Source organism: Equus asinus, chromosome 16 (assembly GCF_041296235.1).
Source record: "Equus asinus isolate D_3611 breed Donkey chromosome 16, EquAss-T2T_v2, whole genome shotgun sequence".
Lineage (NCBI taxonomy): Eukaryota > Metazoa > Chordata > Mammalia > Perissodactyla > Equidae > Equus > Equus asinus.
In genome coordinates, this window is record NC_091805.1 from 15,667,461 (window position 1) to 15,811,639 (window position 144,179).

Here is a 144,179-nt window from a genome sequence, read left to right on the forward strand (position 1 = left end):
TCCATGCTGTAATCTTTGGAAGGAAGTCACTAGGCACAGTCCACAACTGATAATTGGGGACTTAAGGTCACCTCCTTGAGTGGTGATATTTACGTGAATTATTTGGAATTCTACTACCTGGGAGATTTGTCTACTCTCCATTTATTTATTTAATCATTTATTTATATTAGTATAGACTCATGGGTATTTATTTTATACTTTGGGCTATAATCTAACACTTTAATTATTTATTTAATAAACTTTACTTTTTAGGAAAGTTTCAGGTTCACAGCAAAATTGAGTGGAAGATGCAGAGAGTTCCCACACACTCTCTGCCCCTACACACACACAGCCTCTCTATCAACATCACACACCAGAGGGGTACATGTGTTACAGTCAATGAATCTACACTGACACACACTTACTACTTGAAGTCCATGTCTTACATTAGGGTTCACTTGTGGTGTTATGCATTCTATAAGTTTTGACAAATGTGTCACAAGATGTATACACCATTATGGTATCGTATGAAATAGTTTCACCACTCTAAAAGTCCTCTGTGCTCTGCCTCTTCATGCCCTCCTCCCTCTAACCCCTGGCAACCATGGATCTTCTTACTACCTCCATAGTTTTGCCTTTTCCAAAACGTCATGTAGTTGGAATCAAACAGTACCTAGTCTTAGATTGACTTCTTTTGCTTAGTAATATGCATTTAAATTTCTTCTATGTATTTTCATGGCTTGATAGCTCATTTCTCTTTAGTGCTAAATAATATTTCATTGTCTGTATGTACCACAATTTATCCATTCACCTACTGAAGGACATCTTGGTTGCTTCCAAGTTTTGGTAATTATGAATAAAACTACTATAAATATCTGTGTGCAACTTTTTGTGTGGACTTGAGTTTTCAGCTCCTTTGGGTAAATACCAAGGAGTGTGATTCTTGGGTCATATGGTAAGAGTATGTTTAGTCATGGAGGAAACTGCCAAACTGTCTTCCAAAGTGGCTGTCCTATTTTACATTCTCACTAGCAATGAATGAGAGTTCCTGTTGCTGCGTGGCAACACCAGCATATGGTGTTGTTGATGCTCTGGATTTTGGCCATTCTAATAGTGGTATCCTATTGTTGTTTTAATTTGCATTTTCCTAATGACATATGACGGTAAGCTTCCTTGCATATGCTTATTTACTGTACGTATATCTTTTTGATGAGGTGTCTGTTCAGGTCTTTTGCCCATTTTTTAATCAGGCTGTTCATATTCTATTGTTGAGTTTTAAGAGTTCTTTGTATACTTTGAATAACAGTCCTTTTTCAGATGGGTCTTTCGCAAATATTTCCTCTCAGTCTGTGGCTTGTCTTTTCATTCTCTTGACAGAGTCTTTCACAGAGCAGAAGTTTTAAATTTTAATGAAGTCCAGCTTATCAAGTATTTTTGTCATGGATCATACTTTTGGTGTTGTATCTAAAAAGTCATTGCCACACCCAAGGTCATCTAGATTTTCTCCTGTGTTATCTTCTAGTTTTATAGTTTAGTGTTTTACATTTAGTTCTATCCTCCATTTTAAACTAATTTTTGTGAAGGATGTAAGGTCTGCGTGTAGATTCCTTTTTATTTTTGTATGTGGATGTACAGTTGTTACAGTGCCATTTTTTTAAGAGACTGACTTTTCTCCAATGTATTGCCCTTACTCTTTTGGCAAAGATGAGTTTTGTTACAGCTTTGGTCATTGGGAGCTCTTTCCATTGGCCTAGGGTGTCTCCTTTGATATATTCTCATCTTTTTTTTAAAAAAACATTTTTGAGCACTTCCTTGCTCTCTGGCACTACAAGATAGTCCAGGATCATCTTGTATATTTCCTGCCGTGGTCCTAGAACAGTCATTTCTTCAAGGAGCCCTGGTTCCTTTTATTGGAGAGTGCTATTTGAAATCAAGATCTGAGCGTTAGATGTGCTTATTGTTATCGGGCTATCATTACTTTAGGTTCTTTTAGATGGTAGAGCAATGAAATAGATGTGTGTCTACTCACCCATGTATACAGACATGTGCACATGAACACACACACACAACACACACACACATTTCTTTATGTAATCATCTGTATCTATATTAAACTAATCAGTTCATACTGAGGTCTTCAGCTCTAATGCATTACCGCATATATCATTCTAGCCTCCTCTCACTGTAACCTCTCACTCCAAAAATGAGAAACTTGGTTATCACCATCCACCTTACCTTTACTTACTGGTTCAATTGCAGTACATATGTATAATGATTTCAGAATTGTTAACTCATACCCCCACAAGAAACATCTTTATCAATTAGAATACAGGGCTCACGTAGATTTCTTCTCTTTCCTTTAGTCTTACAGACTCTAGCGGTTTCCAAAGGTACTTCACTCAGCACCCTTCCCCCACTCCCCTCCTTTCAGTGAGGTTGTATCCTACATCTGTAATAGAGTTACACTGTCTTGTAACATTCTGCATTATGTTCTGGAATCTCTCACCTTTCTAAATGATTTTTGAAATTTATATACACTCAGGTTTACTCTTTGTGCTGTAAATTTCTATAGTTTTTGACAGATGCATGGCATCATGCATCCACCATTACAGTATCATACAGAATAGTTTCACCTCACTAAAAAAACCCCTTGTAATTCCCCTATCCACAGATTTACCTCTCCACTTCTCCTTGACAACCATTGATCTCTTTACTTTGTTTAAAGATTTGGCTTTTTCAGAATGTCATGTCCATGGAATTATAAAGTATGTAGTCTTTCATACTGGCTTATTTCACTTAGCAATATGCATTTAAGGTTCATTCGTGTCTTTGCAGGGCTTCTTTTAATCACAAATAGCATTCCATTGTATGGATATCGCACAGTTTGTTTATCCATTCACTTATTGAGGGATATCTTGGTTGTTTACATTTATTCGCGATTATGAATAAAACTTCTATAATATTCATGTGCAGGTTTGTGTAGACATTAATTTTCAAATCAACTAGGTAAATATTTAAGAGCACAATTACTGGATCTTATAGTAAGACTATGTTTAGCTTATAAAAAACTGCCAAACTGCCTTCCAGAGTGCTGGTGTTGCATTCCTACCAGCCACGAATGAGAATTCCTATTGCTCTGCATTGTTGCCAGTGATGGATATTGACAGTTCTTTGGGTGTTGGCCATTCTAATCAGCATGTAGTGCTATCTCATTGTTGTTTTAATTTGCATTCCCCTAAAGCCAAATGATGTTGAGTATCTTTTCATATGCTTACTTGCCATACGTGTATCTTCTTTGGTGAAGGGTCCAGATCTTTGGCCCATTTTTCAATTGTGTTGTTGCATTTTTATTGTTGAGTTTTAGAATTCTTTGTATATTTTGGATACAAATACTTTATCAGATGTGTGACTTGCAAATATTTTCTCCCATTGCATGACTTGTCTTTTCATTCTCTTAACGAGGTCTTTGCAGAGCAGAAGTCTTTAATTTAAAAAAAAGTTCAATTTATCAATTTTGTCTTTCATGGATTGTGCTTGTCATATCTAAAAACTCACTGCCAAATTCAAGGTTATATGGATTTTTTTCCTATGTTTTCTTTCAAAAGTGGTATAGTTTAGCATTTTATATTTAAGTCTATGATCTATTTTCAGTTAATTTCCCCAGCCCGCCTTTTTTTTTTTGCTGAGGAAGATTCGCCTGGAGCTAACATCTGTTGCCAATCTTCTTTTTGCTTGAGGGAGATGCTCCCTGGTCTAACCCCTGTTGCCAATCTTCTTCCATTTTGTATGTGGGTCACTGCCACAGCATGGCCAACAATGAGCGGTATAGGCCCATGCCCAGGAACCAAACCCGGGCTGCTGAAGTGGAGAATATCGAACTGAACTAGTAGGCTTTGGGGCCAGCCCCAGTGTGTAAGGTGTAAAGTTGTTTATAAGTTCATTTTATTTTATCTGCATACCCCATTGTCCCAGCACCATTTGTTGAAGCTACTGTTCTTTCTTCATTGAATGGCTTTTTTGTTTTTGTCAAAAATCAGTTGACTATATTTGTGTGGGTCTATTTTTGGAGTTTAGCTAACTATGTAGGTAGAGGACATAATCCCCACAAGACCACCCTTGTTTCAGACACCAGCCCTAAGTTCAAGGGGTCCCTCGGACTACCCTGACTTCAAATCAGCTGGTTGCTATGATTGCTAGTTTTATGTGTCAACTTGGCTAGGCTCTGGTATTCAGATGTTTACTCAAACGCTAGGATGGATGTTGCTCTGAGAGTATTTTGCAGATGTGGTTAACATCTACAATCACTTTACTTTAAGGAAAAGAAATTACCCTCAATAATGTGGATGAGCATAATCCATTCAATTGAAGGCCTTAAGTGTAAACACTGAGGTTTCCTGGAGAAGATAAAAGTCAGCCTCAAGACTACCCATCAACTCCTGCCTGTTTCCAAACTGCTGGCCTGCCCCACAAACTTTGACCTCTTTAGCTACTGTAAGATTGCATGAGCCAATTTCTGTAAAAAATCATATATATAGAATACATGTATAACATATATATATATATATATATATATATATATATATAAAATCCATTTCTCTTGAGAATCATGAATGATACAGCTACCAATTCAGGAGTCCCTGTGACCACTCACAGGTTCACTAATTCCCTAGAACAGCTAACTTTGGAATACAACATATTTAGGATTAAAGTTTTATTGTAGTGAAAGGATACAAATTAAAATCAGTCAAGAGAAGAGATGCATATTTGGACCCAGGAGGGGTCCAAATATGGAACTTCTTGTTGTCCTCTCCCCACGGAGTTCTGGGCAGCATTACCTCCTCCTGGTCACGATGTGAGGCAATACACACAGAGTACTGCCAGCAAGGGAAGCTCACCAGGGCCTTTGGTTTCCAGAGTTTTTATTGGGGCTTAATTATATATTTCCCATACAGGTGACCGTTAGTCTCCAACTCTTCCCAGAGACTAAGTTAATACCTTTAGTCTCTGATTCTTCTGGCGGTCAGACCTGATATGGTATGGCCCAAATCTCCCAACATACATCACAGTGATAGACTGTGTGGTGGCCAAAGCCCCGAGGCCAACAAGGACATGCCTGTCAGGCAGGACATTTCAGGGACCTGGAGATCACCTTCCAGAAGTTGAAGGCAAAGCTCAGACCTCTCTTTGGGTAAGGTTAATTCTTCACTACACATCACAAAATAAAAGAAAAAAATATGAATTTTAAATATTGTGAAACAGAATTTAAATACACATGGTAGTGACAATATTTACCAGTGCTGAAAAAATACACACCTTCAGATTTTTAAAGAACTTAAAATTTCTTCTTTTCTATCAGAAAGTGGATTGTTAAGTTATAATACATTTAAGTATTTTGTAACACAAACTTTTTAATACGAAAAATGTTCAAAATGGACAATTGTTGTACTCAGGCATCTTAGTTGTTGAAGTCTTTCTGTAGCATTACGTGTTAGTCTTTATAGGATGTTGTTTATCTCTAACATTGTAGGAAAGAGAAGAACTTCACACATGGTCTTTCCCTCAAGGATGTATTCTTCCAACAAGGGGGGCAATTCTTTAAAGTTAGCTCTCATTCCTTGCTCATAAAATGGTATTATTTTTTGTGTGTCTGTTTTTCAGTGATTGCGTTACTATATAAAGGTCTCTTCACTGGTTTCGATTAGCTTCCAATAATTTTGGAATGTCACTTCTTGAAAACAAATTTAACTAAAATCAAAATAGCTGTCTTTCTTCATTTTGAGCCTATTAGTGCCTGTAATGCTAGACAGAGACAGAGTGCTGGAGGAAGCAGGCTATAGCCAAGGCCACATGAGGATGTGTGTAGTATTCACAGGCTGTGTTGCTTGGGTGGTTTCAGAGAAAAACACTTTTTGAACATAGAATTTTTCACTCTTCCCTTATTATCTCAAGCTGCCCCTGCTGGGTCCATAGGGTGATTATGTTTGATTCAGTAGTCTGTAATACTCTCATCTCACTTGGAAGTATTGCATACAATCATCCATTAAAAGGGTAGACTAGAAGATATCATTGAATGCTGTTTTAAGATGCGGTAGATGCCTTTTCAATTTTGTGTAGCTTCAGGGGCGGCATCCCTGCAAACTGCTTTCATTTAAAGCTACACATATGGAGTAGAACTCTGCGCTCTCAATCACCCAATCATTTGTTAGGTTCCGTGGGTAGGGTATTCCCTGCTTTGCCTCTTAATAAAGCTACTGAGTCTTCTTTGGTTGTTGTTTTTACAAAAGAATATCAACTACATTCCTGGATTGATTGAATGCAAAAAGGATATTATTTCACATCTAACAGGTATTTGGCTTAGAGTTTACTTTCAAAATAGAATGCTCCTGAATATTTCTGAAGAACTTCACTAATATAGTCAATAATTACGGATCAGTGACAGTGGGAGGATGTGAAAACTCTGTATTGTCTCACAGCCGTACTTCCAATCTATGTTCCGTGAGATTGCTCAGATCCTAGTTGGTGTACTCAAGGCGGGCAAAAGTATTCTGAGTTTAAAAAGGTAGGGCAAAACTAAAACTAACATCAACATTTTGGTTTGTGTGTTTTTTAAAATAGCAGTAATTCTCAAATCATTTTCTGTATTAAAAGAATCGACATCCTGACTCAGAGTCGGTGGTGGGGTTGAGCAGGGTATGGGTAAATTATGCAGGGTTTCTCAAAAATTTGTACTTATGGAATGCCTTTATTATTTTATTTTTTGAAATAGATCTCTATTATCATTAATCAGAATACTGGTGTTCAGAATACTAGGACATAGTATGGGAAACACTGATAACGACATGGATTTTTAAATCTACCTCTGGATTAAGATATAATAGCAAAAAATAGTTACCTGGGTCATATAACTTGCAGACTTTATGGCTTTTATTGCTTTTACTGAATTGTTCTTTGGTGTGATTTCATTGGCTTATACTCAAGGACACTTTGGGAAACAGTCCTATGAAATTCATTGCTTTGTCTAATGTAAGGATATTATTGTGATATATAGATATTAGGAAGAGCATAAAACTTATGGCCGACCGTATTTTCCCAAAATGACCTCAATAATACTTCCTGTTTCCACATGTTCTTATGCAATGTGACCTTGTCATTCCTCCATTAAAAGGGGGATCTATTTCTCCGACCCCTTAAATCTGGGTGGGCTTTGTGACTGACGGCTTTGGCAGAAGGAAAGTGTATGACTCCAGAGGGGAGGTAGTAAGAAGCTTTTCAGCCTCGCCCGGGGCCTCTTGGAATGCTTGCTTTTGAGATGCTCCCTCAAGGACCCCAGAATCCATGCTGTGAAACCCAAATGACATGAAGAGATCATGAAAAGGTGCTTCTCCGGCAGCCCCTGTTGAGATTGCAGCGGACAGCTTTGTCATTTGGCTGCAGCCCCAGTACACAGCTGACTGCAGCTTCATGAGAAACCCTGAGTAAGAGATATCCTACTGAGCCCAATCAACCAACAGAAATGTGAGAAACAATAAGAACTGAGGTTTTAAGGCATTACGTTTTGGAGTGGTGTGGTTACACAGCAACATAACAGGACAGGATTTGAATGACTGAAGTACTCATGTTTTGCTACATTTTTACCTCCATTTAATGGCTGTACTCTTGTATTTCCTTTGACTCAACTCTTGTATGTACTTTGCATTTGTACTATCTAGTTTATCTTCCATCCATCTTTGTAAAGTGCCTTAAATTCATTTTGTAAGAAGTCTGGGTATACATAATTCTTTGTGTTTAAAATTCACATCATGGCCAAGTCAAAAACTATGTATTAATCCACTTACCTTTTCTGAGTTTTATAAAGAAAATAGAGGGATACTAAGAAACAACATTATACTCCTGGTCTCAAGAAAATAGAGATTTGGTGAGCAAGAGAGAGTTTCCTATTCTACTTGTCCCAAAAAGTAGAAAAAAATGGCTATGTAGAATTATTCAGCTTATGCAAGCTATGCGTGCAAATCTATTTGGGGAAAAAAAAATCACACAATGACAAATGTGTCTTATAATTTAGCAGATAGAAGAATAAAGAACTACGTTTCAGACCTCTGAGGCATTCTTTATCAGAATGATGAGGTATGCAGATGAGGGTGACAGATATAACAAAACGTCTGAATTCCTAAATTAGTAACAAATAGAATTCCTAGTTCATTTATCTCAAAAATTTGCAATATCTAGTTTACTAAATATGGAAACTAGAAATTACCTTTACATAATAACAAATATATCTTATTGTTCCGTAAACAATGCTGAACATGTAAATAGCACAAATAATAGGTAAAACCAAATGCATTTTACATGTGAGTAACAGACATTTATTAAAGAATATTTCTTTCTTCCTACTGAAGATTCCTGTATTTTTTTTCTTGTGTTAAAATAGCTCATTTGCTTTTGCCTTTAAAGAAATCAAGGAGCATGGTTTCTATGGTTTTACATTAGGTAAGAGCAAATGAAATGACCACAAAATGTCCTGAATGAAGAATATGAAGTACTCAAATCACGCCATATAAATTTCTCTCTCATTTATAGGAATATATGGAAAGCCGAAAATATCAAATTATCTTTGCTTGAATTTTTAGAAAGCTGCGAATACCAAATTATCTTTGCTTATATGCACTATTTAAAGAAGGGATTACATTTTTCAAGCTCATGTAAATGCTAATAGTATTTATATTAAAATAAAAATATATCAATGCACCTTTGTACAAGAAAGCCATTTAAATTAAATTGTAGGACATTAGCCCTGCAGGGGCACAGATTTTACATGCACAGAGCTGTGTGGGGCCTGGACTGGAACCCCAATCCAAAGAACATGTCAACAGCGTGGAACATTTGAATTCTCTCTGACATCCTACCAGCTCCACAATGGGTGGCAATGAAATTTGAGGTCAGAGGTTTTGAACGGGGTGGGATGGAGGTAGAGGAAGTAAATTGGGACGTTATATAAAACAGAGAAAGTAAACTTTGAATTTGGCTTTCTCATCACTGATTTTTATTTTTACTGTTTCCTCGCCTGTTTCAGAAACAACTTGCCAACAAATCAATAAGTGGAAATTCTGACCCTATATAAGACATTCGTGTCTATTTTTTATTAGTTTGATTTTTCCCAGTGCATTTCACCACCCACCTAGAACAGTCACTGGCACCTAGTAGGTGGACAGTCAACTGTTGGTCACCCAGGTGATAATAATAACAGCTAATACTTTGATGTCACTTGTTATGTGCTAAGCACTGTGCTAATTATCTTCCATATGTCAAGTGATTTATTTCTCACAACGTTATAATTCAGATACTGTTATCTTCATTTCCTATTTGAGAAACTGAGGAACACAGCCATAATTTGCCCATGATCACATATCTTGCTAGATGTAGAAATGGGATTCTAGCCCAGGCCGTCTGACTGCAGAATTTGTGCTTGTATCTCCTACACGGCACTGCCCCTTGAAAGTCAAGTTGTAAGATGTGAGAGGTGGCTGTTTATTTACACATTCCTTTAGGAAAATCTGAGAAATTGATCTGAGTGGGAAGATCAAATCAGGGGGCATTTAGGTGGTTCTGCAGAGGAGTTGGCGGCACTTGAGGAACAAGAAGCAATGTTGTTTTGAATAATTACTTTCTTTACTTGGGTCACATAAGGTCTTGCAGAAAAGCCTCCTGCATTAGATTGAGTGAAAGATGTAGTTGTCATGATTGCCGAGTGGGCTGAAGTGACAGAATAAATGAACTCACTGGAACAGTGCCGCTCTCCAGGAGGCAGGATGCACAGAAACTCCAAGGGAACGTAGGGTAATTTGAACAATGTTTGCAGCGGTGGGAGCTCATGGTTCTTTCTTCACAGCAGGGAACAGAGGCAGGGGGTCCTTTTTAGGGCTCTGTTCTTATTACCTAAAACTTCCACAGCTTAACTGACTGCCAGGATAATTAACCCCGCTGCATACTGGAGGTTCTTTTAGATCCACTTCTGATACGTTAAGGAAAAGAAAGAAATAATCATTTTCAGGTTGAGCAGCCTGGCCCTTGGATGATGATATATGGCAAATTGCAGCCCAATAGGGAATGAAACCACATTTCTTAAGGACAATTTTGAAAGCAACCTATTATTTTTTCCCTTATTTTTGAATGTATAAAATTGTAATATACTTTATAGATTTTATTATTTACAATGCCTCAAAGTGGGGGGTTGGTATTAGAATTATGGTATGTTGGCGCTGGAAGAGATCCAGTGCCTCTCAACCAACCCTCTCATTTTCTGTAAATCATAACTAACATACAAATCTATGATGTGTGAGGTCTGAATGAAATACCAAGTAAAATGGTCTGTACTTTCAGATTGCCTATTGACCTTAAAGCTTGTTCAAGCCTTCCATCTAAGGTAAATAATTCAAATCCTTTCACTTAAATGAAAATGCTCAAGGAGCTTTGCAGATCTCAAATCCCTGGTATAGTTTTCACTGAATGCTTACAAGAAATAATGAGCAATCTCTACATGATTGAAAGGGTTATGATGTTTTGGCTTATCAAGCTGGGTCTATATCTCTCATAGGATAAAAAGTAACTGTTGGCATTTGGTGTTTTCAACAACAAAACCAAGACACATGGTGGGGAGAATGTTATTTCTGAAAGAGATTGAAGTCTTCTAATGGATTACTGCATTTGTCCAGATTGCATACCAGCTGTGCAATTTATGGGCATCCTGAATATGGAATATTATTCAGTCAATAAAAAGAATGAATGAGCTATACACATTAGCTTTCCAAGTGAAAAAAGTAGGTAACAGAGATGTTTTTATAAAGTGATCTCATATTAATGTTTTGAATATGATGATATGAACAGAAAGAAAAATATAGAAGAATATACAGCATGTAGTTAAAATGAATTGCCTGGTTGAGGGTGTGAGTGGGGATGGGCAATAGAAATAAATAGGGAAAGGATAGGGAAGCAAAGAGAAAAGAAGAAAAACGCTTCACTGTAAAACATATGATACACACTTATTTCAAATTGCATATGTACATAGGAAAGATACGTTATAATGCTATGCTAAAAAAGCATGTCATGGGGCTGGCCCTGGGGCATGGTGGTTAAGTTTGACATGCTATGCTTTGGCGACCCAGGTTTGGATCCTGGGTGCAGACTTCTGCCACTCATCAGCCATGCTGGGGCAGCAACCCACATATAAAGTAGGGGAAGATTGGCATACATGTTAGCAGAGGGCTAATCTTCCTTGGGGGGGGGGGGGGGCGGGAAAGGCATGTCATGGCTCCTCCACCTCCAAGAGAACGTAATTGTAAACAGGAATATTGTCCTTATGCTATAGGAGTTTATAGCTATGGAACAGTGGAACACACACTAGACTTAGAGGCCGAAAGTTTGGGTATGAATCCAGTCATTTAACTTCCTGAGAGTCTGAGCAAGCTCCTCAGAGTTCACAAGCAGAAGCAGAAAGAGCAGGGGCTTTCAGTCTGAACACCAACTGTGCAGTTTCCTAGCTGAGTGACACTGAGCACTTTTCACATTGAAAAATGAGGATAGAGTTGCATATGTATCAACTTTCAGGAAGAAATTGTTTTTTTCCCCTTTAAATGCCATCTTTATTTCTCTCATATCTATAATCTAAAACCTAAAAGTTTTAAGTTTGGACATTGCATGATGACTTCACAATGACCCCTATTAAGTGGGATGTCATTTTGTACCCTCTGTAAGTGCTATAGTTGTAGTGATTGGGGGAAATTAATAAGGACCAAATTGATCAGACAGGCTTCATGGTGGGAGGTCTTGAATGGTGGGTAGAATCTGCATGACGGAAGACATTTCAGGTAGAGGAAAAATCTGAACAATGAGTACTCTTTCTGGATCCATACTGAATCCATAATTCACGCTTTCCTCAAAGATTTCCTGTAGAAGAAATTAGAGAATAATAATAATACATAGAAAAGGCTCAAATTTTGTAAGATGAGTACAATTAGGTTGGATATGTAGAAAATTAAGAAATGCAGACTTACTCTTTGATTTTAGGGGGTGGCATTGAATTGAAAAAGACTAAAGAAATGATGTCATCATCAAATTAATATGTCCAATTTGTTCATTATGCCTAGTATGCAGATTGTGGAGCATTTGCTTATAGACCTTCTTATACTTTCTCTAATTGTTGTATTCTGTGTAATATATATTTTTCCTAACCACGGTGTACTCAATCAACCAACAGATATTTTTTATTAGGGGATTAAGGTGCCTCTAGATAATAGCAAGTTTTCATAGTCAAGGAATTTATCTTATACTTCTTTGGTGACCATTCATCTCATCGTTTGAGGCCAAACTTAAAGTACTGAGTTCTCTGATTGAATCTGTTGAGATCTTATAACGCTTCACATGCCCATTTGTTTACGAAGAAGGATTTGTAAATTAACATTTATCGATGAATTTATGATACATTTTAGAGGCTGAGGAGATTGAGTCTAAAATCCCTAAGTCTACCCCACTCACTATCAAATGAGGAAGTAGGAGAAGGATAACAGGCAAATGGAAAAATGAAGCACTTCTTTATTCGCAGTTTGGCAAGCTCCTTACAAATCCCCAATGAAGGTCTTTCCTGGAAAAACTGAACTGACGCCATTGCATGAGCTCAAAGCTACGCTGGTGGCCTAGTTCCTCGGCCTGCTCTCCTTCACCAATTTGAGATGGCTGGACCATGTCTTCCCACGGACTGCATGACAGTTCCAGACAAGCTCGGAGGAGCTTTGCTTGAGAAAGCTGGCTTGCCCAATGGACTTCCAGTACGGGAGACCTAAAGCTAAAGGCAAAAGCCAGACTGTTCAGAAGGTCCAGACCCTCTTATCGTACCCACGTGTGGTCACAAGGCAGTAACATTGATGCAGGAAACAAAAAAGAGAAAAGATACTTTCTTTAAAGGAAGAAAAAAACTGGGTACAATAAATGTCCTGAGCTTGGGCTAAATAATTGCAATACACTGTGAAATGTTAAAATAGGTTAAGTACTAGATGGAGTGGTGGCACAAGGTGGGAGTTATTAACTCCTTGTTTGAGTCAAGGATGGCTTCATAGAGAAAGGTACATTAGGAATAAGTAGCTGTTTATAGGAGCAATCACGGTACCTAGGAGGAAATTCCAGAAATAGGGACTTTGGTAAACCATGGGAAATTTTGGGAAAGATAAACAGCTTAGGTGTGCCCGAAGAAACTTATATAGGACAAAAGTGAAAACCAGGGAGGTAAGCAGCTATGACAAGGTCTGAAATCTCATGCTAAAGAATACAGGCTTTATCCAACGATATCTACAGGAGGGTTGATGACCACAGGACCCTGGAATTAAGGTTTGCCCTAATGATGTGAACAACTGCTTATCTCTAAAGATGTGAGTACATACGTATTTCCATAGTATTAACTCCCTGTGGCTGAAATAACAAATTAGCAAAAAATTGTCAATAAATCTGTAACAAATTATCAAGTAACTTGGTGGCTTAAAACAACATGAAATTCTTCTCTTTCTATTCTGGAGGCTGGAAGTCTGAAATGGATTTCCCTGGGCTAAAATAAAGCGATCAGCGGGACTAATTTCCTTCTAGAGGCTCTACTGGAGAATCAATCTTCTTGCCTTTTTCAGCTCCTAGAGTCTGCCTGTATTCCTTGGCTTGTGGACTGTTTCTGTCTTCAAAGCCAGCAATGGCTGGTTTGAGTATGTCCCATGCTGCATCACTCTGACATACACTGGGCCTCGCTGGATAATCCAGGATAATCTCTCGTTGTAACTAACATAGTCACAGATCTGAAGATTAGGGCGTGGACATTTTGAGAGGGCCATTATTATGCCTACCACACATCATCTTGACTCCGTTAATGAAACAGATTGGTTTTTCAATATTACATTCCTACAACACTGTCTTATAATGACAACGATAATCATAGGTCACAGGCTTACCATATGAGATCAGAAGATATAATGAAAAGTTATTATCACGGATCCTCTAAAACATAAGGCGTATCGGCAGATAGCTCATCCTTCTTGAGAAAGCAACTCAGCACAGCCATAGCAGTATCATTTAGATAACATTTTATTTGTTAGAGCAAGATTTGACAGGCTTCATTTTAACAGCTGAAGAAATTAATTTAAAATCACAACCTTTAGTGTATTAGCATACTTTTACATGGAGGTGCAGAACAATTACATATTTTTGAAATAAAATCACTGCTTCTAAATTTTAATGAGATTTGAGGATAGATAGAAGCCATCCATTTAAGCAGCTACGCTTTAATGGATAGTAGAAAACTGTCAGAGAATAGACTCACTGTGAAAATTTCTACAGTTCTCAGCCATTTCTTTGTTATAAATAACATTTTTAAATGTGTACTTTTCTGAACAGAAAAAATAGCAATTCACTTGATGAATACTTTCATATTTACAATGCCCTTTTAAAAATAGTAAGTTAAAAGGGAATATAGAAAAGTGAATTACAATATTTCTAAAATTAAAAAAAATAAAGAACTCAAATATACTAGTCTAATGAGATACTGTATTTTTCACTACATTGAAAGGTGATAGAATAGCTTTATATACACCATTTTTACATTTACAAGCATGAACAATATTATTTTTTGACACATTTATGTATTACTGATCAAGCATTTGAAGTCACAATCTGTGAAATAAGTATAGCAACAATATATACGTCATTCTAATGTTAACCTAAAAATAGAACAGAAATGTTTGGTTTTTCCTTTTGTGAAGTTTTCTGTTTTTTTAGAATATTAGAAAAGAAAATGCATATAGCAAGCACAAGTCTAAGTAGTTTTAGTGGGAATTTAAGTTCAGAACAAGTGACAAAATGGTAAGACGTGTTTACTCAATTCTTTATCTCTATAATTTTCTCACCTCGTTTACAAAAGAACAAAGTTACTCAAAATACATCTCATGGTTAAAACAGCCATTCCCTTTCTGCTGTTTTATATTCTGTGCCTTCGTTCTCTTATGTTCCACCTTCTGTAAGAGAGCTCATTATCAAGGTGACAGGGGCCTAGTTTCAAAAGCAACATGAGTCACAAAAATATCAAGCCAGTGGTTTCCTTCAGGACATTCACATATTTCTTGTGTTAGAAAGAAAATCTTTCCTTGGGTGCGGTGATATCACTCCTGAGAAACCAATTACTTTCTGAATATCTGCAATACTATTTTTGACATCACGTAACTGAAGTCCCGCGGGAAAGCATACTATGGCTATATGGTACATACTTTTACCTCTTACTATCCACAGGTCCTACACTGTAAACGGAGAAACCGATTTAAAATATTTGATTATCTAGTAATTAACCATTGGATGATTTGAGTCATTTTTATATTTTGGCCATCCACAGCACGGTCTTTTTATTTTTGTGTAGCATATTTATCCATAGTTCTCTCTGTTTACCTTAAACATCCAAAACAACACGGGACATTTTTGAACAATCTATAATATTCTTCTTGGATCTGAAAAAAAGAATAAGAAAGGAAGGCATGTTAAATGTAATTGCAACAACCACATCAAATTATTTTGAAATCACATTAAGTTGTTGTATTTGGTTTTCTAAACTATTATTGTTTTCTGATTATCTGTCAGAATATGCTCAAGTGAACACAAACTACATTTATATTCCTAATAGCAAGTTTTTAAAAGTATATTTCCCTGTGATCAGCTACGTGTTCTGATTATCTCGATGCTAAAATGTACTGCATTTAGGTAATAAAGGCAGGAGTCATAAATCTATGAGAAGAAGAATTTTTATCAATTTGGTAACTGATGCTATGTGAATATACCATAGAGTTGACCAAAATAGCAAATTGCTTACCTTTCTAGATAAAACACACAGGAATAAGAAAATGAACATCCCCTGGAAGGCATTGCTGACGGTGAAGAGGTAAGCTGTTACCACGGATGCATGCACAACATGAAGAACCCCAAAGATCCAGGTGGTGCCTAGAAGGAACAGGAGAGCAAGGGCTCCTCTGGCACACGACCTAGAATACATTTGAAATCTGTCAGTTAAGAAGGCTATATATATTCAACACATCTCCAAATTCCTCAAATTATATGGGAAATGAGTTTTTGGGATAGCCAAGAAATCTTTTGCAAAGACTGATAATGATTTTGAAACTGACAAACTGTGCTCCAGTTCCATGGGACAGCCTTGAGGGTAGGGTCCTACACTGTGGCAGGGATGTGCTTCCCAAGTCAAGGCAGCATATTAAAATACGGACGGCACTTTTCAAGGAATTTTCTTAATCTAAAAATATTTTTCTCTGGTGTACTGCAGTGTGTATGCTTTGATTTCAAATCTAACGTTGTAGTAATTCTTGAAGGTAAGACATATAACTACTGGGAAGTATTTTTCGTAAGAAACCTTGAAAAGTATCCCAGGTGAATTGGGTCAGCACATGAGCATGACATCAAAGAACGCTTCTGCTTTCCTTTTAGGGTTAGTAGAGAAGAAAGCGTAAGATATAAAATTAGATTTTTTTGTTTTGCTTTGCAATAGTTACCTCAAAATAAATTCATGTCAGAAATACCGATTTCTTAAAAATTAAAAAAAATACACACACATACTCACTGTTACATATTTTTAACTTATTGCCTGTGACTTTTGGTAAAACAACATTCAGCTCTGTTCACTGAGGACATTGCTTTGAAAATGAAGCAACTAATGATTATTTTCTCATTCATTCTTGGTCCAATCATTCTTTACTGCAGAAGATGTTTTAGCAATGTACCTCAGAAAATGAGTCATTTTCAACTTTATTAAAACCAGCACAGTACATGAAACTATGAATGGTGAAGAGTAAAAGAAAGTAATCGATCAAGCATTAGCTAAATCCAAACTATAAATCTTGTGCAAGGTATTGAAACTACAGGAGTGTTCCCAGGCAACACAAATGTTAGTTATTTCTAATGTTCCCAATAGTAATTTCAGTTTTTCCTGAACAAACCATTTTCAAGGTCTCAATAAATCAGTTTTAAAGAGAGGAGGTTGAAGGAAAAATTGTGGGAGCATGCAAACTAGAAATCACAAGAAAGAAACACAGATATTAACCTCTGAGAAATGTTTTGCAAAGGAAAATCATGAAGGCCTCCTTTTCCCTTAAAATACAGTCATCATCTTTTCTTTCAAAGGGAACTGTGTTTGAAAAGATTGCTTGGTTCCTATTTAATCTGTGGTGTTTATGGTCTTATTAAGTGCTATTTAACAATAAGTATTTTAAATATGGCAGAAGAAAGTGTGAAAAAATCATTTACAAAATTGTCCTTCCAAAAAGTTATTTGCACTTTAAGTTACTAAAGCTTTCCATTACTACAGAAAGTAGACTTACAGAAGCATTTACCTTATGTTCTCATAACAACTAACTCCTGGTTTCACCCCTGCGGTGTGACGAAAAACTTTGTATATGATAAATCCAAAAGCCAAGAGATTAACCTGAGAAAATAAATGAGTTTCAAAGAAGAGGTAATTTTCATAGTAAATTGGATACATACAAAGGAAATAAACAAATAAAGATTTCAAATAAATAGAAACTCATGAGATTTTGATGTATATTACAAAGTACAAACCCTCTGGGACACTTAGGCACACAAATCTGTGGTTGATCTTTACAATATCACTGAAAATTGTTAGTACAAATGGTAGTTAGTACAATTTGCCAGATTGTCTTGAGCAACCTGTTCAAGAAACTTCTTCAGATGTTATGATCACATCTACAGATTGATGAGTATCATCTGCTGCCAATAAGATGATTAATATACATATTAAGATAAGTTTTGGTTTCAAAAACTTTAAGAACACTTGGGAAATTAAATCTTTGTTCATTAAATTGTATGCTGTTTCTCTGAGCAGAAGTGTTAGTGATAATTCTGTCAACTCTTTAAAAATTTAAACTGGAAAAGAGATATCGAAAGGAAATGTAAAAACTCGACAAAACACCCTCAGTTTCTATTGCTAGAAAATGTCTGAGTGTGTTTCCTTTTGCATGGTTCCTTTAGCTCTCTCTCCTAAAATTTATAGTGAGATTTCCTTTCCTCAGATTTAACCTCATAAACTTTCAAAATATTAATCAATAAAATAAATGTTTATTTGAAGGCATATACATTTTATTGATAAACATTTATCATTATTTTATTTATATTTCCTAATATGGGCTAAATAGAAAACACAGAATTTTCACCCCTTTAAAAGTGACTGCATTATGAAAGTTTCTTCTTCTTTCTTTTCCTTTTCCTATATTTTTGGAAACCTGTAAGTCATATTTGCAGCATCAGAGAACTAATTGAGCGGCATATTTTAAATGTATATTTATTTTAATATGAGCATACTAATAATTTAAAATATTAAATATTATAGACATCATCTACAGATTAATCCTTTGTTGAATATATTTCATTAATGAAAGCAGATTTTTCAAAAGCCATTTATTTAGTAAGAACAATAACAGAGTGCAATATTTTAATTTTCAGCTAATTCTTATACTAGTATTTCAAAAGCTTATAGTTATAAAAAATTCTGTTTTTGCATATCATAAGGAGTTTTATATAGCTTCTCAAAATGAAATTTACTAATTAGTATTATAAAAAACAGCATAAAATAATGGGTCAGATAATTTCATGTTGTTACTTCTCCATGGAGAAGTTCTTGAGAGAAAATCTTAGATAAGAGTCTAGTCCCTTCTTCCTCCTTCCAAATGTCCATTACTTCTAATTATATGATTAATTAATTCTAATTACAGTAATGCTTCCATACAAAGAAAAGACTTCAGCAAGAGGGGAGATGAAGTGTATTTAAATTGATTTAGTTGACAGTTTCACCCTATGGTGTCCTCAAATGACTAACTGAAGTGACAATTTAATAATATTTAATTTTATAAATCATTTTTACTACTTCTGAAAGAGGGATGCTTAGTATTTTCTAGGTTTCTTATAGCTATAGCTTCTTTAAATAAATTTGGAAACAACAGTTGTATTACATTTTATAAATATATGCATATTTTTAAATAATAAAAAGTATTAAAATTTGGTCAGTATAAATAATAGTAATCAAAACATCATTGGTTTGAAAATCTTCAAAGGATTTTTATGAGGTATCTATGTTGAACTTGTTATCTCAACAAAAGAAGAGTTATAAGATAAAATAACTTTAAATGATAAAAAAATTATTCTCAAATCCATAATTTTTACACATTAAGTGATGTACAATACTTATTAAAGTTTTTTTCTTAAACAGATTTGAAAAACAGTTTCTCATACTGCTCTGGTTTCTCAGAGAGCATATACATTTTAAACACGCTCTTCTGTACCATATGCTAAAATAGTGAAGCGTGGAAAAGGAACAGTCCCTACGGGCGATCCAGTTCTGGAAAGTACATTTTTTCTGCACAAGGGGAAGATGTTTACATACTTATAAAAACCAGGTGCTTCTGGACAAGTAGGAGACTAATTCGTATTCCATAAACTCAAATTTTCCCAATTGTAAGAGAAAACAGATTAAAACATTTTTATCAAAAGGCATAATGATTTTATGTAATGAAAACAATCACAAATAATTGATTGTATTATCCACAGTCATTGATGATAATACACATATATGGAGCTTTTTATTTGCCTTTATTCTACACATTTTATGAAGGGTCTGTTCAGTGTCTGGTATAGTGGTAAGGGCTGGGTACGCACTAATGAACAAAATGGACATTGTCCTTTGTTCTCATAAACTTATTAAGAAAATAGATAGTGAATAATCACACAAATACTTATAAATCTGCAAACCGTGATAAACGCTATGAAGTCACAGAGTTAGAGTGTTAGGAGAGACAATATGGGGGTGGATTAGAATGAAGGTTTGGGAGATATCTCTCTTAAGACTTAACATTTAAACCAGAACCTGATGAATTATAATACACTAGCAGATTTTTTTTATCTATGCTTTCACAGAAGAATCACTTGTGTACTGTAAACCTTTTCCTCAAGGAACTGACAGCCTAATGGACGAGACGAGCCATCAACAGGCAAGTGCAACACTGTTCAGTGAGTGCCAGGCAGTGGTTTGCAGAGCAGAGCAGTACAGGTGATGACATTCTAACGTATGATTTCTAAGCCAATCTTGAATGACCAGTAGAGTCAAAGGAGGGCAGCCCAGAGAAAGTAAGTGCCTACTTCGGATCTCAGTCAGTGCACCTGTGTACTCTCATTTCCTAGGTGATCGGACCCAGTGGATCAATATACTATCCTTGGGCCCTATCTGAGTTCTCCACCCGGAAGTCTAATAGGCATCTTGAGTTAAAAATGTCAAAAACCAAGCTGCTGTTCTCCCCGTAAAGAATCTATTTTTGTTGCAATCTTCCCCACCTCAAAAAAAGAAAAAAAGTGGTCTCATCCTTTTAGAAGACCAGCCTTATTCATCAGCAAATCCTTCACCCCTACCTTCAAAACATATTCAGAATATGACCACAGCTTACCATCTTCACAGCTCCTATCCTGGAAGAGGCTGCCATCATGACCCTCCTGGGTGACTGCGAAAGCCCCCTCATTGTCTCCCTGCTCCCGTCCTTGTCTTCCTACAATCTACTCTCATTGCAGCATCAGATTGATCCCTTTAAAATGTGAGTCAGACCATGTCTCTGTTCAGAACCCTCCAATGGCTTCCCATCTCACTCAGAGTTAAACCTGACAATCTCACAGAGGCCTCTACAGTCTGAAATGATAATACTTCTTCCCTCGAGTCCTACTTCTCTAGCCTTTGATCATTTCACTCCACTCACGTTGGATTCTCTGTCCTCCCGGCACAGCAAGCACGTCTCAGGGCATTTGAGCTTGCTGTGCCCTCAGATATTCCCATGGCTCATTCTCTCACTACCTCTGTGTAAATGCTCCTTATCTACATCCTGCCTCCCAGCGTAGTCTCATGAAAAACTGAAACTCAGGTGATAAAACCAGAGCTCAGTTCAATTCTCTGGAAATGTAGAGAAAGATGGTATTCTGTTTTGGACCAGGCAATTTCAGTATCCTTCGTTTGCCTTAGTCACTAGAAAACTCACAGACACTCCTGGATGAAACTTTAGTCAGCTTCCTCTGAACCCGCTTCTCATCTGGGCCTTGACCTTGGGCTTCAGCGTCCATCCTTGCAGTGTCTTGTTTGAGTGAGAGTCCTGCTAAGTCAGCTTAGAGAAGATCTCTCCACTCTTGCTATCTGATGCTTCTCAATATCTAGTCAAATCCTCATCCCCCACCCTTGATATCTGCTCATCCTGGCCTGCCTTTCAGCAAGAATCCTGTTAAAGTAAGTTTAGCAAGAATCCTCCCTACTCTGGATGGCTCCTCTTAGTCACTTTTCCATCCACCAACCCCCTGCTCCCACATACAACCTGTTACTTGGGTATAAATTCCCCAGCTGTCTTCATTATATTCAGAGTTGAGCTGAATCTCTCTCCCCAATTGCAACAGATTTGACACATCACCATAGTCCCGAATAAAGTCTTCCTTACCATTTTAACAAGTGTCAGAATAATTTTTTTCTTTAACAAAACTCAGAGCCTAATCCAATGTCATATTATAAGATTTAGCAAATTCTGGATAAATGGAAAAAACTGCATTTGCTCCTTTTACACTGTCTGCATTCTCTCTTTATTCATAAATATAAATAAAGAATCAGTATCACCTAAAGGCACATCACTTTACTTACTTAGAGGTGGAAATTAAGTTGAAACTCTATGCATTTTAGACAATATGGAAAAGTATCTTCTGGGAGGAAATCTTTTATGAAATAAGTATGAACAGTCTGAGAGGAGACAAAAACCAAAGCTGAAAACAAGATTATATAGAATTAAAAAGTATTTCTGATAATAAGAAATAGTTTGCAATTATTCATGAAGTAATGACTTTGAGGATAGATAGAGAAAATACTTGCATTATAGGTTAAATAGTTGGAAAAATACCATGAAAACTGTGTTTACAGGCAATGACTACATCAATGATAAGTGACTTGAATACTTGAGTAATTATCTGAAACATAAGAAAAATCACTAATATCAACCTTAATTAAGAAAGTGCTGTCTTTAAAATGACTCACACTTTTGCTCATTAGTGTTTACCGATATGCGCTAGTTTTATCAGCTGTGGTCCCCTTATTATTTATCTCTAAATGTGAGTGCCACAAAAGCACAGGGGCTAATTAATGACTTGCAAATGAACAAAGTCATTCAGTATCATTTTTGTCTCAAGTTTTAAAAAACATTTTTAGTTTGTCAACCAGGAGTCCCTAATACTTTTCTAGGAATAAACAAGACAAGGACATTAGATGTAAGCATAAGAACTCTGAAATTCCTTGCTGCACTTTAGAATACAGACGAGAAGGAAAACAGCTGTGGAGAAAAAAATTATTCAAAGTCATGAAAACTTAACCCTTAAGGGACATTAATATTTTAAATTTAAAATCATTCTTCTTGCTTCATTTTAAGGAATATTTATCTACACAGATACGTTTCTTAACTCCGTTGACATATGTAGTGACTTCAAAGTTTGGCACACATGTTCTGATGTTTGACAGAGCGTGTTAAACATTTTTAAGTGCCTTATTTTTTTTTAAACAAGAGATTTAAATAGATGAGCTAGCGAGAGAGTGGGAACTAATTCTGAAAGATTTAGACCTACAGGTACATTCAACCCAAGGGCTTCCTATTCAGACTTCAAAATGAAGCATCCCAATCAGTCATTTTTCCTTTCTTAGTCTTTGTCTCAATAATTGATGAAGCCATCTACATGCTAATGTCAGATCATACCAAAAAGAATGAGAAAATTTCTCTTAACAGCACTTTGAGACCCACGCTTTAATTTTTCATATATATCAAATGGAATCTGGTTCATTTAAGAATGTGTCATGATCACAACTGCTATGTCCTTTCAAATAGTTTTATTACCTTTAAATTAATTGCCCTACGGCAGACTTGCTTCTGCCGCGGACAAAGGGTAGGTTTCTACCCGCCTGCAGAGAGGCCATAAAGAAAAACAGTGACTCATTCTCAATCCCTAGACCACTGCAGAGACGGCTAAGTAGTTTTCAATTTAAGCTTTAAAATGAAAAGATATGATCTATTAATTTAAAGAAATTGTCTACTAGCTAGTTTGGAATCAAGTAGTTGGAATTTTGTCTTTTGCCTGATTTTCTTTTTTTATTATTTCTCAACTGGAATCACCCCTTTAATTGCCTTATAATGCTAATCACATGGAATATTAGAAAAATTGGGATAGGTGGTAAGCAGAATAACATCTTGCCTCCAAAAAAAGTCCACACCCTCATGTCTGGAACTCGTGAATATGGCAAAAGGGATTTCACAGATGGAATTAAGGTTACGGACTTTAAGATACGGAAGTTATCCAGGATTACCCTGTTGGACCCAATGTAAACATGTGAGCCCTTAAAAATAAAAGAGAAAAGCAGAAGAGATTCAGCAGAGAGATGCACCAGAAGAGACGCAGGAGACATGAGATCAGAGAGAATGGAAGACAAAGGGGGCCATGAGTCAGGAAATGTGGGAGGCCTCTGCAAGCTGAGACTGACCCTGTCTGACAGCTAGCAAAGAAATCAACTGCATAAAACTGAATTTGGCCAAAGACCTGGACAAGAACAGAAATAAGTTCTCACCCAGAGCCTCCAGGATGGCCGAAGCCGTGATTTTAGCCCAGTGAGATTCTAAGCAGGGGAACCAGCTGAGCCACTCTGTACTCAGGCTTCCCACCTACAAAACTGTGAGCTAACAGACAAGTGTTGTTTTAAGCCACTAACTTTGGGATAATTTGTTACGACAGCAATGGAAAACTAATAGAGAACACTAAACAATTAGTTTTCTAATGCTAATTATACACAGTCATGCATTGATTAATGACGGGGATATTTTCTGAGAAATGCATTGTTAGGCGATTTCATCATTGCGTGAACATCATAGAGTGTCCTTACACAAGCCTAGCCTACCACACCTGGGCTATATGGTGCTAATATGGGATCGCTGTCGTATATGTGATCCGTCATTGACTGAAATGTTGTGCTGTGGCGTATAACTGTGTATCTGTATCTATGAAATACCTTATAATTACAGTGTTTCCTACTTTTTAAATAAAAATTTAAACTTAGTCACACTAAGTATAGATTTAATGTATCTTTGTGAGGTTTCAGCCTGATAACCATTAAAACCAAGTATTAAACTCAACTTAGATCTATACCTTTGGATTGCCGATTAAAAGTGTAATCAATGTTTCATTTTTTAAAAAAAACACTAATAATATTTTAGTGAGGATCATATTGAACAAATTTAAATACTGTTATTTCATCTTTAATCTTTTAAATTCATATTTTCAGCGTGATTTATAATGCGCATTGTATATTGTATAATGTAATGCACATAAAACAGTAAACTAGTAAGTGTATATAATTTTTCAAGATGTAAACATACATTTATTGAGGTACATCTTTTACTCTTGGGCTCTTTAGTTAAAAAAGTTTAGAGAGCACCGCCTTATATGATTTGACAGTTTCAAAAAAGCAACAGATGCATCTTCAGAATAAATAGAATAAATAGACTCTAGAGCCACACTTCAAGGACTCAAATTCCAGCTCTGACACGTGCTAACTGAGCAATTTATTTAACTCTTCATATTTCGCTTTGCTTGTGTGTAAAATATGGATAACATTAGCACTTACACTTGTGTGTATTAAATTACATAATTAGTGTAAAGTACTTATAATAGTGCTCAACATATAAGTTCTCAACAAACATCAATTATTATCCCTAATGGTTATGACATTGATATAGAAGTATGTTCTTCCAAATTGTCTCAATTTTGAAAGGCCCAGTGATAAATATATATTTATTCAACAACTAGATAAGCATTATTTTGTGATATAGTCTCATTGGATCTATAAATAGCACCTTAAAATATCAGAACTTATATCTGTCAGTTTTTATTTTGGGTAATACAACCTCAACAGAAAATAGGAGGTCTTTTTCCACTTTCAGGACTTTCCCCTAAGCTAATGTCAGCAAAACAAATACTTAAATATATATAATTCGACAATAACTCAAGTATTTATTGTTCATATAAATGATTTCTTATCTTTGTTGAAACTCCCGTTAGGGTAGAACTAAAATTTCCAGATCAAAAACTTGGTTATGTTCAAGAAGGTAAAATTATCAGATACCTTAAATATAAGAAACATATTCTTCATGAATCCAGTATGATATTCTGTAACATTTTATGGGAGAGGATAACTATCTTTCCTTATAACACTCTAGTGTAGCACAGGGGTCAGGAAACTTTTTGGGGAAAAGGGCCAGATAGAAAATAGTTTAGTTTTTGAGGGTCGTATGATCTCTATCACAAATACTCAACTTTGCCATACCATTAAAGCAGCCTTAGACAACATGCAAATGAATGTGACTGCATCCCAATAAAACTTTATTTACAGAAACAGGCTGTGGTCATTGCTGACTCCTGCTCTAGAATCTCATTATGGGTGAGAACTTTTTCCTCTTTTATTCGTGGTGTATTCCCAAGGCCTAGAACAATGTCTGGCATATAAAAGATGCTTAATAAACATTTGTTGAATGAATAGAATGATGAAGGATGGTATACCCAAGTCCCAGGTATCCTTAATGGCCTATTAAAGGAGCACTCAACCATTACATTGATTAAACATTTTTAAAATTATATTTTTTGTTTTGTCTCAAAGTTTGCAGATTTTGACAAAATAATACCTCATTAGAAATCTATTATTTATGGATAGATATACCAATGGAAACTGAGAGATACATTATAAATTACCAAAACATAATGACCCTCTAGGAGTGACTCTGAGTGGAGGAAAAAGATGAAGTTTTACCTCCTTTATTTTATGGATACCTTGGGATATATGCGATGTTTTGCATCTAACAGAAACCACAGACCCTTGGATTTTATGATGTATATGCCTTAATCACAGACTTGGGCACACAGGTAGGCCACAGCAAAAGTCTCAGTCAACAAGTAGGCAGAATACCGCCTCATTAGGAAAATATCTTCCCACATCCCCTGAAGTAATAGCTAAATAATTGCTCTATTTTATTATGGCTAAAATCCCATCCCAATATTTAATCATCTTAGGCATTAAAAAATATTCACACTTCATATTTTTAACATGTTTCCTTTAGGAACATTTTAATAACTGAATATTTTTTCTATGTTTGAGAAAATAATTTACAAGTCTCCAAAACAGAGTTAAAAGGTGGAGAGAACTAGAAATTTATAAACATGAAGGATAAAGTGACCTCCGTGGGTGTAAGTGAATTTCATGGGCTTATTTTTATAGCTGGTTTTAACTGTAGATGGTTATAAGCCATAGGAAGATACCAGAAAAGGAAAAAAAGATGAAGGAGAAAAACTCTAGTTGTGGAGTATTTACAACAATTTTTCAATTAAATGTGACAATGAAACCTGAGTGATGAACTCTGTCTTGTTAAGATATAAGGAAAAATGTTCTTTGTATATATTTGCTGTATAAAATGAGGATAGAGGTTAGTGAGAATGAAAAAACTTTATGCAAACTTACATAAATCATTTGACTATTACTGAGCATCTAAGCTAGATCTTGCACAATTAAATTTGAAGATGATGATCGCCTGACTAGCTCAGTTGATAGAGCATGAGGCTCTTAAATTCAAAGATGTATCTAAAATCATTGCCAATTTAAAAGGTAAAAGTAGAAGAAGAGAGACGATTGTCCCAAATTATTAAACATTTTCTTTTTTTAACTCTTAAAGGATGCTTTTATTCTTTTAATTTTATTTCTTTTTTTACAGTAGCTCTGTAATACGGAGTTGGCATCATCATCCTCCATGTACATACTATAAACCCAGGGCACAGAAAGGACCTATGGTGTGTACTTTTTACCAATCATATCGCTTTTGAAAACCTCTGACATTATTTGGCCAGGACCTCATTTTATTCAGTTAAGTGTAAGAAATGTTAAAATTCCTAGTGAAAGTATGCCATCGATAGATAGATTGATGTAGATAGATACAGCAATCATTCCTAAGGAGAAAGGAAATAAAGTAACAGTGATAGGCTATAAGGAATGCTTCAGGCGTTATCTCTTCTGTGAATTCTTCTCAAAATAATCCCATTTCCATGGTGATGATGACTTCTTGAAATTTCCTTTAGTAGAAAGGAATTAACATTTTTTACTAACTACTATGTTTAGCGCATCATTTATTTATTCATCCAATAGTATCACTTGAGTGATTACTACCTGGTATACCTCAAGGGTAATACAGCGGGAGAAAATCCAGAAGATTTTACTCTCAAAAGAGCTCACAGTCTTCTGGAGGAGACAGGTATGAATCAGTTACAAATCAGTCACTCATACTAACACATGTGTAATTATAAATGGAGGAAAGTATTCAGAAAAAAAAGGGGGCTTCTATGAAGGCATATAACAAAAAGATATATTATAGGCCAGTGAGTCAGAAAGTGATGTTTGCATTGATATCCAAAAGACAAATGAGAGTTAGCCAGATGAAGGGACGGCCAGAGGGAAGTGATAGGGAGTGTTGTAGCGCAGAGGGGCTGAGATGGGAAGGTACAGAGAACCTCTGAGAAACTGTAAAGCAGCTGATTCAAGCACAAAAGCCCATGGGAGAGTCATGTGAGATGAGTCTGAGTTGCAGACAGGGGCCAGAACATGCAGTGCCTTCTGGCTCAAGTGTCCACTTTACCCCTGTTTGCCAGGCCCAGTATTTTTTGCCTGTTGCCCAGTGTTCTATTCCGTTTAGCATTTATCTGAGTTTCTTATTTGTTTACATCTGAGATAAGCTTAGATAGGTTTGCTAAGCTCCCCTTCCAGCTTCTGCCGTGTCTCCTGGGCACTGTGTGAGAGTCACATGTGCAATACCCATTCTTTCCCATGTGCTTAAACATGGAAGACAACCAGCAATATCCTGCCTCTCCTTCCAGACCCCATCCAGAGCAGTGTAAGCATCACCTTCCTCTCAGCGCTCAGGCACAGGCGTTAGGGACAGCTACCTCCTTCACATACCTATCAGAGGGTAGTGGAAAAAGGATTCAAAATGGCTGTCGTTGTCAGGCACGTGGTGCTATATTCCAAATAATTGTTACCTTGTGGGGGAAAATAACCCCTTGAACCCAGATGTTTGAATAGAGCTGTTTTATAGGTCCACCAATATAATGAAACCAATTTGAAGCATTTTTATTACTCATTTTTACTGCTGAAAAGATCATTTTGATGGTAAACTAACATGGCACCCTGATCACAGACTTTGATAAAGGTTTTAGACTTGACCCCAAGAGCAATGTGAAGCCAAGAAAGATGTAAACAGGAGGCGAAGAGATGTTCAGATTTGCTTTTCCAAAATCCTACCTCAAGCTTAGTAATGTGTTGTCTTAGAGTTGTTTGTTTACATATGTCAACCTGATAATCTCTCCATTTATGACCCCTCAGTTCCTAGCACAACCTTATTGAGGCTTTGATGCTTAATAAAGTTTTAACCTATTCTAAAAATATTTGAAGTGTTGTACCTATTTTTTCCCAGATTTTTTCTTTTCACATTAGTTGCATTTTTATTTTGATTTAATACTACCTATACTGATAGAGAAATATTAGTTAAAGAAAATCATATGGATTTTTCAAAGAATCCAAAAGAACACATCTTTTCCTAAAGAAAATAATTTTGCTAATTAAAAGTGTGAAATTAAAGAGAGTTAAAAATGAGTGAAGCACTAAATTCACCTTTCAGCTTTTTTTTGATGAGAGAAAATAAAAAAAGGAATTTGAGCAATTAGATGGCATACACAACATTGGAAATTACTTATTGATGAAAATCAATTAAAAGAACAATAAACATCCAGACTATCTGTATTCCACATATTGATCTATAGTCTAATATAGTCAGGATTTTAGGTAGGATATTTTGGTTAATTGTTGAATATTCTAGGCAAGTATTTAGATAAAGCAATACAAAGTGGGGGAAGAAATATTTATAGTAAACAGGATTCCTCTCATTTTCAGCAAGATGGAAGGTCATTTATTTTGATATCTTCACTAAGTAAAATAAAGAATTGAAAGTTTATAAATTAGTTTTAGAAACTCTGCAGTTGCTAGGTCTCTCACCACTCACCCTGAAACCATTTGTGGAATCTAGGAGATAGGAACAACTTTTTCACGGACCTAACAAAGATCTACTCCCTTCACTCTGGCGCATGGAAAGATGAAAGGATGTGCAGCAGTGAAACAGAACAGAATGTGAATTCAGAAAGCAGGAGCTTGCCTCCCACCACTCAGCAGCTGGGTGATCCTGAGGAAATTGCTTAAGCTCGATAAAGGCCTTTAGTTTCCGCTTATTTAAAATACAGATGAAGTGGTGGCTCTTACCCAAATAAGTGTGAATTAACTTGAATAACCAAAGGCTGTGCCCTAACACTAAACAACTTGGGCTCTCTGTTTGATCAGATACCATCAGGAAGCATGTTTTTTTTTCCATCAGAAGAAATTTTCAATGTTTCTTGAGAAGCCCTAAAACTAGACACAACATTTTCATATGAGGAACAGAAATCAAGACAGAGCCACATAGATAGTCCATTCTCTCAGAATGAGCAGTTCATACTTTGCAGAGAATACTGAAGGGGACAGAGGGATACTTGTAGGGAAGATTAAATATTTTCAGGTGTGTTGAAGAAGAGCTCTGCTAACGTTGATAAAGACTGATTCAGAGAAGGACTCCCTCTCGTCGCAGACCAGCTTGGGCAAGGGCAGTGTGTCACACTCAGAGGATGATCAGAAGTATCAGAATGATCAGAACGTTTCCCGTGTTCGTGGTCAAGTTTGAGAATTTTTATGAATTCTTAGTGAGAGAAGCTTGAAGATTTTATCTGTTACCTACCTAAGAATGTACATAATTTGCTTTAGTGTAGCCAGACCTACACTTCTTTAACAAGTTGTTAATAACAGAACCCTCATAGGCACTTATCAACAGACAAATCTAGATTATATAGTTACTAGATCTAGTGAAAGTCTAGTAAAACATTGTCTCTTACTAAATGCTATTGTTTTTATTTTGATATATTAACAAAGCTTTTGCAAAAATTAAAAGAGATGTTAAAAGAGTTTTGGAAAGATGAAAAGACTATAGAAATGTAAAGAGATAATAATTCTGATGACTGTCCTTCTCTACCAACATCTGTCGCGTTTCCCTTTCACCATATCATTAAGTGACATCTCTCACTGTGAAGCTACATTTATAAAAAGATACCAGTGATGAACTTCACTTTAGCCAGGTATTTCTAATTGGTTTTGAGAGACCCAAGGGATTTGTTTTTCAATATTTTTTGAGATATCTAATTTCTGTAAAGGTATTCAATTTTTAAGAAATTTTCTAGTACAAGTCCCGAGGAGATTATCTGTGAAGGCATTTCCAGTAAGAATATAACTCCCGTGTATAGAAATACATTGAAAACTACAAATGTATTATTTATGTTGTTTTTTTTTAACTACACTTTTTAAAATTCCAGCTACCTATAGTTTCAAGAAGGTCAGAATAATATGAAAAAAGTAGCTAAATGTTACAGGCACTGAAATGCTTATTAATACTTAATACGGAGGAAAGGTTAGAATACGAAAGTGCCTTGAACTACAGAGGTCACTAAAAAATGCATTTAACAAATATGATGCCATTGAATTAAAACATGTAATTAAAATGTTGATTCTGTTATCCACAATATTTAAAATTTACAATGGGTGGTATTTCTAATATAGCTTCAACGGGGTTATCTAAAGGACATTGCCCAAACCATGGTTTTAATTTCCTTTCTTATATTTATACCATCTAAAGAAAGCTGCAAAATGTACTCCTATACAAGATACTTAATATCCAAGTCTCGACCAGTGGTTCCCAATGAAAAGAACTGAGGATATTATTTCCCATGGGACGCTTGGTTGTGTCTGGAGACATTTTGGTTGTCATAACTAGGTGATGGTGGTGCCACTGGCATCTGTCAAGTAGAAGCCAGAGATGCTACTAAGCACCCTATAATACACAGGACAGGCCCCGCAACAAAGATTAGGTCCAAAGTGTGAATGGTGCCACTGCGGCAGAACCTTAGTCTATCATAATCCTTCATTTTGGTTTATAGATTCCAACCTAGCTAGTTAGACACCACGATAGATAATAATATCCAGCGTTGGCAAAAATGTCATAAAAAGAACATTCTATATATTGTTGATGGAAGTATCAGTTGAAGTAAATGTTTTGGAGGCATTTTGCAAATTTAAAAATCTGCCTCTACTCGCGTTTCCAAGAGGCACTTCCTAACGATTTTATATAATAGATTTAGTAACTACACAGGAACAAGGATTCTCTGTGCAGTATTATTTGTAATAAAGAAATGTTGGAAACAAATTAAATGTTCATCAATAAGGAAGTGGTTAAATAAATTAGAGCATACTCATGCAATGATAAAAAACTGGTAGAGTTGTATAATTTAACAGGAAGAGTGAATATATTATATTGCAAATTATAAATAATTCAGGTTATTTGAATTTGTAATCAAATTTTTTGCTTAAATTTATATATATGTATACATATATGCATATGTGTGTGTGTATGCATACAAAGGTCCCAAAGGGTAAACAGTAAATATTAAGAAAAAGGGTAGTTAGTCATTGAGGATTTAAGTGTGAGATGAAATGTTCACTTTTTACTTTACATAGTCTTGTAATATTTGCATTTCTTTCAAGCTTGGGCAATCTGTAAAATTAAAAAAGTAATATGAATACATCACAATAATAAATATGTAGACATGGTGCATCTTGTAAAGGTTATGCGAGGAATTCATTTTTGAGTAGGTTGTAATAGGTATTTCCTGGTGAAAGGGAATTAAGAGACTGTCGACACAGAAAGAACATGTAGAGGAGTCTGCTACAAAAAGCTGAGTGAAATTCTGGGCAAATCTAAGAAGTGGAAAAGACTAGCAATGTAGAAACACTCAGTTACAAGAGCTGTGATTGAAATTCCCATGAAAGCTCTCATTTTTTAAGGAAAGCGCCTTATTTGGACATGGCTTAATTAGTGTTTGCCTCAATCAAGCACATGCTATTCTTCAAAACTGAACATGTCTATGGAAAACTTCAATTTCTACTTAAAAGTTAAATTATTTTCACGAACTCTTCTTTGTATTTGTATACTTGAATCTAATCACTTGCACAGTTTTAGTTGAAAGAATTCAGCATTAAAGATTAAAAATATTGGAGAAAGAAATAAATTATGGAAATTATCTTCAGTTTGCAGCTTGCTTTGCAAAGATTTAGAAGCCTCTTTCTTGTACAGCTCAGTCTTTCAAAAGCATGGCTAGGCCTTTTCATGTATAGTTATAATCTTAACACTCTAAATGTACTGATTCGTAGATGGAATCAGTGGGGTCACTGGTTCATGCTTCAGAATTCTAAGAAATTCTTAATATTAATGAGTCAACACTTGAGGAAGTACTTTCAGTTGATCAATGCAGAAAATATTGCTGCTCAAAAATCTAAGTAGTTGACATTTATCAGAGTAGATTGAAAGCTTGCATCTTCCTTTGAAACCACACACCTAGGGGTAGAAAAAGCCACCAGTGCTGAACTAATTCAGTTCTTACTCGTTTACATATTGTTTTAAAGGCATTTCACATTATAATCCCAAACCAGGGCTCCATTCATAAAAACAAGCAAATATCATTTACTCTACAGAAGAAATGCAAGGATTCCATATAAAAATGAAAGCTACTGCTAGTTGTTCTACAGAAACATCTTCTCTGGGGTACAAGTCTTCCCAGATTTGCTCAGAGAAAGCTGTGAAAGCAATTTTATCCCTCATTTAAGGCCAGGCATAACAAAGTCATCACTAATTCTTTAAATTTGAAGATTCATTTACATTTTGTCTTTATTCTGGAAAATTAATACTATTTATTCTATTAAATTTCTATTGTTTTTCTTTAAAATAGTCCATACTTTATTTTATTTTAGTTATGTAACCATAAAACCAGGAACAGAATTTGCCACCCCAGAATATGCCTGTTTGGCATAAGGGCTATTTTGAGCTGGTGATTATTAAGAAACAGCCAACGCAGGAAGAGCTCTGCAAACCTAGCAGAAGCTTACTTGTGTAAGGGAAACTTACATTTATAACAGAAATCTCCATTTGTAAGGGTGTCTCCCTCTCTGTGCCATGAAGAGGAGGATGACACTCAATCTTTAGAAACTCTTATCACTGAAGAAGGCAATGCCTTAAATCTGTATAACAACTTTACCCTTGTTACTGTACTTTTGCGGTAACCTCCCATAACTGACCCCATCTTAACAACACAATGTTAAAGCTATTTCTCAGGGGCTGCAAACCAGCCAGGAGCATGTACAGAAGAGAAAATTTTGACCTGCCAATTGAAACTCATCCTGCCTGTCCTTGCATACCAGGCAGCCCTTCCCTAATGCCTGCAACTCTATACCCCTGGATGGGTGAGACAGATTGGAGAGCTTGGCATCCTATCTCCTTGCATGTTGACCTTGAACAAAGCCTTTCTTTCCTCAAAAGCTGGTGTGCCACGGTGTCAGCTTCTGTGTGCATTGGGTGGCGAGCCCTTGCTCAGTAACAGTTAAACTTTTTCTAGCAGGGTGTAGTTCTAACAAATTCCATGAAGAAACATGCACACATATTATAATCATATCTTGCTGTAATTAAACAAGCTGTCACATCTTCACCAATATTTAAAAAATTAGGATCTACGCCTAAATAGATATTTATATATGTATGTATATATATACACATACACACATTTATATACACACACAGTATATTGGCCACACATACATTCCCTTGCATACAATTTTTGGCTGTACAAATCATGGTTTTAAAATTAGTTTTTTGATTTAATTTTTAATGCAAAAGGTAAAAATAAGAGAGTCATAAAATTGTCCTCCAATTATTGTGTATTTTTCTTTTTTAATTTTTAAAGCATGGATACTTCTTATAAAAATTTTATCTTGTTTTTACCATAGCCTGTTGTGTAGGGTTGGCATCATTATCTTCATTTTACAAGTTAGAAACACCATGTGATCTTTCTGAAGCTATGAGTAGTCACATAGCTTGAGAAAGTTCACATGGTGTTTCTTCCTGCCTCATTTATTACCATGGTCTTTATTAACAGATCAATTAAAATACACAGATAATTACTGAAGACAAAGTACTTCTATGTTATGAGGTGACCAAAAAGAGGGCCACATAGTTTACTGTCTAGGGTTCATCATTAACAGAATGCAACATGAACGTTGCTCCATAGAGAATCACATTGCAATCTGTGCAATGGTGGCCCTTAAGGTCGTGCAACAGAGTGGCATTACTGAGCAATATATGGTCAGTGAATCAAGAAACTCATGGTTCAATGTCCTGGTGTTTGGATGTGGGGGATTGGTAGAATAACGCATGCAGAAAATTATCATGTGCAACAAAATAGAACATTAAAAGTACCACACAGGGTTAGAATGGAGATTCTATGGGAGCATGTGGAGAAAGAGATTAGTTGCAAAGCTGGAAAGGTTTTCATGAGGCTGTGAATTAATTAACGATAAGATTTCAGGCAGCGGAACCTTGTACAAGGTGGCAGGATTATTGAGTGTAAAGGAAAAAGAAAATATCCAGGCACAGCAGGTATTCTACGGAGGATAAAGGTCTCAGAGGAGCTCTTTTGTGGAGGTGCACAGTGTGAAAAACGCTGAAAATCGGCAAGGTTCAGCTGGATTACTGAGGACCAGTCTATGGTGTTTGGACTACAGGCAAAGGGGACCTCCCACTGCAATTAAGAAGGCAGGCCATGGATTCAAGTTCACGAATGTGACTTTCAGCTCGGTTACTTACTAGCTATCGAGTAAGGTATGTGATCACTCTATGCCTCAATTTCTCTAACTTCAAAATCAAGTAAATGTCACATACACAGAGCTATTTTTGAGTTGTGTTAAAAACAAGACAACAGGCTCAAAATGGAGTTGCTTGTGCTAAACCCCACATCACCAAACTGAGACTTAATTATAGTTTTGGCTCTTCCAGAAATAGAATCTTAAACCAATCATTTAGGAATTGCCTGACCAGCTCTAGTTAGGTAATCTGCCTGAGAGACCCCTGCTATCCTCTAAAGCAAAGTAACCACACAATAACCAACCTATGTTTTGCCTAGTATAACTTCCTTGTTCCTGCTCTCTTCTGCCTATAAGAGTCTTTCATTTTGTACACCTCCTGAGAGCTTCTTTCTGTCTGCTAGGTTGGATGCTGCCCAATTCATGAATTGTTGAATAAAGCCAATAAGATCTTTAAAGTTTACTCCCTTGAATTTTGTTGTTTAACAGTTGTTTGAAGGATTGTATTAAATGCACTAACACATGGAGAACGTTTCGATTAGTGCCAAGAATACACTAGCGCTTAACGTTACTGATCTTATTTTTCTTATTAATACTTCCCATTATCTGAACTGAGTTTGTGGCAGTTTATTATGGATAAATTAAAATGAAATGGGACAGAATGACAGCAGAATGATAGATTAGAAGGCAACTGCAAAAGTGGCAAGGTAGTATGAAAAGGCGGGCATTAGATTAAGACAGAAATAATTTCAAGTTCTAGCCTCAGTATTTATTTGTGGACTTAAAGCTTTGGGCCAATCACTTAACATTTTGAATCAGATCCTATTTTTTGTTAACTATAAAGTGTGATAATAACTATGTAAATGATTTAAAGAGATTGAGTGTTAAAATATTAGCTGTGCATTTCAAAAGTAGTAGCTCAATAGACTGTATATTTTTAAAAGCCCTATTACTGTTATTAATAATGCTTTATTGTTATTAATACTAGACTCTTAGTAAGGGATAGCAGTGGCCTGACTATGAGAGTAGAGGAGAAGAAATGGATACGTTTATGGAGGTAAAAATTTGATTAATTAATGACATCTAGACTAGAGAGTGATGATCTAGGAAAAGATGATTCTTGAATACTCTTAACAACAGACAGATACTTTGGTGATTTCTGGTATTATCCTGTTTATAACGGCAACTATTTCTCTACATCCTATGTTTTCCCTCAGAGGGAATCTGGCAAGCTTACACTAAGAATCTTCTGCCAATTCCTTATCATTTAAAGCAGAAGCTGTTCTTGCCCCATCTACAAATAAGTCCCTCCATCTCAATGAAGACTTGTTGAATGATTATCACAGCCCCTACGGATCTCTCCCACATCTCATCAGTATCACTTATATTTAATTATATATGGTCCTTTGTCATTTATTTATCTTGCTTTCTCCTCATTGATACTATAGCCAGTACGGGATAATTCTTATATTTCTTTCGTACTCCCATCATGCCCGGACTACTCAATTAACATAGGTGGTCTTACTTACTACCAGAATATCCCCAAACATAGGATGATGATTTTCGATTCAGTAGATCTGTGTAGACAAGTGTGGTGGCCGTATGGTTGGTTCTAGGCTACTGCCCCTCCATTGACAAAGTTCAACTCCTCTGCTGTTGGGGGCTAGAGGGAGGTGAACACCTTTCGGTGATGGAGGGAACTTCATGACATCACTTGGGTTTAATTTGTTTTCTATTACTGCTAGTAATCTTGGCTTATGTGATGGCTTCCACTTAGATGGTATATGTGATTTTCTTGGTGTTCATAGTATTTCAATTCCATCTTGACCCCTTCTATCCTTCAGAGAGTGACAGCCACGTCACCATTCAACCTCACCTATATTCAACTCATTTCTCTTGTTGTGTATAGCTTCACTTGACTTGACAACCTTCTGGGCAGTCCAACTACTTCTGTAAATTTTCTGTGCTTATAGGATAGCTGAGTCTTTGTGTGTTCCCTCATAATTTTATTCCTAGCCACACTATATAATAATCCTTTTACTTCCCTGCTGTCAAGGGATAGTCCAGTGAGCATGCAGCCTGCAGGAAACTGCAAATAAGGTCTAGTCTCTATGTTCACATTTGACCCAAAGTTAAGGAACACATGTCAAACTCTCATAAAAATTTGCTCATCACACTCTGCTCTTCTTATATATGAAGAAGACATGAATATTCCAGTTACACTAGCATTTAATCTGGGATCAGGATGATAATTTTACTCTTACTATTTCTGATTGCATTCTCTACAAAACTTTTGGGGTACTCCTCCACAACTTATCTTCAAGGAGATGGGGAAGAAACTAACTTTTTTCCTGACTGGCAGGGAAAAGCTTTACAAGGGAACATTGTATTCTTCCAAAGGTCAAGGGCTCCTAACTCTGAGCCACTACCCCTCGGGTCCCCTTCTCCGGTCCTGTTACTAGGCTACAGCTGGTCCTATTGTCTCTTTGTAAGAACTGTGGGAAGCGTCAAGCCTAAATTGTCAGTGGCTCAATTTGTTTGGTGCTCAATATTTCTTTTACTTTATCTTTGAACTCGATACTATTCTGGGACAACAGCAAAAGTTTCAGTTAATGCTGCATCGTACAGCTGTATAATAATAAGAATATGCCAGCATTAGCACAGAAAGCCAGGGATAACTAGAGTAAATGAATTCACTTCAATTTAGTAATTATTTAAGGAATTTCTGCTATTTTTAATGATACCAAAAAAAGATAAACCATATGCAGTTTTAAAGTAAAACTGAGGTACCTCATCCATTTCTTAAGTAGCCTGACCCTCTGGTTAAACGGAATGATTATCATACTGAAACTGTATGGAAGATAAATTGGTTCATTAACTCCAGACTAGAACAGTGTGACATTGTTCATTTAGGCTTCTACGAAGGTTTGCAGGACTCATTTTTAGATAAGCCCCATCTAAAGTCTGTGGACTCTACTATAATATAATCCAAAGTTATCTTTTCCCTTACAGAAGCAAAAGTTAAAAACCATTTCAGAGAACACTTTCCCTTTTTTACTTTAGAGAAATACGATTCTATTTTTCCTGTTTTCAATATAATTTCTAGCCCACTACTTTTCATCCAAACTATAAGAATGACTGAGGCATAGATCTTTGTCTTGCACAAAACAGTATCAGAGATGGTCCACTCAGTAGAGATGGAATCAGTAAAATTAGAATATGTACAAAGTGTTTTCACACAAAATACTCATAGGGGCAACACATGAAAATATGTGAATGGGACATCATTCAGTCTGAATTCTCATGTGGGCTGAAAATTTTGGAATTATAGTAAACTAACTCTGTTTCAGTTGAAATCTAGCCAATGGCTTCGTTTTATATTTCCAGATTCACTGTGAGAATTATAAACAAGTTTCTGCGATGATTAGGAAATATAGCGTCAGAATGCACTTTATTTCTCCCACACCATTAAAAAATAAACCTTGATGAAAATTCTCTGCTTTGCATTTCAAGTCTTTCTCCATTTAGCAGTTTCCTCACAACCATAAAAATCATGGGGAAAGAATGAGAGGAAAAAAATTCAAAAAAGATAGCTAGCTTATGGTCAAAACATATGTGAAAAAGTTGTCCAAAACATTGTCACAACTCCTCCACTGACAATTCATTCCATTCTAGAGCCTTGTCAGACCTCCCAGATTCATTGACAGACCATTATATTTAGAATGGCTTTGAAAACTTACAGCACTTAGAAATGCTCTTGAGACGTATAAAAATGTCTTTATTTAGAATGGAACATATAACACCTGCCAAATTTGTAGGTTTGAAACCACTTCCAATAAGAATTAAAAGGCCCTCTTCCTAGCTGAAATAGGACTATCAATATGACTTGTCGGCTCAGGAGAAATAGTGGGTTCTTGTCTCTGACGTCGCAATTTAGTTTAAAATCACTTTCATGATGACAGGGTACATAAGGATGAGAAAACTATAAAGATGACAGTCTAATCTTCAAAGATCACTGATCATCAATAGAAGATTAAATAACATAAACCCCGGAAAGGCCAGATTATCAGCTTGCTGGCACACTCTCGGTGTTGAAGCATGCTGAGATACTACTGATAAGTGAACAATGCTTTTCCTATATGTCGTGCAGAAATATATCCTCCTCCAAGAGGGGCAAAGAAATTGTAAGAGCTTTGAGTTTAAGATGTATATATTTTTTCTCCATAGTGATACAATATATGTAAAATGTTAGTAAACGACATACGGTAAAGTGCTCAAAATTATTTTTTTCCCTCAGAGTAATGCCAATCGCCAAGAGTTTTAAGCACCTTCTAATTATTTTTTGAGTTCTAACAAACAACAATCTTAAATATACGTACAAGAATGATTAGACATGCCGGTCCTATGAAACTCCAAATAAAGTTGTTTTCTGTGCTAAGCCAACATCTGAAAAGTAAACAATAGATAAAAACCTATAAATGAATTTGAAAGGAGTTCCACAAAGCAAAATTTTCAATGATTACAAAGCATATTTACAATTACATTTCAAATACCTAAGAGATCGTCTGAACTTACACTTTGGTGGTGCCATAATATCTATATCCTAACGAGGCTGAAAATCCAACTACCACAGCTGGGCTGAGATAGCCGAAGATGTAAAAATTCTTGTGCAAAAACCCCTTGTTGTAGATGACTCCTACGACGATGAGGTAGAGGTGGATGCCTTCAATGCACATCCACGCAAAGGCGGCCAGAAAGAAGTAATGCAGCAGCCCGGCGATGATGGAACAGAAGAGCTGGAAACCAAAGAAGGGAAGAAACCATAGCAACGTTTGCTTTAACACTATCATAACATAAGACCTGGACTTTCTCCATAAGCTATGCCACTTTCTATAGTGCTTGATCACATTAAAATATCCCTGTCAAGTGTCAGTTTAGGATGTACTATTCCCAGCTGATTTCTTTTAAATCTATGCTTCATGGATGTGACGCATTTACCCATCCTGTGACAGAAGGAAGTTACCGTTCTTGTTTAGAGATTTGTACTTTTTATACATTTATGTTATGTGATAAATTGTGGCTTATTCACATGTAAACCATGATATCTTAGTGAATATGTTGTGATTTAAGTTGATTTCTGTTTTTGAGATGCCTTTACTCTCCTTTATTTTATTTATGCTCAAAGAATGAAAATTACTGTTAATACTATGCTAAACAAACATAACAAACATTTTGATTAGTTGACAAATGATGAATTTGAAAACAGCCAAATGATTGATATATTTTACAAAAATATCCATTATAAAGTCACTTTAAGCTATAAGATTTTCAGGTAAATCTGAGATGGATTTCATTCAATATTATTTCTTAGTACTTACTTCACACCAAGAACGGGAGTTAGGCTTATAAGGAATAACAGAACAAGCCATTATACATTTCTGTATTAATAGAACCAGCACTGTCTATTACGGAGAGATAACTTAATACACACTTACATACCTATTGCACTTATTAAAACAGAGTCTAATTCAAGCATAACAAGTTATAAAATATATCAGAGAATATTATAGACAGTTGGGAACAGAGGGATCACTGTTGATTAAAATTTGGGAACCATTTTAGTGAGGAAGTGAGATTTGAAATATCGCTTGAAAACGGGAAGAATTTGATAGGTGAAATAGAATTGAAAATAAACACTATAAGGAACAGTTTGGGGTGAGGATGATGCTGGGACAAAGCTGAAGGAGGAGATAGGCATTGTAGGATAGAGGGAAGTATATAAAATGGAAAGGTGTTATGAATACCAGTGTCAAACAAAAAACAGATATGGAGTCTATTGCCTAGTGTATGCCATTTAAAATAGATGCTTTGTGGCATCTGATTCAGAAGAAAACATTGATAACTGATGGCTAGTTTTACTACTTGAAAGATTTCTAACAGGGATGGAAATATAGGGGCAATTTAATGTTTTCTGAGAATGCACCTCTCCAATCTCCAACTGCAGGGGGGGCAATGGACCTGGGGCTCCAGGTGCTGCACCTGGAAAGCCACTGCTGTGTTCACATTTCCCACAGGCCGCTGCTGGCCAGTGACTGAGCACAGTGGAGTTACTAGGACATTCCTGTTGTTGACAGACAAGGATTCCTCTGCCATGTGACTCTGGCTCACGGTCTTCTCAAAGGACTCCTTGACAACCACGCTGAACTTTCCTTAGAACTGCACTGCTGTGTCAAACACCTCCACCCACTCATCCTTTCCTCCTTTTCTCCATCGTTCAGAGTCAGACCTGCATCTTGGTCTAATGGCTCTCCTCGTCTCTCTTCCCATTTTCTCTCACAACCATGCCGCCTAATAAATTTATTGCGTATTTCATCCCATTTTAGTGTCTGCTTCTAGGAGGACGCAGACTAACACAATATGGAAACTATTTGGTAAGGCCCTACATCAATAATGGAGGGAAATGGGTAGTTAGGGAAGTGCAGTTATGAGGGAGAGCCAATTTATCATATTTCAGCCTATGAATGCTAGCTGCTTTTAAGTCCCTGTGTTAAGATAATCTTTACTTCCAATTCTCTCTCTCTTCTGTCTTTATTTAATATCCACGTAAAAACAAAGCAAAAAAAGTTATTTCTTCAGTTTGTTACAAAGTTTTCATTTGTCCCAATAGTTCATCGTAATGAGGGACCTTGTGGCTAATGGAAGTGGTAAGCAGGTTGCTTAGATAAGTTGACATTATCAAACTTAGAAAAGACTTAAGAACAAAGTATATAGAGTGTTTACCCCATTAAGCCCTTAGTTATAATTCATGTTTCTATGACATATGTATTTAGGAAAGTACAAATTCAGAAAATAAACAGAGAGACTAAGAACAAGGTACATACCTTATTAGTATTTGTGTTGATCCCAACGAGAAAAACAAGCTCAGCGAGGAATAAGTTACAGCAGAGATTTTTGTGAATTGTTGTCCTGGTGCTTTGAATTTCACTGAAGAACCAGAAGGTGAAAATGCATATGGCAAGGCAAATCAGTGAAATAATTATTCCTAGTTGAGTGATCCTTGTAAGAATATTATAATCTTTAATACCCTAAGGGAAAATAATAATAAAACTGTTAAGAGAATAACTCAGTAACTTGTCAAAGAAACTGCAAATACAATGAACTTCCTTTTTAGGTGAAACATTAATCAAAATGTTCATATAAATGGAAAAATACAAATGTGCGTTTAGATGAGAAGAATTTCATACTTTTGAAAATGCTCAATGTTCAAAGAAATCTGATATAAATCATGTAGCACTTTAAAAGTTCTATAATTAGTGATTTTTTTCTAGGCATAGTATATATTAGTATATGATTTAACAATGTTATTGTCATCAGTTCCATGATATCAGAAAGGCAATTCATTATTGTAATGTGAAAATGCTTAATTAAAACATTCATCAGTGGTAAGAACAAGCTGGTTCTATGCAGCGATTCATCTAAAACAAAGGTATTAAACCTGTTAAACAGAGGTATCAGAAATGCTGACTATATAGACTATCAAAGTAGTATAGTTGAAGACTTTGAAATGGGAATGGTTCATTTTATTCTAATCAGATGAATATTTATTTTTTATATACAGAATAGAGGCTTCTTTGCTTATTTAACATTCAGAAAAAAAATCATCTTTATGACTGACATTATGGTCAGGCAGATTTATCTGGCCACTTTATATATTTGATGGCTTCTAAGTATATGTGGAAATAAACCTGTGATCTAATAAAGACTATGATACGGAGATATAAATAAGAAATTATATAATGTAAAAGTAAGATATTACTGATGTAAAATGTATATTATAAAGCTTTTCACCTAAGAAAGGTTTTTCATATTTAAATCTTATGGGGGTTCTACATTATTAAAACACGGTATTAGTTATAAATGTACCAATACTTATTGACCAAATATTTTTGGTCAGTATTTCAAATATTGTGTCAAGTATTATCAAATTATCTAGGGATTAAATTTTCAAAAATTATCAAATATTAGCAAAGTATCAAATATTTTTAACTAATTCGTCAAAGGCCCTTAAAGTCCACGATACATTAAAATGGTCCTTAAAAGTAGCATTAAAAACTAAGAGTCAATGGGTAGATATTTAAAACACAATCTACTAGATATTACAGTCTAGATAAGTCCTAGACTAAAAATAGCCTAAAATCCAGACTAGATATGTCATAGAAGGCAGGTAGGAAAACAAAGACTAAAAAAAAAGATAATCTTAGGGTTTTATCAATTAATGAAATATGCTATTTACACCCAAAGAAAACATATAAAAATTAATTATTTTTTCCATTGTTGCAAAAAAAAGGAAAAAAGAACAGGCAGATATATAAATATGAAATGGAAAATTGCCTTACAATGGAAGGACCAGAGGACATCAAAATTGCAAAATGTGTCAGGTGGTTACAGCGGCACGAGGTGTGGGTCTCATTAGAGTATGTCAGCTCGCAGCCCTCCGAGGACCAGCTGCCGTTCATGGTGTCAGGAGAGTAGTTCCAAAATGCACACTGACTCCTAGAGTTATCTGTGGTCTGAAAAAGAGACATTTTACTGATGGAAAAAAAGAGAAAAAGTTACACATATGGTCATATTTAAAATACCATTTTGCATATCAATATAATCAAAACCGTGCCCACAAGTAAAGCAGAAAGTCAATGCTAATACACGAACGCTGCTGTTATGTGGGAGCATTGAAGTTTATGTCGCAAAAATGCTATACTTTATCAATCCTGTGTTGTGAGAATTATTTACTATCAAATGAAATCATGTATATGTCATTTAGAACAGTGCATGACATATAATTATCATGTTAACTTCAATAAAGGTTTACTGAGTATACACTAGATATCAGTCTTTGATCTGGGTGCTAAAAATGCAACACTGGACAAAACAGAAAAAGTATTTGCACTGTTGACCTTACATTCTAGTTAGGAGATGAGAAATGATGAAAGAAGAAAAATAAGCCAGGGAAAAGAAAAAGAAAGTAGTCTGCAGAGGACTTTCCCATGAGATGACATTTAAGCAAATATCTCAGTGAAGTGAAAGAGTGAGTCCTAAATACTTGGGCCCAGAGGGTTCTGGACAGTTGGAATGGAAAATGGAACTGTTGTGAAGTGAGACTCAACAGGATCTTCCAGAAACATCTAGAAGCCAGAATAGTTTGAGCACGGTGAATGAAGTGAAGAGTAGTGATGACATGATCAGAAGTAGACAGGGACTGATCACATAGACTGCAGGACGGTTGTTCAATGAGTAGTAGAGCTCTCTTTATCATATATTTATATTAACTAATAATAATATGATACCTAATGCACTGTAAGTTGTAATAACAATTTATTCATAGAATGTTGAACACCCTATACTTGTATCTTGTAGAAATAAAAAAGCTATTTATAATTATATAACAATTTACAGTTAACTAGGTGTTTTCTCACCTGCTTTGTTTAATTTGATCCTCAAAAGAGCCCTGTGAGGTAGGTATTGTCTTAAGAGGCCAAGAGATGTCAAAACTTATATTCAAGACTAACCATTGATAAGTGGAGTAACAGCATCAAACTCAAATCTTCAGACAACTATTTATTAAAGAAAATATCAATTGAATATCAAATATGTGATAGGCACTATGTGAGGAGCCAAGGATTCTCAGTTAAAAAAATAAAGCATCTGTCCTCAAGGAGGGTAGAAACCCAGATGATTTTTAATACAATAAGACAACTGCTTTAACAGGAAATATACTAAATCCAACACTTGGACCAACAGTTGGAACACTGGCGAAGATGGACTGAATTTGATTGGGGTGAGTCTAGGAAGACAGCGATTGAGCTAAAATTGGAGAGATGACAAGAATTTTTTCAAAGAAGTCAAGCTATGTGAAGAAAACTGAAATTCTATATCCAGTTCCCTAAAAGCAGCCAGGAAAATGCCCAACCCCACTCTTGATGGAAAACATAAGCCAGAAGAAGCAGAGGGACTCTGGAATTGGGGAACCAGAGTCGTCAGCTGAGAGTGTGAGCGTCATTTAAAAAACAAGGAGTTCTGTGAGAGTCTACATGCTGAGCCCCACATCACCCGCCACATTTTCCTCATTCCCCTAATCTTGCAGCCAAGCTTCTGTCTTAAGGCAGGAGACTACAAAGTTTCTTTCGTGAAACTGATAGACCCAAGGGAAATGACTATTAGGTAGTGACCTTCAGGACCTTCCAATGCAAAGACTAGAAACCAGACTGAGGGCCACTCTCTAGTGAAGCACATCGCTGCCACAAGCCACCTGCGTGTGCAGTCATCTTTCAAAGGCCTCATTATTAGATGTGAATGGACAGTCATGAACCGCCAAACCTCTGAGGACGAGCTCTAACATGAAAGACAGAGAACAAAGGCAAACAAGCAAACAAAGGGAATCAGAAGCAACACAATATTGAGAGCAGAAAACAGTTTTTTTAAAAAAAACAAATAATATCTCAGAGAGAGACGCTGCATCCATTAAACAAAAGCAACGATAAAAAATAAAATAAGGTTTTCAATGATAATTAAGTATAACGTTGAAATAAAAAAATGTTGGCAGAAAAAAAGAAATTAAAAATGGTAAAAAAAATTAAAAAAACACCTTACAGGCTCAGCTGGGAAGTCTAATACTCAAATAATAGGAGTAACAGGAGAAGAGTATAGAGACCCCAGAGAAGAAGAAATTACCAAAGAAATAATATCAGAAGATTCCCCAGAACTGAAGGCCATTCATTTTCAGACTGAACAGACATCATGCCTAGTACAATTAACAAAGACCCACACCACAGTTCATCTTAGATCAGAATTCTTGAGAATAAAGATAAGACCTCAAAGGTTTGAGACAGAGGAAGACACTGATCACATGCAAAAGACTGCATATTTTCAGTAAAATATTAATTGCATTCAACTTCTGCAGGTTAACTTTGAAAGCTAGAAGACAACTGAGCAAGGTCTAGAAAATTCTGAAGAAAAAATGATTTACAATTTATAACTCTATACCATGGACTTTACCTAACAAGTATAAAGATAAGATATATAGATCACCTGAAGGCTCAAAAAACTGGCCTTTTATGCACCTTTTCTGAAGAAGCCACTAGAGAATATGCCACCAAAATACAGAAAGAAAGAGGAAACATTGGCTCAAGAAAACATTGAATCTGACACAGGAGAGAGATTGAGTTGCATGTCCAGGATGATGGTGAAAGGCATGTCTGGGCTGATAGCTGTGCAGCAGGCCGAAGAGTAGACCATGTGGACAGGATCAAGTTCACAGGGGCTTAGGAAGGATGTCTCCAGGACAACAAATTAGCTGATAGATAATCTTATGGGTGTGAATGTTTTGTGGGGAGATTTATAATACTGGCAGAAAGTTTGCGGACAAATCAGCAATGGATAAATTGAAACTAAGCAAGGTAAGCTAGAGGAGTTTACTAACATTGGGAAAATGGTTCAGCCTCATGATTCAGTTGTGAAGAACACATACAAAATTATAATAATATGCTAATTAAAAACTGATTTAGCCAAAAATTTGATGTCAGCATGAGAGGATGGATAGTTGGGGGGAGTGTGTGTATCATGGTGGAAGATGTGTGTAAGCAAACTAAATCCAAATTTTCCATAGACAGAAGGCAATAGATAATATCTATTTTCTAGAAACTTAAAATGAACAGGATTTACTGAGTTTTGGGTGAAGGAGATACAGGGCCGATAAAGAATGTTTACCCTGTATGGTAAGAAGTCAGAAACTTGAGCCTATTTACTACGTGAGACACTGGCGCCATCGTGGAGAGATGCAGGAAAGATGAGAATAGGGATGAAACGTAATTTCCTGGTTGGTGGATGGAGGAGGAGTTCAGAGGACAGGACTGGGCGGGAGAGTATCACAGCTGCCGGAAGCATGGCTTCTGGAGGAAGACTCCATGGGAATGAGACTTTGTTCTACCAGTCGGTTGCTGGGTGATCGTGGGCAAGTTATTTAATCTCTGAGTCTCAGTTCCCTTATCTGTAAAATGGAGATAATGGTACATGACTCATAGGGCCCTTGTGAGGATTACAGGAGTTTTTTTTTTTTAAGTAAATAACTTATAACATAGCCCGGTCCACTATAAACACCATATAAGTACTGGGTGCTATCATTATTATCATTATCATTATCAGTATTGTTATGAAGACTACTACTAATATTCCTCTGAGGTAATAGAGAAATATATATTAACTGGTGAAGCTGCAAGCAAATAAATTATCAGGGAATCAGAAAACTGAAGGTGTTCTATAGGCGATAGCTTCTATTTTTTCAGAGAAAACAAAACGGGATCTGATCTAAATTTTATTCTCAGAGAGAGGGGAACCAGGGGTTAGGTAGGTGTGTTGTCAGCACAACAGGATGAAATTTGATGGTACTCATTCCTGTGAATGGGAAAAAGATTTGAACAGAGAGGAAGATTAAGGACCATCAAGTTTTCCCATTAATTATGGTGAAGAATTTTTGTTTAGATGTGTATTTTGTTTTGTTGTCATGTCAAACAGATGAGTCAAGTGGGCTGTCCTTGGCCTCTCTTCTGCTGCCAAAACATTCCTTTAATAAAAACTGTAGAAAACCCATCAGACCACATAAAAGAACAATGTTTGGACTGTAGTGTCAAAAGGTCATTTGCATTCAGCATCTGAAAACGTCTAAGTTTAGTTTCCATTCTTAAAACATTTCACACCTTCTTTTTCCCTCAACATAATGCCTACCAATGTTGAAGTTTGAGCTACTATATTCTTGCATTTCCTATACATTTGTTTTCTCTCTACATTGGATATCTTTCTTTACAGTGAGTCATCTGTATTGTGTGTAAGCGCGTATGGTCTTTTTGCTCCCTCTCTCCCCCATAAACATGCAAACACAATCGTTCAGCTTCAAGTGTTCTCCGAATGGAGCGTACTTTAATCACATATTAGGAGTGAAATTCAGTTGAAAGCTCAAGAAACCATCAACTGCAAAATGGCAGCAAACAAGCCATGATTTTGAGTTTCCCCATTCACTTTTAGGAATACAAAAACACTTAAGTTCTTGGTTATTTTTAATCATTTTTTTTATTGTATAATGTCGATAACATATGAGTTTAAAAAAAGATTTAGAATAACAATAAAAGAGCAAGATGGTCTCAGCTAATTTCTTTATAAAATATTGTAAACTTCTCTGTGATTTTATTTTAGTCACCAGCCAAATCCCTGCAAACATTATTTTAAATGACAATTATTAACCAAACACTTCCCTCATTACACGAGTAACATTTATCTCTTTGGCTCTGATATGTTTTTATAACTCCTTCCTTGAAAGTATGGAGACTTCTAAAAAGAATAAGTACTTAAAAATAAAACTGAAATGTAGCTTAATTTCAGAGAATCAAATATGTGAAATTGTTTGGTGTTTATTAGAAAGGTTAAAGAGCACTAAGTGTACAAAAATATTTTAAAGATAAATTAGTTGAAACCATTTTATTATTTTATTTTAATTTTGAATCTTTTTTTTTTTTTTTGCTGAGGAAGATTTGCCCTGAGCTAACATCTGTTGCCAATCTTCCTCTATTTTTTATGTGAGCCGCCACCACAGCATGGCCTCTGACAGATGAGTGATGCAGGTTTGTGCCCAGGACCCAAACCCATGCCTCCAAAACAGAGCATGCCAAACTGAACCATTAGGCCACGGGGGCTGGCCCAAACCTGTATTTTTAAACTCAAGAACTCACAGCTAATTAAAGTGACACAGCAAAAAATGTCCACTTCTGTGAATGTTTCACAATCATAACCAATAATCACCAGGAAAACAACTTACCTTTATGTGGCTTAACGTAAATGTTATTTTTTCCAGTTCATACAATGTGGGTGGGTTCGAGCTAATTGAGACCGAAATTACTGAAGAGATGACTCTTTCTTCCTCTTCAGAATTATCATGACTTTGAGATTCCAATAAGAGGTTGTCAGATGATGAAAACAAAGGACCAACACTCTTATAATATAAAAATGCAACTGCAGCATTGCCTATCAATCAAATAGGTGTATTTAGTGAAATTCTTACAAAACAAAAATGTATTTAAGCTCTTAAAATAAACATGAAAATTGAACACACAAAATTTTTACTCTAGGGGAATCATACAAATACCCAGATACTGAAATGTGAATCATAATAAGTACACGCCTACATCATCACATCATATTAAGACATATTCTCTGACCTCTATGACTCTGAAACTGATCATGGACTGTAGCATCCCCTTTGTACAAACTATATTTAAGAGAAAAAAGGCTTTAGATAAATTTACATCCAAATAATGATTAAGAACCAAAGTGTGAAATGTATTCACTGGCAAGATAAAATTTGAGTTATTACTTCATTGTGCAAATATATGAATTAGAAAGATATTGGGAGAAAATTATCACTGACTTACAGTATTAAGAAAGTTTAGAATTGAACGAGTTGTGAGATGCCACTGAGTTCAACCTCATGTCCCCTGAAATGTTTCCTATTTAATATTGATGACAGATAGTTGTGCAGTCCCAGGGTAGGAAATGTATTGCCTTTTGTGGCAGCCATTTGTCCACGCTCCCCGACACTCCTCAAATGCAGTACATCTGCACACGACCCAACACTAGAAACGTAACCTGATCAGTATAGCCTATCAGGTGATTATCTTTCCCTTAGCCTGGACACTACACCTATATTCACGGGTCTCGAATTACCTTGGTTTTCGTAGCAGCTTATTATCACTGATACTAAGTGTATGAACAACTCAACAGCTAGATCTATTACCTTTTAAAATTCCTGTTTCCATTTAGGTCATATTCCTTCTCTATTTGTTGCACAGAATTATGAACACTAAATTTATAGCTTTAGATTCCAAATTTACTCTTGGAATTAGAAGTTCTGGTTTCAGTCATTGCTCCCACTCATGTGGCCATGGGTAAAGCAGGTAACAGCTTTGAACTTCAGCTTTCTCCCTCAGAAAATGATGGTGGTGAAACTCAGCCTAGCTATTTACTAGGATAAGGTGGAGACCAAATGGAATAATACATGAGAGAATCTTCTGCAAAATTTAAAATGCTATAGTCATACGATTACTGTTATACTTATTAATTAGAAACATGATATGTTTGCTTTCGATCCTTGGGCAACTTAGGAAGAACTCTATCATATTCATTTGTTCCCTCAAGTCTGTGACACAAGGAAATAATTTGACAAGCATAAAATAATCAAAACCGTAAAGACAAATATTGATAATACTATCAAAAACATGGGACTATGATACAAGGCTGGAACCCTCCACATCACAATATCACACCAATAAATAATATTCTTTGGATATGGTTATGTGAGCTAGAAGTTGCCAAAGTGTATTGCTATTCATGTTTTCTATTTTAATCTAAAAAGGCACCACAAGAGTCACTGCTAAGAGCCTTGCTAAAATTCAAATACATTACATAGAATATTTTCCTGGACTGCCAGTTTAGAAAATTTATATCAAAGAAAGAAACAATGTCAGTATAACATGGTTGGGCTAGTGAAATGATGATGACTCTAAGAGATGACAACTAGCCCAGTCTTTGCTATGGACAGACCACGACCTGAAACAGGACCCAGAAAACTTTTCGGTCAACTTGACCTCACCTAGTTGATGAACCAGCTTCTGCAACAGAGATTTCTCAGAGGTTGCAGTGTGAGATAGTCCAAAATCAAAGGAAGTACCAAAAAAATAAGATGGATTTTAAAACTCTATTAATCACTCTTATCCTTTCTAAAGAAAAATCTTTATTTAACAGCAATTTTTGACTTTGGGTAAAAGGAGATTCATGCCACAAAGAACGCTCCAAAATCTCTTTTTAACCTCCTTTCTGAATATTGTTTCAGTATTTGTTCATTCTCACCATTTCATACCTCCTTTTTTATTTCCCAGGAAGACTAGCCCTGAGCTAACATCCACCACCAATCCTTCTCTTTTTGCTGAGGAAGACTGGCCCTGAGCGAACATCCAAGCCCATCTTCCTCTACTTTATATATGGGATGCCTGCCACAGAATGGCTTCATAAGCAATGCATAGGTACGCGCCTGAGATCTGAACCGGCGAACTCTGGGGCACCAAAGTGAAGTGTGCAAGCTTAACTGCTATGCCACCAGGCTGGACTCTGTACCTCTTAATTCCCATGATTTCTCACTAATTCTAGGCCTGATCTAGTTTTTCTCTCTCTTATCAGATCTGCACCTTCTTTCAGTAAACTAGGAGTTCATTCTCTAATGACAGGGACTAAGATTCAGTCTACTAAAAAAATTAAAAGTCCACCTGTGCCTCTCTTATTTACCTACCAATGACACTATGCAGCTTTTAACTAATGCATGTTTTTATTAACGGGTTTTGTCAATAAATGAACAATCGCATGTAGACATCATTGAGCAAGTCTCATCGGTTGTTTAGACTTGCCCTTATTTTTAAGATGCAACCTTGAGGAAGACAAATTTTCTCCCTCCGCTTTCTCAAGAGCTGATATTACTGTCTCTTTCAAATGCCAGAGTTTGTATCGTGATCATTAAATGTAACAAAACTACCACACACTCAGACAGGATCTCTTTGAAATATTAATTCCATGACAATTTCCACATCTGCACTATAAGTACTTTCAATGTCTTTATTCTCAACTTCTAAACACTACTCAAATTGTCTTTGAAAATACAACAGTTGAACACATTCTTTGCTAAATATTATATGTGTACTTGGGTAATTAGAATATGATGTAATAGAGGATGAGCCAGGGGTTCAGTGGCAGTACGGCTTAGTTATTTTTGCTTTGTTTTATGGCCATCTGTTTCGTGCTTTTGAATAAAAAATGACAAAGAATGGAGAGGATGATATCAATGGATTAGAAAAGAATCCCACATTACTATAAAAGTTTTTTTAAAAAGATGCTTTCTAAGAATGAATGTGCAGCATGTTTTTTAACAATAAAGACAATATATCATTTTATGAAATGGTATCCTTAAAGGGAACATATGTGTGTTATTGCATATATTTTTCATTTGTATTTATGACCCCCATGCATTCTTTGAGAAAATATTATAATTCATATTTTCCTGAGGTAATATATTTTGACCTATAGGGGAACAACAACAACAAATCTACTACCAGCAGAGATTTTTTTTCTAAGTCACTGCACTAAGAGAGCAGAAAAACAGTTAAATTAAAATAGCAGCTGCTAGCTTGCCTGTGGTTAGGTGACAAGGAAAAGGCTGGTCAGGTCAAGGCTGGTTTCTTTGCTAACTGCCTCCATTCTAGTGCAGGTTCTGTGCTATCTGTTGACGTCCATGGAGACAAATCTGTTAACTTCTTTGTGCCTTAGTTCCATTATACACAAAATGAAGAAATTAGGGTAGATAGTCATTAAATTAATTGCTAGTCCTAACATTCTCTGGTTCCATTTCTTAATCCTGCCTTTAGTTTAGTTGGACAGTTTACTGTAAAAAGACTCAGAAATGAGAAGTGGAAGAGAAGTCCAAGCCTACACAACAACTTTCTGTCTTTTTACCATTATCTCTATTTGTTGTCCTCACGCAATGACAAATTCAGTCTCACGATGAGGAATATGAAGGATTATTGAAGAACTACTAAAAGAACTCTGTGGAAATTATAGCATCTATTGACTGCTGCACAAAGAGTCATAAAATCACAATTCTCCTGTATATTTTTGTTAGAATCTTAACAATATCCGACAGTTACAGAGGGTGGAGGTAAGACAAGAAGGATCTAGACTTGTCAGATCCTAAAATTCCCCTCAGGTATTTATATCACAATAAAAAGCTCAAGTACAAATATGCAAATTCTGGATATAAACATAGACTATTTTTCTATAGGAAACCACATGTTGTATGCACATATGATACAATCAAATGCATGATAAGTATTTATTGCAAATCACTGATACACTGTAATAAGGTAATCAATGTCCTACCATCTGAATCATATGCAGATTTTCTCTTTGGAAATATCTTTATATAATCTCCGTCGACATTCATATGGGGATGAATATGTTTCATGTGATACGAATTAAAAAAGAAAGCTTTGAGAGCTGAAACAAAACCATAAAAATCATGAATTCTCTGAAATTAATCAATGTATTTATTTAATTAGAGACAATTTTGTCCATCATCATTGTATTTCAACTTCTTATTTACGGTGGGTAGAACAAACATATTGTGAACATGTTTCGATGTTATAATTTTTATCTTAAAATCTGATTCAAGTTTAATTTTTTGATTTCACTATGGCACTTATGGTTTAATTTTATCTTTATTGAATTAAAGACAAAATATGTATGGACACAAGGGAGCTATAAATCATAATTACTAAAGCAAAGACAAGCAACTACAATGTCTTAGAGGATGATATCTACAATATAATTTACGAAGCAGAGAATGATTGAATTAAATTCTTGAGTGGTAATTTCCTTATCTGGTGTATTTCCATTTTTTTTCCTGCAGGAACATCATAGAAATGTAGGCTCTTATATATTAGTCACAATGCTTGCTACTTTAATTTGAGTAAGTGGTGAATCCTGATGAGATAATGATTTCTGTATATCTACTATTGCATAGCAGGATGTCACCCAGAAAATATAATATAGATGTAAGCAATTATTATTTCAGAAAATGTACCTTGTTTCCTCGGAACAACTTTACAGGCATCCTCAATTTGATCCAAGATCCTAATGTTGTAAGTATGAGAGTGCATGAAGCAGGAAACATTCTAATTTACTATTTTGATTGCTTCATATTATCAAAAGTCAAAGGATTCCTAATGAGAAACTTAAATATACCACATTCAGAAAATCTGTCTGTAACTATCACTGGTCAAGGTAATAAGTCATGAGATGACTAACTCAAAATGACAAGGCAGTAATGTATTCTGAGCATTTAAATGCTGAACAGTTCAGGACTAGAAAAAGGCGGAGATGGTAGGGAGGGAGCAGTGCTTATGCATCCATCTTTTTTACTTGTACTTCATTCATATCACTTTTATAATATGCATCACTATTCATTTCTATATTGATAAAACAACTGCCAATTTAACAGTATTTAAAATACTTTCCTTCCCTTTTGAGAATGGCTTGTTTGGAAAACTCTACTGCTTAGAAATTGACCTTAGCTTCTTACCTACATCACTTGAATTAGCATCAAACTGAGTGGTCTTCTGGAAGTTCTGAGATATCCTTAAGGTAGCTTGTTCCGCAGTATGCATCAGTTTCGTAAGATGAGTTCTTCTACGATTCACAGATAACTTGTTCCAAACTATAAATGTATCTTTTTGAACAAAATTATTCACAGTTTTTACAAATTCCTGTTGAAAAAAAGTATGTATTTTAAAAATGTTGGAATCTTACATTAATCACAGATATAAGAAGAATTTTCAAGCTCAATTATATTAAGAGTTAAAGCTCAACATACTTACAGCAAGAGTTGAATTAGAAAGGGCGTCCTTGGCTGAGTTGGTGCTATTCACGTAACCCAGCAATGGGGATGATTCAGCTAATACTTCTATATATGTAATTATATCCGTTGGTGACAGATCTTTCACAGAATTTCTATAGACTTCTTGCAGCAAAGCCACAGGTTCTTTTATGGGTCTAATCTGAACAAAAATGAGTCCAGAAAAAGAAAACCAATTTAGAGTACTATTGGATCTTTTCAAGAATAAAGTTGCACGTTAAATCTATTCTGAGTTTGGTTTTCTTGTCCTACACATTAATAAGTTATTAGACTAAACCTAAAGCATACCATGCAGTACTGAAATCTGAAAGTATTTACAAAAGGTCAGCAAATAACCTAAAGTGAACAGAAATTTCTTCTGAAAAGAAATAGCATGTTTGAATTGACAATTTTTTAAGTTAAGCTAGCTTTTAACAGTTATAACAATTTGAGGTATATTTCAATCAACTAGAGAAAATTCCTTACAAGGTGATAAACTAGAAATTTGCTTTAGCTGATAATTACTCATGTTGAGATTCATACTTTCAATCAAATGACAATAATTTTACGAATGTCCTACTTTATCTGCTCTTTGAAATTTTTACTTTGAAGTACAAAATCTAGTTGCATTCAACTATGTCTCCTTAGAATGTAGGAATGGGCCTGGGGTCAAAGTGTGTTTTTACTATTTTATTCATCAAATTTCTCTACACTTTGAAAAGACTTTTCCAGTGAACTGAATAGTGAAAAAGTAACGTAAGCTAAATATGTAACAGTCTTCTTCAGTACTTTGGGGATTTTCAAATTAATCATATCTGCAGCTCAAACAAAATACTTAGAGCTCTATACGTTAGTAGTTTCAACTCTACGTGAAGATCAACTGCTTGTTACTCTTTAAAATGTGACATTGGAAGGATTTTAACTGAAATCAAAATGTCAAAATAAAACAAACTTATAATTCCACTAGTCTACTTACTTTTGTTAAAGTTTTATTAATATTTGCAGCAATACAGACATTGTCTAAATGGCAGTCTGCATTCACTTCTGTAGAAAAAGAAAAATTATATGGTAAGTTTTAAAAAATATTTTTTCCTAAGATGATCATATTGATTCCACTGATTTTGCTCACTTATTTAAACATTAAAAACACATTTTTAACATGTTTTATTTTTCATTTTATTCATTAAAATTCATTTATTTTTAAAATTTTTCATTATTGTTTGTTTTACAATTTTATTCATAATAAAAATTTTTACTTTTATTCATTAAAATACACAATGTTTCATGGAAAATGGAAGACTGTAGTTACACTAAGGAATAGAGTATGTTAACTGCATAAAACATGTGGTCTACACCTTCTATTAAATAAAACAATACCTTTTTTATTCTTGTTTCATTTTATAGATGATAAGGGAATATTGGCACATTTCTTTTTTTTTTTTTTAAGATTGACCCTGAGCTAACATCTGTTGCCAATCTTTTCTTTTTTTTCTTCTTCTCCCCAAAGCCCCCTAATACGAAGTTGTATATTCTAGTTGTAGGTCCTTCTAATTCCACTATGTGAGATGCCACCTCAGCATAGCTTGATGAGTGATGCTAGGTCCACGCCCAGGATCTCACCTGGTGAAACCCTGGGCTGTGAACGTAACCACTTGGCCACTGGGCCGGCCCCTGGCACATTTCTTAGAAAGAGTAGCTCTTTGATACTTCACAACTGTGCAATACATATTTACGTAGTTCTTTGATAAAATTTAAACTTCAATAATATGATTTACCTTGACAGTAAGTGCCGTCATTAGGTGTGAACTGTGATTTTCCTGTGGATGTCTGATAACCTTCCTTGCAGGAGCAGTTATACCCACCATCCACGTTTTCACACACTGCGTGATCACCACAGGCAGCGGATTCGCTGCACTCATCTATATCTGGAAATATTTGAAAAATTAAATTTTTTAGTTAGTGCTCATAGAGTTACTACCTTGTTGATGATAGTATTACATACGGTGAGTGATTTCATACCAAATTTTACAAGAAAGCAGAGAAAACCCCATCATTTGGAGAATGACAAAGCAAACTTAGCTGCACGTATTTTTGTATTTTTTTAACTCTGATTTAATTGACCCAATTTGACAGTGTTAAATCTCATTTAAGGACCAAACTCTTAAACTGTTTTCTGAATAGCATGATTCATCAACAAGGTCATTAAAGTAATTTCCATCATTGACAATGTAACATTTAGTCCTAATTTAATCAAGACTCAATTTTTAAAATACATTTAAAATTTTTTGCTTTCTAGTATTACACTAAATTGATTGTAACAACTCAGTTTAGAGTAGTCTGGAGGACAAAACAGAGTGGCCCATTTTCTTTCATTTTTGCATGTAAGTTAACCTAAAAATTACGATGTAGCAGAAGGTGTGATTCAATTCCCTTAAAATTTTACCACAACTTATTACTTTTGTTCAGGTTATATTTTATTGTGATTCTCAATGTACGGCCATCATAGATAAGGTAACAAATTGTACAGCATTAAGTCTTAGATTTTCAGTAGTCATATATCAAAGCCACAGTAAAAATGCTACATTATAAGCTTGTATAATTTATATTCTTAATTTAAAATTTTACATACTACAGTGAAACATGTCTTAAAGTTATAAATATAGTATAAATACTCTGCCAGTAGGCAGAATTCCAATAGGGAACGATTCCAAGTAACTGAAGAGTCCAGATCATTACCCTAAATTAATGCAAAGGTTTTTGTGTTCCCCACCTAGCTCTGACATCTTAGAGCTACTCTAAGTGGCACAATACTGTTTGCCATAAAAAACGGGGGAGTAATCAAAGTCCAATTTAAAACGTCACCTAGCTGGTTATCTTAAATGCAGCTGATCCTAATTTCTCACTTTAAAGATGCAATAAAGACACAGAAAAACATTAAAACTCACACCACGAAAAACTGGAACTGACAATAAACCTCTTGCCAAATTCTTGAAGAAATTTACATTAGCTAGAAAGGTGATGGTACTAGATTTAAGAAGACAATTAACAGCCCAGGCCAGAAAAAAGGTAGAAAACCCCTTGTTCTCCTGCCAAGTCTCTATATTCACCATCTGTTCGCCACAGAAATCCAAGTACACTACTTTTAAAGACCCAGGAATGCCGCCCCAGTACCCTCACCCTCTTCCTCTCACTTCCATATATCCATGTTCAGAAACTGCCGCTCACACACGCACACACACACGCACACAAGGCAGAAAATAAACTAGAGGATGAGTAATGGCAGACTGACTTGTAGGATATGGAGAACCATCAGAGAAAGCATTCCAGGTTGGGCTGAAGAAAAGGATCCAGGTGGGAGCGCAGATGAGAGTTATTATTTTTCATGAAATCCATGACGTTAGAAAAAATATGAAAAGCAAAAGACTAGTCTTTTGGAGCAATGCTGAAAAAGCAGCATGTGCCATACCCAAACGGGGAAAACACCCCAAGGAGGGTGTGAACAGACCTATGAAGGATCATAAACAGAACGATTCATTTCATGGATAAGAAAGCTATGTTTTTGAATACCCACATTTTGTACTTTTAGACGCCTTCTGTGGCTAACAGGAAATAAGGTATTGATTTCTCTCAATTTCCAAATTATTTAAAAGTGTAACTTTTCTGGGGAAATTCATCCCAAACTCAAAGTCTGAGCAACACATAAATCTTGGTTCTACAAACTCAATTTCCATCTTCCCGTTTACAGTTTGGACACAGGTATATATATCTTGGTGCTCAAGATTGACTGTGCTCAGCTTTCCCCTGTGTCCTCCGCACCCTGCTGTGCTTGTGCTGGGGTCTCTGCTCTACTTCAAGCCCTCCCACCACCACTCGCTCAGCTGCCTGGTATCCATCACGTCAGCCTCGGACCAAGTAGAGTATTTCAGATTCTGAATTCACTAAGTGACAAAATGTTAATCTGTGAGGATAATAAGGAGGTAGTGTCCTAGGAGACTAGCATTCAAAATTAGGATTCTACGAATCTTTATATTCTGACTCCAAACGTTATAAAAGAAACATCTGACCAAAGTAATGCTTTTCAAACCTTAAACATCCCATCACACTAATGTTTTCCAAATTGCTTATACCTTCCTGGTTTATACTTTCATTTCCATAACTTACTACTAAAATTGTGGAAGCGAGGTTTGTTGAATCGGATAGCATTCTTATTCTGGGCCTCAGCAGTAGTTTATTGATTTTAACTTAGTAGTGGAGTGCCTGACTACCACAGCCAGCTGCAGGCCGGGGCAGTGAAAGAGCTTCCACTAGCCTCAGTCTATCACTCTATGCCCCTCTGCTCCCTATAATATGGAGAGAATCATAAAATATTGAAAGAGTACGCCACGCCCAAAGGAGATGAAACCGGCCTAGCCAAAATGAATGTGACTGCCATTTTGCAGCAAGATCCATGCTAACTTCTCTTATAATCTCTTGCGGGATTGTGACAGATGTAATAAAACCACAATGCATCCTCCCCGCTACAGGTAAAGGCCCTGTGGAAGACCTTAATTCAAATCCTGACTCTAATACTCATTAGCTTGGTGATCTTGGGTAATATTGTAAAAAATATTTTTTAACTCAAAAGAATTATTTTTCATAACAAATGACCAAATGCATGTGAAGCTGTTTGGAGTGGTGCCTAAGATATAGTAGGTGCCTGATATTGTCATTGGAGATCAGGTCCAGTGATTCCATTTGTATTGTGTGTTAATAGCAGGAGCCCTGTGAATACGTAGGTTTGGAGAAAACAGATTGATAACGAGTGTCTCACTAGACTGCCATGTCTTGGTATTCCCCGGAGCTGTAAAAGAGCCAGAGAACCCTCTCCCTTATCTTAATAAAAGCTAAATTGCTACTATGTAATTACTGCGGTCAAGCTAGAATTGACAAACCATATTTAATAACTGATCCACTTTTTCTATAAACAACCTAATACTCGACTTAATACTAATAACTTGATTTCACTAAATGTACGCACACCATAACAATCATTTGCTTGTTTTGCACATCAAAAAACTCATTTGCTACATTTTCATTAATAAGGTCATGCTTGTTTTTCATGTCTACAACGAGCCAACCCAGCGGTATTTTATCATAATCATCTTTCAAAACATGACCATATGATTGTTTTGATTCTTAAATTTTCATCAATAGCTGAATTTTCTAATGTTGTTTAACTCACAGACTGCAAAGAAAAGATAAAATGTCCAATTACTGGGAGTAATTTGCAAAGACGAAATTAAATGCTAATATTATTCAAAGCCATGAAAATATCTAAAGTTACCAGAGCGCCTAAGGCAAGAGAATGTAAAAAATTACAAGCAGTAAACACTGCTCTTCAGCACTCGGTGAACGTGGAGTTCTTGGGTTCTACTCATCTAGCCGTGGGAGAATCACTTTATTATTAGATGCCTCAGTTTCCCCATCTGTGAAATTCGAGTCTGGAACTAAGTCTCTTGGGAACTGGGAATCTGAAGTTCTGGTTACTGTGATGCCAAAGGGAAGAAAAATGTGCACAATGCCAAACCTCACTCAAAGCTTTCTGCAACAAAATTCCCTTATCTGTGGAAAATTGTATTTGAATATAGACTAAAGGCAAAGAATTTTGCTTGGGTCATTTCTGGCCCTGAATTGGAGTTTTTCATTATTTACTTATAGAGGTGCTTAATGACTATAACTACCAGACATGTCAAATTTAAGGATCAGCTAAACGTTCAAATCAGAAGCAATACACTACAAGGGGATATAGTAATGTGAAAAGGGAATAGAATTATGGTTTTCTGTTCAAATTCCCTGAGGATTATCATAGTGCGCAACGAAAATTACTACACACTGGGGAAAAAAACAGAGAAAGAGCTGCTCTGCTTCTCAAAAAGGCTTAATCCTTAACGACAACAAATTGGTGAGAAGTAACAATTTTTCAGAGAAGGAGTTTTTTCACTGAATAATCCATCAAACAAAATAGGTAGAAACTGAAGGATTCTATATTGGGTATTGAGTCTTAATATAGTCGCTGTGTTTACTGATTACCTAAAACAGGTAAAAAGGGAATTAGCAAAAACTTAGGGCCACTCCACAGTATCCCAATAATAAATGAGTATTGGGAGAAAGAGTCTTAAATTACAAGTACATAAAATGTTGGCATTCAATCATCTTTGCGTCTGTGTGTTTTCTCTGTGTCTGAGATTCAGTTTTTTCTAATACAGGAATTCTCTACTTGTAAGAAACACAGACAGAAAAATATAGCCCTCTGTGAATTGAGGTGTATGAAAAGTAAACATGATCAGATGAAAAGACAGATATCTTCTAGAGACAAGAGGGAATGGAGAGCAGAGTTAAAATTGTATTAAATTCCAGTGATTAAGACATTACAAGTTAGATTTCTTCACTAACTGGAACATGTCTAGTAAAGCTTACAGAATGACATAATTAGAACTTAACTACTAAAGATAACATAGATGCATTATGTAACAGTCTAAGACTAGCAATGAGAATACAGGCTTGAGAAGAACCAATAGTGAGATGCTGTCAGTTTTCTGGGCAGAACTTCATAGATTCCCGGTTCCTGAATATACGGTAATGCTATTCCAATACAAAGGTTTGCTGCAAACACTAAAGATAAAATTATCGTTCAACAGAAATAGCATTATTTTCTCATAGTCTACATCTTTTCTGCTCTTGCAAAGCTTGATCCACTGTATTTGCATGATTCAGATCAACGTGCAAGATTTAAATGGCCCGCTCACTTTAGTCTCCTGTGGAAACGACAATCGCTTTCTAGACACAAGACTGTGATTCTAACCCTCCCTTTCCCCTAAATGTAGCCTTGGACCTGGAGTAGCATTGCACTTCCCTTGGCTAGAAAATGAGGAGAATAAAATCTTCCCTGCTCACATAGCAGACTAGATGTTATGAACCACAGGTACACAAGACAGGATAATTTCTTTGAGACTGACATTTCACTGAGCAGTTTTCTTCGAGCATTATCTTCTAACTTATCGTGTATTAATAATAACATTGCCAGACTTCTCCTTAGCTTACTGATAAGAATCTCACTCGGGAGGTAATCCAAGGCTTTAATGTGCTCTAGATTACCTTGGATCTGTCTCTTTATCTACATAAAGTAGAAGCAGCACTATATTCCTGTCCGTGTTGCATAGAGTCCTGAGTTCCCATCCCGTATCTACCCCTGGCTCTGTGACTTAACTCTCAGGGCCTCAGTTCATCTATTGATTTTGTAGATTATTGTCAATCATGATTAATTATACTAGTGGACAAATCGGACAATTTTTTAGAAACCAAAAATGATTAAGATGATTTATAATTTATTTTCAAAGTTAAACTCCTTGGCTTCGGAGAATTTGCCTCTGATCTTTTTTTCTCAGACTGTAATCCCAATTCTATAGGATCTGGTAAACCCAATGCACGATCTGGTAAATCCTTGGACCAAATTACAATAGAAGGATATTTAAAAACATCTTCTACTCTCTTCAGACTCAGAATTATATTTCACCTAGGGAATGAACTCAAATTATTATCCCTCCAAAGGACATTTTGGTGAAACTAAAATGGTTTTCTAAATAGAACTCTAGTGTTCAGAAAAACTTAAAGCAGGGGCCAGCCTGGTGGCCTAGTGGTTAAGTTTTCGTACTCCACTTAGGCTGCCCAGGGTTCGCTGGTTCGGTTCTTGGGCGTGGGCCTACACACTGCTTATCAAGCCATGCTGTGGCAGGCATCCCACATATAAAAATAGTGGAAGATGGTCACAGATGTTAGCTCAGGGCCAATCTTCCTCAGCAAAAAGAGGAGTATTGGCAATGGATGTTAGTTCAGGGCTAATCTTCCTCAAAAAAAAAAAAGAAAAGAAAAACTTAATGCAGATCTGAAGTGTCACTAACTCTCAGCAGACAATAGTAAAAGCACTAAGACAATTCTTTCAGAAATAATGCCTTCCTGAACATTTTCTAAGTAAACGTAAAGCCCATCTCAGAGTGCATATTTATAAAAGCAGCAATATCTTTTCACACAAATGATATTTTCTTGAGTTAACATATTATTTTTAAGTGTAAATATTTATCCTATTCTGTGCTACCATGGTATATCTCATAATTTCATGAAGATTTTTTTGTAAACTGCTTGATTTTTTTTCCCCCAAAATCGCTTTTTCTTATATTCTTGGATAAATATTCCATAGTAACTGGTTATACAAAGCTGGAGAACTACAGGAATTAATGAAGCTTCTGAAAGTATTTAAAGTAGGGTACAATCAGTGACTGGCAGAATTTGGGTGGAATATAATTGAATCTCTGGAGCAATAGGAGATAGGTACAAATTTTAAACGAGAGAGTTGAACTTACCTATGCAGATGGTTCCATCATTAGTGATAAACCTCTCTTGGTTACTGCTGGATTTAAACCCAGGCACACACATACAGTAGTAACTTCCCTCCGTGTTAGTGCAGTTAGCATGTTCACCACAGGACTGCGTCAAATTTCCACACTCATTGTCATCTGCGGACGGAGCAATTTAAAACATTATTATTATATAGCTGAGATGAATTCCTAATATTTTCCATCAGTATTCAGAGATTTTGACTGTTAAATTGTTTAAGGTAATAAAACGTTTATTTCTAAGACAAGTTCGTACTGAAGAACCCACATTCCACGTTTGTCTTATTCTTGTTTAAAATGTGAAGTCTTCTTTGTAGCTGCAAAGCCAAATAGAATCTCTTACTTCAAAAGTGCTCAATATAGCCATTGAATCTGTATTGGCATATTTTTCAAATTCTATATGTAATTTAATTATAATAACGTCAATCAATCTATACTCATTTGTGAATTTATATTACTTTTTATAATTGGTCAAATGCATATCATAAGTTAAAAATGAAAAATCAGAGCTTTAAAATTGACATGCTCTAATCATGTACCATTTATTTTTATTACTTATTCGCTAGAAGAATTGTGCATTACTAGGTCTGCGCCCCTTCATTGGTCCATTAATGCATTTATTCAATACTATATGCATTATATTGTCCTATAGAAAAGTACACAAATACCAAAAAAGAGAATTATATCATGATCCATTGTCCTTACCGTTATGCACTTATAATACAATTTCTAAGAAAAGATATAGATTCATAAACCCTTTATAAAAATCAGAAAGCAGATTTATATTATCTGTCAAATAAATGAAATAGAAAGGATTAGGATGGGCTAGAGGAGAAAGAGAATATTTTCAGGTGACATTAAATCCTGTTGTGGGTTGAATTGTGTTTCCCAGAAAGACACGTTCAAGTCTTAATTCCATCTCTGTGAATGTGACTTTATTTGGAAATAGCATCTTCTGTGCTAGTTTGTTAGTGGAGCCCAAGGAAACTAATAGACCCAGCTGGCCAATCTGGGATAGGTGAGTTTCAGTTAAGACAAAGAGAAGGAAAGTCATCATAAGGAATACAAAATGTTGGGCAAAGATGAAAGCAAAGGGTAGCTGAGCCATTTCTGAAGGTAAAGGGAAGCCTGATTGGGGAGCACAGAGAGAAATCATAGGGGAATGGTTGTAAACACAAGTCAAGTTTGAAAAATGTCTTGTATTTTGATTCTCCCTTTTAATCAAACCAAGTTTAACTTCTTTTTAAAGAATGAACTGTACAGCATTTAATTCATACATAGGCTATTGCACACATACAGTGATAACTAAGAGTTGGAGACCTTCCAAATGTTTTACAAATATTAATCACTTGATCCTTACATAAACTGTAGGAAGTCGGTACCATTGTTATCCTCTATAACTGAGGAGGAAAATAAGGCATAGAGAAGAAAAGTGACTTGCCAGCGTCACATGGTCATTCAGGTGCAGAGCCAGTTAGTTTGGCTCCAAAGGCTGTTTTCTTAATTGTTGCATCCTGCTGTCTCTGCGAGGATCATTTTAAAAAGTCAAAATGTAAGATAAGAATGTATTGAATGAATTATGGGTCTATTGTGGGAGAAGGAAAGATATTAAGGTAGCGATTTCAGAAGGTAAATAGAAACTTTATATTCTATCTTTAACTTAAATTTTATTTCCACTTATCCATTTTCAAACATTACAGATAGAATTAAAGAAGCTAACATATGACAGACAGCTTGAGGAGAATTCCTCTCTTTTTTCACACATAATTACTATGGACAGGTCAGGTAAGTTTGCAAATCCCATTCTTCCAAGGTATTCAACCTATTAGTTTCATCCCATAATTTTACCTTACTATTTATATGTGTTATCACTTTGACTTATTATATTAATTATAACAGGCCAATTGCTACAAATATTTCTAAATATGTAACAGCTCAGCACAATGAAAGATTTGTTACGGCTCCAGTCAGAGACTAGGATTAGTGTTCAGGTCGATGGTGTGGCTTCTTCCACAATGGTTCAGGGACTCGGGCTTATTTCATCTAATGGCTCCACCACCTCATAGGGCCTCCAAGCCCTCTGTATTCATCCAGGTGGGGAGTGGGAGTCGAATAGAGGGTAGGAAAGTTATGAGCCATGGCTATAAATGATACCCATCACTTTGGTCCACATTGTCTTCACTAGAATTCATTCAAACAGCCACACCTAACTACAAGAGACGCTGGAGGCCGGCTGCGTGCCCAGGAAGAAGAAAGAAGAGACTGCGAACAGCAAGAGTTCTCTGCCAGACTTATTCTTTCACAAGGATAATGATACTTATATAATGAAACCAGATACATATATAGACAAACATCAAAAAAGTTACCAAATATAAGAAAATCATTTTGATTAATACCAAACCAAAATAAAATAATTGATGGGAACACAAAAGGGAGATAACATTATACTTGTAATGCTATTTTAATTTTCTAAATCAAAAAATATCATTTGAATTAGGTACATTCACTGCATTAATAGCTTTTACTCTTTCCTTGGCCAACCATTTATTTTACATCTGTTTTTAATTTGTGTTGATATTTTGGTTTTGTGTCTCTGATGGGAGATGAAAGGAGAACCATGGCACTGCCGCTGACTTCCAGAACACGAGTATCTTGATGAGAGGACGGAGATGTAAGCAAAGCGGAAGAGTGAAGTGTGAGAGTGGTGAAGGAAGCCTGCAAAGGTGAATAACGGACTCATTCAATTTACTTGAGTGGGGAGAAAGGTCAGAGAAGATTTCATTGAGTCTTGAAAGATGAGGTTTTCCTGCATTACATTTTTACATAATTCTCTTTGGATGGAATTTTACATATTATGGAACAGTTAAAAGATGTTGTGAACAGAGAAGAAAATAATGTCATTGAGGTCTTTTCACCTCCCACCTGAGGGTAGGTTGGTTTCCTGCCTTGGAGCTTCCATACAGGTATGCTAATCTTATTATTATTGCTATTTAAGTTAGTATAAATCTGGTCCTGTTACACCCTCCTTAAAATTCTGGGCTTTAGTACGTAATGTAAGGTCCTTCATAAGTGAATGAGACTTGTCCCTTCTCTATGGAGAAGTGAGCTCCCAAAGTCTGGGAACCAGTTTAAGTCAATCATCCTCACACATACATAATAACAAAGATATTTATGAAGAATCTATGATGTACAATCTCAAAATGTTCAGGGATTGCATCAGTATGAACAGGGTATATTCATATTAAACACAAAAAAAGATCAAAATTAGTTTCCCCATAATTCAGTTTTTAAAATTCCAATAATTTAATGCTGCTCTTTATAATTCTTTAACAGATTGCTGGAAAAAAAGAGAGAACATAAAAATCATTTGTAATGCTATTACACAAAGCAACCACTCATCCTTTGAGGCACTTCCATTTTAAAGATAATTCAGATTGGGTAAAATATCCACTTCTGTATATGGCTTTATAAAGTACCATTATATTAACATTTTTTCCCAGGAATTATTCCATGTTATTAAAAGCTATCCAAAACATCAAGAAAATGGTGCTATTTCATTTTATGATGTACAAAAAATATAATTTACTTTACAATAGCTCTCTGGAAACAGACTTTCAAATATTTGAGACCCGGCATTGACTGTTAATCATGAGGTCCACAGCTCCACAAATGTAAGATCTTCATTACCCTGAGGATACCCTTGAATTCAGATCTATCTCATGGTGAGACCGGCAGGACCCTGGGTTAGCCTCCTTTGCTAGGCCTGAAGCAGTCCTGTCCCTAAACAGAAGAAGCAAGCAGCACCTAGAGTGCCTTTAGCTCTGAGCACACACCCAAATCTCGACTTTGGACACACTACCATTTCAACTGCTTGGAAAAAGCAGTCCAAGAGGAAAATCAGTCAGCCTGTGAGAAGCAAGATCATTTTCTCCATCATCACCAGCAAAGCTAGGCCAGGCCTCACACCTAAGGGTTTTTCATGTTATGGTATCAGATCTCTTTTTACCTTACCATTGGCACCTCTCTGACTTTTGAGTTCTACCCCTTGCCGTCTTGAAAGTCCTAATCCCCAGCTTGTGACCTGATTTATTCTTGGGTAAATAGAAGGACAGGGCAGCAAGAGAAGAGTTTTGAGCAACCCCTTGAGGCCAGCAGCTTGGAGACATGTAAGAGCAAAAGCTGAGCTCTCAAAAGCTTGCATAGGCAAAGCAGGGAACTGAAAGTTTGACTCCACCAGATGCCAGACGATAGAAGGTGCTGAGCCTTATGATACCGAGAAGTACACAGCTCACCTAAAGCATTTAAAATTTTAAAAATTTAAAAAGCATACTTAAAACACTTTTTTCAGATTTAGCATTTGGCCATGCATTTTTCTCCCCTAAACTAAAGCATGTAGAGGTTGGAGTAGTTGAGGAAAATTGCTGAAAAAACGATAATAAAGTAAAACAATTTGCAAATGGCCTTATATAAAATGCTGAAGAGTTAATATCTTATTAACATGTGTGCATTTAATTATTAATCTATGTATTCTGTATAAAGAGATATGTGACTCTAGATGACCATATGTACTTACATGCTCAGAAAGCGAACATATATGTTCATGCATACATTCAAAAGAAGTCAGTCTAGTTTATTAAAATTACCTGAGAGTAGCTCACAAATTGAACACAAGCATCTAAATCAAGTTAAAGAAAAATATTTCACACACGTTGGGTTTGATTCAATCATTCAGTTACTCAAATATTTATGGAGTTTTCCAGTTCCCCAGTGCGAATATGGCTATACTGGGAAATAAGTAAAAATTAATCAAAAAGTCAAGATCTGTGCCCTGCTGTCAGAGTTCACATTCTAAAGTAAGTTAACACAGGAGCATGTAATTGAGTTCTTATTAAAATAAAAGTTTCCATTTTTATCTCAAAATTTGACTCCCTTCACGGCATACTGGGAGAAGTTTATATTAACTTTAGAAGGAATTCTGCTTTCATATCAGCTATTGGTAATATAGAGAATGATGAAGATTGTGTCTCTTGTGGTTTATAGCTGCAAAAATGATATGCGAAAATACAGAGGAAAAGGACTCAGTAGGTCTGAGGCACTGGTCACAGTCCAAGAAAATGAACCACTTTTTAGCACCTGACTGTGTGTCTAAAAATAAATTAACATACCAATATGTTATTTGACTCCAACATATTTTTAAAAGTCTTGGGTAACATATTAATAGGCAGAAAAAACAAAGATTGACACTGATTTTTGTGTCTCTCCCTACTGTGTGGTTTTGAGCACTTGACCTCTTAGGTTTCTTAACAAGAATTTGGAAATAAAAATATTTCCTTATCTATCTCCCAATCTTCTGGACTGGATATAAAATATGGACCAATTCCCTAATGGTCTGACTCAAATTTTGTTCGGTAAAATACCACTTATCTGAGAGTAACTTCATCTCTTCCCCCAAGATAGTGGAGACAGGCAAAAAACAGTCTTTGTGAAGTAATATATAAATTTGAATTATTTAAATAGCCTTAAACATTCCAGTGTCCAGCTTTATAATTAATTTTCAAGGAGAAAGTTTCTTTGGATGGGTATGCTAGAGGAAAATAGAAACCTCCTTCTTTTGCGCTCTTATTTCCATTGTTCAAATCAATTTACCAGTTATGCTATCCATTCTCTGTAACTCCATATTTAATCCTTCTTGTGGGATTATAGATTAGGATGTCATTTGAAAAATTCATTGTAACAGTTAAATTTGAGATAAATTTTTAAAATTTATTAAAAAAATGCTAATAAACAGAAATAATTGGCATTCTTTCAGCAAAAATTGTTACTGGCTCATGTCTAATATGCTGAGTTCAGTCAGCATTGCAAGGACAAAGGCCTGCACACAGCCTGTAACATAATAGGATCCATGGCTACCGGAGAAGATGGACAAAGATTCCAATTATTAAAATGTAATGTGTGTAATAAATAAAAGAGGTATTCAGCAGGACGGTGGTAACTCAGAGAAGAGAATAATTTCCCCGGCAAGTTTTCCGGGTAAAAGGGTGAAGGCTACTTGCAGGAAGAGTTAGAAGACATGGAGATGCGGGAGCCGGGCATTGAAGTATAAGAAGAATTTAGACAAACAGAAGGGCCCCAATAATCCATTTAGACAAAGGAAAGAGCTTACCTAAATGCCTGGAAGCCCTCAGGAGCAGGATTATTTAGAGGAGAATAATATTGTTGAATACTAGGCATGAGGGTAGAGGCTGTAGGGCAAGACAATCGCTGCTGGGAAAACATTTGCTAAGAATTTGGGACTATATTCAGTGGGTAAAGGATGGCCATCATCAGATTTTATGTAGTGGAGAAATCTGATTGGATTTGAATTTCAAAACAGTTTTTGAAATATAAGGAAAATTAGCTAAGATCCAGGCAGATCTGCTAAAACACTGTAAGACACGAAGAACCCACAAAAGCAGAGTCAAGGAGAAAGAGGGGTGGGCGATATTTTAGAAATATTTAGGTGTTAAAATTCAGTGATCTGAGGAGACACAGGAAAGTGGGTAGGATTAAACTAGATTAGGTACGAATTGAAAACTGTGTGATCTGGATAAGCTACACGCAGATCTTTATATTATTATTTTTACTTCTGTGTGTTTGAAATTTTTCATAATAAAATAATTTAAAAAATATTAGTGAGGCTTGGAGACTAACTGGATATGAGTTAGTTAGAGAGAGAGGGAGCAAGGATGACTCCTAGGGTCTGACTTGGAGGAACCGGATGGATAAATTGACCCATTAATCAGGACAGGGAGAAGCAGAAGAGGACCTGTCTTTGGGGCTAAGAGGGTGAGTTTACTTTTGGGCATGGAAAGGCTGAGGTGCCTGTAGGACACTCAGATAAGAGTATCAACAGTTGGATAGTCAACCGTGTGGCCATAAATTGTTTAAGCACAAGGTGGAGCTCAAGACCCCTTTCTTCTCTTCCAGAGGATGCATCCAAATCAAGAGCCTGGCATTTACCAGGTCCAGAGCAAGGGGCAAGCCTGCTGTCTTTGCACTTGTCTCTGGATGGCCCTCTCTCCTGACTCTGCCTGCTTTGAGCTCAGTAGTTTAGATGAACTTTGCTGTGGGCATTATTGCACTCTTGCTCTTCCTTTTGTTTTTGGCATGCTTTTACTTGGGTTTGCCCCTTCCTACCAACTGAGTGATAAAATCCTGAGGTTAGGATGTAAGAGTAGAGAAAAAGAACCAAGGAAACCCTTAACTTATTTTTCTTCCCACTGTTGACCAGAAAAATCCTTGGGGTTCCACCTGGTTCAGTCTAGCTCACCAAAAAACCGCACAGGAGTTTACAATAATAAGCACAGGCATATGCCAGAAATAGCCTCTCTCAATGTATTTTTGGGCAGCTTGTTCCTGTGGTTGGTGGTTACCTGTGGGCTTATATTAAAACTGGATGAGTGTGATTTATACCTAGGAATCTGAAAGAAGAGAGGAAACATTTGTCAGGTATTCTGCTAGATGGTTTATTTTATTTTATTTAATCATTATCATAACACAATGATTGATATCGTTTCCATTTTACTTATGAGGAGACTAAAGCTTAGATGGATTAAATCATGCAAGTTTAGAGAGAGAATCTCTTGGACAAGATTTTTATGCTTAAGATTGCTTGGCTTTAAAGACCAAGTTGTATCTTTGCCTTGTTGAACCAAGTGTACTTTGTCATAAAGCATGCTTCCAAACAAGGCCCAAGTAGTGGGCATCTAATTCTCCAAATTCAAGAGTGATACTAAGTACCCTAGTAATGACATATTTATGGCAACAAACCATATAGTTATATTACTTTCCGTGCAATAAAGTAGAATATACTGGTTTTATAAGACACTGGCATTCCAGAATCTGAACAAGATTCTAGTTTGTATTCCATTTTTCAATCTATTGACCACAGACGGGGAAAAATAATTTAAAAAGAGAAAATATTCCCCCTCTTTTCCTAGCACCTGAGATATTATTAGCGGGGCTCAAATTGATTATAACAACTGGAAAGCCAAGGAAGGTTAACAGCAGCATCACTCTTACACACATTTTCCCTCTGGACATGATTGCAGTATTGCTCCGTAAATTTGAACACTAAAATGACTATAACCATTATGTGATTCCCTGTGAAACAGGCCCTCTATGTCAAAGGTGGAGCAATGTGGAAGTTTTTTTTCTATTTCTCCCCAAGGCAGCCTGCTGGGCTCATTTGTTTTCAGTAGCACTGGCAATTCTCTTCTCATATCCAGCACTCTAATGAACTTAGAAAAATCATCATCGTTAGCCTCCTCAATTATGGACTTTCAATGGTTTGTATTTTTCTTGGGAATATCAAGATAAATACATAGGTAAGGAGGTAAGAGGGAAGGAAAGGTCAGCAGAAGGAAAAGAAATAAAGGCGAACTGCAATGAAACTAGAATGAATTCGGTCAGTCAAGAAAAGTAACGGAGTTACTGCTTCCACGCTGGACCTGTCATTACCATCCTCTATATAAGACAAGGAAAGGTACCAAAGGAAAAACATAGAATTACATCTTTTTTCCCCTCTGGGAATTTCTTCTGCACCTGAATCTTTAAGTGCAGGCCAGACTACGAGTACAATACACACATAACCCACCCCTCCATATATACGTATTCACATACGCAGAAGTATTATGATGGATAAAAAAATAAATCCAGTCCAGAAGATATACTTCCCACTTTTCCACTGTTGATTAAAAAACACATAGTGTAAACTCACATTTCCCATGACTGTGGATTTAATGAGTCCCATTCAGTACAGGAAAAGTCAGACACATCAAATGTAAAACGTTAGAATTATCATGGTAAAGAAAGGAGAATTACACAAGAATAAAGTGTTTATGCTGAGTATTTATTATTTTTTAAAACTTCTTTAGTGGAAATGTTTTTTTTTTTAACTGTGTAAAACAACAAGCACAATTTCAAGTTTTTTTTGAAAGGATCAGATTTTGCAAAGGATATATAAGCCAGGAAAAAACAAAAGAACATATAGAATAGTCTCTGTTGCTGTTTTTGCATTTACTTGTATTCTGAGGGTAATGTAGCACAGAAAAAAAATGTTCCCAGTTTATACGACTGTCATTTTTTGGTCCTCTCTTTGTCAGAACTATTAAAGAACAGACTTCAGAGGAAACAAGCAATAGTGGGCACATAGAAGAAAAAGAACCCATCTTATTTCTCTAGACACTGGAAACCACCTTTCTTGTTCATTGGATGCGGAGGATAGGATAAAAATTCTCATACATTTATTTCAAATTATGAATCAACAATTCTGAAATTTTTTTCATTCCATTGGATCTATCAACTGTATTAGTAAAGATGAATAATATTCTTCTAGTCTTTCTGGTACTTGAGTGGTGGTGATGAAATTGTTTTTGAGAAACTAGTTTTATTGATTTTTGTTTCTAATCGTTAAAGTAATGCACATTCAAGGGGAAAATCAAATCGATGACTGAAGAATCTTACAAGTTCTCAGTTGCAAAAAGACTTGTCAGTTTACAAAGGAAAAATGATTAGACTAGTATCAGATTCTCATTAACATAACTGAGAGACAGTGGGGTAGCGTGTGTAAGTCATTGAGATAAAATGACTGTGATCCTATAATTCTCTAACCAGCTAAAGAAATCTTTCACTTATCAGGGTGAAAAACATTTGTAGAAATACATAGATTCAGCAAGTACATCCCCTATGCTCTCTGAGTGAAGGAAACATTCAAGATAGTGTTCTAATCAAGTAACAATGAATTTAGAAGACAGACCTCAATGCAGGGGAAAATTAGATAGAGGTGTAAACAGTGGTGGACAATAAACCCTGCAATAGGTAAACTCAAATGAATGATTACTGTATGGTTATGAATGTGTCATATAAGAGATAATTAGAATTCTTATAAAATATTTACTGAGGGCCAGTCCCAGTGGCCTAGTGATTAAGTTCAGCGCACCCCACTTTGGTGGCCCAGGTTCATTTCCTGGGTATGGACCTGCACCACTCATCTGTCAGTGGCCATAATGTGGCGGTGGCTCATAAACAAAAAGAGGAAGATTGGCAGTGGATGTGAGCTCAGGGCAAATCTTCCTCAGCAAAAAAAAAAACAAGTTAAAAAAATAAAATATTTGCCAAAAGGAAAAGCTAATATATAGTCTGGACACAGTAGGATTTATAGAGTTCATATGATTTTTGGTCAGGGTGAGGCTAGAGTACAGTAGGCAGGTACAGTACACTGCAGAGATGACATGTTGTCACCTAGTTTTAGTAAAGCCCAAAAAAATATATTTCATTATAAGCATCAGGAATAGGAAATGAACTGAAAAGTCACAGTTGAACTCTCAAAAAAGCAAAAGAAAAAGGGATGAAAAGTATAGTGACAAAGTTGAAATTAGGAAGAAAATGAAACTATAAGTAAAAATAAAATAGCTAACATGAAATAATTTTGGTGAAATAAAAGTATCAAGCAAATATATCAACTGGTAAATGGGAAAGACCCATATTACCCCAATATAAGACATGACTTGTTAGATTAGATTACAAATGAAATCTAACTATATTTTGTTAATAATAAACCTACATAAAGTTTAAATTAAAGCAGTCTTAATGATAAATTGAAGGACAAAGAAAATAGGGATGGCACATTTAATATCAAAGTATGTACCTACATCACTGCCAGCCTGACAATTATTAACGTGACTTTATTTCCTTGATTTTAAGATGTCATACACTTTATGACACTTCAACAATGTGATAAAATAGTTTGGAGAAAAATAAAAACTATATCCAACCTACACTTGCTCAAAATTTAAACATTTATCCATACAACTATGTAGCACTTTCTTTCCTGTATCATAAAATCGACGCTAATTGCTTTTCACATTATATTCTACAATTATTTGGAATTCCCTTTGGCGTCCAAGAGTACATAGGATCACGATGATATGCTGCCTTCCGGAACTTGTGATCATAACTTGACCTATGTACTACATTTAGGTGTGACAGATATTACTGAAATGCAAAAACTATCAGTTTTGTCTGCATTTTCTTTTTAGCTAAACTAGGATTTTGCTCCTTTCCCTTTGGCCACATTGCAAAGCAGTGAAAATGTACAGAAGTTCCTCAGCACTCAGCTTTAAGCTGTGACAGATAGATGTCCCAGGCCTCGTGGATACTCCTTCCTGGCACGTACGTTGGCTGTACCAACTTCACCTGGCCTCGCACATTTTATTACCCATTCCTAGAGATATGATTGTGCTAATATCCGAGCAAGAAATGGCAATGAACTTACAACTTATTTCTCTATCAGCCAACAAGTTCATCTTAATATCAGACTGACTAATATAGAAAAACAGCATTTGTCTAATGTTCAAGTCTATGTTACTTTTTTATTTTTGGCAAGGCAAGAGCCTAACACGCATTTTTCAAATCCCTCAATCTAATTTAGTGTCCCTCTATTTTTCAATTCTTTCTGGAAAAATTAGGTTACCCCACTATTATTTTTCATAATATATGATATAGAGTAATATTGCTGACAATAGCGAATTAAATTAGGTATCAATATCATAGAAAGTTAACAAAATTTTTTAATTAAAATTATCCAATGTTTTAGAAAACAACAAAAAACCAAGAACTTCTAAATAATGCATAGGACACAGAAGAAATTAGAAATCATAATGGAAATTTTTATAACCTTTGGACACTAGAGTATATAATTCACAAAAGAAATATCTAATTGCTCTGTAAAAAAATATTTATCCTTACCAGTAAACAAAGGAACTCAAATTAAAATAGCAAATGCAAGGTCAATTATCATCTTTAAAATTGGCAAGGTATATTTAAAATTTATCATCACTTTTTTAAAAGCTAGAGATTTGTCATTATCTTGTGATTAATAAATAGTCAAATTGGTTATGACACTATCCCACATGGTATTCCACCATTTGCCAGTACAGAAGTTTTTAAACCAGGCTGAGGCATATGGCAGGAAGCAAAGACACATGGCTATCTTCCTTAACATCTTACTCCAGTTCCGCCCCGACTGTGACCTTTGGATAAGTTTTTTTCCTCCTAGGGAAAGTGTCAGAATAGTGTATGGACTGGTCAGCAGCCTGGTATTACAATCTTTTTTAAAAAAATAGCAATTTACAGAAGTAATGAGATTCAACTTGTATTTCTTTGATTTTGTGGGCCTGAACTCATTTTACATTACTTTAACATTTTAATTTTCCGTAACTGTAAATGAGAAAATATAATAACTTAAGAGAATACTGAACCAGAGACGATATAATCAGAGCACTCATACATCCTGCTAACAGAAGTATCTACTCTTTTATACCAAGAGCCCTAAAAATGGCCGTCTCCTTTCTCCCAGGATTCTCCCTTCTAGGTAATAATTCTGAGGTTCAGAGATCCAGCAAAAGTTATAAACCAGAATATTCACTGAAGTAATACAATGGTAAGAATAAGTAAAAGCCTAAATACCCAATAAAAATATTTTGAACTATGTGATAATTCACAACCATTCAAAATAACATTTTGAAGAATATTGGCTAACTTTATACACTATCCATAGTTTAATAAGTGAAACATCCTGAAAAACACAAAGAGGAATCCCACCTCCCATGTTTACTCATTAGTTGAAATCTCTCTGGCATCTTTTACCAATCTCACTCGGAGGCATATTCTCATGTGAACTGTTTTGCTGAAATATAAATGTGGCTTCTTTTAAAAGCATCTGCTTACAGCATGATTTTTCTAAAACTATTAAATTTTACAAAAGCTATTCAGATGTTTTTCGAACTGTATCTGTATCCATGGCCGTTCATGATTTTATATACTGTATGTTGCAGCTAATATCTAGAGTTAGAAATTATCACACAAATGCCACAATAAATACTTAAATTAGGTTACTGGTAACCATAGGCCTTTGGGATATACCATAAATACGACAAGGATTCCTTGCTCTTGAAATGTAATTCTAGTCCTGACACCCTTATTGAGTGACCTACCATAATTATCTTGTATCCCAGACCAGGTAGATGGCAGAGCCAACTATGATCAAGATGGGAAGTCAGAAAAATCTGAGATATTGTCACGACTCTTTCACTTCACTGTGTATTTCCTAGGTTAAGGTTTTGCAAACTATTTTTCTTTTGACAATCACCTACAGTAAAAAAAAAGCACTTTACACATCCACATGCAGACGTAATTATAAATAAATTGAGACAACTTTTCCATAAAAAATACCCATTTGTCATGTAATGTGCTCTGACATTTGCCATTCTATATTACTTCAGTGTGTTTTAAAATGCTGATCATGATCCACTGCATTGACCGTGTGGCCTCTTAATGGGTCTTCGCCTACAGTTTGAGCTAGCATAAATGGCTCAAATCACTTGATTCTGTTTAAGGTAAGTTCCACACTCTACGGGCACCATTTGTTGATGAACGCCACTGCATGCCAGAGGCCAACAATGTTTTTCACTGGCAGTTACAACGACCCTAAAGTATGGACATCAGGGCTGCATGGAGAGCCCTGATGTTCTTGATATGGCACCACTGTAGGTATTAGAAAAAGATGCCCTTTCTGGGTGGACATGGCTTTGCAGGTGCATGAGTAGGTGAGCATATGGAGCCTTGGCACCAATTGAAAAAAGCATCCTTTCCTCCATGCAAAAGCAGTCCCGCCTCATGGCACAGGGCCTGGAGAGCAGAGCAGCAGCAGGATTTCAGGCTATATTGCAATCAACATTAATGCATCGCTAACATGCCTCAGTCAGCAGCCCTTTTGTCCTTCCCCTTAGGGGTCACATTCCTAGGGGACATTCCTACATTTTTTCCCACCCTTGATCTCTCACCACATCTTAATTCCATAGCTACTAGATATTCCTACTTACCTCTCCCAACACTTCCCTACATTAAATACGGGAAGTCTTAATTTATTACCGTCCTCTTCAAGGATGACAGCCATTTTGCCTCCCTTGAGTTCCCTTTATTCACATCATCATTCACGAGTCCTCCTGCAGACCCGTGTCGAAGACATCTCAGATTCCTTTCTCTCCCGTCTTCTCCATCCAAGCACAAACTTTATCTTGACAATGTTAAGATGACATCTTTTTCTTTAGATATTTCCCAAAAAGCATACCAAACATTTATCAAAAATTATAGTGGAACATTATTTATGCATTTTATTACATGTGGTTTTAATTACAGAAATTTAATTTCAATCCTTTCAAATCTGACATAGCTCATTATGTACAAAATAAAGTGCAATAATGGTGAGGACATATTTAAAACCTATGGCTACATATAATCAAATAAATTTTGACCAATACAAAATGAAACAAATAGTACAAAAAATGGTGCCAAACTAATTGCGAAAAATGGCCATGGAAGCTTACCTTTTCTTAAGCAAACCTTATATGCAAAACTATAGTATGTACAAAAGCTTGTTTTCATATTTTATTATTATTTGTTTCCATATTTATTATTATAAATGGATGAACTCTACAAATATGTCCTCTATTTTAAACTGTGAGATTCTCAAGGAAAAGGACCATAAATTGTCAATATTTGTATTTTCAGACGTGCACGTATCTCGAATACAGTAGATAAACAATAAATGCTTGTTCAATGAGGAGACCACAATGTTGAGTCTTCTTGCTTACACTCTGATCTGAGTAGGTCATATATCTTTTATTGACAAACTTTTTAAAACTTGCTATGGGACGTGTAGGAGGTATAAACCATACTAGTGTTCAAACTGCCACACAGAGGCCGTGCTGCTCAGCAGGCAGTGCACAGTCTATATTTCCTTTGTCTCAATCCCGCTTTGCTACTTTGTGAACCTAATTGCTTGCTTACCTGATCCCAAACTCCCAGAAAGAGCTAAGGAGACTGTCTGGTTAGGAGTATCCTCTCTCCAAAGGTGCTGCCAAAATTATCTTCCTCTGTCTTTTGAAGTCTCTTTAGCGAGACGGAAACCTCTAATTGGATTTGCATATTTAAGGTCTACGTTGGGACCGTGGAAAATGAATCTTGTATTTCTAGTTTTCGTACTAGCAGGATTAAACATGACATTTATTTATACTTTAAGACAAATCTGCCTTTATCCTAAATCATGCCACAAAACTATTCTTTTATCATTATTGTCTGGCTGGTCTCAAATCATCAGTCACTTGACTGTTTTACACAATTTCTTAGTAAAAAAAATAAAAATAAATTTACCCATAATAAAATCAAGGCCCCAAGAAATAATTAAAGCACATAAAGAAACGCCATTTTATGGGGCATATAATAAACAAATGGACATTTCTTCAGTTCTTGGAAGAGTTCATTGATTTACAAATTCTTGATTTACACATTGTATTCAAAAAAGGGTGTGAGTAATTTACAGCTATTTAAATTGAAAGTCATACTAGGTATAATCAAATATCACGCTCCCCACCCTAGAATAATTGCCCTCCGGGTCAGTTAGAAATTGCTATCCTGTATCACTTTTGCAGCCTGAAACCACTGCTTAGGTACACTGAGCTGTGTGAAGATGATTTAGCTAATAGTACAGACCCAGGAAAAGACATGATGCCTTATTTTCTGGACCAGTGACCTGACCCAGTGTGGGATGGTAAAACTGATTGTATAACTGGAGATATGAACACTTAAGAGCAAAGGAGACTGATTCGCAAACTTTGCCCAACTTGAAAACGAGCGTTCAAGATCGGAGTGATCCTGATAGTACTGTATCATGAATGTTTCCTTATCACTCGTGCTTTTCTAGCTCAGAGTATGCAGTTACTGCATTTTTTTATGTTTAATAACATCCTCTTATGACAAGCCACTGAAGTCTTAGAGTCATCTCATTTTTATTTCAGATGCTTTCTGATCAAAGTACAAAGCAGAAAAGGTTGCAACAATAACCTTAGAATTAAGTTGTTTACATCCCATATAGGATGCAAAAGTAACAGCAAACAGCAAGGACATTCCAGGCAGCTTGGATTAGCTGGCGTGCCTACTATCTACTTGAAATGTTTCATGTTTATACTTCGCCCAGCTCTACTGTTAGCAATGTCATTTCAAAACCTAATAAAATTCTTCCATTTAAGTCCTTTTTTTCTAAAATGTTTCATCAATCATAGTAAAATTGTGCTCTGTCAAGGGGTAATTGCCAATTGGCATGCCAAAAAGGGCATCCACATGCCCCTGTCCCCTTATCTCCACACCGGGCAAGGATGACAGCCAATTTATTAGTTGAGATCTTGTTAAAATCATCAAATAAAATACTGTTTTCTGCTTCTGTGGTGTTTTCTGTTACAGTCTCAAAGCTGTTTCTTTTGAAGCCCATTTAAAGACGTTTGTGACAGCAGTTAGTTATGCCTAATGACTTCGTTGTGCGGACTTAGGAAAATGGGAACTTCCTGGTTCTGGCTAAATGACTCATATTAGATATTTTGGAAGAGGAAAGATGTGTAATCAGAATACAGCTCTGCTTATTAGTGTGTTAAAAGTTCGAAGACTTTAAATCAGGAAGATAAACCCCAGTCCTGGGTTGATTTCCAACCAGTTTTACTTCCGGCAGGTCACTTAGTTCTATTTTATGTCTGTTTTCGCACCTACAAAGTGGTGATATTAACACGGCACCTTTCTAAACTTCTGTAGAATTGTTTTCAGCGATAAATAAGATAGTGGCTGTAAATGGACTTGAATAAGTAAAACTGTGAAGCTATTTTATTCCTAGTATTTTAAATAGGAATTCATGTAACTCATAGTATAGAAATCTAATTAATGTTTATGAGTATTTAGTCCAGAGTTCTGATAAAGTGCAAACATATATTTTGGGAGATTCCTTTTTAAATGTAAAAGCTAAAATAATTTAAATTGTTTTAAATTTTTAAATAATCACACAAATATGACAAACACCTATAATCTGTATAATACTTTGTCATAAAAATAATATTTAAGTGAAAAGTTAACTAATGATTCAATTTCAACTGTACTAAAGGAGATATTTGGAGCACTAACTCCTTATACTTGCTTGTTTAGAGCAGGGAAACCTTGCAGGCTAACATAAAAATAAATACTATAAAACAACATGCTAACATTTCAGTTTTTATAGTATTCCTGGAGATACCCAAACAATGAGGTGTTAATTTAAGGGAAAAAATGGAGCATTTCCTGACCTCACAACCTAACAATTTTGTAGCAAACAATAAAATGATTTACCAAGAACAAACATAGCTCTCATTCTCTTTTAAATAACCTACTCCAAACACCAATAGCTGGAAAGAACAGGAGATTGTAAGTACTCAATCACTGTATCCATTTCCACCTATCTCTTATAATAAGAAAGTAATCACTAACATTAATTGAGTGCTTATTATGTGCTAGACAGTTACATTAGCTATGTCATTTAAATACCAAAACAAAGCTTTGCAATGACATTGCCCCCATTTTAAAGATGAAAATACTGAAAGCACAGAGATGTTAAGCAACACACTGAGGGACATAGCATTGGAATGTCAGAGCTGGGTTTTAAATCTGACAGCTCAGCTAACATTAAAAATAAATAAGATTTGGGAGCCAGCCTGGTGGCTTAGTGGTCAAGTTCACACGTTCTGCTTTGGCAGTCCTGGGTTTGTGGGTTCAGCTCCTGGGCACAGACCTACGCATGGTTCATCAAGCCATGCTGTGGTGGCATCCCATATACAAAACAGAAGAAGAGTGGCACAAATGTTAGCTCAGGGCCAACCTTCCTCACAAAAAAAGGGAAAAGAAAGAAGCAAGATTTGTATTCTCTCCAATGAAGATGGTGCCAAAAGAACTAGTCTTCAATGAGAAAGTAAAATTTATTTTAGTTTAATAGTCATGATATCACAGAACCAAAAACATGAAGCTGTTATTTGGAATCTTGGTTGCAAAAAGCCATCATGAGATTGGGGGGAAAAAAGCAGATTGAAGAGTCATACAGAACAAAGTTTGAAGCTTATGTGACTTATCCAAATTTTAATTTCCCCTTCAGCAAAATGGAATTAAAAATGATGTTCACTGTAGGGTTTTTGTAAAGATTTAAAAAGTATCAAAGAGAAGAAGGAGGGATAAATAGGCAAATCACAGAGGATTTTCTGGGTCTATGAAATGGTCTGTCTGATATGTAATGGTGGATAAATTTCATTACCCATTTTTCCAAACCCACAGAATGTACACCAAGAGCAAACCTTATGTAAGCCATGGACTTTGCGAGATAATGATGTGTCCATGTAGCTTCATCAGTTGTAACAAATGGACCACTCTGGTGGGGATATTGATGATAGAGGAGGCTGGGCAGGTGTGGGGTTAAGGGGTGCAGGGGACACCTCTGTACCTTCCTCTCAATTTTCTGTGAACCTAAAACTGCCCTAAAATATAAATTTAAAAATGGAAACATGAAATAGCCTCAGGTAGTACTTGGAACCCTTCGTACACACACAAATGTTGTGGCTAACAAAGCATGCTAACTTTTCAATAACTATGTAGGAAAGTTAATAATTATTTGTAACCCACGGCCTAGGTTACCGAATCCTATTTCTATTCACGTAAAGCATGTATTTATCACCATACCATATCATCATGATGAGAAAGTCTGATTGGATTTTTTTATCAATATGAAAGTTTGGTCTAATGTTTATGGTCAAACCATTAAGACAGTAAAGAGAAGCTTACACATTGCTGTGTAATTCTAAGATTAGAATTAACAGATCTCATTGTAAATCTTATTGACTCATAATTTTCTAGCATAGCATATTTAGAACAAACAAAAATTGCAAATATGTTAAAAACAATAAAATCCAAACATGAGAAACTTACATAAAAAAATAGTTCCAACTCTTTGTAATTTGAGGACTGTATGCATTCAACACTAGTACACTGACATGAATTTGGTGAATTAGAAAGGGAACACGTTGGGAAATAAAATTTATTATTTGAAAGACAACGAGGACAGTGTTGGCTATTTGGCTTCACAAATATAATCTGCTTATTGCTAAAACTTTCTCAACTTCTAGGCAGCAGTTCTGTTTTCTGATTAATCTCTCAAATTATAAGATCTTTCACATCGTTTCACGGCCAACATACATCTGCACGTGTTTCCCCGACTGTTTTTTGTGCCACAGAGATATTCCATCTGTTGTTGCCACCTCGCCCTTTCTGCACCAAAAGGTGGGAAGTCTGGTTGAGGAGTAAGACTGCCATTGGACCCTGCTCCCAACAGGTGTGGGCCTCTCAGCTACGAATGGCAGGCAGACTGAGTTCAGTTGCAAAGCACACATTTCTGTGGTTTTAAAGGAAGCCAGACAGGTGGTACCCTTAGGTTGTTAGCATTTGCATTTTCTCTCAAGTATCCAGTTTTCTGTACTTTACTTCTTTGTCTTCCTTCCAGATTTCGCCTTCTTTTCTTTCCTTATGAGTTAGTTTCAAAGCATTTTTTTAAGAAGTTTCTTAATTTTGGTCAAAGTTTAGCATTAAAACAAGAACGCCGTACCACCTAACTTATAAGTCTTTTTAAAATGAGTTTATTTTTGCTCCATGTAACAGGACAAATATCTAGTAACTCCCTTCATATATGTATAGGCATTATAAATAAACTATATATAGAGAGAGAGATGGCCTTCAGTTTAAAAGAAATGAAGGATTCTGAGTGACTGTTCTGCTTATAATTAAAAATATTATTTTACAGTCTTTCACATAAATATGTATGGTTTTCAAATATATTCTGATGACTATACTTAAAGTTTCAAATAAGGAATATTTTATGAGTAAGTTCAATATATTGAAAATACAATTTGAATAAAATGTGACACATATCATTTTCCCCTGATATGAGATGTATCATATATGAACATAGTTAGATGTCAATAGAAATAAGTGAAAAAGGAAGGCTATTTATATAATGTTAGCTTGAACACATAAAACATATTTTCCGACAGTTTTTGCCATCTAAAAGCTTTATGATAAATTAACCTGCTTGTTATCCTTCTCCACTTGTAAAATGTGCTAAAATATCCATTAGTGCTAACGGGTTTCTGTTTTATGTTGTCTTATATATATTCATTCATATTCCATAATTCCTCTTTTCAACAAGTCCAAGAAGAGTTCTGATTAATTTAATAAACGAATTAAAGTTAGAGCAACTGACAAAATCTTTAGGTATTAATTCACGAGCTTTAACTTGGATTTCATTATTGAATCATTGAGAGTATATTGATAACGATCTTTAAAGGAAAATATACTGTCTTTTCTTCGCTTGATCAGTATATTGAATACCACCCCCCGCAACACACTTCCTTCCTGCACCCCATACTAGCATGCCCAGCCGTGGCTATCTTCCTCATGTGATCCTACCTGCCCTGTTGTTGCCTTTTATACACACAAACACAAATATTTTTCTTTTTTTCCAATTCATTTTTACTGCAAAGTCTTCTACTTCATTTCTACTCTTGGGGTAACTACTCTGATTTTAAATTATTATTTAATAATTACCTACAAAATTGGAGGAAAAAGTTGAAGCGGGGTACCTGAGGGTTACTGTAGAAACTAAACCAATTGTCTGTTTTCCTGTTTAACTTGAGGGATGACTCAGGGGTCTCAGGAGTTGTGAGCTTGTTTTCTAGAGGATTTGTGAGCTTGTTTTGCAGAAGAAAGAGAAGGGTTTGGGGAGGCTGCGATCATCAGATGGCTGGCCCTCAGCAGCCCTTGATGCCTAGGAGTCAGATTGCCCAGGGACTTATCAGGAGTGGCCCCTTTGTTTCCCAGAAGCTTCTGCTGCCAAGCCCCTGAGCTCTATAAAACACCCCTGCTTTCTGTTCTTGGGGAGGCAGATTTGAGCGAACCCAGGCTCCCACCTATTCATTTTGGTCCATTCAAATAAATCTCTCTCCATCTCCAAGCACGGATGTCTCAGAGTTTGGCTTGCTGTGCATCAGGCACATGAACTTGAAATTAAGAGGCCTGATTTAAAGTCACCCCCTTCTGTGTACATCTGCCTGTGGATTCAGGTGAATTTTAGGGCACAAAATTTAGGACATGTCTGTGGGCACAGGTAAATTCTAGTACTACAATCTATATTTTTCTACTTTTCCAAGTATTTAATGGTGACCCAATCATGCCATTTGGCTTTAAATAATTTTTATAGTGTTTCTTTTAAAAATATGACTTCAAAGTCACATGAGTAAAAGAAAAAAAGAAAAATACATCCAGTGATGCTTTTCATGCTTATACAATATTATACCCAAGGAAACATGCTCAATTACTGTATTAATTTCCTACTGTTGTTATAAATAACACAAATTTATTATTTTATAGTTTTATAGGTTGGAGTCTGAAATGGGTCTCACTGGGCTACAATGTGTCAGCCAGACTGAGTTCCCTTCAGGAAGCTCTAGGAGAGAACGCATATTCTTGCCTTTCTAGCTTCTGGAGGCCAGCAGCAATCTTTGGCTCACGGCTCCCTTCCATCATCAAAGCCAGAAACGGCTAGTTGAGTCTTTCTCACGTGTCCTCACTCTGACACCGACACTTCTGCCACCCTCTTCCACATTTTAGGACACCTGTGAAATTACGTCGGGCCTGCCCAGATAGTCTAGGATAGTTGCCCTACCTGAAGGTCACATGATTAGCAACCTTAACTCCTTCACCAGGTACCGTAACAGATTTACATGTTCTGAGGATTAGGGCATGGGTACCTTTGGGGGTCATTATTCTGCCTACCAGTTACCTATTTTAATATGGTGAAGAAACACTAATAAAACCAGCAAATAGACTGCAGTGGATGGGTGAAAACCTCTGTCTTTCAGATCCTATTACAATCACAGAGAAAAAAAGTGAATAAATGAACTAACTTTTCTTTTTAGCGCGAAACTAAGACTGGGAGTTTCTTTACGTTATTATCAAGCAATTCTCACTCTTGACCACCATTTGTTTCTGGATATAACTCTGATAAATAGAACAAAAATGGTTTCCGAATTATAACTCTGATGGAGGGAACATTAATTATTGCTTGGAATAAATATCTTATGAAAAATTAATGATATGACAACTATAGCATAGAAACAATGATAGGAAAATCTGTAGTTAAAATAACAAAACAACAAGGAAATAAAGTTGCCAAATTTCAGAGCAGAAAGAACTTAAGCCTACACTAATATCACATTCTCATTTTACAAATGAGAACTCTGATACACCTTATTCACCTAAGTGGGTTGTGAGAGAGGCCTAAGTGTTAAGAAGTTAAAAAGTGTTCTTTGCCACTGATACAATTATCTCTCCACCTCAACTCTCCATCATCCTGATAAGCCCTCTTAAAGGGTCTTATATGAACTCTCCATTTGACCATATTCAATTAGACGGACCCAGGTTGACCTCCGACTTTGTCACTGCAGCAATTTCCTAGGCTCTAAAATGGAGATAAAAATCTAACTCAAAATTGTCTCGCTATTTAAATGAGCTATGACATATAAAATACTTCAACCAATATCTGAAGAGTATGCACTTGTCAAAAATATTCTGGCAGAGGGGCCAACTCGGCGGTGTAGTGGTTAAGTTCGTGTGCTCTGCTTCAGTAGCCCAGGGTTTGCAGGTTCAGATCCCAGGTGTGGTCCTACACACGCTCATCAAGCCATGCTGCGGTGGTGTCCCACATACAAAACAGAGGAAGACTGGCACAGATGGTAGCTCAGTGACGTTTCTCACCAAAAAATAAAAAATAAAAAAATAAAAATGTTCTGGCAGCTAACCTCTACAGAGTCATTATTTCGTGCCAGGCAGTGCACTAGTAATTATTATGCACATTTTGTGGATAATGCATCAGAGCAACCTGATGTTTGAGTATGAAAGGAATATATTTATAGAAACATAAGGTTTTGAAACACTTTTTTTTTGGTACAAAAACTTTTATTTTGCATATATATAGAAAAGTGAACAAAATAAAGATGTAAAGGTCAGTGGTTTTTCATAAAAGAAATATTTATGTAGTAAACACTCAGGTAGAGAAAGAGAACATTACCTGCATCCCATAAGACCCCAGTACTTCCTCCTGATTACTATCCCAATTCTCTCCTAGAGGTAACACCTATCCTGACTTTCATAGAATCACATTGCTGCTTGTCTTTATAATTTTATTGCACAAGCATGGTTACCTAAACACTATACAAATTTGCCAAGTCCTAAAGTTTATAATGCAATATATATTCTGTTAGGTCTGTTATTTTTTTAACTCAAAATTATATTTGTGGGAATCACTAATATGGCTGTATGCATAGCTTTGCTTTATCTATTTTTATGATTTTATTCAATAATTATTCCATTATATAAATACGCCTCCATTGATTTATATCTTCTACTGATGATGGTCAATTGGATGGTTCCCAATTTTTTTTTTTTAAAGATTTTATTTTTTCCTTTTTCTCCCCAAAGCCCCCCTGGTACATAGTTGTATGTTCCTAGTTGTGGGTCCTTCTAGTTGTGGCATGTGGGATGCTGCCTCAGAGTGGCTTGATAAACAGTGCCATGTCCGCGCCCAGGATTTGAACTGACGAAACACTGGGCCGCCTGCAGTGGAGCACTCAAACTTAACCACTCAGCCACCAGGCTGGCCCCGGATGGTTTGCAGTTTTAAATATTGCTGCTATGAATATTTTTATGTCTTTTGGGCATAAGTAGTAGGATGGCTTATCTTCAAATACACTAGATAATGCCAAAGTGTTTTCCAAGGTGGTTATAGCATTGCATATTCAAACTAGCAATGATGAGAGTTCCCATTGTCTCAAAATTTCACTAACATTTGACCTTGACAATCTTTTAAACTTTAATCCATCCTGCTAGGTATGTAGTATTGATGAATTGTTGTTTACTTTTAAGCTCTGTGATTATTAGTAAATGTGAGCACCTTTTTTTATGTTTACAGGGCACTGGATATCTTCTTTCATGGACTTCCTACTCAAGTCTGTTGTCCATTTTCTATTGGTTTCCTTGCCTTATTATTATTTTGCAGAAGTTCTTTACATATCCTATGTAAAAGTCACTGATGGATTACACACATTGCGTACATCTTCTCTCACTGGATGGCTTACTTCTTCATTAATGATGTCAGTTGAAGAAAAAATATATTGAATTTTAATTTAGTTCCATTTATATTTACCTTTATGGTTACTAATATTTTCTCTTGTTTAAGAAATCATTTCCTAACCTCTCAATCTTCTACAAGCTGTTCTGATTTGCAATTCATAGAAAGATTTACAATTCAACTGGAACTAACTATTTACATGATATGAATAGAGGGCATACTTTTCATTTTTCCACATGGATATACACTTGTTTTATCAACATTTACTGAAAAAACTATTCTTTCTCCAGTGTCTTTAGTACCTCTCTTATTGTAAATCAAAATAAGCATGGACAAGAAATATAGAATTAACTATTAAAGAATTGACTCTGGGACAAGCCCTGGTGGCCTAGTGGTTAAGTTTGGTGCTCTCCACTTTCGAAGCCTGGGTTCAGTTCCCAGGGATGGACCTACACCACTCTTTGGCCTCACTGGACTCATTGGTCAGGGGCCATGCTGTCGTGGTGGCTCACAGACAAAAAAAAGAGGAAGATTGGCAACAGATATTGGCTCAGGGCAAATCCTCCTCAGCAAAAAAAAAAAATAAATAAATAAATAAATAAAATTGAATCTGTAATTAAAAGTTCCCACATAAACAAAATACCAGGCCTGTATGGTGTACTATCTTGATGACATAATGAAATAATGCATTTCAAAAATCCTTTCAGAGAACAGAAAAGATGGAATACTATTCAACTAATCCTAAGAAGCCAGAGAAACCTTAAAACATAAAATCCTGTCAAGGACATTATGAGAAAGAAAAATTACAGATCAGCCTCATTCATAAACACTGATGCCAAAATGCTAAACAAAGTAGCAGCAAATTCAATCTAGTAAAATATAAAAGTGGATAATATGTGACTGCTAACTTTGATTTATTCCAAGAAAACCAAGATGGTTTAACATTTGAAAATCACCGTAATTTACCACACTAGTAGTATAAACAAAAAAATTGCATAATTATCTTAAGATATAAAGAGCAAGAATTTTATCAAATTCAACATCTTGATGAAAATTGTGACAAGCTGGGAATAAAAGGGGTGATACAGAAAAGGCAATATTTAATGGTGAAAAGAAAGTTTTTCTTTTGAGATAAGAAATCAGACAAGGATGTGTGCCTTTACCACATCTGTTCATCATTGTACTGGAGATCCAGTGAGGCAACAAAAAGAGCTAAAAAAGATATAAGTATTAAAAGGAAAAAATAAAATAGTAGATGATTTGATAAACTGTCAGAAATATAAATAAATGTAGCAAGCTCATTAGATATAAAGTCAAGATAAAAAATCAATTGTATTCATTTGTTACATTAATAAGCAGTAAAATTAAAATATCATTGAAAATACAAAAAATTAATAGATATCTAGAAATAAATCTAAAAAAATGTGTAAGCTCCCTTCAAAGATGATTAACTACTACCAAAAAATACTGAATTATTGTAAAACAGGCATGTACCATGTTCATGGACTGGTGACCTCAATATTATAAAGACATCCATTTCAACCTGATATATAGACTCACTGCATTTTGAAACAAAATCCCAACCAAAAAGATCAAACTTTCGTGGAACTACCATGTTGTTTTTTTAAAATTTACATAAAAATACAAAGGGCTGGAAATAATAACAGAGATCAGATTTACTCCCCTGCCAGAAATAACCAACATTAACAAAGGCAAAAAAAAACAGGAAAAATATATGAAACAATGGTTTTCAGGACACTGGACAACAGATCAAAAGACACTAATTCCTAGGAGACGAATAAAGAAAAATGAGGTAAGTTTACTGCCTTGAGAGAGTTTCTTGGCCATGATCCTGATGCAACCTGATGAATTCCCTCGGTGGAGCAGATGGAGCTAACAGTCCTGGGAGACCAAAGTGGCTACAGTTTGCAGGACAGAAAAAAAAAATGCTGCAGAGAGAGAGAGAGAAGACTAGAGAACTACAAAGTTTCCCCTTAGAGGTTGAGCAAAGTATTGAATAGTCAAAGAAAGAACCATCTGAAAAAATAAGAGAATAGTACCCCTTGCTCACACAGCAACAGTTCTGTTCCCACAAGCCAGATGGAACACAGGACATTGGGTAGAATGTTTAATAGTGTTGGGCTTCAGAAGGTTCTCCCATATGTTCAAAAATTACACACAGATATGGAAAATTAAAAATAAAAATTCTAGAGATAAAACCTTCAGTGTCTGAGGTGCAAAATACCCTGTTTTCATTTTAATTTGGTTTTAGTTCTGTTTTTATGGTCCATGAGCTAAGGATGGTTTTTATAATCTAAAGTGATTACATAGTAAATGATTATATGTTACATATACAATATACATACATAATCATGTCAATGATTAAATAAATTACATACATAAAAGCCTTGATTTTGTCCTGCATAGCTTGAAATATTTACTTTCTGGATCTTTATGGAAAAGTTTGGCAAAGCTTGACTTAAATGAAATGGAAAAATTTCTTATAAAATACAAACTATCAAAGCTCATGAAGGAAAAAATAGATAATCTGAACAGTCCTATGTCTATTGAAGAAATCAGTTTTGTAATCAAAATCCTTCACAGAAAAATAACTCGAGGCTCAAATGGCTCCAATGGTAAATTCTTCCAAAAATGTAAGAAATAAATACCAATTCTATACAAACTCTTAGGGAAAATTCAAGAGAAGAAAATCCTTTCTAATTCATTCTATGAGGTCACCATTACCCTGATACCAAAATCAAATAAAGACATTACAAGAAAACCTCATAACAATATCCCTTATGAACACAGATATAAAAATTCTAAATACATTTGTAGCCTATTTAATCCAACCCTACATACAAAGTGTAATATATCATGAGCAGTTGGGTTTATCCCAAGGGAATAAGCATAGTTTAACTTTTGAAAATCAATCAATATAACTCACTATATTAATCAACTGAAAAAGAAAAAAAATCTGATTATCTCTATAAATGCAGATAAAGCGTTTGACAAAATTCAAAATCCATTTCTGATAAACCAACTTTCAGCAAAGTGGAAATAGAAAGAAACTTCTTCAACCCATAAAGGATATCTACAAAAAAAATCTGGAACCATATTTAACAGTGAAAGACCAAATGTTTTCCTGTAAGATGAATAACAAAATGAAAATGTCTGCTCTCATTACTTCTATTCAACATTGAACTGAAGGTTTTAGCAGGTCCAATAAGGCAGGACAAGGAAACCAAGGGCATTTAAGTTGGAAAGGAAGAAGTAAGAGGAGGCAAAGTAAAGGACGACGTAAAACTGTCTTTATTTGCAGGTGATATAATCATCTATTTGGAAGAAAATAGTCTTTTTAGCAAAAGGTAACGAAATAGTTGGATACTCATACTAAAAAAAATAAAATTTTAATCCATATCTCACATCATATGTAAAAAATTAACTCAAAATGGACCATAAGCTACAACATGAAACCAAACAGGATGAATCTTTGTGACTTGGATTATAAAAATATCTTTTAGACACAGCACAAAAAGCACAATCCATAAAACATCAAACTGATAAATTAGAGCTCACCAAAAATTCTACTCTTTGAAAGACATTAAGAAAATGTAAAGTCATAGACTAAAGGAGAAAATATTCATAAAGAATATATGTCGCAAAATACTTGTATCCATAATATATTAAAAAAAAACTGTCAAAATTCAATAACAAGAAAACAAGCTAATAATTTTGGGCAAAATATTTGAAGAGACACTTCACCAAAGACAGAGATAGCAAAGAAGCTTTCGAAAAGATGCTCAACATCATTAGTAACTTGGGATATGCAAATTAACACCATGATGAGCTACCACTACACATCTAACAGAAAAGATGAAATTAAAATGATGGATCATACTGAATGTTGATGAGAATGTGGAAAAACTGGATCTCTCATACATTATCTATGGGCAAGTAAATGGTTTAACTATTTTGCAAAACATTTTGTCAGTTTCTTATAAACATACACTTACCAAATAAACCAGCAATTCTATTTCCTAGCACTTACTCAAGAGAAATATATGTCCACACTAAGACTTCTATATGAATTTTCATAGCAGTTTTATTCATAATAATCCCAAACTATAAACAACCCAAATGACCATTAACAGTGAATGATTAATAAATTCTGAATATTATTCAGAAAGAAAAAGGAATAAAGTACCAATATATCCCACAACATGGATGATTCTCAAAATCACTATGCTGAGAAAAAGAAGCCATATTCACAAAAGTACATATTTTATGATTGTATGCATTTGAGATAGATCCAGCCTATGGTGACAGAAAGTCAATCTGGTTGCCTCAGGTCTGGTTTTGGGGTGGGGACAACATTGATTATGATGGGGATTTTTTGGGGTGATTGAAATTTTTTATATATTGATTACAGGACCTTATAAATTTATCAAACTTATCAACTGTAATTTTAAAATGGGTGAATATCATTCTATGCAAATTATGCTTCAATAAAGTTAATTTTAAAAAATGCAAAAGTCTAAATACTTCTAAGATACTCTTGAAGAGAAGAAAATAAAATGAAATGACTTTACCAGTAGAGACTTAATATAAAGTTACAGTAATCAAGACCATGAGATGCTGTTGCAAGGACAGACTAAGACATCAGTGAAATTTTTAAATAGAGAACCCGGAAACCGATCCATGTGCAAGTAAGTGTGTCTATAGTAGTGGTAGTCGCAATAGTAATAGTAGTAGTGTGTGTATATTGGTGAGCAGTTTGGAGAGTAAGTGCTATTTTTCATCTGGCACTACCAGAACTTAGCTATAGACTATTTAGGCTAGTGAATACATTTTACAACATAGGTATAACCTGTAAGTGGAATTAACTAGCAAAGACTAACACAATCAAAATCGTAGACAGTCATCCCTATTATGCATTTGTGGTAGAAAATACTAGCAAAGAAATATAAGCCACTGGACCAGAAAAAAAATTCATCAAGTAAGAAATTTAAGAAGTCACTAACATTTCTAAATTAGTAACCAAATTAATAGTATTCTCCCCACCAAATTTTGCAACCATAAAAATGTCCATAACCATTGCCCCCTCTGCTCTATCTCCTCATTTACCTTGACCATGTGGAAAAGATTAGAGAATCAGCTTCTTTGGCATCGAAAATAATAAGACTTCCACTTGGCTTTTGGACCTTGAATCATGTATCAAATTATCATCATTATGGTTCCCTTCCAGTTTAAAAGTAGCCATTTTGATCTCTATTCCCAACTCTAGCCCCTGTGCCTATTGTCATGTTTCAAATTTCTGGAGCTTGGGGTACTCTTGGGGGATTTTCCTGACCTCCACAAGGATCACTGTAGACCATCTATTGGCATAACTGGTCGTTTAACCCACACAACTGTTGTTGTATTAACAACGCATTGCCTACCCTACAGCTGACACTGTAAAAGTGAATGGCCCTATCCTTGCCCACAAGAACATGGGAGACGAAAAGCTACAATTTCCAAGTAGAAAATTGCCTGCAATAATCAATGTTTCAATTCCTCTACTGTGTGATCCTCAAGCCATTGTTACCAGTTATTTCTGTTTTTATTATCTTTTTCTCATAACCTTACTCTTCAATGTATACATATATAATTATACGATATATGCTTCCATTTGAGAAGGATTCCCTAAGAAACCTTAGTGCATTTTACAAATATGCACAAGAGCAGACTAACATTTATCAAGTACTTTCCAGGAGCTGAAATCTGTAAGTGCTTTATATGTGTTGTTTCAATTGATCCTCACGAAAATTCCTGTGGGTTAGATTTTATAAGTTCTATTTCACCAGTTGGAAAACTAGATCAAAGAGGTTGAATTTTCAAAGTTCACAAAGCTGGAAAGCTCAGAGTCAGTACAAAAACACAAGTTAATCTAATGCTACAGATCTTATTCTTTTTTTTTCTCTATCCTAACATATTTATTTTATATTATTTCATTATATCATATTATATTATATATATATATTAGACTGGTAATCTAATGTCGATGTTCTAAATTTGGGCTGTTAATACTTATCATTTACCACTAGCAGGAGCAATTTTTAGAATCAGTATGACTGTTTCTTTCCAATGACTAATGATTTTTCAGCTAAGAATACACATTTAATATTTAGTTTAAAAAAAACACTGCTTCTTACAATATAACACTATCTCCAATAGAGACTTATAAATGAAGTCCATTTGAGTGTTTCACTGAAAAACAGTACTGACTTCTCTAATTAAAAGAGTTTTACCTAATACTCTTAAAACAGAAAATTTTATAGTCCCTGAGGAGTGAAGGTTTTATTTATACAGTAAAGTCAGAAAATTTAGAAGAAATCCCAAGCAACTGGTTTGCCATTGAGAGTACCAACTGCAGTCTAATGGAATTTATGAGCAGTTCAGAAGAAATATTTTATTTCTTCACAGAATTACAAGGCTGAAAATGAACCAGAAAGGCTGCTTACTTTATCTGTCACGTTTAAATCATCCCAGAGAGCTGAGAAGCTATACTCTTTGTAAAAACCTCCAGGAAAGTAGATATGACACTTCTCTTTGTAACTCATTCCAGCTCTTAACACCTTTCACCCTAAAAATCTTTCCCTAAAGGCAACCTAAATTTCTGTTGCTGGAGTTTAAACCTGTTTCCTCTTGCACCTTCACTGTTTAAGCCTGAGAAGAGCAAGTTAATCCCCTCCATGTGAGCAGCTTGTACGGTGAAGCCTATTACTGGAGCCCCGAGTACTTCTTTTGTCTAAGGTTGAATAGTCATTTTCCAAACTTGTGTTAATCTTTGTGCCACCTCTTGGAATTCTTGCCGAAGGCATGAGTCTCTCTCTATGACAGCCTTCTAATTTCTACTCCTGCCCCTCACCAAGCCCTTCTCCCAAAAGTGGTCACATTATCATGCAAATTTCAAAGAAGAAAATATAAAAAAGATCTACTGAAAGTAAAATAAATTAATTAATATGGAGTGTTTTACTCAGGCAGAGGAAGAGACTAATGTAGACAGATTGATGGTTATAAAGCCACGATTTTATCATGCCCATTCCCTTCATGATGTTCCAAGTTATTTCTATCAATTTACTCCACTACTGATTCAGGCATAAAAGTTAAACTGTAACCAAATTTTCACCGGTAACACCGTTACAATAAGAATACCTACTTCATAGCATTGATAAGGATACTGTGAGTGAATTAAGAGTTCTTGCACTGAGTAGGTGTGCAGTAAATGCTAGTTATTATTATTAGTAGTGTTTGTGGTAGTACTGATGATCCTTCATTCTCTTTAAATGTATGAATCATATCATATAATTTTAATTCTCTAAAAAGCTCTGATATGATTAGGAATATGGTTTTACAGAAACAAATATAAGTCTATTCGATATCCTAGTTTTCCTCAGTTTTGTAAAAGTGTCTGCTAAGAATCATTAATATCTCTTGTGTTATGAATTGTTTATACAATAATTAATATAAAACAAAAATACCAATTGAATTATTTAAATAATTAAATATTCTTTTATGTTCCTTAACGTCCTTAATATCATTACAGAACATTTTATTATTTTCACTTCATGTACCATACATTATAATTCATTTTCAACTTTCACTTTTAAACTCTATTTTCAGACTTTGCTACCTGCCTCACTTGTCGATTTCACTTCCCCTTGAGTTCAATCTTTAGGATCTCTAGGAAATATGGCGGTATAATTTTCTTTTTTTGAGCTTTATATAATTTTTCTCTTCATATATTTTACTTAAATAATATTTTTGGAATTCTTTTTCTGATTTGTTGTGCAATCCTAAATTTAAGCTTACGTGAACTTTCTAACTTGAAAATCTCACTTATATTTCCCATGTTTGCAAGCACCATTCCAAAATACGTGTGCCATTTTTGTTAGAGCCAGATAACCCCTTGCTTTAACGTCCTCCCATGAAACATGTGCCCACAGCTCAAGCCAATATGGCCTCACGATCAGGGCACAGCTGGGGACAGTTGAGAAATCAAAGCAAACAGATTACAGATCTTGTAAGATGCTTTTGACTATAAGAAACAGAAAACCAATTTCGAAGTGACTTAAACCATAAGGCAATTAATTATCTCACAAAAGAAAAGGTGTAGCAGTACACTGACTACTTGGTCGATTAATTTAGTAGCAGAACCATGTTATCAAGTTTATTTCCTCTTTCTGCTGTGATCCACAGTATTGATGCTTTTTCTCTTGGGCTAGGTTTCTTCATGGTCACAAAGACGGCTTACGTTGAGCTTTAAATTTCTCTTCTAACTATATAAGGATTAGACCATCTTAACATCTTTCTCCAACAAGATACCTAGAAATACTAGATAAATCAAATAAAATAAATGAACTCTTAAAGGTAAAACTGAGCAGTCTACAAAGTAAGAGAAATCTCCAGGGACAAAAATAAAGAGAAAAATAAAAGCGAGGGTGTAAAACTAAGCCTCAAAAGATTTTTCGAGGGCTCAAGATTTCCAATAGCTTCTCTGCAAGAGGAGACCAAGACTGAACTCGTGTCACATGGGTCTAGGACTAAAACAATTGTTTAAAGTCTGGACCACCAAGGGTTACATACGCAGTGATAGGAAGGATTTTAAAAAGATATGCACCAGAAAAAACAGGAAACAGAAAAAATTATATCCCTTGGCCTAACGTGTGGAGGAAGAAAGGTCATTTCAGAATTCATAACTACATGCTTGTGGGTACGGAAATCCCAAGCTGACAAGCAGAAAGTAACTCTGAGGGGATAGTGATGAAGGGACAGTAGCTGGGAGGAGCAAATGGATATTCTTCCCGCATAGAAAGACCCTTGACACAGGGACCACAGGCTTCCCACACATAAAGACTGGCTAAAAGAAATTCTACATCTAAAACTAAACACACACACGCAAATGCAAAACCCCACCATGAGTGAGGATCAGCAGGAAAAATAAGTAGCAAATTTAGGATCTTTTACAAATGGAATTATTGGATACAGTTTATAAAGTAACTATGTTTAAGACATTAAAGAGATAAGAGACGGATTTTAAAATGTGTGAAAGCAACAAGCAGGGTTCTGTTAAGAACTAAGTAGAAGTTCTAGAATAAAAAAATAATAGTTGGAGTTGTTAATATAGTGAACTGGTTATACAATAGATTAGATACAGCTGTAAAAAACTGATGTACAAGCTAGATCTGAAGAAATCACCTAACGTAGTGTCTATAAGCAAAGAGATGGGAAATGAAAAAAAGTTTAAGAGACTCAAAGGATAGAAAGAAAAAGAATATTCTACTGTAATTCCAATGAGAGTAAATGAGGGAAGAGTCATTATTTTAAGAGCTAACTGAAGACAAGAATATTTAAATACAGGAAATAGAATTCCAAGCAAGATAAATGGAAAGAAATCTAAGCCTGGACACATCACTGTGAAACTACAGAGATGATCCTATAAACAGATGATCTTATAAACAGTGTCATGGACTGAATGTTTGTATCCCCCAAAATTCATATATTGAAGCCCTAACTCCTAACGAGATGATATTTGGAGATGAGGCTCTTGGGAGGTAACTGGGGTTAAATGATGTCATGAGGGTGAGACCCTGGTCTGACGGGATTAGTGCCCCACAAGAAGCAACGTCAGAGAGCTCTCTCTCTCTCTCTTCCTGCCATGTGAAGACAAAGCTACAAGGTGACCATCTGCAAGCCAGGGAGAGAGCCCTCACCAGAGCCCGACCCAGCTGGCACCCTGATCTCAGACTCCAGCCTCCAGAACTGGGAGAAAATAAATTCCTGTGCTTGAAGCCACCCAGTCGGTGGTATTTTGTTATGGCAATGTAAGCTGACTAATACACACAGCTATAGATAAGAGACAGATGAACTACAAAGGTAGATGATTGCAGACTTTTTAAACAGCACAACTAAAAAAGAGTAAATCACAAGTCTTCAAAGTTCTTAGTTAACAGTTCTTAGTTAACAAAATTGTCTGCTAACTCGGAATGTTACATTAAATTAAAGAACAAGAAAAAAATACACACATCTTCAGATAAACAAACACTGTACACTTTACCACCAGTGGTGAACCTCAGGGCAAAGAATATGGAACAGAGAAGGAAAGTATGGCAAACATGAAGGAAAGAAATGGATACATAGCCAGGTAGCTCTAAACCCACTTGTTATACAAACAGTACACTCGAAGAGACGCTAGAGTAGCAGATCAGAACAGATTTTCTGGCTCTGGTCTGCCTGGGTTTTAAATCCCATCCACTCACTAGCTATCTGGGTGATCTTTGGCGATAAATCAGCTTCCACATCTGAAAGCTAGCTACTATGAAGACTGTATGAGTTAATATAAGCACAAATGCTAGATCAGTTCCCGGCACAAAGTAAGCAGTTTATAGCTCTTATTATTGCTATTATTATGACTATTACTTTAAAATAATATTGACTAATTTGAGGAACAAAAAAAATACCAGACTACAATAACAAGACAATAGGTGAGTGATTGAAATTGAAATATTTAAGTTCTTGTATTTTGAGAGTTATAAGAGATATTGATTATCTTTGGCTTGTTTAGTTAATTATGCAAGCTAAAAATTAAGAATTCTACGAAAGGAAAAGGAACAAAGGGAAAATGTCTGCCAGGACATAGTCTGGATAAATTTTGAATGTAGCCATCTAGGCAGAAAAGGCATGTCATCTATGAGAGGGAAAAGTTAGGCTGGCCTCAATCTTTGACATGACAGCTGTCACTGCCAGAAGACACAAAATGTGGTGTGCAAGTTCTAATGAAAAAACACTTGGACTTAAAAATACTATGTCCAGACAGATTTTCAAGTATAAAAGGAGCAGCTAGACATTTTCAAATACAGAAGAACGTAGAGAATAGAGAGGCCAGAAATTCTTCTTGAAAAAACATATTCAATGATGAAATTCAGCTAATTAGGAAGAGAGGTTTTTTAAATCCCCAGAAATGGAGAATCTATAGTGAAAATTACTCAAAGGAAACACTAAAATCTCAAAACATAAAATCAAGACTACACTTCTATGGGGATTATGGTAGAATAGAATATCAAGTTATAAGCCTTGCCAAAGTAAAAATAGTTAAGCAACCAAAACCAGGTAAAAAGGGAAGAACGAAGTAGAAAGTGCTACTGTGAGAATCCATTCAGCTTTCATAGCAATGGGCAAACCAGTACTGTCTGAAATTAAAATGATGCTTAAAAAAATTATCTCAGCAGTCTGATTCTATTCATACATTTTTTCCTATATGTACACAGTTCTTTTAAAGTTTATTTCACTTGTGGTTGAAAAGAGAAATCTGCCATCAGTAATTCTTTCAGTTTCGTTTCAGTTTCTTTGTCGTCTGCTCACTTCTAGAAAAATGAGTGAGCACTTTCAGTAAAATAATAACCCAACTGTTATGATAGTTTGTCATCTATACATCTATCTATGTCTCTCTTTACCTATCATTTACCAGTCATTTACCTTATCTATAATATCCTCTTATAGGCGTCCATAGAAAGATCCCCAGAATAATGTTCTTTAAATACACAAAAGCTGGTTTGGAGGTGTGGAGATCTGAGTGATGTCTTGCTTTCTCCTGTGTATGTTTTAAATGGATGAAATTTTTATGAGTATATATTGCTTTTATAAATACAAAATGCTATTCTAAAATAATATTATTAAACAAAAGAATAGAGTTTATTCCTTATATGATAAATTTAACAAGAGTATCCTAATTTTGACTTTTTAGTTGTTTTGCATAACTAACAAAATACGCTTTCTCCAATGGTAATTTCAGATGGGTCGATGGCTATTGCATAATTTCTTATTTCCCTTCTAAATGAAGATAAGACAAAAATTACATATAAGAACATTAAATGGTGGAAGCTATGAGTGTCAAAGCTTAAGCAGTATATGAAAAATATGATTCATAAAGTTTTCATATAGCAGAACTATGACTAATTGACTCTGTCTTTTTGGCAATGAAATCTGCAGCAAAGATGTCAATTTTTAAAAAAGCAATATGCATTATTTTTTCTTCTCTTATTCAAACTTTCAAAAGATGGGCTGTGGAATAATATTTGCAACTAATAAAATGAAATTGAAATCCAAATGTAGACTGTGTTCCCACTCAAATTCAAATATTTTCCAAGTTGTTGACTCATCGTAACTAAAAGCAGCTGGTGTCCTATTTGAAATGGCTGTAAACAATCTAAGTTAAAGCCTCAAAAGATTATCAAAAATAGAAAAAATGTATCTTGGAAAAGAGATTGGATAAAGAGTCTAAAAATGAATTTGACCATAAGGGAGGTGTTCTGTAGCAACAAGATGCCTTGAAGGCACTTTCATCTCATTACATGTGCCATGGAACAAAAATAGATAAATCATGGCATGATGGCATCATTTAAAAAGGATATTTTAGAAGGAGCTGTCAGTGCTATTTTTAATAGTAGATTTTCAATCCCAGATGAATATTTTTCACTACCAAGAACATGTTAAAAGTAGCTGCAAATCTGATTACCTAAACCAATATCTAACAGAAAGCACAATCGTTACAATTTCCATGCATGATTTAAGAGAGACACACAATATATATATACCAGGCTACCGTGGTATACTTGTCAAAGAGGACTTCATCAGTACCAGTTGTTTCCAGACTACAGTGGGAGAAATGTACCCAAAAATGTATGCAAAACAATCCATTCATATACAGGAAAAAATGTTAACATTTCTTCATTTATTTATGTTTTATCTTTTTCACATTTCTATTTTAGGGTGTTTCATAATTTCAAGTGGTGTGAATATAATTAATAAACAAAGACATATATAGGATGTGCAGTCTGAAAAATTCTAATTTATGACATAAATGCAGGATCAAAAAAAAATTCTTCATCATCAATTAGAATGGGATTGATTCCCATACCAATTCTCATTATTTGGTAGTTATTGCTCAGTACACCATTCTGAGTAAAATTCGAAGGCAATGTTCAGCCAATTATGGTAAAGGATACTGTTATGGATTGAACGTATCCCCCCAAAATTCGTATGTTGAAATCCTAACGTGGTGGTATTTGGAGTTAAGGGCTGTGGGAGGTAATTAGATTATGAGGGTAAAGCCCTTATGAGTGGGATGAGTGTCTTTTAAAGGGGCTGAGGGACTAGAGCGTTCCCTCTCTCTGCTGAATGAGGAGACAAGAAGATGGCCATCTGCAAACCAGAAAGAGTGTTCTCACCAGACACCTAATCTGCTGGCACCTTGATCTTGAACTTCCCAGCCTCGAGAACTGTGAGACGTAAATGCTGTTTAAGCCACCCAGTCTATGGTATTTGTTATGGCGTCCTCAACTAAGACTGAATCGTGATGATTATCTATGGGAGAAGATAGGAACCATGGCATCATGGGAACCACGATATGGCACCCTGCTCTAGGCATTGGCAAACATTGCTTAGTTATTTCATGTGCAATTTCTTTGCTGCTATATTATCTTTTTCAACATTACAAGACTCCTATTATTTTCCTAGACAGGCCACATTTATTCCCTTTTTTGTCTCCCACCACTCAGGGACTAGAAACACATGAGGATGCTCTAGATGCCAAACCTGTGCCTGTGTCTACAAGTAAGCCAGAATCTTCTCCTTCCCTAAACCCTTACTTAGCCTGGGGTCCTTTTCCTATGCTCAAGATCCATCCATTTTTGTCTTTATCAACTCTTTCTTCTAGTCCTTTTGTCTCATCTTCTACTCTTTCTCTAAGACTCAATTCTTTCCAATGGCCTTTACATTTGGTCAATTTCCATATTGGCTTTTCTGTTTACCTTCATAGCCAAACTACTTAAAAGGATTTCTTTACTTCTCAAGCACTACTCAGCCCATTCTAGATTGGATTCAGTCATAAAAATTTCACCAAAGCAGTTCTTACTAATGTCACCATTGATCACTCTACTAAAAGAGTTATTGGGCATTTTCAGTTTTCATTGTGCCTCTCATTAGCATTTGAAACTGTGAACCCTCCTTCTGCCTTGAAGTACCCATTCCCTTAGCTTAAATGATAATGTATATGTTCTCCCTACCTTTAAGGCCACATCTCTAAATCTCCCATGTCAACTTTCCTTACTTTCTCTACTGATTAAGAATTTGAGTCTCTTAGGACTTGGGCTTAGTTCCTCTTTATTTTCATTCTATGATCTCCCTTTATGTGGTCTCTATAGGTAATTGTATTTGCTTTCATGGTTTCCATTAACATCAACATCCTGCTAATGACTCCAAAAATTTTCTCAAGTCTTTTCTAAGTTTCAGACCAATGTACACTATCGTCTCCACTTAGATATAAGATTAACTTGTCAGTCATACCATATCCAAAACAGAACTAATCATTTTTCTCCATATACATTTCCTTTTCTCATCAAAAGCATCAACATCCACCCAATTGTTTATACTACAAACCTAAGAGATATGCTTCACATCTCTCGCTCTCACCTGGATACCAATTCATCATCAAGACGTAGAGATCCCTACAATTTATATATCACTTCTCTCAGTCTTCTTTCATCTTTTTGGTCACTAATCTTGAATAAGCCAATATTCTCTCTCCCCCACCGATTCAACAACCTCAACCCGATGAGCTTGCATCCACACTTTGCTGGTCTCCAGTTCATTTCCCTTGTAGAAGATAATGCGATCTCCAAAAATGCAAATGTTTGAAAATAGAGTCCAATTTTTCTATGGATGACATCAGGACCCTAGATACTGTGCCCATTGATCAACTTTTTAGATATATCTTCTACAATTATAGCACTCCCCTCACTATACTTCAGCAACTTATTTTTGCATCTCTTTATCATTCATCAGAGCTTTCCTAAGTGCATGTAATGATCATTCTTACCACCCATTCCTATCCCAAAGCAAATGCTTCATGAAGCTAATGCCCAGTTCAACTCTCGGTTTAAACATTGCCTCCTTAGGAAGCTCCCATAAGCACTCAGACCACTCAGACCACTCAACTGATTAAGTGACAATTTGTGTCATTGTGTTTTTAATGTCTCTCTATCCTTCTAGAATCCTTGAGGGCCACATATACTGGTTCATTGCTTCATATTTACCTTTATAAAGTGCCTAACATATCGAAGGTGCTCAACAAGTATTTCTTGAGTGAGTGAATGCATGAATTAATGAATAATAACTTAAACAAAAGAGCTTCCAATTTGATTCAACCTTATTGCTCTATTGTTGAAAAAAATTTATCTACACTAATTATAGATTTTTAGATTCATGATAAGGGATTATTTATCATACTATTTCAAATATGTTTTACATAGCAACTGCAAATTTTGTGTCTGCAATTTAGGAATATTGACAAATTAGAATGAAAGTTGCAAAATATATTAGAATTAAAAATAAAAAATGTAAAAAGTAAAGAAATTTAAGTTATAACCTAGTACTTTCTTGTAAATTACAAAATTAAAGTAATGAAAATCAAATGTAATTATATTAAGGCTTTAAACACTTTATTTCAGGACATTTTGAAAAAGTTAAATTGATCATCAGCTCCTTGATAATAACTTTGAAATGACAGGTTGAAAAATTAGAGAGAAGTAAATTTAGACTTCAGAGAACCTGATGTGAGTTTCTATCACCGGCCCAGTATAAGAGGTCTATTTTAGCTTGTACAAAATATTAAGTTGAGATTTAGTTTCAAAAGGATGAATTTTCATTTTTAATCAATTGAATTTGCAAGTTAGCCTCCCTGCTTTTCATTTTTTTGGGAAGGTTTCCAAGGAATTACAAAGGGTTCAAATGCAGTGAGAAAATATTTGATCATCTTGAGTTGACATAAGTTAAACCGTAACTCAGAAATGTTGCTGGACTGAATAAAGGTGTTTTGACATATTTCCATTCAAATCTATCTTTATTCAGGATGAGATATTACACTGATGAATGCCTGAACAACCACAGAAATAAAGAATCATGATAGAGTAATTCCAATCATCTTCTCAACCAGTTCTATCAATGAACATGGTCACTTCTTCCAGGCACTGAAAATCTTATAAGTGCTGTCTCATGATGTTATTCTATGGATCTGTGATTTCTCTCAGAGTTTAAGAAGCTACTTTCAGATTATACAGATCACTTGAGAGGTAAGACACCAAATTATTGTCTTTGAAGCAAAGCTGTGCCAAATATTCAATCCTCTGCGAAATTATTTTCCTTTACATTTTTCTCAGAATGGTCTTATTCAATGAGAAATGAATCTTATTTCATATAAAATGATTCTATTTTATATATACACACAGACATATATATACACACATATGCTGCTCTATTCTAATGAGCTCTATGCCAAAGTATCCTGCAAGTCTTTTAAAAAATTGCATAATAATTGATAGAAACTTCATATAGAGAAATATCTATCATCTATGTATTTTTCTGTGTCTATCTACCTTCAAATATTTTTAAACAACTAATGTCAGTGGGAGATTTGTTAAGCTAAAACAAAAATACCTACCTTTTCATAATACAGAGTTTTGCTTAAGTTTTCATGTAAACCCTATAGTTTTCAAGCAATAAAAAATGAGATGGATATTAAAATATTTTTTAGTCAATTATGATAAATATTCACAGTAAATAAACTATTTTCTGAGAATTTACACCTTTTTTTGGCTTGAGGAATATTAGCCCTGAGCTAACATCCGTGCCAATCTTCCTCCACTTTTTACATGTAGGTCACCTCCACTGCATGGCCAATGAGTAGTGTGGGTCTGTGCCCACAAACCCAGGCCACCGAAGCACAGCACACTGAGCTTAACCACTAGATCACGGGGCCAGCCCCAGAATTTACACTTATTAATCTGTTTCTTACTGTACTTTATATCTTCCATTAAGTACCATGTCTTCAATGCTAGGCATTTTTTATATAATTTTGTTTATTGGTGTATATATACATACACACACATATATAAAATACATGTATATTATTATATATATATAAAATTGGAGAGAATTTAGTTCCAAGATTCTTTTTTAAACACATTTCTACTTTAAATTTGGTCTTTCACCTTGCTGACCAGGTGATTAGCACAAAGGAATTTAATGAAACTCCCTTTTCAAAGAAAGCTGACTCATAAGTAAAAATTTGTTTTCCTTCAGACACAGCAAACCTAATATGTAAATTAAGGATTAATGAACCATTGACGAGCAGGGAGTAATCCACCCTGATTCCAGGTATATGCTGAAGTGCACATATGCCATGTGTTCATAGAGTTGGGGAAAGAAGAAGAGCTTCTTGTTATTCTATGTGTGACATTAGCCACAGCACCTAGATGATCTTCATCTGGTTTCCTGGATGACTTGGGAAAGGAGAAAGAGAATGAACCTACCCAAAACAATTTGGCAGAAAGTGACTGACAGATCTACATTAATAACAGTTATCACTTACTGAGGCCGTTCTGTACGGCAGGTACCATAGCTCAGTGTTGCATTTGTATTATCTTCTTTAATCCTCAAAAACTATTTTGGTGTTGTCTATAAAACTATTTATATTCCAAATATGTAGAAACTGGTCCAAATCTTATAGCTGGTAAATGACAAACCTAGGATTTGATTTCACAGATGGCTTCCTCAGAGGCGCTGCTGCTTCCGTGGGCCTGCTTCCCACGATAAGCTGTGATTCCACTTTTGATCCATCTTGGTTGAAACCATCAACAGTAGCTGAATCTAAAAAGCTGAGCCCCAGGTTTCCAAAGTGTGTTTCCATCAAAATGCTTCACCTTCTGAAATCTACTTTGAAATTAACAATAGCCATTTTTTTCTCTCTTAACGTTTATTATCTGTACTTGATATCCTAGTGTCGAATACTTATCATATACCAAAATTTTTTGTAAATTCTGCTCTCCAAGTGTATCATATTTCCATTCAATTTTAAATATTGTTATAATGACAATTTCTTTTCCATTAATAAAAGAATCTATCTGCAAATATTAAGGCATTAGTAATAGTAAGTCCTTGGATCACAATGTATGAATCACTGGAATTTTTTATTAAAACTCTATCACCAATAATTGATAAGACTTAGGCTTTCTCTTCTCAACATAATAATGAAATTGTGCTCAGGGTTATAATCTAAAGAATTCCTTAAATTCAGATTAACTCTATACTTTATTCTTAAAGCATGACTTTTTTCCAAAGGGTAAGGATAAAGAGATTATTGACTATAAAACAACAATTAATGCCTCTACTGAAAATTTTCTGACATATTTGTCAACTAATAAACCGAAATTCAAAGTCCACAATACATTTAAAAATGATTCTTCTCCACATGGTATTCCATTATGAAACTGTTGCAATGAATATAACATTAGTTGAACAAACAAACATAACCCTATAATCAAGCATCTGCTCGCCCTCCTGCAATGCATATACAACAGAGATATGCTGTACGTTTTTTCAGCATTCTCTTTATGTTTGCATGTTTATAAAGGTCCAGAAATTATCTTCAGAACTTATCCTCCATACGGCATCAAGAAACCTGGCATAAGAATCCTTTTGATACAGAGGATATACAACTCTCTTATTTCAAAATACTAAAAATTTCCCACAAATACCTAAACGCTGTTCAATCATCAAAATTGATAGAGTTGTCTGTACCTGTCAACTTTAATTACCAAAGATGCACAAAAAACAGCATACTCTTCCTTAATTCGAGTTCTAAATGTTAAATACAACTTCAATTACATTTTTAATGATAAATTCCTTAATACTCAGGATGTGTTCTTGTTGAGCAGAGGGCAATAAAATGAAGTCACCAAATAAATGTGGCCCAATTTTGATTCTGATATTATATCCACAAAAGAGAAGTAAAGCGGAGAGGTTCACTTGGCTGGATAATTATCGTGTAGATAACTGGCCTTCTTCATCGTTCCCAAAGACCCTCATGGAAAGTATATATTTTGGCGTTCCTTGGGAAGATTTTACAAATTTCACAATTTGTTTTAACTCTCCTTTGCAGTCTATTTTTTTCCTATGTAAACGCAACCTGAGTCAATATCTGTTAAATAAATTAACATTGAAGACGTATGGAGAACAATGACAACCTAACTACCTTCATTCTATTGTAACTTCTCATAAACTACATTCTAAAATTTACCGAATAATTTAAATAACAAGTAACCTCTATTTATGTCTAAACAGGCTCATGTGCACATAATTCCTTATTTTTGATTTTATAAATATAACCCTTAAAATATTACAAAATACAAAGTACTATGTTTAATGTGTAAGTAATATCACTCTTAAGTAAATTAAAAGCCTCCACCTTTAATATAGTGAACCAACTAAATATAATGTCTATTCTGTAAAACCCACTTGTCATGCAATAGAAGGAGGTTATTCAGACCCCACAGTGGCAAAAAGTAGTTTCCTTTCCTATAACGGTAACAAAGTGATTAACTTTCGAGTTCAACGTGAAGGAATAATATGGTTCCAAGAACGCATGGTTCCTTAAACCCAGTCAAGACACATTGCCAGATATTTCAATTAATGTGTAGCAAGGTCACAAAATCAATTTCTTATCAGCCAAAAACACTCATACAGTAAATTTTATTTTCAAACCATAATCTCTAAATTAAATCTGTGTACCTAAAAAATACAGTACAGAAACTCAGTCACTGGGTTTTCTCCCTGATAGCATTTTCACAAATGGCACAGGGCTTTGTATGCTATATATAGCCCACAATGTTTGGTTAGATTCTAATCTTCCTAGAGAAAGTCATTATCTCTTTCCATGGCAAATAAAGGACCAAAGTGTTAATTTCCTCCTTAAAATAAGTACAAGGTTTGAATGGTTCTGACATTCTATCTTCCAGCAATTTATTTGGGAACTTTTAAACAATTATAAAGAGAATCTATGAAGCTGTATACTAATCCGGATTTCTTGGTAATAAAAATTAAGTATCTGAACATAAAATTGCAGGGAAAAATCATGTTAATATGGAAAATAGCATCACCTTGCAGTAAATCCCACGTAAAAGAACTTGGCAGGAATTGAGCTTGTCTGACCAACGACACTCAAGATAATCACATTTTTAATGAAAACTCTTCGACTTGAATATCAAATACCATCATCTGTTACATTCAGGTGTTTGGAGTTCTTTCTCTATATCCAATTTTTTTAAACAGAATTTTTTTTCTCCTAATATCCTCATTCACATTCTATTCACAACTACACATGAGACTACAGTAATTTAAGCATTGGTACCTTTCACCTATACTCAATGGCAATGGACCAAAATAGTTAAAGGAGCTGAACTATTTCAATGATCTTGCCTTAATGTTTTAATATTCAGAAAATTATATTTCATGCCAGACAAATAAGTTTTGTTCTATGTTTTTTAACATTCTGAATGTTTGAGACATTTGTATAAATAGTGTATAATATACATTACGTAGTGGTGTTCTCTGATACAGCTGACTAACAAATCATACAGATTTATGTAAATTCAGGTAAATTCATATCCTTGGGATCAATTTAATGTTTTATGGTTGGTTAAATACAGGATATAAGATCATATCTCAAGCAGACAGGAAGTAGAAAATTATCTGAAATAATTCCTTTAGAGTTTTTCAAGTCAGTTTTCCCACATCCTCCTAAACACATAATCTTTTAGTTGATTTCAGCACTGCCACATGGAATGAAAAGATTCTTTCCTAGAGCAAGGAAGTGAATAATTCTTTGGAAGGGTTAAAATATATATTTTTAAATTAAACAAAATGTTTTCGTGGATGGAGATAATATTTTATTCATAATTCTCATATAATGGCAGTATCAAAATTCTAATGAAATGATTCAAATTTAGAGAGTAAGAAAATAGGATTCCTTCCCAATTCATTTATGAGATCATTTATTCTATTTTAACCAAACTTAGAGCTTGATAAAAACCAAAAAATTTATTTTAATAACAGTCCTTAACTTTGTACATATTAATGCAAAAAAAGATAAAACTTCATCTTAAACAGTTAACTAAAGAATAAATACCGCTTCACGTAAAGCATTTAAAAAGATCAATTCATTGGAAGCAGTGATAAATGGGAGACAAGTATTTTCAACAATGCAGACTAAAATTCCTTTTAGCAATTATAGAAAGAACTGTCAAAGTACTAATACAATTAGAAGTAAAAATATCACGTTTCTAAGTGTCAATGATTTCACACTTCTTATGATTTTTGTGAAAAAGGCATATTTGATACATAAGACACAGAAGGCAATACCATAGTCAACATGGGACTAAAGATTAGGACCAAAGTGCCTCAAAACTGGGGACCATCATGAGGGATTAGTACCAATATTGCAACTGATCCTGCCTTAGGACACTGCTTCCCAATTCATGAAAATGTTCAAAAGAGCAATAAACAAGTTAACAAAAATTCAGTCTTGTATATTGATCACTCAAAATGAAATAGGAACATAAAGATAGCCCAGAGAAAATCAATGTCAAGTTTATGATCATTCATGCAAATTTTCCATCGGGCTATAATGGATACTCTTTATTTACAGCAAAATATTTGGGATGACATCATGCCTAAGATCATCTTGCTACACTGGTCTTTACAATGTATAAAATTCAACCAAATCTGAGGGCAGATTCCTGCAAAGCAGGAATATGATCCATAACGTATTAATAAATTCAGCATAGGTAAGGAACAATAAGAATGAGGCACCAACCAATCAGAGCAGTCACTCAGAAACAATCCATAGTATTTTACAGATTGGACCCAAACCAGTTTGGTAGTTTCCAAGGACACAATCAAGAATAAGAACTAGTCACTGTCCTCAAACAGCACTCATTTTTGATATTCCCCTGCAGCTATTGAAAAGTAGGCAGACTCCATCAAAACTTATGTATTAATGCAAAAATAAAAAGGAATTATGAGTAGAACACGACAAACAGCACTTTTTTCTTTTCTTTTTTTTTTTTTCGGAGGAAGATTAGCCCTGAAGCTAACATCTGCCACCAATCCTCCTCTTTTTACTGAGGAAGACTGGCCCTGAGCTAACATCCATGCCCATCTTCCTCTACTTTATATGTGGGATGCCTACCACAGCACAGCTTCCCAAGAGGTGCCATGTCCACACCCGGGATCTGAACTGCAAACCCGGGGCTGCTAAAGCAGGACATGCGAACTTAACTGCTGCACCGCCAGGCCGGCTCCACAAATGCTTATTCTTAACAGATGGAAATGAGAAAGGCCTTGCAAAGAAAGTGATGTGTATTGGGTCTTAGACAATAAGTCTCAACTTGTAATACTTCCAACATTGAAAGTGCTCAATTTCTCCCCTGAGCACACATAACTAATTATCCTATTCTATCCATTGAGCCTGACACAAGGGTATTTTGATGTCTGTAGATACATGTAGTCCTCAGAAGGGAGAAATTTAGCTACTGGTTTCCAGCTGAGAAGACTGCCCCTCTGATCAACTGCACTCTCACCACCCCTGTCTCATCACACCCTCACAAGCACACAATCATCAAGGTTCTTTTGGAATTGCAACACAAGGACAAGTTCCATTTTGTGGCAGTTTGTTCCAGATAGCCGTTAAATGTTGGTTAAAAAAATCACGTGAATCACAACCCTCCGCCCCCTAAAATCGATACGCACACCATCGTATTCAAAGGGGTACTCTCAATCACGTATAACAGTAACTAAATCTCTCTGATAGGGAAGCAAATATAAAATCAAGGTTTTACAGCCTTCTTGTTTGTTTTTAATGGTTCAAGTGACTCCAATATTGTACTTCTTTTGCTCATCATATTATATTGAATACCTTACTTTTCAGCACTGTAATACAAGAGGGCCCACTGAAGATTGGTCCAGAAATTCCTTCCAAGGGTGGAAGCCACCAGAGAAAATATGGAAAATAAGTTTCATTTATGTGCCAACCTCTCCTGATTTGTAGCATCTGCCTGGAGAACTTGGAGGTCACATTGCGACTCAGCAGGAAATAGTATCATGATGTGTCATGGTCCCAAGCAGGGAGGAGGAAGCATAGGAGTAGAGGAAAGCATTGTCTTCGTTGGTCATGCCAGCTCTAGAGATCGGAGTTAAAAATACAGCATAGTAAAGTGGAAAGTGCACTGAGTTTAGAGGCAAGAGACCAAAATCCGTACTTTTCATTTTCATGTTTTAAATTAAGCCCCAAATCCAGGCTACTTCCCCCAAAAGTGATTGAATTGGAAATTGACTACAATTCAAATAAATGTCTCACAATAATAGAATCAAAGAATTTTAAAGCTGGGAGAGACATTAATAATGATCCTAGTGAAATCTGCTCATTTTACAGAGAAACTGAGGCTCAGATGCTCTTTGCAACTTATCATGAAAATCCCAGCTGAACAGAGCTAGTCTGTACATAACAAGTTTGGAGACCTTGGCTCAGTGATATTAGAACTTATTACCAGAGAATCTAGGGTGGGGGATACTAGGAAGGTTCCAATTTACAGGGCTGGGTCTTAGTTACTGGGATAAAAGGATATAAGAAAGATTCAATAATGGGAACCTAAAGGATAACACTTTGATCGAGAAATTATTTTTAAGATGATGAGATATGACAGTATTTCTAAAATATGACCCCCCCCCTTCCTTGGGCTAGAATTGGTCTCAGAAAAGTAATTAAATGAAGTAGAGATTAAAGAAAAGTGGATGAATGGAGAAATGGTGGCTCAAAGAACTGATAGAAACTTAGCTTATAGTGGTCATCTACGTTTTTTGGCTGCTTGGCATCTATTCACTCCCCTGATGCTAACAGTTACCTAAACGTCCTTTTGAAAACCGGTTTCTCTCACTCTGTCCCTATGATCTGAATAGATTTTCACCCTAGGCTCCAGGAATGGAGCAGCCTGATGTTAAGTCAGCCAGTATATTCCATTATTATTCAAGGATATAAAGGTAATAATCAACTTGAATGTATAAATAAAAGTGACAGATTATTAAGTAAACTATACTCCTCTTTTATAGCAGGATATTGATCAATAGATATTCCTTAAACATAAGATCATGAGAAGTGAAGGCACAAACGTTCTGTCCAAGATAGGCAGGCACTAAAGTGCTCTTTCACTTGAAGACTCATGTCTTTCTCAAGCTCTGGGAAAATTGTCGTATTTTTTATTATTTCCTCTGCTAAATCTTGTTGGACGCCTTCTTCAGTAAGAACTTCTGCTAGATGGAAATTAGGTTCCCCATGTCTGGTCCTCTGTTCCTCAGTTTTGTTCTCATATTTTTCATCTTAGCTTTTTAGTTCTGCAATTCTTTGGATATTATATTTCAGCCGTTCTGTTATAGGTTATTGCCTCAATTTTGGAATAACATTTATCAGAAGACAAATATATTTTACTGGAGGAGAAAAATATGTTAGGTTTATATCAAAAGTATTAGCCAGGGAATTCTGTAAATCTCTTTGGAAAACAGACAACATAGGGAGACTGCAGACGATTACAATATTATAACCACAAAAGTTATAAGTGAGTCAAAAACAAAGTTTGGGCCTAATCAAATGGAGCTGAGGTTCTCCAATAACAATCCACTATTCCTGGTTACCACATACGGGCTCCATCCCCATATTAATGACATTATAACATGAAAAACCACAGGCAAATCATGCAATTAGGTTTAGAAGACACATTGGCTACCTCGTTTCACCTTTGAGATAAAGCAGGGAGGAGAGGAATTTGGGAGAGGTTTGGGCACAGGTAAAGCAGAAGATCACAAGGGGTGAAATTAGGTTATCTTAAAAAGGGGGATTAAATCCCCTTGACGAGTCAAGAATAGTTTGACTATCTTCTACTGAAGTATAAAAAAATTTATTTGTTGCTTCCCTGTTCTAGGTGTGGTCTTCCTTGTAGGAGAGGAAACACAGGAATGGAGACGTTAGCCTCAATCTTCTGGTGGTTTTTAAGCACTGGTTTGCCTTACTGACAATTTTACCAGCTTATTGTCTTGACCCTTCTTGCTACAAAAGGAGAGGAACAAGAGGAGAAAGGAGGTACCAGGGACTGAGGAACACAAAGGTTTTAGGGTATATTGAAGAAGAATGTATTTTTGTGGTGTGATAGCTCTTTTGTATGTAGAAGCCTATTCTACTTTTCTGTTGTGTTTATTTGGGTGCCAAATTTTCCAGAATTTCTTTGACAGTATAAGTTGGACTTTTTCCCTCAACCTCTTTTCTCTTCCTAAAAGTATCATTTTCCTGGCCAATTGTTCTATTTAGTCATCTTTGTGTTTGTATTATTGGCCTTTCTCCAATGCCTAGTTATCCTTAAATGACCCTCATGTTTATAATTCAATAACGATGTTGATTAATTGGGGTAGCTTGGCCCAGGCTTTGCCTACCAGCCATTACAACCTCTTTAGTGCAAGAGAGTGCAGAGTTCTCTGTCTATGTGGGTGGGCACAGCACTTTTCAGGCATTATTCCAGCAAAGGTATAAAAAAGTAGGCAGAAAGGTGGCATCAATTTTCACTCTCAAGAGTTCCTTCCACGCAGATCACAGAGTTTCCTTTGAGAATATTTTCTTGGCTTTACCTGGGAGCACACACTGATAGGAAACAGGAGCCCAAACTGTGTAACCTTTGGGAAATACTGTCTCAACCTATCGCCTAGATGTCCTCTCTCTGGGAAAAGGATAGGAAATCACCAACACCAGGAAACGCCACCATCTTCACTGCAGCCTTCTCTGTGGACACTGAACTGCCCCCTTTTGTAGCACTGGATCCTGCTTTGAGGAGTTCAGTCTTAATGAGTAGACTTCTCATGGTCCCACTCTGATTTCATTGATTTTATTGTGAGTACATTGGCCTTGAAGTCTGCGGAAGAACAGGCGTCAAACAATTGTAACTGACCTATGAATTTCATCAAGATATTGAAACTTGTAAATAGTTTTAACTTGCATGCACTTATTCCTAAGGTATCTTAAACATACACACCACGTAATTTTTTCTTTTTAATCAATTGTTTTGATAATGTAGTGGGAAAAAAGCAGATTCATGGATGGGGGGGTACAACCAAAATAATTCATTTCATCTCAATGAGATTCAATCCTTACTTGCAGACTTACCTCACGGAGTAGTTTGAGGATCACATGAGGCAATTGTTTGTACTTTCTCTGGGAAAATTACTTAATTTATAAATTGAGGATAATACTAGCCTTTAGAGAGTTTTTATGAGAATTAAATTCATAAATTCATGTAAAGTGCTTATAATAGTCTCCAGCTCACAGAAAGCACTAAAATTAACATCAATATTATTACTCTACTTGTGAATAAGCTGTAAATCTGAAAGTTACTTATTTAAGCATTAAAGAAACTAAGGAAGAAGAGAAAAAAATGGGAAAATGGACAATCAGAAGGTTAATTTGCTTTTGAAATAACTAGGTATTGGCTATAAAGTATGTTGATGCCCTACAAACTGGGATTATAGATAACTGACATTCCCAGAACAACAACAAAAAAATCATGTTTTGCAAAATAAAGTTGGCAATCTTAGAATATCATCAAAAGAGTGGAGCTGTAATAAACAAAGCAGAACAACTGACTCATAAGTTACTTCCTGGTATTGAAGGTGCTATTGCTATTGTCCCTTTCTCTTCTTTCTACCAGTATTTTTCTTGAAAAGAAACAGAGGATTAAAATGTATGCAAATTCCACATACAGCACAATTTTGATTTAATTTTAATTTCGTAGTAGCTCCTAAAGATATGGCTGGAGAGAAAATATAAGACAGTACAGCTGTCATGTTCACTTCACATGCAAAATGAAAGCTAATTCTGGAAAAACGATACCCAATTTTTATTGCCATTGATGCATCATCATCCACACATATTATATAGCATATACATTATGAATTAATGTTGTAGGCTGAAGTAAAAACAAGCAATGGTAGTTTCCACTTGAAAAAAAATCAGCACTCTAATAATGTGAAGTCAGATGGTGTCTTATTTAGAATTGATTTAACACAGAAGTTTGAATAACTTTTCGACTGTTGAAATTAGAACTCAGAAGCTGTGTGTTAACTTTTACTATTTCAGTTTAATTCTCTGTGTCATTAGCTATCTGATATTACTTTTATGATTCTAAATATGCAATGAATCCATCTCGATAACACTGATTAAAAAGTGATTAAAAATAAATAAGACTTCCACGCCAAGAAAAATTTTCATGATGTTTCATTATAAATTACTTGGGAAAATCCAAAATCTTATATTCATATTAAATCTTCGAGATCTCAAGATATTTCTTTGTTTGTATCTCATTAATTCTCATAATTGTCCTGTGAGATAAACATGAAACAAGATGGCTTAGAAAAATGATTCCTGAAATTCAGACTGAAAAAACGACATTGTCAAATCAGAACAGAGAAGTTTTTCACTTTAAAATTGTGGAGTTGATCAGCAAAACTCAAAGGACACAAGTCCTATTTTTCTTCTCCTTTTTAAAAAAAACCCGTTAGCCTAAAAGAAATCTTTATAATGGTTTATTGTTTTATTTTCTCTTTCTATCTGTTGAAGGAATTTGTAATCTTATGGAGTGGATATTTTTGAGGAAGTTCCACCTAATTACTGTGGTAGATTTTGTTCTCTCTATTGTGTAACTCTTCTTGTCAACGGACAAAAGAGGTCATATTTCTAGTACAAGGAAAAGGATTTCTGAAACTGGCAAAGGTATTTTATTTATTTGGATGAAGTTCACAGAAATCGTGCATCCTGGAATGTAAGCCTTGGGTTCATTTAGACTGTCACTTCTTAAATAGGTTACATTTTCCATGCAGTACAAGAAATTCTATGGAAATATGCACCTCACTTTAAAACAAATCTGACACACAGCTATCTAGAAGCACATCAGAGTTCACACTTTTTCAAGCTGGTATTGGTATTCATTTACCTAAGAAGTTCCTCTGGAGTGTGTAAAAACACATTGGTTTTACAAAAAACATTTGCTTCCTCAATGATTATTAGTAACATATTATATGTGAAGGAAGATGCATATATAATGTTATTGTGATCTATATTTCCAATTCTTCAAATATTCTTTAAATATTACTTAAAAATCAGGAACAACTTCCATCTGAGGATTGAAAAAAGAAAGAAAGGAAAGGAAAGGAGAAGAAAGAGAGGAGGGGGGGAGAGCGGGAAGGAAGAAAAGAAAATGCTCACTCCAGCTGTTACTCAACTTTCTACTCCTGCAACTCAATACTACAAAAGTGTAATAAACGTAAAAGGCCAAGAGAAGTTGCAGATGAACCATCAGAAGAGCTGAGAATGCCTGATGAGAAATGAAAACAAATATTCAAAAGATACCCATTTGATTTCACAAGGTTGTAAACTATGATAATCTTAATAAAAAGTTTGTTTCTCTCAGACACAAAACGCTGTAGCATGGAGCTCAAGACAACTGGTTATGGTCATAAGGGTGTTTGTAAACAAAAGATACCATCTGTACTTTTTATTTCAAAAGCTTGATATGATAATTGAAGATATATTGGGTACAAGTGACACAAACTGTACAAATATAAGTACAAATATAAAGTTACTATTGCTTTTATAGGTTGACCCTGGCTAATCCATTCCTCCTCTCCCTAACAGGGTCATCTTTCTAATACACATAATTTATCATGTAACTCAGCTACCAAATACCTGCCAATGGCTCTTTGTTAACAGGATAAAGCCCATACTCTTGACATCTTGATTTAATTCCCCTGACCCCTCGACTAATACACCCTGTGATATACACCCTGCAGGAAATACTCAGAGCTCCTTAAAACGTACCATCCATGTTCAACTTCTAGGCCTTTGTTAAGACTGATCCCTTTTGCCTGACTTCTCTGCCACTTTGTCAATACCATTGATAAACACTATTTATTCTTCAATTCTCAGCTTAAATGTCACCTTGACTTGGAAGGTTTTCCTGTAGTTGGTAGCACATCTCAAATTTACCTCTATTTATGACTTTTATAACATTGCATCAAATGATTAATACAGTTTTGTAACTATCTCTAGATAAACTGAAAATAAAAGCCAATTTCTTATTCATTATTTCAGTCCAAGGGCATAGTAGTACCTATTAAGCAGAGGCCTTATGGTCAAAGATAAAGAGCAAGATACAAGCGCTGGAGTTAGACCTTAGTTCAAATCTTGGCTCCACCGCTTATTTATTGTATCAACTGAGATGTTCACTTAACCTTTCTAAGACTCTATTTCCTTATAGATAAAATGGGACTAATAGCAGATTAAGGTATTGTGCCAATGAATATCTCGGACTCAAGGTACAGTAGATTTAGCTATCCTGATGATGGTGATGAAAGTGCTCAATAAATATTTATTCAATAAGAAAATGAAATAAATTCACTACTATTAAAACTTGCTTCTGTTTGACTATGTAATCCAAATTCTAAACAACTTGTTCAAAATTACCTCTTCAAACAGAGTACATTTAGCGAGGTTGAGTTATTACCACAACATTTATTTGGCAGGTCTCTGCGGGAGCCAAATCTTATGAAGATGACAGTAATGACACCAAAAAGAAAAAAAAAACTTTTATTCCTCCCAAAGTAGGCATCCTCTGTAACAAAACTCCTGTCCAGTCATTTTCTTTTGTTAACCTAATACCAATCTTAGAGAAAGACAGAAAAAGTGGGGAATCTTTTTAGAGATGAAAAAAGCTAACAAGAGTTTTTAAACCCAAAATATAACCTAGACTATTCAGCAGTTGAGAATACAATGTTTTAAGTTTAATTCTGAAACATATTAAATATACGTACTGAAAAAAATATCAAAACTCTATCAGTGAATTAAAGGCGAAACTGAACAGTCTTAAGAAGACATCACAAACCTTTGAGTAGTTTGAAGAGGACATCATCAAATAGTAAGCATTGAAACAAGTAAATATATAACTTTCTTTAAACAAGAAGGGGATTTAAGTTAAAAATGAACTTGAAAAGAAAAAAAAAATTCCCATTGTAAGTTGTGTTCTTTGTGAAAAGAAATTGCAGGCCCAAAGGTCTTGAAGTATTTCTTTTCAACAGAAAATATTTTCTGTCCTTCAGCGGGCCATTGACTAGGCGGTGGGGGAAAAAAACAACTACACTGGATAATGGGAAAAATACTTTCAAAAGAAATCATTAGAAACATGATTATAATCTAGTTGGCTTTTGCAGGTCCAAATTGTGAAAAGTTATTGATGCTAATGATGGTAATGATGACAGTTGAAAAGTATCTGAATAACAGAAAGACAACACAGCTTATAAAGGACTATGGCACAACTTGTAATGATTGCTGGAGAGCACACTAATATGTTTGCAGCAAGATTTTGAAGGTCACTCAACTAGCAACTTGCCATAATGCCATTCAATTAAATATACAATAAAAATCGAAGATTATTTATGGAAAGAATTTTGTAGTGCTTGTAGAACAGCATATTACAAATCCTGGCTGTGTGTACAAGCAGAAACGCCTGATCTAATGCACCATAAAAAAGCTGTAGCTTTCCTCTACATTTTTAAAACATTAAACTAATTATGATGAGGCTTGGTCTTACTCTATACTGCATATTTAATCTTTTTTAAGAGCCTATCAAATTGAATCACGAGATACAACTTGTTTACGCTATAAGCAAACACATGCAATATTAACAATGCACAATATCCTGGCTTAATTAGAAAAAGTCCATGTTATCTTAAATACATTTAGGAGTATAACACCACACAGTTCTAATTTGAACTTGCCATTTAATTATATTCTAAAACTAATTTATACGACTTGGAACTTTTTTCTCTCTCTCCTACCCAGGATGTTCTTCTATTGACCCAGTTAAAACTAGATTCTGCTAAAAATGAAAGAGAATAAAGAAAGATTGAGTGAGGCTTGAGGAAACAGGAGCAGAGGTGGTGGTGGGGACAACAGACAAGAAATCACTTAAATCTGATGATCGGATGGTGTTCTATCAAGTCAATGGGCTAAACTGCACCCTAGAAGGACTCTTTCTGGCATTCTTGCTCTGGCCTCTCGCCTAAAGTCTTATAAAGAGGATCCACTTTTTCAGAAAAGAACGAATTTTCAAAATTCCCTTTCTTTTCTCTCTCTCTCTTTCTCTTTCATTTCTACACTCAGGGTATGCAGGAGAAAACCTCAAAGCTCTTCACATTATCCTCAAATTTAGGTAGTCAAGGACTAAAGAAGGCATGTGATGCCACACATCCCAGTATAACCTGACCTTCACGAACTCTGGGTTCCGTAGTTCCCAAAAGTATTGACTCGACTCTCTGCAACTTAGTGTTCCAGCTTAAGTTCTAAGGCACTCTTTAATATTCGCACCAAAGATAAGATATACGTGGAGTCATCAACAATCAATAATCAAGTATAAATTTTGAGATTGGAAGTTCAAATTTATTGTTTCAGTAATTAAACTTTTTTTTAATCAATTGTATGAAATCAAACAGTATAATGTGAAGCAACTTAATTTCTGGACAAAGGAGAAGTAATCATATCAGAATTTAATCTTACAATAAAATCCAAAAGCAGTCATGAAGATTGTTTACCTTCACAAATTGAGACACCGTTTCCCGAAAACCCCATGTTGCAGTAACAGCCTTCAGCTCCATTCCGTATCTCACATTTTGCATTTGGGAGACAAGCGGTGTTGGTGCAATTCTGAGGGCAGGCACAATTCAGCAAAGTGGAAAAACCCACTAAGGAAAATAGAGAAACACAATTTTTCAGAAAGAAAAGACTCCCCCCATTGTTGAGTGAGACTGCAATAAACACAAATCCTCTTCTTTCTTTCTATTTAGATAAATGGATTATGAGAATTTCCCAAGGGAGCATTTAGCTAAATAATAGCACAGAGCAAGTAAGTAAAAAGAGTAATGCTTTTCTTCAATCTCAATGTTTATCAAGCAAATCTCCACAAAGCTAAAATGTAGTAAACAACACAGCTTTATAAAGAAAGCAGCATTCCTAGATCATTGGACCCTTCGCCCTGACGTGAGTTAATTTTAAGGTAACTACATGATGGTAAAGCAATTTCCCTTCTTTGGGGATGATTCTGTGCAGAAACCAAGGTAAAGTAAGTATCTGGGTCTTTTCAAATTCAAATCTGTGTTATTTTAAAATGAGAGCAACAAGTGATAACATACAGGAAGACAAATGCAATTATTGTTTTTTCTGTGCTTTAATCCTCTTTTAAATTCTTCCTTTTCCATAATAAAATTGCTTTCACATTTTCCCCCGTTAGGGGAAATTAAAGGAAAACTCAACACACTGGTCAAAGATTGATCTGGAAACGGAACACCCCACAAACACAACCAACAAAATGCAGCATGTGAGAGAACAAGACTTTATTTCAGATGTGCTGAAAACAAAGTTGGAAATGGTATTTTGCGGGCTGGTAGGAAAAGATAAGGAAAAGCGTAAGAGCTCATTTTTTAATGGTTGTCCCAGGCCGTCTCAAGACAAGCCCACTTGGGGATGAACAGTTATGAATCATGCAAGTTATTGTTCTGAAAACAGTCATCGGAGATAAATTGTCCTTATCTGGTAAAAAGAGATTCTGAAACATTCGATTCTACATCCCAGCCTCACAAAGGGCTGTATATACTGTCTAAACCAGAATTAATTCGCCTTCAAATATGTGATTTACTGTCTTTCTGCACAGCATCATCAAAAGAGTATTTTAAATGAACCCAAAGTCTGGGCTGGCAGTCCCCTTAAAATGTCAGGAAACCTCCCACAAGTCTTAATGTTTTGGAGTTTCCCAAATTTCTTGCGGGGAGATCAGAAGAAAGGTCAAAGTCGGAGACTTTGGGGACTTTGTCAGAAGGAATGAAAAGGTGACTTCGTCCCTGGGCCATAAATATCGAACTCCAGAGTTGAAAGGCCAAGGAGAAAAACATCCTGGGAAGTACTGCATCAACTCTCGTGGGCGGCTTGGTCAGATCCACTGGGCACCTGAGCTTCACCTGGAAAACCCCCTCCCCTGGCGCCGCGGGCCCCTCTGCAGCCTCCGGCGGGCGCGGGCACTCACCGAGGAGCGGGAGGAGTCTCATTGGCGACGGCCGCGGCGGTGGCGGTGGCGGGACGCGGGGGCTCTGCGGGCCTGTTCCCGGGACGCGGCTGGGCTGGCGCGCCAGGCTCCCGGCTCCGTGCCCCGTGACGCGCGGGCTTCCTCCGGACACTTTCCGGCCTCTTTTGTGTGCGTGTGTGTGTGTGTGTGTCAAGTCCTAAGTCAGCTGGTCACGTCCGGCCCCAGCCCCTGCCCCCACGCCACCCTGACTTCAGCCCCTGCCTCTTGGCCACCAGCCCTGAGCACTCCTGCAGACCCTTTGCGGGGTCATTTTGGCCCCAGGTGCAGCGACCGGAGTGCCGTCCTCAAAGCCTGTGCTCAACAGCCAAAGCGCTGGAGACCCATGAAATGTCCCTCCTGAGAGCGTCCAGAACTGCAAAGGTCTTGGGGTCCTTCCTATAGCCTCAATTCCAGGACGCGGCGTTCTTCTGGTCACGAATGAATTTCCATGGAGAAGGAAGGGCCGAGAAGCAGGCAGGAGCTCTGATTCCCAGCAACAGGGCCTTCACGGCCAGGATTCAGTCCTCGCCTTACAGGGACTCAGGGCTACAGGGCGTTAAATAAGGACATACTCTCTCTTCCCTACAGGTTAGGACTGTGCCTAAAACGGCCTAGTAAAAACAAAAAAGCCAAGTTTCAAGAATTAAATGGCTATGGAAGTGCAAATACTGTTTTCCATTTTCAGTTTGCTGGTACCCTCAACCCCCATCCAGCCCTAGAACAAGTGGTGCCTGAGACATAGTTTTCCTTTTGCATGTTAGTGTTTATGAGTTGATTATATAGAAACAGATCGTTCAGGTTGAAAGATAGAAACAATTCTAATATAAAACTTAAAAAGTAAATGGCAGGCACAGTTAATCTGTAATGACAGAAAGAGGTCGCCTGAGGTTGGGGTGGGAAGCGGGGACTGACTGCAGATGCACCAAGGAAAATTTGGGGGTAACGGGAATATTCTGTGTCTTGATTGGAATGGTGCTTACGTGAATGTATGCGTTTGTCGGAACTCTTAGATTGGTACTCATAAAATTGGTACGTTTTATAAGTAATACCTCAATAAAGTTGGTTTAAAGAGATGACTGATGTTTGTGCCATCAACACAAGTCATTTTACCTTTAAACAGTTGGGCTCTCCTCTGTCACATTTCATTCAGATTTTGTTTAATCTAACAAACATCTACTGAGCATCTGCTTTGTAAAGAGAGTACGCTGACAAAGATGAATAAATCATGGCCCTCAGACTCCAAAAGGATTGTAAACTAGTGGGGCAACAGCTAAAACTAGTCACCATGACAGAAGTATAGACCTATTTCCCTTGCCCTCCACTGCATTTTCCTAGACGCTTTCTGGCTGAATTTAATTCTTGCAAAACCTCCTGACAGTAGTACCACAACAGAAGGGGGAAATGAGGAACAGAGGTGTTGTGTGACTTGCCCAGAGTCACACGGCTAGTCTCAGCGACTGGTTTGATTCAAACCCAGGCTATTTGCTCCTGAGCCAGCACTCTCAGTCAACTTGCTATGTTCCTTCTATAGTGGTCCCATCCTCAGAAGGGTGGTGCAAAAGTGAGGAGTCACCAGTTATTACTAGTCAAGGAGTTTAAAAAGGTGATTTAAATGCCCTAAATGCCACGAAAAATAAGTTTGGGACTTTATTCTGTTGTTAATTGGTTTTCTTTTAAAGAGTACTTTCTTTCCTTTTTTTTTTCCTTTAAGAAAACTAGACAGTGATTCAGTGAAGAAATTCTGGCAGCTGTTTGAATGAGGGATGTTAAGGAGACATCAAAGACTGGGAAGCCAGAGGGGTCCAGGAAGCAGACTACAAATGCCTGGACAAGGGGAGACGTCTTTGGATGACGAGATAGGGAGACATTCCAGAAAGGGTTAGATAAAGACAAATTGATGTCTGGTTGACTTGCTAAGGTTGAGGGATATGTTTGAGACAAAAAGAGTGTAAAGGTTTTCCAGCTGCATGAGCGGAAGAAGGTGGCAAGCATTCACAAAAATAGGAAAGGTGGGATGAGGACTGGCTTTGAAGGGAAACAAGTAATGCGCCCAGTTTTAGGATATAAAATTCAAGGAGTTCCAATGACCTGACTTCATTCAGCTAGTTTTCCCAAAGTCATTGCAAATACTCCTCATATGAAGTCGTTGAATATACTCATCATTCAAAAGACATAAGTATAGAAATGTATTATTTTCTGAGACAAGTTATAAACTGAAACACAATAGCTATTTTCAAAATCATTACCCTAAAATAGTTTACTCCACATATCAGCCACACATACTAACTCTTTATTTTTATTCTAAAGAAAATAGAAAACAGCCAATTTTTAAAAGATCTTATTCTTTTCAATAGATTGCTTAAAAAATGTACAAAAGTGAATTAAAAAAATATTTTCCCATCTTTCCTCTTGTATGGGTGTTCTTTTCAAAAAGTAAAAGTTTGTTTGTGTATTTTTATCAGGAAAATACAGGAGAAAAGAATGGGCATGAAGTATTTAATGATGCTTATAGTTTTAAGATTGTTCTTTGTAAAAATCAAAATTACTTAAAAATTTGTTACTTGGAGAAGTCTGTTTTCTTAAGAAATAGACATAAGATAACTGCATACTTTTGGATCCATTGTCTTTACATTACTGAAAAAGAACCATTTGGAATTTTCAATTCAAGCAAATATTTTAATTGTGAGGAAAAAAGCGTTATTTTAAAGAAGTACTCTTACAGGAATATGGAACTTTAAGTTTAACCTTTTATCAATGATCTTCACTTGGGTATCATTCAGACATGTCTAACTTTGGAAGATAAAATAATCCCTTAGAGCTTGATTTTGGCCTACACACATGGAAGTTATGTCATTTTAAGCTACCTACCCAATTGTGGTTTTAATGCACTGTATGAACACTCATTCTGCATCGTGAGATCTTATCAAATCCGTGATTAATTCTATCTTGGGTCTGTCTATAACGTGCCAAATTAAACAGGATTTCCCTGAAAGGTTCTTGGTCAGGTTGGAGTTCGCCATGGACAGTGCACACTAACTGGGAAGACCCAGGTTTACCTCTGGCTTTTGTCTTGAATAGGTTCTTCAACTTCTTTGGGGCCCCGTTCACTATTGCAACATGGAAATAATAAGGCCTGCCCTCCTAGATCACGGCGGGTTGCTAAGGTTATTAATATACAGGTCAGCACTGTTTTCTATACCTTTAATATTCAACACATGTAAATATAGGAAATTAATGCACAATTGAAATGAAGACATTCTCCAAAGGTGTATTTCTGGTGTCCACAGAAACTGGCACAAGAAACACACGCTGTGTCTGGACTCCCTTCACGAGGCCTCTGCGACAGCATCTAATTCCTCACCCAAGCGTTAATAACGTGATTGGGTTCTGAGTGTTTGGCCAGCTCTGTGACTATACCTCCAAATGTTGTCATTTCTCACACATCATTTGACTTTTCTCAACTTACGGAAAGTTTGTCACCAATTTGTTAGTTAAGGTAGTTCCTCACTCCTTCATATTATCTCTATTTCCATAGTACCCTCAATAGGATTACAATTTACCAATAGATTTGTCCACCACAGGTCTGTTTTAGTCAAGCTCAGCATCAACGATGGACACTTGGCAAAAGCGTAAAAGGTAAAAAAGGAAAATTGCATTATGTGTAAGGTTGAGAAGAGTAATCTGATGGCAACATACTCAATGCTGAAACCAAGAAAAGCTTTTGAAAGTGGGACATCAGCCCCTCAGTGTAAGGGAACTGTCGTGAATGGGTAAGGATTGAAGTTCTACAGGGTGCACGTGTCTGTTAATGGTTCTTAATCTGGTCTCTTAGAACGTGAAGGTGAGAAACAAGTTTTTTTTCCCTCCATGACACCTTACACAGTGCCTCAAGGAGGATAGGTATGTGATAAAAAATGTGCTGATTGAGTGAATGAATAAATCAATACATATCTAGAACTGTGCATAGTAAAATTTATCAAAAGTGGAAATCTATTTTTGGAGATGAGCTGCAAATTGTTTGCCTAAAAGGTCTTTTAAGTTTCTAGATGTATTTCATGTTACTGGAATTTGGCAAATCTCAATCTTTTGCATTTAAATTTAAAGGAAAACTCTTAGTTATTTGTACAGTAATTCATAGTTCTCAAACAGGAGGGAACTATGTTTTTTGTCTGCTGTTAAACTCATCATCTCAAATAGTCAGGAGAGAGACACTGCCATTTGCAAACCCAGCCATCTGGAAATTCATGTCTGTTTAATCTATACTGAGTCTATTTAATGTCTGTCAACATTTTGTATCAAATATAAATGATAACGTTTTAATGTACATTTCCACTTAGGCATTTTTAATAACTTTATCCTCTAATTATGAAGCTCGAGTTAGTGTTTAAAAGAATATTTTAAAAATTGAGTTTCCAAAACTATGAACAGAAAGGTTTGATTGGCTTTTATGCTGCTAATTTTTTTAGTGGAAGAAGGTGCAAGAAGCATCTGGTAACTTTCAGCGTTGCCTGGAAGGGAGGAGATCGGAGTTCCTTCCCAGCCTGGTCATTCAATTGTTTCGTGACCTTCAGAAAACTCACTAAATCTTTTCATTATTCTCTTTAACATTTGCAAATGTCCCTGTTTTCTATGAATTTTTCTCTCTCCTTCCTCTTCATAAAGATTTATAAGTTAGCACCCATGCTTAACAACTTATATTTTTAAGCCAGACATTGATTTAAAAAAAAGTTCATTATGCTAATTGTGTGCGTTATCACTGACTTCTAAATTATTTTATTAATGTATTTTCCTTTGTTTGGACCTTTTCCATGTTACAAAAATATTAAACTGACCTCATTTTTTAAAAGGGCACTGCTTCTAAAATAGAAACCATGCTAAAATCACCTGCTATTTAGTATTGTTACACTTTTTAGCTGTGCTTTTTAACATGTTGTAGCATTGATTTATTCACAGTTGATTGTTCCTCATTGAGTTGTCCAAAATGATACCCTGAGAGGTCACAGAATCCATCAGGATATACAGGCAATTTAAATTATTTCTTTAGGTGTGTAATGCGTTGTACTTTACATTACGTTTCATCTATCTTTGCGTTCTTCAATCACCAGTTTAGTATACCTTCTTACAATTCCCCACAGTTGCTCAATTTTTTTAAGGAAAATTAAATATTGTAATTATGTACTGTCAGCGTATTTCAGCTGCTTATTATTCACTATCAACCATTCTTGTTAACATGTATATTGAAGATACAAGTCTCTGGTTCAAATCTCCAGGGAACATCATTATTAATTCCTACCACTTAGAGAATTATCTTTTTGTTCTTACTCTCTACGTCCTACTTTGTCACAAATCTTTAATCTCAGACAAGATTTAATTTTCCTATTGTAATCTGTTTTATTAATAGCCTTCCATGAGAAAGGACCAGCTCAAAAAATAGAAAGCTATTTGGAAGTCTAAATAAAATATGTTAGCTTATAATCCTTTGTAATTTATCTCATTCTTAAAATTTTTCTATTAAAAGTGGACATCAAGCCGTGAGTTTTCCCCACATCTCCATCTATAACCGTAAATGAAGATAAATAGTGTTGTTTCCAACCAATTGCTAATACCATTTTGCCCACACAGAAATAACAAGACAACATTAGAGGTAACCCCTTACTCGTCTAAAAGTCTCGGGGTGATGTAAGGCATCATAGACACATAACTTGTAAATCAACATTTTAAAACAAGGGCTAAGATACAGAGCTTAGTTCTCACATATGTCTTAAACATTATTCACAAACCGGTTGCACTAGTTTCCCTTTCAAAATTCTTAGATAGATATTGATTTTGCAAATTTTAATTACACCAGATACTACTACTTTTTCTTGTAACATGGTATATTTTAATTTTTAAAATCTATGAATAAGAATGTTTCCTTGTCATATGAAATTATATTAATACATTTGTTTTATTCTAATGCCTTACAAGAAAGTAATGGAAATCTAGGACGATCATCAGTTTTGCTGATGGTTCCAAGAACATTTCTTTCTTTGAATGCATTTCCAGAGAGGGAAAAAATATTTTAAATGCTGTGTTTTCAAAGTGAATCTTGTTTTTGAAATGTAAGCAAAATTTTTTAAAGTGCAAAGCATGAAGATATGGAAAAAATTCTCACATTATTTCATTTTCGTGACAAATGTGGTTGGTGAACTTAGAACATTGGAAGAATGAAGAGTTAGTTTTTCATATGTAGATTTTCCAGATATTTATAAGTAACTTTCTTACTAAAAATGCATATGTTTTAAATGAAAAGAATTCTAAACTGCAATTGTCATGACATTGTTTAGATGTCAACTTGTTTAGCTGTGAAAGAGAGAAGTTATGGTTAAATTATTATCAACATAATTGACCCTTTAATCCTGAGGTTGAGATTCTATTTTAAAGTATTTTTGCATTTCATCTAATTAAATTAGAAGATAAAAATAAGATTCTAGTGTAAGCAGTTAACATTTTCATTAATCTAGGCACCTCCACTTCTTAAAAAAAATTGAGCTATATATTAAACACTTTCTTAAGTAGTTTTTATTTGATTTCTATTATGTTATTTTATGCTATTGGCCAGATTTCATTTTTATGACTATTCTTCATTTTGTTTCTAATAATTTCAGTATTCTATAGTGAGCAATTTACCTTGTAAATATGTCCTTCATTGTCTCAATATTTTCGAGAATTAAAGTTTTATTTATACTCGTAAGAAAGTACTTTTGAAAACTTTATAATAATGCATACCACTTTAAAATCGTGAATCCTCTTTTGACTGTCTTCTTGTTTTTGAAGGGTGAAATTAATATTGTGTATTGTTTATACTTTCAGTGCTAAGATTGCTAAGGTTGATGTGTACAATTTTTAAGTGATGTGTCTTGTTTCCAGTGTGCTGTGGTCCATTACCATAGCATTTGAGAGGAACCATATGATTATGGTCTTGGAGGTTGTCCTGTAAATATACTAATTTTGTTCCATTTTCCTACTATTCTTGTCAGTAGAATGGCTAAATCTCATCTTTTTCTTTTTCTTTTTGTTTTTATTTTTTCTGAAGGACTTAGAAGGCTGTCAACAATATGGATAAATTTTGTATTCTGCCATCACAAAATGTTCAATCCTAACAAAGAGTTATCCTTGAATTTACAGTATACCTCATACTTTCACTGTGCAAAAACTTTACTGAGTGGTAATGTGCCAAGAGAATTAATCTATTCTTATCAGAATCTTTAAATGGTAACTTCCTGCTTCGTGCTGAATGCTACATAGCACTAAAAAAGTATGTACCGTCACATCTCAGAGATATGTAAGTTTGGTTCCAAACCACTGCCATGAAGCACATATTGCAATAAGGCAAGTCACATGAATTTTTTGGTTTCCCAGCGTATACAAAAGTTATATTTACACTATACTGCAGTCTATTAATTATGCAATAGTATTATGTCTAAAAAACCAATTTACATAGCTTAATTAAAAAGTACTTTATTGCTAAAAAATGCTAACCATCATCTGATCCTTCAGCAAGTCGTAATCTTTTTGCTGGTGGAGGATCTTGCCTCACTGTCGATGGCTTCTGACCGATCAGGGTGGTGGTTGCTGAAGGTTGGAGTGGCTGTGGAGACTTTTTGAAAGAAGACAGTAATGAAATTTGATGCATCGATTGACTCTTCCTTTCAAGAAGGATATCTCTGTAGCATGCAGTGCTGTTTGACAGCATTTTACCCACAGTAAAATTTCTTTCAAAATTAGAGTCAGTTCTCTCAAACCCTGCTGCTGCATTATCAACTAAGTTTATGTCATATTAGAAATCCTTTGTTGTTATTTCAACAATCTTCACAGCATCTTCACCAGGAGTAGATTCTGTCTCAAGAAACCACTTTCTTTGCTCGTTGATAAGAAGCAACTCCTCATCGTTTAAAGTTTTGTTATGAGATCGCAGCAATTCAGTCACGTCTTCAGGCCCCACTTCTATTTCTCGTTCTCTTGCTATTTCCACCACATCTGCAGTTGCTTCCTCCACTGAACTCATTGATGACGGTTGGAATCAACTTCTTTTACTTGCTTATTATTGCTGTGACACTGGCTTACAATATTATACAAATTTCAGGTTTACATCATTATATTTCAATTTCTGTGCAGATTACATCATGTTCACCCCCCAAAGACTAATTACAATCCATCACCACACACATGTGCTTAATCACCCCTTTTGCCCTATTCCCTCCCCCCTTCCCCTCTGGCAACCACCAATCTAATCTCTGTCTCTATGTGTTTTTTTGTTGTGGTGGTGGTTGTTTTTAACTTTTTATTGAGATTATGATAGTTTACAATCTTATGAAATTTCGGTTGTACATTATTGTTTGTCAGTCATGTTGTAGGTACACCACTTCACACTTTGTGCCCACCCCTCACCTCCTCCCCCTTTCCCCTGGTAGCCACTAATCTGTTCTCTTTGTCTACATGTTTAACTTCCACATATGAATGGAGTCATACAGAGATTATCTTTCTCTATCTGGCTTATTTCACTTAACATAATACCCTCAAGGTCCATCTGTGTTGTTGTGAATGGGACAATAGCATCCATTTTTATGGATGAGTAGTATTCCATTGTATATATATACCATTTCTTCTTTATCCAATCATCAGTTGATGGGCACTTAGGTTGCTTCCACCTCTTGGCTATTGTAAATAATGCTGCAATGAACATAGGGGTGCATGGGACTTTTGGAATTGCTGATTTCAAGTTCTTTGGGTAGATGCCCAGTAGTGGGATGGCTGGGTCATACGATATTTCTATTTTTAATTTTTCGAGAAATCTCCATACTGTTTTCCATAGTGGCTGCACCAGTTTGCATTCCCACCAGCAGTGTATGAGGGTTCCTTTTTCTCCACAACCTCTCCAACATTTGTTACTTTTTGTTTTGGTTATTTTTGCCATTCTAATGGGTGTAAGATGGTATCTTGGTGTAGTTTTGATTTGCATTTCCGTGACGATCAGTGATGATGAACATCTTTTCACGTGCCTATTGGCCATCCATATATCTTCTTTGGAAAAATGTCTGTTCATGTCCCCTGCCCATTTTTTGATTGGGTTGTTTGATTTTTGGTTGTTGAGTGTTTGTCGTTGTTTTTATCTTCTACTTATGAGTGAGATCATATGACATTTGACTTTCTCCTTCTGACTTATTTTGATTAGCATAATACCCTCAAGGTCCATCCATGTTGTCACTGGAATCAGCTTCTTCCAAACACCTGTTAATGTTGATATTTTGCCCTCTTTCTATGAATTACAAAATTTCTTAATGGCATCTAGAATGGTGAATTCTTTCCAGAAGGTTTTCAATACACTTTGCTCAGCTCCATCACAGGAATCACTATCTATGGCAGCAATAGCCTTACCAAGCATATTTCTTAAATATTAAGGCTTGAAAGTCAAAATTACTCCTTGAGCTGTGGGCTTCAGGATGGATGTTGTGTTAGCAGGCCTGAAAGCAACATTAATCTCATTCTACATCTCCATTAGAGCTCTTGGGTGACCAGGTACATTGTCAATGAGCAGAAATATTTTGAAAAGAATCTTTTTTCTGAGCAGTAGGTCTCAACAGTGGGCTTAAAATATTCGTTAAACTACATTGTAGATGTGCTGTTATCCAGGCTTTGTTGTTCCATTTATAGAGAGCAGGCAGACTAGATTTAGCATAACTCTTAAGGGCCCTAGGATTTTCAGAATGGTAAATGAGCATTGGCTTCCACTCAAAGTCACCAGCTGCATTAGCCCCTAACAAGAGAGTCAGCTTGTCCTTTGAAACTTTGAAGCCAGGCATTGACTTCTCCTCTCTAGCTATGAAAGTCCTAGATGGCATGTACTTCCAATAGAAGGCTATTTCGTCTACACTGAAAATCTGTTGTTTAGTGTAGCCACCCTGGCTAATTATCTGAGCTAGATTTTCTAGATAACTTGCTGCAGCTTCTACATCAGCACTTGCTTCTTCCCCTTGCACTTTTATGTTATAGAGATTTCTTCTTACCTTAACCCTCATGAACCAACTTCTGCTAGCTTCAGACTTTTCTTATGAAGCCTCCTCACCTCTCTCAGCCTTCACAGAATTGAAGAGAGTGAGGGCCTGGCTCTGGATCAGGCTTTGACTTGAGGGAATGTTGTGGCTGGTTTGATCTTCTATCAAGACCACTAAAAATTTCTCCACATCAGCAATTAGGCTGTTTCACTTTCTTATCATCCATGTGCTCACTGGAGTGTGTTTTAATTTCCTAAAACATTCAATTCTTAATGTTTAAGAACTTTTTCTTTTCATTCATGACTTGGCTAACTGGCACAGGAGGCCCGGTTTTCAGCCTATCTTGCCTTTCTGCATGCCTTCCTCGCTAAGCTTAATTATTTCTAGCTTTTGATTTAAAGTGAGACATGTGGCTCTTCTTTTCACTTGAACACTTACAGGCCATTGTAGGACTATTAATTAGCCTAATTTAATATTGTTGTTTCTCAGGGAATAGGGAGACCTGAGGAGAGAGAGAGAGATGGGGAATGGCTGGTTGGTGGAGCAGTAAGAACACACACAAAATCTATTATGTTTGCCATCTTATATGGGCGTGATTCATAGTGCTGACAAACAATTACAATAGTAGCATCAAAGATCTCTCATCTCAGATCACTGTAACAAATGTAACAATAATGAAAAAGTTTGATATATTGCGAGAATTACCAAAATGTGGCACAGAGACATGAAGTGAGCAAATACTGGGAAAAATGGTACCAATAGACTTGCTATATACAGCATTGCCAGAAACCTTCAATTTGTAAAAAACACAATATCTGGAAGCATGTTAAAGTGAAGCACAATAAAATAAGGTGCACCCATATATTATCTAACTCTGAACCAAATAATCTGTTACTAGAGTGTCAAATCACTCTAACACTGAATCATCTCCAAATATTAATATCCAATGAAAGCAGTAGTCTATATGTCTAATAAGTAACTAAGACACTAGGAACAATGGAATATAAATATCTCCGAAGTGCCTGCTTTATCTGCAGAGCTGTGCTCTGGTTCACATTTATCACTGCTACAGTAACATCCTCATTGGCTCCCGGTGACTTCATGTAAGTCCAAGCAATGTCAAACTTCTTTATGTCCTGAAGCCAAAGGTATTGCTTCATCTACCTGGCCTCATATCTATATCAGAACAAGAAACTCAGCAATGTCCCTGCCCATCCTTCCTGCTCTTCCTTGTGCCTCAAAACCAGTTGCAATGGCCTGTTTATCCCTTATATCCTCACTGAGAAGTTGTTTTATAATGAGTATTTTTTCTTTATGATTAAGGGAAACTATTCTAATTAGCTAATTGGAATCAAATTGAAAGAAATACAGTAAGTTAAAAAGAAGAGCCTAGAATAAGCTTTCATTCTGATGAGCAATTCCTAAGACAAAGGCTCTTAGCATTACTCCAGCAGAACTCACTCCATATTTCCTTTGATAGAGTCATAGAAAGATTTTGTCTTTCATGAGAAAATACATACTGATGGTTCAGCAAATCTACATAAAGGTGACCTTTTTTTTTTCATTTAAATAAAGAAGCAAATAATTCAAGCATTAATGTATTTCTCAATATTACTTTCCAGTGTAACATCGGGTATCCTCTAAGCATTCATTATATCTCTAATCAACTTTACTGAGTGTCTACTATATGTCATAATCTGTGTGACACTCTGGAGATTCAAAATTATAGCATGAGAAGCAGAAACATCCCAAAACAATCCTAGGGGCTAATTCTGGGTTTCCTAGACAATGAGCCAGGTGGGACTTGGAGATGCACCTCTGCTTTTATCATTAGGGGATGCAGTGTCAAACCTGACTTCCATGGGGCCCCAAGGTATCCAGGTACCTTCCCAGACAACTTTGTCAACAGCTGATATCAAAATTCAGACTTCCTGGTGACCAAATTGACTGATAATTCCTTTCTCTACAACTGATAAGATGGATCTCTTACTCACCCCTCCAAAGGGGAAAGCACTAGAAGGTACGTCTGTACTTCATGTGCAGCAGAAAGGCCGGGACCTGCAGCCCCCTCCTGGGGATGACAGGAAGACTGGAAGGCCTGTGACTTCTCTTCGATTGCTGACCCTTGGCTTGTAAATTTACCTGGATAGCTGCTTGTCAGGACACACTGTACGGGTTTGGATTCCAGTGAAGGAGCCTTGGTTCTCTGTTCTCCCTTCTTATAGGGCAACCTCAGAGGAAGCAGACTCCTGGGAGCCAAGGTAGTAGCTGACTAAGAGCAGGGACTTTAGCGCCCTCGAGAGGTTGTAACTCCTCCTGTGGCTGGTTGGGGTGGGAAAGAAAACTGCCTCCTGATGGGAGAGGGAGAAGCTAATGCAAGCTGTCTTGCTGGACAACCCAGAAGGGATCTTCAGGGTAAGTTCCAGGCAGTCCTGCTTCTCACACTATGAAACTTGACATGACATGTTCCTGACTTCAGTAATGCCAGAGGTAAGCAAGGATAAACCCTAAATTTTAATACAAAGAAATAATTGTCAATAATGGTACACAGACTGGAGCCTGTCATTGAGGGTGTGGCAGGGATTGCTGGTTGCTTCCCTGACAAATGTTTCTTTCCATCTTTCCTAATAATGGTACCCTGTACTTGAAGCTGTGACCTTGGTGTACTGAAGTAAAAATTGCATTTTCTCGTCTACCTTGCTGCTGGGACTGCTGAGAGTAAGCTCCGGTCATTGAGGTATAAGCACAAGCTTTGGATTTCACTCTTAGAAACCTCCTCAAAATAGACTGTGCTTCTCCCTGCGTTTTCCATCTTGCTGCTTATGACACAGTGGTCAAAGTCGGACCTCTCACACTTATCCTGGGCTGAGAGAAAGAGTCGCAGCCTCATGACGGTGGACAGATAAACTAGAATCCTCCCAGAGTACTGTAGAGTCAGGGGAGCTTCCCGGGACTGGCAGAATTGGCTACGCCTCTTCTTTAATGCGAGAAAAATAACCTCCTATCGTGTTTGAGTCATTGTTATTCTGCGATTTACTCTTAAGCATAAATAGACCCAATTCCAACAGATAACATTTTCAGAACTATCAGCGATTTGGATTCGAGAGGGCTGGAGAAGGGGACAGAGGTGTGTTGCACCAGGACAAAGGCATCACTGCCTTGGCAGTCTGCAGGTGCACCTTTACTGACATAACGCAGGGCTTGATCTAACTTGTTCTTGATTCCCAGTAGGTAATGATTGGAGACTGTCAGCCAAGGAAGACAGAGGCTCCAGTAGGAAGTAAGAGCATAAGGGTAAGACAGAGCTATTCCATGGCCCTGAAGTGCAGTTTAGGGAATTAAATACACACATACACACGCATATAAATATGAATGTATACATATGTGTATATGTACCTATGTGTATCCACTATATATGTATCCATGTGTGTAGATGTGTATACATATATTTCTAGATAGACACAAGTAAGGTAAATTTTTGAAACTGTAACCTCTTTTCATACATAAGTACAACAAAAATATCCAAAATTAGAATCTTTATTTTCATATATTTTTTATTTATTTATTGAGTTCAGAGATTAAAACAAAATAAGGGCAAATAGGTGTTTTCTCAGTATTTATTACAAGACAATAGGTTTAATGTTAGATCTCTCTTTATCTAAATTCTTTAAGCATACTGAGCTTATTATAACGGATCCTCAAGCTGTAAATTAAATTAAAAAGATCATCTCTGATTAAAACAGAAATGCCGCGTGAAAGTGCCTCAGTGTGGCAAGCCCAAATCTGAGTGATTTAACTGCTCACGACTCCATCTGAGTGCTTTGCTTAATCTATTAGAAATAATGACAAGCCTTCCTGATTTCAAAGAAACCCATAAGGATTTTGTTCAATCAAAGTGTTACTGAAATATTTCCAGAGAGTTGACATGGTGGCTTTTATAGATTATGAAGATGGTCATTAAAAAAATAAGATAGTATTTATCAGAGTAACAGGAAAAAAGCATCCCAGCATACTGCAGGTGATAATGGGAAATTTGTTAATTCATTACTATCACTTGGGGTGTTTGTCACACAATCCTGGGCTTTGAGTAAAGCAAATGTGGCTTATCGATAAAGTCTTTTGGTTTCTAAGTAGTTGACATCTTAAGTAAAATACTACGAACTAATAGCTTTATTTGTAAAATTGTCAGTTCTGGTTTTCCTGTCAAATGCAGTCATTAGATAATGTTAGCTTACAGATATTGGTGGATTTTCATTCAAGGTTAAAAAAGATAACATTTTGATCTTTACAAGTCTCTTTATAGTTTTTATCAAGCACACTGTCTTTTGCTCTATATTGGATTTATTTTGCATGATCATAAATAAATTATTTCTTTACAATTCATATTATCTTAGAAATGTGTTGATATGGATAAGATTCATTGAAAAATAAATTTGGGGGAAACATGAAGAAAAATTTGAAGTATGTTTTTCATTTATAAATAAAATAAAGATTCCATATAATGATCAATTAAGGAACACAATAAGAATACTCTAAAAGCCTTTTCACATTATGAGCACACATTAGTGAGGAGGAACAGCATTTGCTCTGTGATTTATGATTCTTTATGGAATTTAATTTCTTCGTTCTCCCAGTCTCCCTGGCTTTATTTCTCTCTTTTCACTCCTACCATGGTCTGCCTCAGCATTGATACTTATGTAGAATGCCCCACATTAGCCAGTGAGTGCCCTCAGGGACAAAGCCTGCCTTGTGCAGCTATACATATGTCATTTTGAGTCATATCCTGTGCTTTCTCATTGCTGCCCACTATGAAAATCTATCATGTGGATATTATCACAGCAACACTATTTAAGAATGACTTGACACAGGGGCCGAGTACTGCAAATTCTTGGCAGTTGTCAGTTAATTAATTATTAAACCAACCAACCAACCAACAAAACAAAAGCAAACACCTAAACTGACTTTGAAAACAATTTCTCACTGTGCATCAACAGCCTTAAAAATCTCTCACCTTTTGACTCAGTAGTTTCCATTCTTTACATATATTGTAAAAAAAACACAACAAACACCCCCTAGATTTTGACAAGTTTTGTGCACCAAGGTATAGACAGCCACTTTAATTACAGCATTCAAATATTGGAAACAATTTAAAAACTCAAAAAAAAGAGGAAATAATTAAGGAAACGATGCCACACCAGTCAATGTCATAGCATATGGCCAAAAATATTAGGGATAGTAATAGTGGGGCAAAATTGATTTCTTGGTATTTTTTTGAATTTCAAAATGCTAATATCAGTGCTACTTTATTTTATAAATAAATAGTTTGGGATTTATAAAATAAAATGAGAGTAATACATGATACATTTCAACTGCAATAAATTATAAATATATAATGTCATGGAGTAAAATTGCCAATTTATATTTTCCAGTCAAATATAAGTTACCATAAAGTATTTTCAGTGAACCAAAAACAATATAAAGTGAAAAAATAGATTTAATTATGAAATACTTACAGTAAAATATTTGACCTCTTTTTAAAAGTCACTATCAAAAAAATTGTCAATGCCATCAATGATAACTCATAAGTATATTTTTGTGAAGATTATTTCCTGCTGCTGAAGAAGCTCTTTCTGACTGCACTAGTCAAGACAATGATGCAGAGACAGGCTATAAAATAACTCCAAATACTTCATTCTAAATCTTTCATCTTGAAATAATACATCCCTTAGTTGACAACTTTGAGATCACTTAAAATAAGATTTTAGGATTTCTTTTCCTGTCTTTACTCTTTTTACTGATGGCAAGCTATACATTTTGTTTTTGTTACAAAGAGCAGTTTCCTGGTTTGTCCTTTTCTTTAGTTTATCACTGATAAATGGAAGTTTTGATGAAGACTTACCTATGTAACAGTGTCAGTATCACTATGTTCGTATTCTGTTTATTTGGAATGTCTTTGAAGTAGAGTAAGAATTCTTCTTGAAAAAGAAAATTTGCTATATCACAATACATTTGCCTATTTCGATTCTCTGACACAGAACTGGCTAGGCTTGTGGACTAGTTACTGATTTGTCTTTTCACATTAATCATATAATAGAATCAGAGATCTTTAACTGGATAAAATAATCTACAGATTTCAGATTTTTACAATGCCAACATAATGATATAATGCTAACAAAACAGACCAGTGTATTAATTCTTAAAAATAACCCCCAATACTGGAATAACTGAACACAGTGAGTATTGCAAACACTATTTTAAAGGTTGCTTGTAAAGCCTGTTCAGTGACATGGAAGAAGAGTATAGTATAATTCTAAGTAAAGAACAGAAAGATACAAAGTTGCATACACAATAGTATTAACAATAATAACTACCATGTAGTAAATGTTTGCTGTACATCAGCCACTTTCAAGCATTTGGTGGATGCAAACTCATGTATATTTTGAGATAACTCCATGAGCTAAATGTGCATTACCGTTTTAGAGGTGAAGATCTGGGGCCTAGCAAGAACAAAGTGTCCAATGTCATCTAGCAGCGAGTGGCAGTGTCTGGATCCCATCTCACAGCCCTTGTTTCACCTGTCACATCAGCATTTGAAAATTGGTTTGCCTGCAACCCATAATAAGAGATTTGTTTAGCTGTGCAAACTCAGTACGTGGACACACACATAAGCACACACATAACTTGGTATATTTGGAGTTATGACTTTAAAGAGAACCATACACTACCTTACTCATCCTTTTTAGCTTGTGTCCTAACATGCAATTTGGTACTGCATTTTGATGAAGCAGACCCACCTCTTCCTGTCAGAGCAACAGGAAAACAAACTTCCTCTTTCCAGGAGTGGTCTCAAGAAGTGGCCAAATATCTTGGCCTATTATTGTCAGGAAAACATTTCACTATCAATTATGGAAAAATCAGAGTTATTGTTTTACACTAAATGACCTGGTATTCTAATAGATAAAACTGAACTGTGTTCCACTTAACTCGTTTACTTATGTGGAGGTCTGTTTTCTGACTAACATCCTAGCCGACTCACGTGAATATCACTTTCAAAATCAAACATGTTACAGGAAGCAAGTTACTTAGTGGATAGACGTGAGAAACTAATAGATCTGAAAGTTGCATTCTGAGGAAATTCCTGACCCTATCCTCAAGTACTCCCACTGCGCAGCTCCCATGGAGGTAAAATTATGGCAGGATTTTAGATTTGCATAATAAAAAATTTGTTCCTTCATATGTAGAATATTTATTGAGCACCTAAGAGCAATGCACTATGCAAGATGATGGGGATGTGACCTTGCACAAGCCGAAGCCCGACGAGGCTGCCGTCTTTGATGTTTATCCTTTTCATGTTTAAGCTACATTCCTAGCACCAAGAACCACTTACTTAGATATGTCATTTGAATGTCTATAACACTTTCCAGAATTAAACTTCTCTATTTTCCTCTATCTCCCCAAAGAAAAGATCTGAAATCGTGTCCACTTCTACGTTTAAGTTAAAGACAATTCTGTCCTGTTACTCAAGTGAGACACAAGCGTTGGACTCACCCTTGGCTCCTCTCGCTCACATCCAACATCTAACTCATTAGCAAATTCTTTGAGTTCTACCTTCAGAATCTATTTAGAATCATTCTACTTTTGACTGCCATCAACACCTTGATCCTGGTCCAAGCTGCCATCGTCTTTCTCCCGGATTTCTCCATACGTCTCTTAACTGGACTTTCTCTTCTCACCTTTGGCCCTCATATAATCTGTTCTCAATATAGCAGGCAGAGACGTTTTTAAAAGGTGACTTGTATCCTGAGCCTCCTCTGCTCAAAATCATCTAATGACAATCTATGTTCATTCAGAACTGAAGCCAAAGTTCTTCCTCTGACCCACAGGCCCTTATATAGTGCATACTCATTTTTACCTCTCTAACTTCACTTCCTAGAATTCTTGTCTCTCTCTCTCTCTCTCCCATTCAACTCAATCAGTACCGTCCTCACTGGGAAATTTATTCTTACAAATCTGCCATCTGAAAATGTTTCCTTCCTAGTTTTCACATTGCTTTGTCTATCTCAGTCATCTGCTCAGCTTTGACATATTGCTTTTGCACTTCAGATATTTTTTGAAATGTTACCTTATGAGTGAGATTCCTTCTGACTACTCTAAAACCACAGTCCTAAATTTATCACTCGTTTTTCCCCCTTTCTCTTTCTTATTTTTCTCCACAGCATTTACCGTCATCGGAAAAACTGTATTTGTTGCTACATGCCATCAAGTTGGCTCTGACTCCTAGTGACTTTATGAATGAGTGATGTCCACAACGTCTGTCCTCAACAGCCCTACTCAGCTCCTGTAGACTCATGCCTATGGCTTCCTTTATGGAGTTAACCCATCTCATATTTGGTCTTCCTCTTTTCCTGCTGCCTTCTACTTTTCCCTGCATTATTGCCTTTTCCAAAGAATCCTGCCTTCTCATGATGTGCCCAAAGCAGGACAGGCTCAGTTCTATCATTTTTGCCTATTCAGGCTTAATTTGCTCTAGGACCCACTTGTTCATCTTTTTGGCAGTCCGGGGTATCCATAGAGCTCTCCTCCAATACCGTATTTCAAATAAATCGATTTTTTTCCTGTCAGTCTTCCTCACTGTCTCGCTTTCACACCCGTACATAGTAATCGGGAATATGAGGGTGTGGTTAATCTTGACCTTAGTCTCTGATGACACTTCCTTACACTTGACGATCTTTTCTAATTCTTTCATTGCTGCCCTTCCAAGTCTCAGTCTTCTCTTGATTTCTTGGCTGCAATGTCCGCTTAAAGTGATGGCTGAAATAAGTAAACAAAATCTTTAACAATTTCAATCTCTTCGTTGGCTACATTCAAGTTACGTAGTTCTTCTGTAGTCATGATTTTTGTCTTGATGCTCGAATGCAGTCCTGCTTTGGCACTTTCTTCTTTCAATTTCGTCAGGACTTGTTTTAAGTCATCACACTTTCTGCCAGTGAGATGATGTCATCTACGTATCTTAGATTGGTGTTATTTCTTCCACCAAATTCCACTCCTCCTACATCTGAGTCTAGCCTGGTTTTCATATGATATGTTCTGCATACAGTGATATGTTCTACATACAGATTAAACGGATAGGGAAATAAAATGCACCCTCGTGTGACACCTTTGCCTATAGGAAACCATCTGTCTGTCCATATCTTGTGCTGACAGAGACTTCTTGTCCACCATACAGGTTACCCATCAGGACAATCAGGTGCTGAGGCACGCCCAGTTCTTTCAGAACAGCCCACAGCTTTCCCTGACCCATGGAGTCAAAGGCATTACTGTGATCTATAAAACATCGACGAACCTTCTTCTGAAATTCTTTGGAGCACTACAGTAGCTGATGGATAATCGCGATTAGATCTCTTGTGCCTCTTCCTTTTCAAAGTCCAGCGTGGACATCAGGCATTTCTGCTCCGTGTGAGGTAACAGCCTTTGTTGCAGCACTTTGAGCATCACTTTACTTGCATGGGAGATTAGAGAAATGGTCCTACAGTTACTGCGCTCCTTGGCATCTCCTTTCTTGGGGATTGGGATACATATTAAGCATTTCCCATCTGTAGGTCATTGTTTTGTTTTCCACGTTTGTTGGCATATTCTTTTTAGGATTTTGACAGATTCAGTTTCTGTGGCTTGAAGTAATTCTATGGATCTCCCATCGACCCCTGCTGATGTATTTCTTCCCAGTACTCTCAGGGCAGCTTTCACTTCACTTTCTAAAATCTCCACTTCTCCCTCAAAGGCATCTGTCATCCTTTTGTCTCTTCTGTGTAGATCTTCAGTGTGCTGTTTTCACTTTCCCTTTATTTTCTCCCGATCAAATAGAGTGCTTCCCTGTAGGTAGTTCAGCATTCCTAATTTAGGTTTAAATTTCTCTTTGATTTCTTGAATCTTCTGGAAGAAACCTCTTGTTCTTCCTCTTTTATTGTTTCCTACTATCTCTTTGCATTGGCCATTATATCAGTTCTCTTCATCCCCTTATGACGGTTGCTGAAAAACTGTGTTGAGGATTCTAACCCTACTTTTGCCAACTTCTAGTTTGGCTTCTCACCTGTCCTTAATTTTTAGCGTTTCTTCTGTCATCCACCTCAATTTTTCTTTTCTTTTTGCTTCAGGCATTGTCTTTTGCGTTCTTCCTTAGTAGTATTTCTGTTTTCAGTCCTTAGTTCTTCTGGTGCTTGGTCAATTAAATTTAACAATGCAAATCTGCTGTTTCTGTGGACTCTAAATTCATTGAGAATGTGGTTCACGTTATATTTTGGCACTAGGATTCTTCCAGTGCTCTTCCTCAGCTTTACTCTGATGTTCGATGTTAACAGTTCATGGTCAGGACCACAATCTGCTCCTGGTCTTGTTTTGGCAGAGAGAATACAGCTTGTCCATCTCCTGCTTCCAATTACATAGTCTATTTGACTTCTATATTGGCCATTTGGTGATATCCACGTAGACAGTTGTCTGTTTGGTTGCTTGAAGCATGTATCTGTGAGGGACAGATTATTGGCTTCATAGAATTCCATGAGCCAGTTTCCTGCCTTGTTTCTGACCCCTACTCCAAATTTTCCAATGATGTTTGATTCCTACTTTTACTGCATATTTTAATTATATATTCTATGAAGATACATTTTAATTATTAACTTAAATTTTAACTAATAGTTTAATCTAATTAAACCATATATTTCAATTTTTTACTGTGTTTATATATTTTTTCTTGATAGATTGTAAGATCTATGAGGGTAGAGACTTTGGTCTAATTGAACTCTTTCCTGATGGACCCACAGCACGTAGGACAGTACCTGGCATATAACAGACAATAAATATTCACTGAATGATCAAATAAAATAACCAATCAATAAATCCATGTAATTTGAATGGTAAATGAATAAAAACCCTGTGAATGAATAAGATAGATAAGATTATTGCTTTCTGGAGTTCACAGTTTAGAAGGAGAGATCATTAAACAAGCAATTATCTCTCTCATTTCTGATGTCACCTGCAGGCTTCAAGGGTTCCTTAGATCACCCTCAGGTTTGATAATTCACTAAAACATTTCCCAGAACTCACCAAAAGTTGTTAAACTCATGTTATAGTTTATTATAACGAAAGGATACAGATTAAAATCAGCCAAGGGAAGAGAGACTTGAGGCTGAGTCCAGGAGAGTTCCCAAAGTGGAGCTTCTGGTTGTCCTCTCCCAGGGGAGTCATTGAAGTGTTAACTCCTCCAGCAATGGCATGAAAACGTGCACAGAGCATTACCAAACATGGAAGTTCACACAAGCCTAAGTGTCCAGAAGTTACATATTGGGCACATAGAGACGGTTGGTAGACTATGTGACTGAATTTTCTCTCCAGTCCCTTTGGTGGTCACGTTGATACAGCATAACCCAAAGTCCCCACCATAAGTCGCATCATTGGCATAGACTATTTGATATGGCCCAAGGCCTCCACTTAAAAAAATACACTTGTATCAGGCAAGACATTCCAAGAGCTTAGCGATTACCTTCTTGGAACCAAGGGCAAAGGCCAGATCTCTCTTTGGGTGAAGTGAAATTCTTTACTACACACAAAGATCCATTTGTAAAAGGTAAAGATTTCTTCTGAGTATAGCATGATTTCTGTTATTCAGATATTTTTCCTAGTCTAATGCCTCTGTCAGCCCAGAACCTTGAGCATCTTCTGGAAATACAACTTTCTTTATTTTGAGGGCTTCTTTTAATTCCACTCCAATCACATGGTAAGAATGGGAGCAGCCATGTTTCTACAGACCCTGACATCTTCACCATAGTTGAGTGGAAAATAACATAATCCAATTGAAGACCTTTCTCAAAATTGTTTAAATGGAAAGAGAAAGATGGAAACTTACCAATGCAAGACAAAAGATTTAAAACACAGGATTTCTAATGGACAGACAGTTCTGGTGGACAGGGGCTCTGGGGCTCTGGAGCATATCTGTCTAGATGTGATTTATGACTTTACCACTGATGAGCTGAGCAATCTTTTCCATGCCTCAGTTTCTTCATCTTTAAAATGGCATAATGATAATACATTGCCTCCAAGATTGTTACAAGGATTATATGAGTTATATGCAGGCACTTAGAACTTTCAGTAAGCACTTTGGGTTAACTCCTGTTATTGTTGCCAAGAAAGGTGGTTTTTCAGCAGAAGAAAGTTAAGGCAGTATTATAAATCATTTTCTTCCAATTGATTTGTAATGTTTGGCCAAAAAGATGTATTTCAAGACAAAAACAGTTTTTCTTGACTGACTAAGGAAATACAAAGTTGGGATAGTCCTATAGCAATTTTCATAGTATTTAGAAGTCATCTCACAGAAAAAAAAATCAAATTCAGATAATTTTATAGATGAGTTTTATCAAATTTTCAAGGAACATGTCATTTTAATCAATCCTATACAAACATTTAGAGAATAGAGAATAAAGAGGCAACCTAGTCTATAAGGCCTGTATAACACTGAAATGAAAACTAAGCAAGATAGTACAAAAAAAAAATAGTAACAGTCAAATACACTGATGTATAAGAAAAGGCCAGTTTGGTTTTAGCCCAAGAATGAAACTTCAGAAAAATCTTTAACTGAATTTATCAGATTAACTGGCTAGAGAAGAAAAAAATAATAAAATGGGCTCAATAGGTATAGAAGAATCATTCGATTAAACTCAATGCTCATTCTTGTTTTTTTTAAAAAAATGTATAATAGAATACGTTTAGATTACACAAATATTCTGAATGGGAAACATTAATAACGTTTGCTTTAAATTCGGGAAAAAAAGACAAAAATGACTTATTTTCACTTCTTTGAAACATTGCACTGAAAGCCTGGCCAATAGGGTAAGAAAAAGAAATGCAATGTATTAGGATTGAAAATAATAAACAAAGCTGCTATTATAGACATATGATCTTAGAGTATATGCATTATTAGAAATTTTTAAAAAGATTTACAAAGTGGCTAGATACACGATCAATATATAAAAATCAATTGCATTTTTACATACCATTTACACTATCAACAAAAAACCCAGGTAACTTAGCATATATAATGCAATTTGGGAGAGCTGTATGGAGAATATTATGAAATCTTATAGTAATGTGTATAGAAAATTAAAACAAATCAAGAGATATAAGCTTGTCATTTCTTTACAAAAATGATCCATAGATTCAATTAAATTGGAAACAAAATCCCAATAGAATTTTAAAAAAACAGCAATAAAGTTGTTCCAACGTTATTGGGACAAGTGCAGGTTGGCAACAAGTAAGAAGCCTGACAGTATCAAGAGTTGGTATGGGTGTAGACCCAGTGAAATTTTATATTTTAACGTATCTACTTAGGAAAAAGAATTAGTATCTACACCCTTAGCAATTCTATTCCTAGATATGTAATATGAGGAACTCTTGCCCATAAGCCCTAGAAGACAGATACAAAACTGTTCATAGCAGCTCAGTTTGAAATACCAAAACGAAATGAACAAAAAACGAAATACTGGAAACACCCTACCTGAAGAGAGCGAAAAGAACTGATAAATAAGCTGAAGTATATTCCCAGAATGAAATATTATTCAGTAAGGAAAATAAATAAAACAAATGGATAAGTCTTAGAAACGTAATGAGGAGAGAAAACAAGGCACTAGAGATGACATAAAGTATGATGCCATTTTTATAAAGGTCAAGACCAAGTAAACTAAATTATTGTTCAGTGATACATGTGTGCTAAAACCATAAAAAGCAGGGAATCATACTTAAAAAACTTAGGATAGCGTTTACTTCTGGGTGAGAGATAAAAATAAGAGATACAGGAGGAATAGACAAGATATATGGTGGTATCTAGTTTATTCTTATAGCTTGTATATACTTGTACATGGTTTTTCATCTGTATTGAATATTTCATAATAAAAATAAAGAACAAAATATAAACAAAAGAATGAAAT

The 144,179-nt window shown here is 35.8% G+C and overlaps 1 protein-coding gene across 2 annotated transcripts; it reads right to left on the bottom strand.

The window, feature by feature from the left end:
• Window positions 1-14,073: 14,073 nt before the first annotated feature.
• Window positions 14,074-120,667, bottom strand: ADGRL4 (adhesion G protein-coupled receptor L4). 2 transcript variants are annotated; one of them, XM_014850013.3, is made up of 16 exons: window positions 120,137-120,667; window positions 118,653-118,802; window positions 62,897-63,049; window positions 56,276-56,425; window positions 55,477-55,544; window positions 54,484-54,663; window positions 54,189-54,372; window positions 52,988-53,104; window positions 48,828-49,033; window positions 43,363-43,536; window positions 41,848-42,051; window positions 39,542-39,762; window positions 39,346-39,412; window positions 17,388-17,479; window positions 15,860-16,028; window positions 14,074-15,500 (listed from the first exon to the last, which is right to left on the bottom strand). In XM_014850013.3, the coding sequence occupies exons 1-16, from the start codon at window positions 120,156-120,158 to the stop codon at window positions 15,438-15,440; spliced, it is 2,220 nt and encodes a 739-aa protein (XP_014705499.2). In that variant the 5' UTR covers window positions 120,159-120,667; the 3' UTR covers window positions 14,074-15,437. The 2 variants fall into 2 exon arrangements, with proteins under 2 accessions (XP_014705499.2, XP_044605214.1); XM_044749279.2 differs by lacking the exon at window positions 17,388-17,479 and having other exon boundaries at window positions 120,137-120,300.
• Between the last annotated feature and the right edge of the window lie 23,512 nt (window positions 120,668-144,179).

Coding starts and splice junctions, on each gene's coding strand:
- ADGRL4 (XM_014850013.3), bottom strand. CDS start 120,158: ATGAGACTCCTCCCGCTCCTCG. Junction 56,426..62,896: donor TGATGGAACCATCTGCATAG/GTAAGTTCAACT, acceptor AAATATTTCCAG/ATATAGATGAGTGCAGCGAA. Junction 49,034..52,987: donor ATCTGCATATGATTCAGATG/GTAGGACATTGA, acceptor TTTGATTGATAG/GCAATGCTGCAGTTGCATTT.